The 144,179-nt window shown below is 45.1% G+C and overlaps 2 protein-coding genes across 3 annotated transcripts in view; both read right to left on the bottom strand.

Moving 5' to 3' along the window:
- Positions 1 to 25,535: 25,535 nt before the first annotated feature.
- On the bottom strand, positions 25,536 to 121,164 carry trim44 (tripartite motif containing 44). The gene is made up of 6 exons (XM_059975434.1): positions 120,554 to 121,164; positions 96,053 to 96,130; positions 86,973 to 87,212; positions 84,242 to 84,261; positions 32,195 to 32,295; positions 25,536 to 28,031 (listed from the first exon to the last, which is right to left on the bottom strand). Exons 1-5 carry the CDS (start codon positions 120,944 to 120,946, stop codon positions 32,211 to 32,213), a joined length of 816 nt encoding a protein of 271 aa, XP_059831417.1. The 5' UTR covers positions 120,947 to 121,164; the 3' UTR covers positions 25,536 to 28,031; positions 32,195 to 32,210.
- A 22,549-nt stretch (positions 121,165 to 143,713) lies between these two features.
- fjx1 (four-jointed box kinase 1) overlaps positions 143,714 to 144,179 on the bottom strand; it is an 18,070-nt gene continuing 17,604 nt past the window's right edge. Inside the window, exon 2 of one of the 2 annotated variants that reach the window (XR_009513271.1) lies at positions 143,714 to 144,179. This exon is cut by the window's right edge and continues 1,819 nt beyond it. The gene's annotated coding sequence lies outside the window, so the exon portion shown is untranslated. The other variant, XR_009513272.1, reaches the window with a different exon arrangement.

Raw genomic sequence — 144,179 nt, 5'->3', positions numbered from 1 at the left:
AGAAGGGAGTGCCACCAGGGATGAGGGCTGAATGGACAGTCCAGAAGGGAGTGCCACCAGGTATGAGGGCTGAATGGACAGTCCAGAAGGGAGTGCCACCAGGGTGAGGTCTGAATGGACAGTCCAGAAGGGAGTGCCACCGGGATGAGGTCTGAATGGACAGTCCAGAAGGGAGTGCCACCGGGGTGAGGTCTGAATGGACAGTCCAGAAGGGAGTGCCACCAGGGTGAGGTCTGAATGGACAGTCCAGAAGGGAGTACCACCGGGGTGAGGGCTGAATGGACAATCCAGAAGGGGGTGCCACCGGGGTGAGGACTGAATGGACAGTCCAGAAGGGAGTGCCACTGGGATGAGGACTGAATACACAGTCCAGAAGGGAGTGACACCGGGATGAGGACTGAATGGACAGACCGGAAGGGAGTGACACCGGGGTGAGGGCTGAATGGACAGTCCAGAAGGGAGTGCCACAGGGGTGAGAACTGAATTGACAGTCCAGAAGGGAGTGCCACCGGGGTGAGGACTGAATGGACAGTCCAGAAGGGAGTGCCACCGGGGTGAGGACTGAATGGACAGTCCACAAGGGAGTACCCCCGGGGTGAGGGCTGAATGGACAGTCCAGAAGGAAGTGCCACCGGGATGAGGACTGAATGGACAGTCCAGAAGGGAGTGCCACTGTGGTGAGGGCTGAATGCACAGTCCAGAAGGGAGTGCCACTGGGATGAGGACTGAATGGACAGTCGAGAAGGGAGTGCCACCAGGGTGAGGACTGAATGGACAGTCCAGAAGGGAGTGCCACCGGGGTGAGGGCTGAATGGACAGTCCAGAAGGGAGTCCCACCTGGGTGAGGACTGAATGGACAGTCCAGAAGGGAGTGACACCAAGGTGAGGACTGAATGGACAGTCCAGAAGGGAGTGACACCAAGGTGAGGGCTGAATGGGCAGTCCAGAAGGGAGTGCCACCGGGGTGAGATCTGAACGGACAGTCCAGATGGCAGTGACACCGGGGTGAGGACTGAATGGACAGTCCAGAAGGGAGTGCCACTGGGATGAGGAATGAATGGACAGTCCAGAAGGGAGTACCACCGTGATGAGGACTGAATGGACAGTCCAGAAGGGAGAGCCACTGGGATGAGGAATGAATGGACAGTCCAGAAGGGAGTACCACCGTGATGAGGACTGAATGGACAGTCCAGAAGGGAGAGCCACCAGGGTGAGGACTGAATGGACAGACCAGATAGCAGTGACACCAGGGTGAGGACTGAATGGACAGTCCAGAAGGGAGTGCCACCGGGGTGAGGTCTGAACGGACAGACTAGAATGGAGTGACACCAGGGTGAGGGCTGAATGGACAGTCCAGAAGGGAGTGCCACTGGGATGAGGACTGAATGGACAGTCGAGAAGGGGGTGACACCGGGGTGAGGACTGAATGGACAGTCCAGAAGGGTGTGCCACCGGGGTGAGGTCTGAATGGACAGTCCAGAAGGGAGTACCACCGGGGTGAGGACTGAATGGACAGACTAGAAGGGACTGCCACCGGGATGAGGACTGAATGGACAATCCAGAAGGGAGTGCCACCGGGATGAGGACTGAATGGACAATCCTGAAGGGAGTGCCACCGGGATGAGGACTGAATGGACAGTCCAGAAGGGAGTGCCACTGTGGTGAGGGCTGAATGGACAGTCCAGAAGGGAATGCCACCAGGGATGAGGGCTGAATGGACAGTCCAGAAGGGAGTGCCACAGGGGTGAGGGCTGAATGGACAGTCCAGAAGGGAGTGCCACCAGGGATGAGGGCTGAATGGACAGTCCAGAAGGGAGTGCCACCGGGATGAGAACTGAATGGGCAGTCCAGAAGGGAGTGCCACCAGGGATGAGGGCTGAATGGACAGTCCAGAAGGGAGTGCCACCAGGTATGAGGGCTGAATGGACAGTCCAGAAGGGAGTGCCACCGGGATGAGGACTGAATGGACAGTCCAGAAGGGAGTGCCACCAGGGTGAGTTATGAATGGACAGTCCAGAAGGGAATGCCACCAGGGATGAGGGCTGAATGGACAGTCCAGAAGGGAGTGACACCAGGGTGAGGGCTGAATGGACAGTCCAGAAGGGAGTGCCAACAGGTTGAGGACTGAATGGACAGTCCAGAAGGGAGTGCCACCGGGGTGAGGGCTGAATCGACAGTCCAGAAGGGAGTGCCACTGGGATGAGGAATGAATGGACAGTCCAGAAGGGAGTGCCAACAGGGGTGAGGGCTGAATGGACAGTCCAGAAGGGAGTGCCACCGGGGTGAGGGCCGAATGGACAGTCGTGAAGGGAGTGCCACAGGGGTGAGGGCTGAATGGACAGTCCAGAAGGGAGTGCCACCGGGGTGAGGTCTGAATGGACAGTCCAGAAGGGAGTACCACCGGGGTGAGGACTGAATGGACAGACTAGAAGGGAGTGCCACCGGGATGAGGACTGAATGGATAGTCCAGAAGGGAGTGCCACCGGGGTGAGGTCTGAATGGACAGACTAGAAGGGACTGCCACCGGGCTGAGGACTGAATGGACAATCCAGAAGGGAGTGCCACCGGGATGAGGACTGAATGGACAATCCTGAAGGGAGTGCCACCGGGATGAGGACTGAATGGACAGTCCAGAAGGGAGTGCCACTGTGGTGAGGGCTGAATGGACAGTCCAGAAGGGAATGCCACCAGGGATGAGGGCTGAATGGACAGTCCAGAAGGGAGTGCCACAGGGGTGAGGGCTGAATGGACAGTCCAGAAGGGAGTGCCACCAGGGATGAGGGCTGAATGGACAGTCCAGAAGGGAGTGCCACCGGGATGAGAACTGAATGGGCAGTCCAGAAGGGAGTGCCACCAGGGATGAGGGCTGAATGGACAGTCCAGAAGGGAGTGCCACCAGGTATGAGGGCTGAATGGACAGTCCAGAAGGGAGTGCCACCAGGGTGAGGTCTGAATGGACAGTCCAGAAGGGAGTGCCACCGGGATGAGGTCTGAATGGACAGTCCAGAAGGGAGTGCCACCGGGGTGAGGTCTGAATGGACAGTCCAGAAGGGAGTGCCACCAGGGTGAGGTCTGAATGGACAGTCCAGAAGGGAGTACCACCGGGGTGAGGGCTGAATGGACAATCCAGAAGGGGGTGCCACCGGGGTGAGGACTGAATGGACAGTCCAGAAGGGAGTGCCACTGGGATGAGGACTGAATACACAGTCCAGAAGGGAGTGACACCGGGATGAGGACTGAATGGACAGACCGGAAGGGAGTGACACCGGGGTGAGGGCTGAATGGACAGTCCAGAAGGGAGTGCCACAGGGGTGAGAACTGAATTGACAGTCCAGAAGGGAGTGCCACCGGGGTGAGGACTGAATGGACAGTCCAGAAGGGAGTGCCACCGGGGTGAGGACTGAATGGACAGTCCACAAGGGAGTACCCCCGGGGTGAGGGCTGAATGGACAGTCCAGAAGGAAGTGCCACCGGGATGAGGACTGAATGGACAGTCCAGAAGGGAGTGCCACTGTGGTGAGGGCTGAATGCACAGTCCAGAAGGGAGTGCCACTGGGATGAGGACTGAATGGACAGTCGAGAAGGGAGTGCCACCAGGGTGAGGACTGAATGGACAGTCCAGAAGGGAGTGCCACCGGGGTGAGGGCTGAATGGACAGTCCAGAAGGGAGTCCCACCTGGGTGAGGACTGAATGGACAGTCCAGAAGGGAGTGACACCAAGGTGAGGACTGAATGGACAGTCCAGAAGGGAGTGACACCAAGGTGAGGGCTGAATGGGCAGTCCAGAAGGGAGTGCCACCGGGGTGAGATCTGAACGGACAGTCCAGATGGCAGTGACACCGGGGTGAGGACTGAATGGACAGTCCAGAAGGGAGTGCCACTGGGATGAGGAATGAATGGACAGTCCAGAAGGGAGTACCACCGTGATGAGGACTGAATGGACAGTCCAGAAGGGAGAGCCACTGGGATGAGGAATGAATGGACAGTCCAGAAGGGAGTACCACCGTGATGAGGACTGAATGGACAGTCCAGAAGGGAGAGCCACCAGGGTGAGGACTGAATGGACAGACCAGATAGCAGTGACACCAGGGTGAGGACTGAATGGACAGTCCAGAAGGGAGTGCCACCGGGGTGAGGTCTGAACGGACAGACTAGAATGGAGTGACACCAGGGTGAGGGCTGAATGGACAGTCCAGAAGGGAGTGCCACTGGGATGAGGACTGAATGGACAGTCGAGAAGGGGGTGACACCGGGGTGAGGACTGAATGGACAGTCCAGAAGGGTGTGCCACCGGGGTGAGGTCTGAATGGACAGTCCAGAAGGGAGTACCACCGGGGTGAGGACTGAATGGACAGACTAGAAGGGACTGCCACCGGGATGAGGACTGAATGGACAATCCAGAAGGGAGTGCCACCGGGATGAGGACTGAATGGACAATCCTGAAGGGAGTGCCACCGGGATGAGGACTGAATGGACAGTCCAGAAGGGAGTGCCACTGTGGTGAGGGCTGAATGGATAGTCCAGAAGGGAATGCCACCAGGGATGAGGGCTGAATGGACAGTCCAGAAGGGAGTGCCACAGGGGTGAGGGCTGAATGGACAGTCCAGAAGGGAGTGCCACCAGGGATGAGGGCTGAATGGACAGTCCAGAAGGGAGTGCCACCGGGATGAGAACTGAATGGGCAGTCCAGAAGGGAGTGCCACCAGGGATGAGGGCTGAATGGACAGTCCAGAAGGGAGTGCCACCAGGTATGAGGGCTGAATGGACAGTCCAGAAGGGAGTGCCACCGGGATGAGGACTGAATGGACAGTCCAGAAGGGAGTGCCACCAGGGTGAGTTATGAATGGACAGTCCAGAAGGGAATGCCACCAGGGATGAGGGCTGAATGGACAGTCCAGAAGGGAGTGACACCAGGGTGAGGGCTGAATGGACAGTCCAGAAGGGAGTGCCAACAGGTTGAGGACTGAATGGACAGTCCAGAAGGGAGTGCCACCGGGGTGAGGGCTGAATCGACAGTCCAGAAGGGAGTGCCACTGGGATGAGGAATGAATGGACAGTCCAGAAGGGAGTGCCAACAGGGGTGAGGGCTGAATGGACAGTCCAGAAGGGAGTGCCACCGGGGTGAGGGCCGAATGGACAGTCGTGAAGGGAGTGCCACAGGGGTGAGGGCTGAATGGACAGTCCAGAAGGGAGTGCCAACAGGTTGAGGACTGAATGGACAGTCCAGAAGGGAGTGCCACAGGGGTGAGGTCTGAATGGACAGACTTGAAGGGAGTGACACCAGGGTGAGGGCTGAATGGGCAGTCCAGAAGGGAGTGCCACCGGGATGAGGACTGAATGGACAGTCCAGAAGGGAGTGCCACAGGGGGGAGGTCTGAATTGACAGTCCAGAAGGGAGTGCCACCGGGGTGAGGCCTGAATGGACAGTCCAGAAGGGAGTGCCACCGGGATGAGGACTGAATGGACAGTCCAGAACGGAGTGCCACCTGGATGAGGACTGAATGGACAGTCCAGAAGGGAGTGCCACCGGGGTGAGGACTGAATGGACAGTCCACAAGGGAGTGCCACTGTGGTGAGGGCTGAATGCACAGTCCAGAAGGGAGTGCAACCGGGGTGAGGGCTGAATGGACAGTCCAGAAGGGAGTACCACAGGGGGGAGGTCTGAATGGACAGTCCAGAAGGGAGTGCCACTGGGATGAGGAATGAATGGACAGTCCAGAAGGGAGTGCCACCAGGGTGAGGACTGAATGGACAGACCAGATGGCAGTGACACCAGGGTGAGGACTGAATGGACAGTCCAGAAGGGAGAGCCACTGTGGTGAGGGCTGAATGCACAGTCCAGAAGGGAGTGCAACCGGGGTGAGGACTGAATGGACAGTCCAGAAGGGAGTGCCACAGGGGTGAGAACTGAATGGACAGTCCAGAAGGAAGTGCCACCGGGATGAGGACTGAATGGAGAGTCCAGAAGGGAGTGCCACTGGGATGAGGACTGAATGGACAGTCGAGAAGGGAGTACCACCGGGGTGAGGACTGAATGGACAGTCCAGAAGGGAGTGCCACCGGGATGAGGACTGAATGGACAGTCCAGAAGGCAGTGACACCGGGGTGAGGTCTGAATGGACAGTCTAGAAGGGAGTGCCACCGGGGTGAGGGCTGAATGGACAGTCCAGAAGGGAGTTCCACCGGGGTGAGGACTGAATGGACAGACTAGAAGGGAGTGCCACCGGGATGAGGACTGAATGGACAGTCCAGAAGGGAGTGCCACCGGGGTGAGGACTGAATGGACAGACTAGAACGGACTGCCACCGGGATGGGGACTGAATGGACAATCCAGAAGGGAGTGCCACCGGGATGAGGACTGAATGGACAGTCCAGAAGGGAATGCCACCAGGGATGAGGGCTGAATGGACAGTCCAGAAGGGAGTGCCACAGGGGTGAGGGCTGAATGGACAGTCCAGAAGGGAGTGCCACCAGGGATGAGGGCTGAATGGACAGTCCAGAAGGGAGTGCCACCGGGATGAGAACTGAATGGGCAGTCCAGAAGGGAGTACCACCGGGGTGAGGTCTGAATGGACAGTCCAGAAGGGAGTACCACCGGGGTGAGGTCTGAATGGACAGACTTGAAGGGAGTGACACCAGGGTGAGGGCTGAATGGGCAGTCCAGAAGGGAGTGCCACCAGGGATGAGGGCTGAATGGACAGTCCAGAAGGGAGTACCACCGGGGTGAGGTCTGAATGGACAGACTTGAAGGGAGTGACACCAGGGTGAGGGCTGAATGGGCAGTCCAGAAGGGAGTGCAACAGGGGTGAGGGCTGAATGGACAGTCCAGAAGCGAGTGCCTCCGGGGTGAGGACTGAATGGACAGTCCAGAAGGGGGTGCCTCCGGGGTGAGGACTGAATGGACAGTCCAGAAGGGAGTGCCACCGGGAAGAGGACTGAATGGAGAGTCCAGAAGGGAGTGCCACCGGGAAGAGGACTGAATGGACAGTCCAGAAGGGAGTACCACCGGGGTGAGGTCTGAATGGACAGTCCAGAAGGGAGTGCCACCGGGAAGAGGACTGAATGGACAGTCCAGAAGGGAGTACCACCGGGGTGAGGTCTGAATGGACAGTCCAGAAGGGAGTCCCACCGGGAAGAGGACTGAATGGACAGTCCAGAAGGGAGTCCCACCGGGAAGAGGACTGAATGGACAGTCCAGAAGGGAGTACCACCGGGGTGAGGGCTGAATGGACAGTCCAGAAGGGAGTGCCAACAGGTTGAGGACTGAATGGACAATCCAGAAGGGAGTACCACCGGGGTGAGGGCTGAATGGACAGTCCAGAAGGGAGTGCCACTGGGATGAGGACTGAATGGACAGTCCAGAAGGGAGTGCCACAGGGGTGAGGACTGAATGGACAGTCCAGAAGTGAGTGCCACCGGGGTGAGGTCTGAATGGACAGTCCAGAAGGGAGTGCCAACAGGTTGAGGACTGAATGGACAATCCAGAAGGGAGTGCCACAGGGGTGCGGACTGAATGGACAGTCCAGAAGGGAGTGCCAACAGGTTGAGGACTGAATGGACAATGCAGAAGGGAGTGCCACAGGGGTGCGGACTGAATGGACAGTCCAGAAGGGAGTGCCAACAGGTTGAGGACTGAATGGACAGTCCAGAAGTGAGTGCCACCAGGGTGAGGACTGAATGGACAGTCCAGAAGGGAGTGCCACAGGGGTGAGGACTGAATGGACAGTCCAGAAGGGAGTGCCACCAGGGTAAGGGCTGAATGGACAGTCCAGAAGGGAGTGCTACTGGGGTGAGGACTGAATGGACAGTCCAGAAGGGAGTGCCACCAGGGTAAGGGCTGAATGGACAGTCCAGAAGGGAGTGTCACTGGGATGAGGGCTGAATGGACAGTCCAGAAGGGAGTGCCACCGGGGTGAGGACTGAATGGACGGTCCAGAAGGGAGTGCCACCAGGGTAAGGGCTGAATGGACAGTCCAGAAGGGAGTGCCACCAGGGTGAGGGCTGAATGGACAGTCCAGAAGGGAGTGCCACCAGGGTAAGGGCTGAATGGACAGTCCAGAAGGGAGTGTCACTCGGATGAGGGCTGAATGGACAGTCCAGAAGGGAGTGCCACCGGGGTGAGGGCTGAATGGACAGTCCAGAAGGTAGTGCCACCGGGGTGAGGACTGAATGGACAGTCCAGAAGGGAGTGCCACCGGGGTGAGGGCTGAAATCACAGTCCAGAAGGGAGTGCCACCGGGGTGAGGGCTGAAATCACAGTCCAGAAGGGAGTGCCACTGTGGTGAGGACTGAATGGACAGTCCGGAAGGGAGTGCCACCGAGATCAGGGCTGAATGGACAGTCCAGAAGGGAGTGCCACCGGGATGATGACTGAATGGACAGATCGGAAGGGAGTGCCACCAGGGTGAGGTCCTTGCAGTCATTCAAATAGGGAGCACCCCAGACGCTCGTGTACATTGATGAGAGGGTCTGAGAGACTAGTCAAGATTCTGGCATGGAGTGTGAACTGTTTTCTGTGAGCCTGATACATGAAGGGGGGAGGATAATGAACGTGATTAAACTGCAATTGGCCAGTAGGGAAGCAGGCAACAGGCATACGAATGACAAAGCTGTGTTTTTAAAGACCTGGTCAAATTTCTGTTTGGAGTCTTTCAGGTAGCCAGTGGGGGTATATGTGGATGTGGTAGGTGATTTGGGAAAGGGTTCCAAAGCACAGGGCACTTTTGCTGCGCTATTAGATCCTCCTTAAGGTTTGGCCTTTCCTGGAACAAATTTACTTTTTGTCCAGGAGTACGTACTGTTAGGGTATATTCTGGAGTTTGGGTATATAACAAATATTAACTTCAGCAGCAACCATCCTTCAGACATGAACATGGATTGTAGATTGAATTTAGAATGCAGTCCTGAAGAATAGTTTTCTTGGAGTGATGGATTCGAGTTGATTGCAAACCAGACCACACTGATTAACATTCACTTAGGGTTTCTGGAGTGTGGGTGTGAAGGAGGTGTGTGATAACTATGTAATTCAAAGAAGCATTGTAGAAACAGAGTTGTCCTGTTTATGTTTGATCTTTAATCAAAGACCCCTGAGCTTTAACATATAAGAATGTCATGTAATATTGGGTCAGGAGGCCTCTTCCTTCAAGAGTGTTTCATTTTGTTGAATAAGTCACTTCTGTATTTAATAGTTTCAGTGTCTTTGTTCACATTTCAACATTAAACATAAATTTTTCAATGACCCCATTGTTGTTGGCAGAATCTGAGATTTGTCGAGAAGACAGACAGGAGCAAGATAGATCAGCTGATCGAGGGGAGTTGCAACAATAACCTTGCACTCAATGTAAGGAAGACCAAGGACTTCAGTAAGGGGAAGTTGAGAGATCGCACACCAGTCCTCATTGAGAGGTCAAGGGTGTAATGGGTGAGTATTTTCAAGTTCCTGGGCACCAGCATCTCCGAGGACCTCCAGTCCAACATATCAATGCAATCACAACAAAGGCATGGCACCAGCTATAGTTCATTGAGAATTTGAGCAGACAGGATGGGCTGAATGGCCTACTTCAGCTCCTATATCTTATGGAGATTTGGTATGTCACCAAAGATGCAAATTTCTACAGCTGTAACGAGGAGAGCATTCTAACTGGTTGTACCACTGTCTGGTATGTAGTGCACAGGATCGCGGGAGGCTTGTAGACATCTCAAAGACTGCAGGTGGATGGGTTAATTTACCACTATAGTTTCCCCTAGTGTAAGTGAGTGGTAGCATCTGCGTGAGTTGATGGGCATCTGAGGGAGAGACCGGTAAGAGGGAAAATAAGCTTGGTGGGATTGCTGTGGATGCTTGCAGTGTCTCAGTGGGCTGAATGGCCTCCTTCTAGATCTTTTGAATGTATGTTTCCAATGCATAATGTGGCGTAATGAAATGCACTGTCATTTGCAGATAGAAAGGGAAATCAAGCTATCTGCATGAGCTTTAAAATTGTGCTTACTTCCTCCCAAGGATACTTCAGAACCAGCAGCGATAACAATTATTTGATTTTATAGTTACCCAAAGTGATGATTTCATATGAGTTCCATTCAGCAGTACTTACTCTCCACTGGTTGAGCAGATGCAGTGGTGCAGTGAGCTGTAAGGGCTGTAGAGGGAGTTCTTGTGTAAAATTAATTACAAAGGTAAATATTGCCTTAATAGCCAGAATAGAATTTTTAGCCCCTTGTCCGTCTGACTGACCACTGAACGGGTTACAGAGCACAGCGGTCGAGTAGGGACTTGTAGAGGAGACGGTTTGAATTGAGCCATCAGTTGTCATGGACTGTCAACAGTGTGGTTGTCATCCCCATGGGAATTCAGAAGCACTTTTAAATGATTTACTTTAATATTTGAATTAGTCTCATATACGTACACAGACACCATGCACGCACACCCTGTCTCTCTCTCTCACACACACAAACAGACCCAGTTCTCTTGTTAAAACCTTGTTCCCTTTAAGTTGTTATCTGAATGGTGATGGACTGGGAAAGGGGGAACTGCAAGTAGCCTGACCATCCTCGTCTACCACTCATAGAAAACAAGCAGTCAGGAGGGTGAGTGGCATCTTGGTCTCTGTTGCAGGAAGATGTGAGTACAGGGCCTTGGTGAGAGCCCAGGTGGAGGTTAGTATCCAGGTTTGGTCTTCCTCATCAAGAGGGAGGATGTTGTTGTCCTGGACACAATATAGGGAAGGTTTACTAGGCCCCGTTCTGGAATGGCAGCTCTGAAGTATGAGGAGACATTGGGATGGTTGGAACAGTTACTACTCTTTTTCAACAGGGGATAACTACACTCATTCTATTATTAAGATCTTTAATTTGTTATTTCATGCTCATTATTTATTGCTGTTTATTTACTGTATATTTTCATTAGTGGTTTGTTGTTCATTGATCCTGTTTACAATTACTGTTCTATAGATTTGCTAAGTATGCCCGCTGGAAAGAGAATCTGTGTTGTGTGGGCGATATGTACGTCCTCTGATATTAAATTGTACTTTGAACTGTGAGGAGCATGAGAGCGGACCGCATAGACACCAAAAACATTCAGGCAGGGCTGACTAGACAACGGGGAAGATAATCCTGATGCGTGGAGAGTTTGCAGCCTTAGGGTATAGGGGATGTCATTTCTTTACTCAGAGGAGTCGGGGGGGGGGATTCTCGCGCACAGGAGTGAACGTCATGTCACTGAGCACATTCATTCAGGAGGTGGGAACACACTTTCATTCTAAAGAGAGAAGGTGAGAGCAGGCGGTCAGCAAAGACAAAGGAGGCCAGAAGGACCAAATGACCTCCTCCCGGCCGGCGGAGCCCCTCCAGCTTTTGCCTGGTAAGTTTCTATGTTTCATTGTAGCTACCTGTCTGAATAGCCTGCACAGCATAAAGCACGTAACCAGGTACCTGCAAGGTGACCCTTGCTGTTCGAAAGGCACAGCGGAGGAGAGGACCTTCCTGTATACAAACACTGGGATGCCACAGATTGGCGACTCTGCCAGAGCTGGAGGAACCGTGGCAATGCAATGGTTACAGTCCTTTAACTCTGTAAATAATTAGTGGTGAGCTTCTCCCTATTGATGTCTGCATGTTTCTGGGCATACAGCTGAGCAGCATCACACATTCACTAGCACCCGCACTTTTAACTCCACTACACGATCTCTTGGGGTGACACCTATTCAGCCCCTTGCTCTGGGAAGGAACAGAACTGGACAGAGGAGGAGGAAGACAAGTGATTACACCACATGCCAATGGGTTCCAGGAGAATGCCAGTTACACACGACACACAGTCGGGATACGGGCGCCTATCTGAGCAGCGCAGACCTCCGGGATTTGATGATTCGGTTTATTTCACCCAGCTGCTGCCTGTGACCCCCGGAGAGCCGGGTTCGATTCTGACCTCAGGTGCTGTCTGTGTGTGGTCTGCACTTGCTCCTTGGACCGTGTGGATTCAAATCACAAATCACTGTGCAAACTGATAGGCTGATTGGGCACTGGAAATGACCAACTACGTGCAGGTGGGCAGTAATCTGGGGTCAGTTGACTGGGACTGAAATGGAGTTAGGGTAGGATTAGTGGAAATGGGTGGTCGATGGTTGGTGTGGTCTCTGGACCCAGGGGCCTGTTTCCATGCCTGCGATACCTGAACATTCACAGATCCGTCTTGCTTGCTGGTCGCTGATTCTTCTGGAAAGGAGACATTCCTCTTCCTCGAGTGGGAAGTGGCAGTGGTTCACATCAGGCTGGGATGTCCAGTACGGCTCAGCTATTGTGACCTGGAATAAATGGGAAGTTCATGGTAACAGTAGCCTGGCCTCAGACTGGAGCTCAGGCCCTGCTGGGTAAAGGTACTGTACGTAGGTGGCGTGGTGGCTAAGTTACCCGGCTAGGAAGCAGTGAGTTTCAGAATAATCTAGGGAGCTGAGTTCAAATCCCATCTCAGCAACTGTGGAATTTAAATTCAGTTAGTAAGCTGGAATTTGAAGAAAAATGCTTACTATGCTAACGAGTGGGACGTGGTAAAGCAAAGGGAATAAGTTGCGTATCTGTGGTTTGCTCGGGGTGTTTGGAGCTGGCGACTGACAGATCTTTTGTTGAAAGCTTAGTTACGTTTAAGTTTTATTGCTTCAAGTTTGTATGTTTGCTAGTTGCTAATAAAGGATTGAATACATATCTTCAACTTTTGTAACAATCATTATTAGAGTGATTGGAGGGTGTGTCATACAAATCCACGGGGGTTGCCAGCCGTGGCAATTGGTTCTTTGAGAATTGGCCGCTACACCCCCTGAAGAAGTCTCTTGAGGTCACCACAGTCTCTGAGACAGATAATAAATGCTGGTCTTCCCAGAGATGCTCAGATCCCCCGAGAAACTGAAAAGCAAGTTACTGTAGTGATCCCCGTAATCATATTCAAAAAAAGCCCAAGCCTCTAACTCACTGCTGTTTGGGCAGCTGGAAGCAGGCACATCACCATTCGGACTTCTAACCTTCATTTCTGGAGTAGAGAAGCATAAATATTTCATGCTAATGTCTGAAAGTAAATAATTGGCACTACAATTGTACAGCTGGAGGCAATTCTAAGCAGTGACTGCTGACCACGTTCTGAGATTGATCCTTGGAGCAGCAACACTTTTAATATGTCTGAATGAATTAATCTCCAGACAGAAAATCCCAGAGTTAGGCCCATTAGAGAAAAAAATGCATGTAAAATCTTGTATTATTCATTCAAGAGATGTGGGGTATCTCTGGTAAGGCCAATGTTTCCACAGGAACCTAATTGTCTTGGAGAAGTTGGTAGTGAGCCACAAATAAGTTGCAAGAGTAACTCAGAGGGCCAGGCAGCATCTGTGGGAGGAATTGGGCAGCTGACATTTCAAGTTGAAATCCTTCATCTGTCACTTTTTTCTCCCGAGACGTATCACCTCCTGGCCTGTGTTGCTATTTACACTCTCCCTTCCTCCATCTGCTTGTCATCCCTCCTCACCTGAACGTACTTATTGTTTGGCAGCTTTCCCGTCACCCCTTGATACTGGCCATCTCCTCTTTAACTTACAAACCAGGTGAAGTGCACCTTACCCTATACATATGACATCTAGGTATAGATACAGTGGAGTAATTTCTTAGTGCCCTTTCTATGCCACTTATATTTTTGTATGTCTCTTTCAGGTTCTCCCTTAGGCTCCTCTGCTCAAGGAAGCTGATGTGCTTAATCTCCTTTGCAGCCATCACATTCTTCCTCTCGTGTGGCAAGCAGAACATTCCTAACTCATGGTTTAGAGCCAGTGCTCTGACAGGGTGGTGGTGAGAGAGCACTCCTCCCAGGAGCTCAGGTGTCCGTGGGATATCCTTTGAGCAGCTGCAGAAGAAACTGGAAAGTGTTAGTTCCTGGCAAGAACGTCTCTCCTCTGAAAAACTGCTGTTGTTGCTCATTATAAATTCTGCCAATCACAGATCCAGCATACATTTGCTTTAATGAATAAAACAAGGGCTGAAGATGGACGTTTGCTCTGATCCTCTCCACTGCTTGCATGTTCCAACCCTGTGATTGGCAGCAAAGAGTGTGGGCGGCAGAGAAATAACAAACACCTTTAAATTCAGTTCAGCTCAGCTCTCATTTTAACCTCGTGCGAACTAAATGGATTTGAACCTGGCCGTCCTCCTTTCTCTGTAGGAGCTGCATATCTTAGCGAGCGCTACTGATAATGCCAAATAAAAGGAATAGTAAGAAAGTGCCTTAAAGATTCTTTGTATCGAATCGATTAATGAGAAACGATAAAGACAATGGGAAACACATTGCAATTTGAATGGAAATGGAAAATGTTCTCTTGGGTGTGGGAGAACATCTACTCATTCCTCGAGCTCTCTCTTTGAAAGAGTTCCACCAACAAATTGCACAGACAGTGGATTGAACCTGGGTCCCTAGAGCTGGCAGCCACCGGTTCTACTGACTGCTCTGTGCCAATAATGCTCAGATTAAAGATTACAAAATTTCCTCTTTTGACACAGTATCCACTTGGTAATGAGTGCAGTGATTTGGGATTTGCTCCATACTTAAGACAGCATTTGAGTACAAGTCATTGCTGCATTGCAAACCAGCTCTTATCAATGGAAGGAAATGGGGCCAGTGTAGGAAATTGGAGGCAAAGTTCAGCCAGGTCTTTGACCGGCAGAGCAGGCACAAGGGGCCAAACGGCCCGTGCACCTTTAACTTCTCCAGGTGTACTGTGAGAGCCTTCTTACTGGCTGCATCATCGTCTGGTATGGTGGGGTGGGGGTGGGGGGCGGGCTACTGCAAAGGATCAAAATCAGCTGCAGAGAATTGTAAAATTAGTCACCTCCATCAGGGGCACTAACCTTCACGGTAGGAGCGGTGCCTCAAAATGGCAGCATCCGTTATTAAGGACCCCCATCATCCAGGACGTGCCCTCTTCTCACTGCAACCATCAGGATGGAAGACACACACTCAATGATTCAGGAACAGTTTATTCCCCTCTTCCACTGGATTTCTGAATGGCCATTGAACCCATGAACACTACCTCACTACTTTTTAAACTTTATTTTTGCACCATTTATTTAACTGTAATTCTGATTTTTTTCTATTATTTTGTATTGCATTGTACTGCTGCATTTCACAAGACATGCCAGTGAAATTAAACCCGATTCCGATGTTTGTGTTCTTGCAAGTCAAACAGGAAGCATTGTACAAGACTGCTTCTGAAATACTGATCCCTATTCCTCCCCTGGGTTGTTTGACTGATATTTGGGAATCGACGGGTTTGTTTACATGGGTGCCAGCAGATTGTTTCAGGGGGAATCAGAGTAGGACGGTTGGCTGATCTATCGGTATCCTGCTCCACTCTTCTCAGGCTGTCCCTTGGGATCAAGAACGACTTGCTTTCATGGCAATCCTGGGCGACTCACAAACCCAATGTGGAACCCAAAAGCTCTCTCAGAAATTGGGCAGGAGGTGAGTGACATGGTGGGTGGGCACCCAGTTTGGGAGATGGGTGACATGGTGGGTGGGCACCCAGTTTGGGAGGTGGGTGACAGGGTGGGTGGGCACCCGGTTTGGGAGGTGGGTGACAGGGTGGGAGGGCACCTGGTTTGGGAGATGGGTGACATGGTGGGTGGGCACCCGGTTTGGAAGGTGGACGACAGGGTGGGTGGGCACCCGGTTTGGGAGGTGGGCGACAGGGTGGGTGGGCACCTGGTTTGGGAGGCGGGTGACAGGGTGGGTGGGTACCCAATTTGGGAGGAGGTACATTCCTGCTGCTGCTTACACAGGGCCGCTGTGAGCTCCTGTCAATACCGCTCCTTTTCCACCTCATCCCAGAGACTTCCAGCTGACAATTCTTCAACAAGACATTCCTCTGTTAACTTAGTGACCTCCTCCCACAACATGCGGTAAGTTGTGAGTCAGTTATCAATTATCACTGCTACGGGGTTTTCTTCTACAGTTTAGAGAAGAGTTTTTATAAATTGGTCTCGGGTCTCATTTCAGAATTTCTTTACCTTTCTCAATAGTTAAGACGAATCTCAGGTTGTATTTATTACTTCGGTAATAAATTTACTTTGAAGTTTAGATGGCTGTTATGTCAGCTTAAGATGCAAGATAAGTGACTGCGGGATGTGAAGAAGCAGTATCTTCTCTCCCCTTCCTTTGGCTTGTGTTCTCGGAGGAGGTGGAGCTGGGGGTTGTTGGTATGGGGAGGTGCCTTTTACTTCAATTTAAAAACACTTCAGAACCAGCATTGCCAAACCCTGCAGAGCCCATGACTGACTTGTAAAGGAACCTTATACTCATGGTAGAAGATATCCCAACTGCAGAGAAAAATTATTCATCTTATTTTTTCCCAACGGATCATTGATTCTTTTCATGTGTACTTTATGTGTATTCAATAAGCTTTAAAACCTAAGCCTCAATACTATTTCGTGCAATTGAATCTTTGATTTCCTCACCTGTAGACCCACCTGTTTTGATTGGCAACACCTCCTCCATCAGCACAGGTGCACCACAAGGCTGTGTGCTTCGCCCCCTGCTCCACTCACTTTATATTTATGACTGTTGGCTAACTGTGAGACAGTTCCATGCCGTATTTAAGTTTGCCCATGACAATCAGGAACACGACTGAAAATCAGGCAGAGCGGTGCCACAACCACCAACTCTCACTCAATGTCAGCAAAACTGAAGAGCTGATCATTGATTTCAGGAGGAGGAAACCGAAGGTCCATCAGCCAGTGTTCATCGGGGATCAGAGGTGGAGAGCGTCAGCAACTTTAAATTCTTCAGTGTAATCACTTCCGAGCATCTGTCCCGGGTCTTGCACATACGTGCCATTACGAGAAAAGCACGGCAGCTTGTCCACTTTCTTAGAAGTTTGCAAAGATTCAGCATGTCTTCAAAAACTGACAAACTTCTGTAGGTGTGTGGTGGAGAATACATTGACTGGTTGCATTACGGCCTGGTATGGAAACACCAATGCCCTTGTATGGAAAAGACTACAAAGGAGTAGATACGGCCCAGCCTATTACAGGTAAAGCCCTCCTCACCACTGAGCACATCCACATGGAGCACCGTCACTGGAGAGCAGTATCAAGGACCTCCACCATCCAGGCCATGCTCTTTTCTCACAACTGCCACCAGGAAGGAGCCTTAGGACCTGCACCAGCAGGTTCAGGAATAGTTATTACCCTCAACCATCAGGACCCACATCTCCAGGTTCAGGAACAGTTATTACCCTCAACCATCAGGACCTGCACCAGCAGGTTCAGGAATAGTTATTACCCTCAACCATCAGGACCCACACCAGCAGGTTCAGGAACAGTTATTACCCTCAACCATCAGGACCCACACCAGCAGGTTCAGGAACAGTTATTACCCTCAACCATCAGGACCCACACCACCAGGTTCAGGAACAGTTATTACCCCTCAACCATCAGGACCCACACCACCAGGTTCAGGAACAGTTATTACCCTCAACCATCAGGACCTGCACCAGCAGGTTCAGGAATAGTTATTACCCTCAACCATCAGGACCCACACCAGCAGGTTCAGGAACAGTTATTACCCTCAACCATCAGGACCCACACCAGCAGGTTCAGGAACAGTTATTACCCTCAACCATCAGGACCCACACCACCAGGTTCAGGAACAGTTATTACCCTCAACCATCAGGACCCACACCACCAGGTTCAGGAACAGTTATTACCCTCAACCATCAGGACCCACACCACCAGGTTCAGGAACAGTTATTACCCTCAACCATCAGGACCCACACCACCAGGTTCAGGAACAGTTATTATCCCTCAACCATCAGGACCCACACCACCAGGTTCAGGAACAGTTATTACCCCCCAAACTTTCAGGACCCACACCACCAGGTTCAGGAACAGTTATTACCCTCAACCATCAGGACCTGCACCAGCAGGTTCAGGAATAGTTATTACCCTCAACCATCAGGACCCACACCACCAGGTTCAGGAACAGTTATTACCCTCAACCATCAGGACCCACACCACCAGGTTCAGGAACAGTTATTACCCCTCAACCATCAGGACCCACACCACCAGGTTCAGGAACAGTTATTATCCCTCAACCATCAGGACCCACACCACCAGGTTCAGGAACAGTTATTATCCCTCAACCATCAGGACCCACACCACCAGGTTCAGGAACAGTTATTACCCTCAACCATCAGGACCTGCACCAGCAGGTTCAGGAATAGTTATTACCCTCAACCATCAGGACCCACACCAGCAGGTTCAGGAACAGTTATTACCCTCAACCATCAGGACCCACACCACCAGGTTCAGGAACAGTTATTACCCTCAACCATCAGGACCCACACCACCAGGTTCAGGAACAGTTATTACCCTCAACCATCAGGACCCACACCACCAGGTTCAGGAACAGTTATTACCCTCAACCATCAGGACCCACACCACCAGGTTCAGGAACAGTTATTACCCTCAACCATCAGGACCCACACCACCAGGTTCAGGAACAGTTATTATCCCTCAACCATCAGGACCCACACCACCAGGTTCAGGAACAGTTATTACCCTCAACCATCAGGACCCACACCACCAGGTTCAGGAACAGTTATTACCCTCAACCATCAGGACCCACACCACCAGGTTCAGGAACAGTTATTACCCTCAACCATCAGGACCCACACCACCAGGTTCAGGAACAGTTATTACCCTCAACCATCAGGACCCACACCACCAGGTTCAGGAACAGTTATTACCCTCAACCATCAGGACCCACATCTCCAGGTTCAGGAACAGTTATTACCCCTCAACCATCAGGACCCACACCACCAGGTTCAGGAACAGTTATTACCCCTCAACCATCAGGACCCACACCAGCAGGTTCAGGAACGGTTATTACCCTCAACCATCAGGACCCACACCAGCAGGTTCAGGAACAGTTATTACCCTCAACCATCAGGACCCACACCAGCAGGTTCAGGAACAGTTATTACCCTCAACCATCAGGACCCACACCAGCAGGTTCAGGAACAGTTATTACCCTCAACCATCAGGACCCACATCTCCAGGTTCAGGAACAGTTATTACCCCTCAACCATCAGGACCCACACCAGCAGGTTCAGGAACAGTTATTACCCTCAACCATCAGGACCCACACCAGCAGGTTCAGGAACAGTTATTACCCTCAACCATCAGGACCCACACCAGCAGGTTCAGGAACAGTTATTACCCTCAACCATCAGGACCCACACCACCAGGTTCAGGAACAGTTATTACCCTCAACCATCAGGACCCACACCACCAGGTTCAGGAACAGTTATTATCCCTCAACCATCAGGACCCACATCTCCAGGTTCAGGAACAGTTATTACCCTCAACCATCAGGATCCAGATTTCCAGGTTCAGGAACAGTTATTACCCTCAACCATCAGGACCCACATCTCCAGGTTCAGGAACAGTTATTACCCTCAACCATCAGGACCCACACCACCAGGTTCAGGAACAGTTATTACCCCTCAACCATCAGGACCCACACCAGCAGGTTCAGGAACAGTTATTACCCCTCAACCATCAGGACCCACACCAGCAGGTTCAGGAACAGTTATTACCCCTCAACCATCAGGACCCACACCAGCAGGTTCAGGAACAGTTATTACCCCTCAACCATCAGGACCCACACCAGCAGGTTCAGGAACAGTTATTACCCTCAACCATCAGGACCCACACCACCAGGTTCAGGAACAGTTATTACCCTCAACCATCAGGACCCACACCAGCAGGTTCAGGAACAGTTATTACCCTCAACCATCAGGACCCACACCACCAGGTTCAGGAACAGTTATTACCCTCAACCATCAGGACCCACACCACCAGGTTCAGGAACAGTTATTACCCCTCAACCATCAGGACCCACATCTCCAGGTTCAGGAACAGTTATTATCCCTCAACCATCAGGACCCACATCTCCAGGTTCAGGAACAGTTATTACCCTCAACCATCAGGATCCAGATTTCCAGGTTCAGGAACAGTTATTACCCTCAACCATCAGGACCCACATCTCCAGGTTCAGGAACAGTTATTACCCTCAACCATCAGGACCCACACCACCAGGTTCAGGAACAGTTATTACCCCTCAACCATCAGGACCCACACCAGCAGGTTCAGGAACAGTTATTACCCCTCAACCATCAGGACCCACACCAGCAGGTTCAGGAACAGTTATTACCCCTCAACCATCAGGACCCACACCAGCAGGTTCAGGAACAGTTATTACCCCTCAACCATCAGGACCCACACCAGCAGGTTCAGGAACAGTTATTACCCTCAACCATCAGGACCCACACCACCAGGTTCAGGAACAGTTATTACCCTCAACCATCAGGACCCACACCAGCAGGTTCAGGAACAGTTATTACCCTCAACCATCAGGACCCACACCACCAGGTTCAGGAACAGTTATTACCCTCAACCATCAGGACCCACACCACCAGGTTCAGGAACAGTTATTACCCCTCAACCATCAGGACCCACACCAGCAGGTTCAGGAACAGTTATTACCCTCAACCATCAGGACCCACATCAGCAGGTTCAGGAACAGTTATTACCCTCAACCATCAGGACCCACACTTCCAGGTTCAGGAACAGTTATTACCCCTCAACCATCAGGACCCACACCAGCAGGTTCAGGAACAGTTATTACCCTCAACCATCAGGACCCACACCAGCAGGTTCAGGAACAGTTATTACCCCTCAGCCATCAGGACCCACACCAGCAGGTTCAGGAACAGTTATTACCCTCAACCATCAGGACCCACATCAGCAGGTTCAGGAACAGTTATTACCCTCAACCATCAGGACCCACACTTCCAGGTTCAGGAACAGTTATTACCCCTCAACCATCAGGACCCACACCAGCAGGTTCAGGAACAGTTATTACCCTCAACCATCAGGACCCACACCAGCAGGTTCAGGAACAGTTATTACCCCTCAGCCATCAGGACCCACACCAGCAGGTTCAGGAACAGTTATTACCCTCAACCATCAGGACCCACACCAGCAGGTTCAGGAACAGTTATTATCCCTCAACCATCAGGACCCACACCACCAGGTTCAAGAACAGTTATTACCCTCAACCATCAGGACCCACACCAGCAGGTTCAGGAACAGTTATTACCCCTCAACCATCAGGACCCACACCAGCAGGTTCAGGAACAGTTCTTACCCCTCAACCATCAGGACCCACACCAGCAGGTTCAGGAACAGTTATTACCCTCAACCATCAGGACCCACACCACCAGGTTCAAGAACAGTTATTACCCCTCAACCATCAGGACCCACACCAGCAGGTTCAGGAACAGTTATTACCCTCAACCATCAGGACCCACACCACCAGGTTCAGGAACAGTTATTACCCCTCAACCATCAGGACCCACACCAGCAGGTTCAGGAACAGTTATTACCCTCAACCATCAGGACCCACATCTCCAGGTTCAGGAACAGTTATTACCCTCAACCATCAGGACCCACACCACCAGGTTCAGGAACAGTTATTACCCCTCAACCATCAGGACCCACACCAGCAGGTTCAGGAACAGTTCTTACCCCTCAACCATCAGGACCCACACCAGCAGGTTCAGGAACAGTTATTACCCTCAACCATCAGGACCCACACCAGCAGGTTCAGGAACAGTTATTACCCCTCAACCATCAGGACCCACACCAGCAGGTTCAGGAACAGTTATTACCCCTCAACCATCAGGACCCACACCACCAGGTTCAGGAACAGTTATTACCCTCAACCATCAGGACCCACACCACCAGGTTCAGGAACAGTTATTACCCTCAACCATCAGGACCCACACCAGCAGGTTCAGGAACAGTTATTACCACTCAACCATCAGGACCCACACCAGCAGGTTCAGGAACAGTTCTTACCCCTCAACCATCAGGACCCACACCACCAGGTTCAGGAACAGTTATTACCCTCAACCATCAGGACCCACACCAGCAGGTTCAGGAACAGTTATTACCCTCAACCATCAGGACCCACACCAGCAGGTTCAGGAACAGTTATTACCCCTCAACCATCAGGACCCACACCAGCAGGTTCAGGAACAGTTATTACCCCTCAACCATCAGGACCCACACCAGCAGGTTCAGGAACAGTTATTACCCCTCAACCATCAGGACCCACACCACCAGGTTCAGGAACAGTTATTACCCTCAACCATCAGGACCCACACCAGCAGGTTCAGGAACAGTTATTATCCCTCAACCATCAGGACCCACACCAGCAGGTTCAGGAACAGTTATTACCCCTCAACCATCAGGACCCACATCAGCAGGTTCAGGAACAGTTATTACCCTCAACCATCAGGACCCACACCACCAGGTTCAGGAACAGTTATTATCCCTCAACCATCAGGACCCACACCAGCAGGTTCAGGAACAGTTATTACCCCTCAACCATCAGGACCCACACCAGCAGGTTCAGGAACAGTTATTACCCCTCAACCATCAGGACCCACACCACCAGGTTCAGGAACAGTTATTACCCTCAACCATCAGGACCCACACCAGCAGGTTCAGGAACAGTTATTACCCTCAACCATCAGGACCCACACCAGCAGGTTCAGGAACAGTTATTACCCTCAACCATCAGGACCCACACCACCAGGTTCAGGAACAGTTATTACCCTCAACCATCAGGACCCACACCACCAGGTTCAGGAACAGTTATTACCCTCAACCATCAGGACCCACACCAGCAGGTTCAGGAACAGTTATTACCCTCAACCATCAGGACCCACACCACCAGGTTCAGGAACAGTTATTACCCTCAACCATCAGGACCCACACCACCAGGTTCAGGAACAGTTATTACCCTCAACCATCAGGACCCACACCAGCAGGTTCAGGAACAGTTATTACCCTCAACCATCAGGACCCACACCACCAGGTTCAGGAACAGTTATTACCCTCAACCATCAGGACCCACACCACCAGGTTCAGGAACAGTTATTACCCCTCAACCATCAGGCTCTTGAACCAGATGAGATAACTTCACTTGCCCCATAACCTAAGGACTCACTTTCATGGACTCTTCATCTCATGTTCTTGGTATTTATTGCTTATTCATTATCATCATTATTTTTTCTTTCTTTTTATAGTTGCATGGTTTGTTTTTTTTACACATTGGCCATTGTCCGTCCAGTTGGGTGTGGTCTTTCATGAATTCTATTGCGTTTCTTGTATTTACTGAGACTGCCTGCAAGAAAATAAATCTTAAGATTGTATATGCAGATATATACCTATGTACTTTGAAGAAACAACAGAAAATGCCCAGCATGAAGATGAGAAATAATTTCTGGAATGGGCCTGTAGTGTTGTCTGGTTACAGAGCTGTGACTGATATACACTATTCCCTCAACCTTGCCTGATACCCATTCCTAAGATCACCTCCCAGTTATACAGAGTAAACTATATATTAGTTCTGAACTCCCTCTATGCCATAAAACTTCCTTGACTTTTTTTTTGTTAAACAAGTGTGTGAATAGGAATGAACTTGATACCATATTCCGGCCATGAAAAACACTGTTCAAATATCAAACTGGAAACACAAACTTTGGTTTGAAAATGGGCTGCAGAAATCTTGCAGTTGCGAACTTCCATGGAAGTATAAGACCATGCACAGCAATATAATGTACAATACCCTCCTCCCACTGATGTTCAACAATATTACTATCAAAACATTCTTCACTATCAACAACTCAGTTCCTCCACAGAGTAGAAAGTTTACTTAACCAACTACATAAATACTTTGGCTGCAAGAGCAAGTCGAAGGCTGCAATTGTCTTTGATTTTTTCCCTCTAATGATGTTATTTCTGGTAGAAAAACAACATTATGTTGACGTTGTTATGGAGAATGTTGTGTATTGGATGCCATGTGCCTGTGATGCTATGGCAAGTAAGATTTTCATTGCACTTGTGCATGCGTAATGTGTGCAGATGACAATAACCATATAACTATTACAGCACGGAAACAGGCCATCTCGGCCCTTCTACTCCATGCCGAACGCTTACTCTCACCTACTGCCACCGACCTGCACTCAGCCCATAACCCTCCATTCCTTTCCTGTCCATATACCTATCCAATTTTTTATTAAATGACGATATCGAACCTGCCTCTACCACTTCTACTGGAAGCTCGTTCCACACAGCTACCACTCTCCGAGTAAAGAAGTTCCCCTCGTGTTAGCCCTAAACTTTTGCCCCTTAACTCTCAACTCATGTCCTCTTGTTTGAATCTCCCCTACTCTCAATGGAAAAAGCTTATCCATGTCAACTCTATCCATAATTTTAAATACCTCTACCAAGTCCCCCCTCAACCTTCTACGCTCCAAAGAATAAAGACCTAACTTGTTCAACCTTTCTCTGTAACTTAGATGCTGAAACCCAGGTAACATTCTAGTAAATCTCCTCTGCACTCTCTCTATTTTGTTGACATCTTTCCTATAATTCGGTGACCAGAACTGTACACAATATTCTAAATTTGGCCTTACCAATGCCTTGTACAATTTTAACATTACATCCCAACTCCTATACTCAATGCTCTGATTTATAAAGGCCAGCATACCAAAAGATAATAAAATAACTTCGAATTTTCTGCAATGACTGACCGAACTTTTGGCATCACCGAATGCAAAGCTCAGACTGTATGATGAAACCTTCCCCACTTGACTGATGAGTGCAGCCACAACAATGTCCAAGGGGCCGGCCTAACACCACTCACAGGCCAAAACCCAGTTGATGAGCAACCCCCGCCACATACGTCTCCAACATGCATTGTAGTAACAGGACTTCTTCAGGACTGCCTCCTAAACTTGAAGCTGCTATCACGTACAGGAACAAGGGGAGCAAGTATACAAAGACGACGATACGGGCCGAGGCTCAAAACATGGACTATCTATCCAATTCCATACATGCTGCCTGACCTGCTGAGTTCCTCCAGCAATGTGTGTGTGTGTGTGTGTGTGTGTGTGTTGCTCTGGATTTCCAGCTTCTGCTGACCCTCTATCTTAAAGTCCCATCCTGCCTTGGAATTGAGTTGTTATTTATTTGCAATCAACAGGTCTAGATTTTGGAACACGCTTGCCAATAGCACTTGAGATGTCCCTCAGCAGGAAGATAGCAATGGTTCAAGAAGGAGGCCACCACCTTCTCAAGTGCTTTTAAGGATGGGCAATCAATGCTGGCCTTTTGGTGCTGCTCACAACCCACTCATTAATGTACGTCACCTCATTCATTCAACATTACATTATAAAAAACGTTTCATAGGTGACAGTGGCTGAAAACAGACACTCTAGAGCCAGAAAAATAACGCACCAAGCCACTGGTAATAGTAAGTAGAAGGCAAGAGGGTAAACAATGGAATAAGGTGTAAGAGGAACCCAAAGAACTGGGGAATCAATGTGCAACTATCCATTGGTATTCCAGATTCCAGTTACATCTAACTAGAAACATAAATCATAGAACATCTTTATTAGAGGTGAGAACAAGAAAAATACAAGTTTCAATATGGATATTACACACAACCGCTCTAATGATGGCTATTTACATCTGTGACCCCTTTCCAGTTGTACAGGTCACAGTTCCATTAAGCAAATGACTCCTACCAGCAGTTTCCTGCTCTGCGTCAGAGTAATTAGGACTGTCGAATCCACCATGTTAAACAGAATTCCTTTTGAAAGGAAACCTGCATTACACTTAGCTGCTTTCATTTCTAATGTGCAGAGGATGGCACCAGATTAATGAGTCCATTTCAGTGACTGCACTCTGGGATCAGATCTTGGTGTTCACGGGGGTAAGTGACATGTACATGTGACTGTGTTGAGAAACCCAGAGGTCTGGAGGCTTCCCACATGCTGTGGAGGTCTAACACCACAGTCTGTGACTTCCTTGGGTCCCCGTTTTGAATTCTGCTTGGTCAACCTCTATTTAACCCTAAACTAATCACGGGACAATTTACAATGACCAATTAACCTACCCGGTGTGTCTTTAGACTACAGGAAGGACCCAGAGGAAACCCACACATTCCATAGGGGATGTCCAGAGACCAGACACAGGACACTGGGATTGAACTCCAGACTCTGATGCCCTCAGCTCTAATAGCGTTGCACTAACCACTCCACAACTTCACTCTGGCAACCTCTGGGATGACACTGGTGCCAAGCTGTATCGGTGCTTGCCCTTCCCTTGCATCAGTGACGTGGAGAGGGGGAACCCACTGCATGGGCAACAGCCGGTTCTTCAAATCTTCCCGCCCAGGATGCACCCTGGAGAGGACACAGTCCACCAGATGTGCAAACCCGTCATCCCCTGGGATCGACGGCTGCCTACTATACTGATCAGTCCACTGAGTCAAACGTGGGTCACTTCTCCCCATACAAACTGTGTTCATAATCATCCCCTGGGATCGGCAGCTGCCTATTACCGTGGAGCCCGATTTTGCATTCGTCTTCCTCACCACCGACTCAACCTCCAAGTTAACCTTTAGGGAATCCTGCACAAGGGCTCCCATGTCCCTTTTCACCTCTGGGGTACACAGAGTCTCTGGTGGAGTAGAGGAGTCAACAGGAGTTTGATTGTGCAGGGGGTAACTCACCTGTGCCAGCTGACTGGTGCCATTCCTCAGGGAGGAAGTGTACTGTAAAAACCACAGCCTCTTGCCTCTCTGATCTCACTGGCCCGGTTCAGCAGGCCAAGCACCTCAATGAAGGAAGCCAGGAAATTTAGCGAGCCTCTCCCTTCGCTTCCCTGCTCCCCAGCTCCCTGTGGTGCTCCCAGCCCTGACGTAAACGTGGACCTTCTCCGGATATTTTCCCTAGCTCTTACTGGTCCGCAAAGCAGGCCTGTCAGATTGAAGCAACCTTCAGAAACATCTTGGATATTTTGCACACATCTGAGTAATTCTGATTTTGCCTGAGATTGATCCAACTGTTGTTCGATGAATTCTCCCAACTTTTATTTTTGTCAGCAAAAAAGGAAATGAAGCCTCAACCATACTTCTTCCGGATTGGTTGCTTCGCTTGGCAAATAAGGTGCCCCCTGAGATCCAGACAGGTAGTAAAGTTGAGTGTAGGAGTGTGTGGGGTGTAGAACGAGAGCAGCCCCAGATTAAACCCTCTGAGGTTTGTGAGGGTGCAGAGTCCTCGGAGCTGTGCGACGCTGGGATCTCCATTTCCAATGGAAGATATTCCAGCTTCTTTCACTTCATGAGCACCACTGCATGTGATTCTCTGGCATCACCAACCACTCCCAGGAAAACAGGTGAAGTGACTGCCAGTCTTCCCATGCTGGGCACCTACATTTTTCACAGCTGATAAATAAAATCATTAAGACCAGGGTCCTATGCAGCGAGGGTCCAGCATAACAATATCATTAAATATAGATACATAATGTAAATCAATTCAAGCAGCTCCTACAAATGCTTTAAAATTTAAATTCCGATGTATTTCCTCACTTAAAAGAAAATTTGTTTCCTTCCTACCACTTTGACAGTTGTCCTGGAAGATGTGTGATTCTTAATTAAAGTACATTGATCAGACATATGGTTCTTCTACATAGACCAACCAAACTGGCCTAAACACACAGAGGAAAGTGGGCACTTCCCACATTATCAGAAAATGACTATTAAAATAAGAAATTGTAAAAATAAACTCATGATCTGTTTATAAATTGAATATCCCAAGATTCAATTATCTGCTTTAGTTCTGTTGCAATAGTCTGGGTCGCACCTTGTGCCTGGTTCTGCATTCAGTTTTCACATCTGATAACAACTGCCGTCTCTCTCTCTGCCGGCCTTCAGGTTGTCCACTATTTCCAGCCGTATTCAGAAATTAACAACCTGCCTTATTAGTTCACAGGTTTCATAGTTCAATATTCATTACAAATTTAAAAATACATTGATTAAGTCCAAAACTCTTCTTTACAATAGCGGTAAAAGGCAGTTGGAATATCTGAAAGACAAGGAAAACGAACACAGTATTACCATGAAGTCGATCTGTTCCTGCTGTTTCTGACCTACAATAGAGACCTGAAAGCCAGATCCTTGATGGACCTCAATATCAGTAAAAATCTCATGCCTTAAACTTTGCACGTTGTTCTTCCTGGGACTGAGTGAGTCCAGTGTGGAGTTCCCTAAGCAAGCGCAATTGGATAAATACAAAATATGAAAGTCTTTAATGACAGGAGTCACAGTCCGTGTTTCCTTACACTGCCTGCTTTTGCTTATCTCACACACTGTCAATGACTTCCTTCTTGGCCCCTGAATGTTCCTTGATTCTTCTTTGCTTTCATTTCTGGAAGCCTTTTCAAACTATCTCTCCTACTACTTGTAATTTCTATCAGCTTCTTTGCCTCTTCTGTCACTCAGTGCTGATCTTGTTCTCACCAAGTCTTCTCTTGGCTTAGGCAAAGGCCACTGTAACTTCATCCACATTGGGAACCCCTGGCACTGTTGATCAGTCTTTGTGGGTTCAGCTGTACTGATCAAATTTCCATGTGTGTTTCCAATCTCGGGTCAGCCTTGCTGATGTCTTAAGGAATGACACTCTGCCATAGCCACTTTCAAGGTTTGTATCTGTGTTTGAATTTGCTACCTCTTGCTGTGAGCACTCCTGTGCTGTGTTCAAAGAACAACATGGGCCAGCTCCTAACTTCTATACCTTGGGTCTGTTCCTACATTGATCCCACAGCCACTTTATCCTTGAATCCATCTAACGCCATAGCCCAGACCCTCTGCTGACTGGAGGTAGGAAATGTAATGGCCATCAAAGAGTCAGCAACACTTGTGCAGAAGATTGATAAAATGCACTGTCCAGCCCTTGCAGAGCCGCCTTCTCTACTCTGTGCCTCTGTCAGTCTCCTTCATGAGCAGGTCCGTCACTGCCGCCTGTACTTCCTGACACCTGAACGTCATTCCAGCTAAATCCCTGCACCAAACTACTGAACTGGATCACACAGGGGATAGAAACGTGCAGCTTCCCATTTATGATGACTCAAGCACTTCCTGAAGTTGAGCTTCTCGCCTCACAATTCCGACAATGACTTCCGTCATCCTCTTAACGATCTCATTTTGGTTGCTCCAGCTCAGTACAGTGCGATTGCTTTCCTTCCTCCATTGACACATTTAAAATATATATTTCTATCTTTTTCCCCCTGAAATTGGCCTTTCGCTCTACAAAGCTCAATTGTTTCCCTGTATAGAACCTAGACTGGCCACGTATCCAGTCTCTCTCCACAATTTGCAAGTTAACGTTTGCCATCTTTACGTCATGTTGTTCTGACAACACACGCATATAACCTTGTAATTGATTTGGCATTTTACTGAGTGGCTTTTCCACACCATCTGTTTCAAAGGTACATTTAATATCAAAGAAATGTATAAAATGAACACCCTGAAATGCTTTTTCTTCGCAAAACAGAGGAGTGACCCAAAGAATAAATGACAATTACAATGTTAGAACCCCCCCCACCAGCTCCCCTCCCTCCCTCGCGTAAGCAACAGCAAAGCAACGATCCCCCCTCCCTCACCAGCAAAAAAAATCATCCGCACCCACCGCTGAGCACCCAAGCATGCAGCAAAGACACAGGCTTGCAGTACCCAAAGACTACTCGCTCACCCGGCATTCGACATAACACGGGAGAAAGAGACGTCTCTGTTTCACAGCGAGAGGGGAGACATTACAAACAACCCGCTGGTTTACGATGTTAAAAGATGTTTATCTGAACATCTCTCGGCCTTATTTGATCCTCCGGAGTCTTTGGATTTCCCGTCTGAAGGCTATTTTGCTCAGATCTTTCTTCACATCCACCAACCACCAAGGCAAGAACAGGAAGAGGCCATTCATAACCAATACCCCAACAATCAATGTGACCACATCTGATCACCTCCCTCAGTGCCATTCCATATCCCCAATTCCCTTGAAGTCAAAAAGACTACTGTTGCTTTCCTAACGTTTGGACAAGTGGAATGATTCTATTATTTCCTCTGGCGTTGAAAGGTGTGTTTCCAAAGAAAAGCATCATCAGCCTTCAGAAGCTGGTGCACAACTTTGCAGCTAGACTGACAACCCTAATTATTTCTGAAATGCTGTCGTAGGAAACATATTTATTTATATGCACCCTACCAGATATATATACCTCTAGTCAGGGATTCTCAGAGTTTGTGAAGGGATTTGCTATTCAAGTTTTCTGAATCAAATCAGTACGCTTGGTGAAAGGCAGCCAGTCACGGAGAATTCCTGAATGCCACTTTGGGGCTAACCGAGGTGATTGACTGGCCAGGTGGTCAACTGAAATGGTCAATGGTTGGCTGAGGCAGATGGATTTGGAACTACAGGCAGATGGAGTTGGAACTTGCACAAATTTGGCAGGTTTGCCACAAATTCTACTTGCTTCTCGCCACCATTTCTGGCTGGAGCTGATGCTCCACAACCTCAGCATTTTATTCAACTTTGAGTTGAGCTTATGGCAGGTCGGAACAAAGTTCGCTCGTTTCCTCCTCTGCAACATAGGAGCCAGGGAAATTCACCTTTCAATCGCTTGAACCTGCTCCCCCTTCAGTTGTGCTACAGATGAACGTCTGCATTCCAACTCCACCTACCAGCTTTGTTTGACATCAGTCTACACTGTTAACCTACATCGGTCTGCATTGTGGTGGGAGTGTGGCAGGCCCATTTGGTCAGGATCAGAATGTGTATGCCATCATGAGCAAGCACGAAATGAAGCTGAATTTGAGGAGTGGGCTCCACAGGATAGGCTTGGTGATGCCATCAAAGGGTCATGTACAGATGGTGGTGCCAAACCTTGCATTTCTCTTGAAGTTGGTGTGATAAAGATCATGATTATCATGCATCTCAACAGACACGATTCATACCAAGGGGGTGTGTGGGTGGTTGTGGATATTGTTACACCTTCACATCAATCAGAGAACTTACCGATTGGCCTTTAAGGAAATTAAATCGTTCTCATTCAGACTTCTGGACTGAGAAGGGTTTCTGAATAACTTAAAAACAGTGGCTCGCGTGACTACAATAAACACTACAAAGAAAATTACAGCCATTTCTTGAACTACAAAAAGGACTTTTCCATGCAGAGGAAACAGATTACCTGACCACAAATGTGTTCACCTCCTTTCCAGAAAATAACTCTTCTGTCCATGGATTGGTGTAGATTGGCCCAACTACAGTGGTCACGGGATTGAGGTTGTGTGGGCTCTGGATTTTGTTAGCTACTCTTTGAACCTGTGTTACTTTAGAGACTGACAATTGAAAGCTACTATTCTGCCAGCTCTTCTGGAACTACTTTTGAGCAAATGTTACAATATGTGATTGTAATTAATAGTCAACATCCATTGGACTTGATTCAAAATGACACACTACACTGCTTTGGAAATTTAGCTCTCTGCCTTCCCAGTAATGATCTGCTAACCAACTGCCTGAGGAGGATGTGAGAATACTCAATAAATTTATTCACATTAAATGGTATTGTTATATAGAATCTTTGAGTTATACAGCACAGAAACAGGTCTTTTGGCCCACTGAGTCTGCGCTGTCAATCAACCACCTATTTATTTTAAAAGTTACACTAATTCCATTTCTACTTTCTCTTCATTTTCCCTCCATGTATCATGTTCAGCTGTACAAAGGCCAATTTAACCAACCAACCTCCACGTGTTTGTGGGTGAGGATCTGATGCGTCAGGTCCAGACAGAACAGGCAAACTCCACTTGACCGCACCAGAGCTCAGATCTGAAAAGCCAGGCTGTTGGGAGCGGTGAAGTTGCACCACTGATTGGTGCATGACCTGCTTGTTTCCTGGTGATGTGGCATGTTCATTAACACATTCAACAGCTTAATTAAAGTGAGTGAAGTACATTTATTTTGATCCATTCAAGCTGCAAGGACATCTTAAGCCCCTTTATGGGAGATTGCTCAGCCGTATTTCCTTCTTGAGCACATTGGCTTCGATTGAAAACTTGTCCAAGTTTACTGATTTAAGGTTGCAGAGTTACAAATATAAATTAACAGAGCCCACAGGGCCTCTTCCCTCTCACCCTGCAACCAGTGCCCAGGCAATGACGCTTTCCATTAGCAACCAAATTCTGATGCTGACTTACCAGAATCTTGCTAACTTCACCAAGGTCCATTTGCACTAGAAGGCCCTCCAGAACCTCCACTGTCGTCTGGAGGAGGCGAGTCATCTCGGTGGGATATTCCCCTTTGGGAAAAAAAAGAGAACATTTTGAGTAAGTTTATGAGAACTTACACAGAGTGTCGCCCATTCCACACTGGTGGTAAGGACAAGGAAAAACCAGCTACACTGGGGAATTTCAGAGCCATCAATCTTAACCCTTTGGAAATCCAAGTCAATATTTTGCATAAAATCTACATCTTTTGATGTAACATAGAGCATTGAGTACAGGAGTTGGGATGTAATGTTAAAATTGTACAAGGCATTGGTGAGGCCGAATTTGGAGTATTGTGTACAGTTCTGGTCACCGAATTATAGGAAAGATGTCAACAAATTAGAGAGAGTACAGAGGAGATTTACTAGAATGTTACCTGGGTTTCAGCAGCTAAATTACAGAGAAAGGTTGAACAAGTTAGGTCTTTATTCTTTGGAGCATAGAAGGTTGAGGGGGGACTTGATAGAGGTATTTAAAATTATGGATAGAGTTGACGTGGATAGGCTTTTTCCATAAAGAGTAGGGAAGATTCAAACAAGAGGGCATGAGTTGACAGTTAAGGGGCAAAAGTTTAGGGGTAACACGAGGGGGAATTTCTTTACTCAGAGAGTGGTAGCTGTGTTAAACGAGCTTCCAGTAGAAGTGGTAGAGGCAGGTTCGATTTCGTCATTTATAAAAAAAATTGGATAGGTATATGGACAGGAAAGGAATGAAGGGTTATGGGCTGAGTGCAGGTCAGTGGGACTAGGTGAGAGTAAGCATTTGGCACGGACTAGAAGGGCCGAGATGGTTATTGTTATATGGTTAGGAATTTCCAGAATTACGTTGTAACAGTTAGTGCACTCTTGTTGCAGTCTAAAACAAAATCACTTAAAGACATTTAATATATAGAGCATCAAATTGAAGGTATGAAACATTCTTGATATGACATTTGGAATACTGTATTTACCCACCAAGCTGTAATGCTCATGATAAAAAACAGCTTCTTACTCCGAGATATTAAAATAATGGATTTGTGCTACCGCTCACTGTGAATTTACAATATTCAATTATTATGCAAATATGAAGTATTCATGCAGTTGCTTCATTTTGTAAGAAATTCTACATAACTGGAATTTTACTTTCGAACATAGCACAGTAGAGGCCCTTCGGCCCACAATGTTGTGCTCACCATTTAACCTACTCTAAGATCAGGAAAATGAAGGAAAACCCCCTGCTTTTCCTTCATCCATCTGCCTATCTGAGAGCCTCATAAATGTTCCTAATGTATCTGCTTCTACCGTCACCCCTGGTAGCAGGCCTTGTGCACCCACCACTATGTAAAAAAAAACCTCTGACATTGCCGCTATACTTTTCTCTAATCGTCTTGAGATTATGCCCCTTGTATTAGGCATTGCTGCCCTTGGAAAAGGCTGTCCACTCTAGCAAATTACCTCTCACCTTCCTTTGCTCCAATGAGAAAAGCCCTGGCTCGCTCAACCTTTCCTCATAAGACATGCTCTCTAATCCAGGCAGCATCCTGGTGATTCTCCTCTGCACCCTCTCAGAAGCTTTTACATCGTTCCTATAACTGAGCACAACACTCTAAGTGTGGTCTAGCCAGTTTTACAGAGATGCACCATTACCTTGCAGTTCATTAAGTCAATCCCCTGGGTAGTGATGGCCAACACATGGTTACTCCTTCCTAACCATCCTATTCATTTGCGTGGCAATGTGGACCCCTTTGAAATTTAATCGTTCCTGGCATTGCAACAGGTTTGAAAGAGTTTTTAGTGACTATAGTGGAACTATTAATCTGCCCTGTTTGGAACAGTGGACAGGTGCTACTGGAAGTTATTCCAATTAATATTCCAAATCACTTTCAATGCATGTTTTTTAAGGTTCTAGTAAGATAAATTAATAACTTTTGGTACTTAGACCAGGAGAGGTTAATCAGGGTTGTGGGGTTACTGAGCTGACTCAGCTCCCAGGGCCAGAGGGGCCTACTCTGTGCAGTACCGCTCAATAAAACAACACAAATCATTAATTTTCAGCTAACACAGAAAGCTTAAGTGCAGGAAATAGATCTCCGTGAGGCTCCAGTGCAGGAAACCATGGCCCCAATGAGTTTCAAAGGAATATGGGAAGCTCAAAGCAGCACAGGAACATGGAGTTTCAAGGTCTCAGTGTGTTATTGGGAACATGGCAATTAGTTTCTCAGTGTGTTATTAGGAATGCAGAAACTAGGGTCCCTGTACCCTGGAAGGAGAACCAGGGTCCTTCTATGTTAATAGAAGTACAGGAGCTAGATGCTTTGTATGCTTATTGAGAGCTGAGGAGTTAATATCTGGTGCCAAAGCATCGGGCTTTTCGAACAATCAGAGAGCAGATTATTGGAATTCTACTGTACTTTTGGAAGTGTTATCCAGAACAGAGTATCACAGAGACTTCAGCACCTTCACTTCCTCACCTCAAAATAGCTCAGGGAGAATTACTGGCTCTGTTCAGATAGTTAAAATGCACAACTTCAATTGAGGGATTAATTACACTGGTCTACCTACAATTGTGGCCACCTGTGTAACAGGATCACGACAGGGATGGGTGGACCAATGTTGGGATCAGGATCAGAATTGGAATAAGATCTATTATCACTGACTTTGTGATGTTTATGATGTGAAATTTGTTGTTTTGTGGCATCAGTACAGTGCAAAGACAAAAATGACTATAAATAAATAGTGCGAATAATAGGAACAGTGAGGTAATGTTTGTGCTTTCAAGCACTGCTCTCAAATATGATGGTTGATTTCACCTCCTAGGCCAAAAACTCCTACTGAGGCCCCAGTTACACTCAGTCAGTTAGCGTGACATCTTTGAAACTCTCTTCAAAGGATAGTGGAATAGGAGTCAGAATATTTTTAGAGCAGAGGGAGAGAGTTTCTGGAATCAGAACCAGAAGCAGGCTTATTATTTCTGTCAGACGGTGTGAAATCTGTTGTGTTGTGGCAGCAGTTCAGTGTAAGGCATAAAAACAACTGCAAGTTTACAGACACAAAGTGCAAAAGAGGAGTAATGCGGTAGCGTTCCTATGAGACATCCAGAGCTCTGGTGGTAGAGGGGAAGAAGCTGTTGCTAAAAGGCTGGGTGTGGTCCTCAGGCTCCTGTACTTCCTTTCCAACAGTAGTACTCAGCGGGCAACGAGGGAGAATTAAAATGACTAGTCAGTCAGCCGTGTCCTCGGTCAGTGAGCAGATGAGTGGGGCATCTGCATGCCCCATGTCACTGCTGTCAATTGGCACACACAGCTGTGTGTGTGTTATAGAGAGCACACCAAAGCAGTGTATATCTGAAGCATTACTCCTCTCCTTTATCAACACCAAGCCCCATGCCAGCAACGTTCTGACATCTGGCTAAGGCCGAGTCACACCCTGAGGCTCACTGGTGGGTAAATCCTTCCAAAGCTTTGAATCTTCAGATGTCTTTGATATTTACAGCATTTGAGAGATATTCAAAACTATTAAGAATTAATTGAACTATTAAACATAAATGATCATTTTTGTATTAATAATTAAATCAAAACCACTAGAAAATAATTAAAAACAATACATTTGTGGAGAATTAAATACATCCAAATTTTAAAAATTGCTAAAACCCCACACCCGAAGTCTGATCAGCCAGAGTAACAGCCACAGAATTAATATCAATACACATAGGAAACCGTCTCAGAGGCAGATAGTGGAGAATAGTGGTAAAGATAAGTTATATAGACTCGAAGAGTGTGGTGTTTACCAAGTATCGATGCTGGGGCCTCTGCTTTTTTTGACAATTTTACAAAGCAGGGTGTGATACGAAGCTTGGAATTGTGCCAGAAAAGGTGAACCCAGTATGAATATTGGCCTCAAGCACTTCACGGGATGCCTAATACCTCTCCATTCTAGTGACTCAAGGGGTGCTTCACAATGCCAGCCTGCACCCCCCCCACACACACAAAATGGCAGTTTGCCCCATTTTAGCATTGTCCAAAAGCTCCATCAATCCATCGCGACTCTCACAACCTTTAAGAAACAGCTGGCGTGCTGAGATACAGAGCCGAGCACTGTAGTGTGGGTGGGTACATGATGGACAGTGTGGTCTGTTTTCACACTGTGTGACCATGAAATTCCTGTACTTACCAACAGGTAGAGTCTCTGGTTATTTGGTTTCTCGCTCCTACCCTTCATAAATATTGTAGTGTTATTTGCAATTTTATCCAAAGGCACTTCCTTGAGTTCAGAGAATTTTGGTTGTTATGATTATGATGAAGACATTTGAAATTTCCTTCCCAATGCACTGGGGAGGAAACTGTCAGGTCAGAGACGGTGTAACAGGTAGTACAGGTATTACTTCCTCCAACAGAATCGCTTAATTACATTAAACTGACAAACATGATCCCTTTTGACAATTTCAGATTGCTTTGTGCTGCCAGCATTTAATCCAGTCCCTCTGTTGATACAAAGTACTCATTAAACAAGCGTGACATTTTCTTACTGTGCATAGTATTCAAACTGCATCTGGGCACAATTCCCTTTTTAACCATTTGCATTTTCTTTGATGTGGTTATAAAATATTAGGTTCTACTGTTCTTTTCTAACCTTCTCCGTATCCTTTCGTTGTTTCTAAACAGCTCTCTGGGACTTTCGATATTGATTCCTTATTTGAAGTCTCCAGTTGCTCAGCCATTCAAGTGGAGACTTGGGTTGGAAGCCTGTGTGCTGTTCCATTTGGTTTCAAGACAAATACATCAATCTTTATGAACGGATGCCGCTTACTGTAAGTTCCCTAGCCTTTGATATTTCTCTCAGTCTTCTGCATTCATGCATGAAGAACCCCAGAGTGTGCACTAACATCCATGGGGAGCCATATTACAGAGACAGAAGGTGCCGCAAAATGCTCAGCAGGTCAGGCTGCATCTGTGGAGGAGAAACAAGGTTTTAGGTGGAAGGCCCTTGGTCAAGTGCATTCTGATGAAGCACCTTCGAACTGAAAAGTCAACTTTGCTTCCTTTCTGGAACGTGCTCCAGGAGAGGATGGCGCCTCCAAACAACACAACCAAGGGCGACGTCCTCAAAATGGGCCAGGAAGCAACTCTGTTCACTTCCTTTTATTTCAGATGCGGTTCTGCTGCTGTTGGAGCCTGTCACCTACATTCTGGTGGAGTGTTTTTGGGCCGTTGGGGAACTTTGCTGTGTCCAAGAGGGTTTCACGAGGCTGCGAACAAGGCGTGCAGCGTGGAGATCAGGAAGTTAGCAGACCCATGATCGGTTCCACCTCGGAACACCAAACGTCATCGAGGTGCGTGCGGAGACGAGCAAGTGTTCAGCCCCGTGTGCTCGCCGTTGCTGGAGGATGGTGTCTCTCGCTCACTGCTCCTTGCATTTGAATGATCTCTCTCTCGCTGTCCCTCAGTGCTGCAGGAGGATGGTGTGGAGCAAGGTTTAACCAACATGGTTTGTGAATGATCAACTCTTATTCACATATGATGTGTTTCTCGCGTTTCTGGTCGATCCTATTTTGTTGCTAGTTTGGGCGGATTTGAATTGGGGTGGCCTGTTGATAACGAACAATAGACCGAACTGAATATGCCTTTTTATTCTGTGCTTTATATTCGTGTTTTGGCTCTTTTTTTCTTGCTTTTTCTGTGCGTAGGGGGTGGGGGGGGGGTGATGTCTTTTTCTTTGAATGGGTTCCATGGTTCTTCCTTGTGTCGTGGCTGTCTGTGATGAAGATGAATCGCAGGGTTGTATGAAGAAGAAGAAAACCCTTAACCCTGAGTGGAGTCACCCGGATGCTGCCGTGACGACATCTTTTCTCAGCAGGCCGAGGCCAATTCGCTGGCTCGATGCTCAACCCAGCACAAATGGAAAGCGCACAAGGGAGTCGGCTGGATTCGAACTCGGGAGGAGTCCGGTGCTGATGCCACTACTTCACCAGCCCGCTGTTGTATACTGCATACATACTTTGAAAATAAATGTACTATCAATCATTGATCCTTGAATCTTCCCAGATTCCCACTGTTGAGTATTTTTAGCATTTTCAGCCTTTAATCAGATTTCTAGGATCTGCTGTCATTTTTTGATCGCTGCATCTACTATCTCGGTAATGGTGCATACCCAAACAGCTGTAGTACTGCTGGCTCAGAGATACAGGGGACAAAATTCAACCCTGACCTCAGATGGCATCTGTATGGAATATACTCCTCCCCCTCTCGGCTGCCTGGGTTTCTACCGATCAGTCCGCTTTCACCCAGCGATGTACTGGGGGATTAATTCACCACTTAGTGTAGGTAAGTGGCAGCAGAGTCGATGAGTACGCGAGAAGGACGGCAATAAGGAATGGGGCTGATGGCATTGCTCCCTGAGAGCTGCCATGGACCAAGTGTAACAGGTAAATGATACTGACTCATCATTGCTAAAAGGTATTTTAACTGATTGCATTTTCCTGAGCAACTGCCAGACATGGTCTTTAACACGACCTACACCCCAGTCCTGTGGTCAGCAATGTGACTTGCCTGCAACTCTGTTCTTTCCCAAGAAGAAACCTTTGCCCTCTCTGTTCCTGCAGACTAACTGCTCATCTCCAACACTAACTTCTAACAGGCTGGGCTCTTCCTGAGATCACGCTTGAACCCCAGCAATTAGAGGCATGCTCGAATTGATTATTACTCCTGATCAGAGTATTTAAGCCAAGATTCCGTAAGGATCCAGTCATGGTTACTCCGTTGCATCACTCAAAGTGAGCTGGTGTTGAAACATAAATACACAGCAGTAGTGTCCTGTGGCGTCTGACAAGAATTGCCGATGACAGTACACTGTCCTGATCAGACGATGACAAATGACTAACCTGGCGATGCATGTATTGTTTCTGGGATTGCTTCCTCAGACATGTACATTTGTTAGTCGTCAGCGACGCCAATGAGGAGCATGATCCACCACACGATAGTGGCAACGGCTTCATCTCGGGATGGCCCATTTATTTCCAAACAGGCTGGCTGGTACCAGGCATCGTCCACTTACCAGCGGGTGGCCTGATTTTCACTTACAGCGCTGCCGCCTTCACGGGCCGCAAAACCAGCTCAGCTTTGCTATCGCTAAGCTGAAGATCCATTCGATTTGTCACCTGTCATGGATGGATATGAGATACGAATCCCTTTTAGTGACATCAATGATGCTGCCCAAAGGGCCTCATCAATAGCTTATGAGCGATGTGTTACACATTTTGTGATCTCTCACTTTCATTAGAAGTTTGCCAGGCAAATGGCTCTAAATGAAAACACTCACCCATTTAGAATATTTTTACTAGATGAGGCACAACCTTGTTGAGATCTTATCACAGGTTTCCCATTGCTGACCTAATGTACTGGGCCAGGATACTATTCGTCACTGGTGTGACGGCTCTCGTTAGATGGGCTCTCTGCTGGCCTTGACTGCTGGTTACATTGCAGAGCCAGGGCCTTTGGAGGCTAGTCTCTGTCACACCCCGCACTGAAGCCGAACCGTGACAACCTGGGCTAGATCCTCGCCAGGGAGAACGGCCACTGGTATCTGAAGTCATCCAGGGACTCAAGAGACCTGCAAGTACTGGAATCCAGAATAATCTGCTGGAGGAAGCTCGGCATGCTCAGAGATCATACGTCTCGCTGCATCAAGACGAGGACCTGTCCCACCAACTGAAGAGTCGGGAAGGAAGGGAAATTTAAACGCCACGGATCAGCGGGGTAAAACCCTGCCATGCGGTAACTTGGTAAAAGTACACGCCAGGGGTTTGGCTTCGGACCTTCCATTATTCAGGGGAATACAGTTCTTTATCATTCTTTCTGAGGTGCCACATACAAAAAAAATAAAACATGACAGACCATGAATCTTTTCCAATTTCAGCAGCAAAGCATTTCACGCTCTGCTGCAGACTACACTGTCACCAAGGCAACAGGCGTAATTTATACTAAGCAATTACCTTTCGAGTCTCCAGTATGGCTGCTGCAAATCAGCAGAAGGTATTAATCCCTGCCAGCTCTCTGAGAGTGGGTTAAAGGCTCTAAATTGGCATTGTAATGATATTTATATTTGCAGTAATTTAAAAAAATAAAGAAATTGGCATTATTTTCTTTCTCCTCTCCTGAGGGCTCGGAATCAAATTATAATGAAAGAGCTGGCTACACTCAACGCCTTCCGCCCCATTTGTATCTGCTCACAGACAGTCAAAGTCTACTTGCGGCTCTTCTCCTTGTTGCTGATGGAGCTCAGTTAACGGTGACAGAGGGAGGTAACCTTTTCAACGGCAGCTAACACTGGGAACTCCCAGAATAGTCAGTGCCAGGAGAGGAATCCAATTTAATCTTCCCCCACACTAACCCAGGGCACAGCTATTCCCAAATCCAACTCCACCCCAGCTGAACCATGTGATACCTCGGGGAAATACCTGGTCTGCGATGTAGAGATCTCGTCTCAGTCTGCTGGGACCTCAGTGACAAAGTGGGCAGCACTGCTCACACAGGCTCTGCAAGTTGGCTGAAGTGTGTTTGCTCCGACCAGTTACTGCTACACTGGCCCAACTGGTCTCGTGCGTGGTGCCTACAGTACTTGTGGCATCTCTGAAAGGAATCTGTGCTTAATCCAATTCAGTCAACTGAACGTGTTCTCAGTTTTTGAAGCAGTTTTCAACTTAAAACTCACCCAGCCAAGGCACAGATGAATCCTTGGAAGAAAGCGTTGGCTTTTGGTTCAGTTACAAAACTCGATGGTCCCTTGCCTGGGTCTGTGAATAGATACCTTGGTCTGGCCCAGGAACTGGCTGACAAAGAGATGACCCGACCAACCTATTCGCCATGCACCAGATATCCAAAGATCAGAAGATGGAGCTGAAGTAGAAGCCCAGTGAATGGATTTCTCAATCACTCATTTTGGATAGGAACTGTTCCCCGTCACTAGCTGTGAATGTGAACAGTTCCCCGTCACTGGCTGTGGATGGGAACAGTTCCCCGTCACTGGCTGTGGATGGAAACATTCCCCGTCACTGGCTGTGGATAGGAACTGTTCCCCGTCACTAGCTGTGAATGTGAACAGTTCCCCGTCACTGGCTGTGGATGTGAACAGTTCCCCGTCACTGGCTGTGGATGGGAACATTCCCCGTCACTGGCTGTGGATGGGAACATTCCCCGTCACTGGCTGTGGGTGGGAACGTTCCCCGTCACTGGCTGTGGATGGGAACATTCCCCGTCACTGGCTGTGAATGTGAACATTCCCCGTCACTGGCTGTGGATGTGAACAGTTCCCCGTCACTGGCTGTGGGTGGGAACGTTCCCCGTCACTGGCTGTGAATGTGAACAGTTCCCCGTCACTGGCTGTGGATGGGAACATTCCCCGTCACTGGCTGTGGATGGGAACATTCCCCGTCACTGGCTGTGGATGGGAACGTTCCCCGTCACTGGCTGTGGGTGGGAACGTTCCCCGTCACTGGCTGTGGACGGGAACGTTCCCCGTCACTGGCTGTGGACGGGAACATTCCCCGTCACTGGCTGTGGACGGGAACATTCCCCGTCACTGGCTGTGGATGGGAACATTCCCCGTCACTGGCTGTGGATGGGAACATTCCCCGTCACTGGCTGTGGGTGGGAACGTTCCCCGTCACTGGCTGTGGGTGGGAACGTTCCCCGTCACTGGCCGTGGGTGGGAACCGTTCCCTGTCACTGGCCATGGATGGGAACCATTCCCCGTCACTGGCTGTGGATGGGAACGTTCCCTGTCACTGGCTGTGGGTGGGAACGTTCCCCGTCACTGGCCGTGGATGGGAACCGTACCCCGTCACTGGCTGTGGATGGGAACATTCCCCGTCACTGGCTGTGGACGGGAACATTCCCCGTCACTGGCTGTGGGTGGGAACCGTTCCCCGTCACTGGCCGTGGATACAAAAGGAGAACAGGTAAGGGTGGAAATGGAATAAAGTCTCTTCAGTTGCTGAGAAGCTGAACAGGTATTTTGCCACAGTAATCACCCTCCTGTGACGTCTATTACAACGCTGCAGTGCCCAGCAGTCTACCGATACTCACCACCATCCTAAATCTATTACAATGAAATTTCTAGCAAACTTTTCAGTGGCTGAATATAAACTTGTAGCTTATCTTGTCAATTCTTTATCACTTCCATTTGTTTCATTTCCCTGCTTTTGAAATAGGTTTTGGTTCTTCACATCTTGCAGCTGACCTTTGCTGCTGCTACATTCAGAGTTCCTCGCGTGACTGGCCCCGTTTGAACCGAAGGTGCAGCAGCTTACCAGGACAAAGGTGGTATTCCAAGGGAGAAACTGAGACTGGCTCTGGAACGAGGTTGGAAAACATCTGAGAGTGTGTCCAGGAAATACTTCAACTGGCAATATTGCGTCTGCCTTTATTTGCTAACTCTGGGATATATGACCTAAAATTTCTTAACAGGACAGGATCTTGGACCTTGCATGCTCATGACTTGGGTTGTAAGTCCTTCTGGTTACTGAGGGAGAGCATCTCCTCACACAGTCTGTGAAGTAGGGTGGGCTCTGCTGTGGCCCCCTCTCTTCCAGGTGTTCCATGCACACCTCTTCAAAATGCATCTTGGAAGAACTAAACCCTGGAAACTGGCCATTTATCTCGTCCAGACCCTGTTGGTATTGCCACTGTCCACGAACAGGAAGCACGACTTTTTCCACATCTCTCCCGTACCTTTCCCCGCATCCAGTACAGAGCTCCATCACCTCACAGCTCTCTGAACAGCTTTGCCCCTAGGCCTCCTGCCCCTTTACAACCATGGCCCTCCTTTCTTGACCACAGTAGTGGCAGGACGTTGCTTCAGCCTGTCATAGAGAGAGGCAGCCCAGAGCCAGGCCATTCTGCCCACTTGAGCCTGTGGTGACCATCAAGCACTCATTTTCACACCAATCCTATCCTACCCGCTGTTTTCATCACATTACACTCAGCTTATTCTCCCTGTAAGAGATTCCCATTTTTTGTAATTCCTCGCACCGAACAACAACCTCGTGTCACACTTGGGTGTTTGGATCTACTGGGAGAGGGTCTGCCACCAGTTCTTACGTTACATTCGAGCCGAAGAGAGCTCCACGTGGCCAGCAGTGATCGAGGCCAGTCCTGAAGTGCTGCTGAACTGCTCCCAACCCCTCTCACCACACCGGTATCTGTTTCCCACACCAGCACCTCATGACCAGTCGATCTCGAGTTTCCAACCTGACTGACAAGGTTCTGCTGAGGCTCTTTGGGGCAGCCAAGTATCTCAGGTCACTTGGGGAATAGTACCTGCTTTCAGAACCCCAACCAGATGGTACTAAAGCAGCCCTTCTCCCAGCTGTGCAGAATTAACGCTCCACTCCAGATCTATCCGCAGAGCAGCAACAGTCTCCCTTAACGTAATAAAACATCACTTGTTGTTCTAGACGTAGCCTTTACAAACAATGTCATCTGGAATTAAAGAGTAATGAGAGGTGAAGTACATGTTAAGAAGGTGGCGTGAAGAAGCAGTGTAGTCTATAACATTAAATATGCTTTACTACTGCACCCAGATCACGAGCAAAGATGCATTGGCTGAATTCACAGTGGATGCAAATCACATACAATGACACACATTAACCCTTGTATTTCATCATGGCACTAACCACAGATTATCTGGGCTCAGGTCACCATTAGAACTGCTCATTAAAAATTCACGAGCCAATCACACATTGCTTGCATTTATATCTGGGAAAAGTATCCTTGTAATGGCTTCTGCGGGAGACACGGACTCCTGTGCTGTTAATTTTATATTAGCCCCGTCCGGTCCCTGAGCTTTCATACAGCCTCGTGCTCCGCCTCAGCTCCCTGCTCACCCAACCGTCGTGACTCCGGGGAGACGGAGCAGTTAGAAATAACCGGTCAGTACTGCAGGAAGACAGAAGGTATCCACTTGCAGGGGCCTTTCAGACACGGAAAGCCACAAACAGCTTTGCAGTGGATGAAGTGCCTTTGAAGTGTAGTCAGCTGTACAGTACAGCCACGGGGTGCACGCAATGTCACACAGCAACGTGAAAATTTGTTTTCAGAAGTGGCTGAGCCCGAAAGCAAGAAACCGCCCTCAGATGGAAATCATCCTTATTATTTATTTATTTACAGCTATAGTGCGGAACAGGCCTGACCGACCCAATGAGCTGTGGTGCCCAGCAACCCACATTTTAACTCTAGTCTAATGACAGGACGATTTACAATGACCAATTAACCTACTACCCAGTACGTCTTTGGAGGGAACTGGAACCTCCACACAGTCACAGATACAGAAGCTCCTCACAGGTGCTACCTGAATTGAACCGCAAGCTGCAAAGCCCCAGGATGTAACAACGTTACGCTAACCGCTACCATGGTGCCCAACTTTGTTGGACCCAAATCTTGGAACCCTCTCTCCAGTAAGGTAGCCCAGTGACACATCTAGTGGAAACTCTGCCAGCCTCAGGTTCAATGCCCAGTTTGGGTGCAGTCTGTGTGGTCTTCCCTCCCACATCCCAAAGACGTGGGTGGTGGGTTAGCAGGCCACGATAAATCACCTCTGAGCATGGGTGACCTCCAAGAGGACCGCAACCTCGCCATGGTTTGCCGGCTTGTGTGCCCGAATGACCCGGACAGCGATGTTGGCTGTTGTCAGGCTCTTGGTAGGGTCACCCTTGCCAGACAGGTCAAAGGGCAGAGGCCAGACTAAGAGTAGTCCGTTGACCCTCCAGTTTCGGGGATTCACCTCAGAGCTCACAACCCTGACTGGTCAAACAGAATTGTTACAGAAACAGCAATCGAGAATGCGAGTGCAAAGATATTCCCGATTCTCTGCCCGGGACTTGCACGACCGGCAGTAACAAAAACTGACAGGAAGATACTGACATGATGAATCAAGCCCTGAACCCTGCCCGAGATGGAGGACCTAAGCGTAATGGGTAATTAACAAAGTGTTGGTGAGTGATAAGGGAGTTGATAGGAGAATGTAGGGTTAGTGAACATGGGTAGGTTTGGATTCAGGTTCTGTACTGTACCTTTCTGTCACTCGACCACTCTAACAGCACTGTGGCAATTCCTTCACCAGGAATTCAGAAAGGCAGCTCCGCGGCACATTCTCAAGAGCAGTTGGGCTTGGACAATAAATCGTAGCTGTGTCATTAATGCTTAGACCTCAAAAGTGAGTAACGTTAAGCTATTGGATCTTTTATGTTTCACTGAGTGCAGGGATGACAGCTTAGTTTAATATTTCCCTGAAAGATGGTACCCTGGCAGAGCCGGAGTCCCCCAGAGCCTCAAGGGGGATACAGCAGATGGTGCTGGGTTAATAGGTTGGGAAAGGAATTTTGCTTCCATCTGCTAAGCTCTCATAAATGTTTTCATGAACAGCTTTCACACTGCTCTGAAAAACCGATGCAGCAATTTGCAAGTGTTCTCTGTCTGGTATGCCAGTAATTCTGGCAGCGGAGTGAAAACTGTGATTCCCCATTTGCTATTGTGCTTTTCTGCAGGTTTGAATCTCAGCTGGAATGTGTTATGCAAGGGTCACTGTGCACCAAGTAATTTGGATGTTAAACAGCATGTTACCAATGATTAGATAACTTCAAAAGGAAGTCGCTGTTTTAATAAGATGGTATCAATCTCCAAATAGGATTCTTGGTCAATGCACACTGTAAACATCGTGCTAATTTAGTGTGTCAATTAGATTATTGACTCCGTTTTATAGAATTAGGTTTTCTGTCTGCTGCCTTTGACTGGGTAAAATCCAGCCTTACATTCAGAAACAGAATCAGGTTTATTATCACTGACATATGTTGTGAAATTTGTTGTCTTGTGGCAACAGTACAGTGCCATACACAAAATACTACAAGCTACAAAAATAAATATATAAAATGTAAATCAGTGGTGCAAAAAGAGAGCAAAATAGTGAGGCAGCAATCACGGACTGTTCAGAAATCTGATGGTGGAGGGGAGGAAGCCGTTTCTAAAATGTTGAGTGTGTGTCATCAGGATCCCGTACCCTCTCCCTGATGGCAGCAATGAGGAGAGGGCATGTCCTGGGGATGGGGGTCCCTAATGAGGCATGGCCTTTTGAAGATTTCTATAATTTTGGGGAGCTGGCTTTGGTTTACGACCCTCTGTAGCCTTCTCTGATCCTGTGTACCTCCATACCGAGGTGATGCAACCAGCTCTCCACCATACATCTGCAGAAATTTGAGTGTGTCTCTGGTGACATACCAAATCTCCTCAAACTCCTAATGAAATGTACCATAGCCGCTGGCACGCCTTCTTTATAACTGCATCAATATAATGGACCCAGGATAGAAGCTGACACCCAGGAACCTGAAACTGCTCACCCTTTCCACTGCTAGTTCCTCAATGAGGACTGGTGTATGTTCCCTCAACTTCCCCTGCCTGAAGTCCACCACCAAGTCTTTGGTCTTACAGACGTTGCTGTATCACTCAACCAGCTGATCCTTTCCTGTAGCCCCCTCATCAGCATCTGAGATTCTGTCAATAAGAGTTGTATCAGCAGCAAATGTACAGATGGTATTTGAGCTGTGATTGATGCCGTTTTGAAGCAGATGGGAACCTTCCGCTGCAGCAGTGAGAGATTGAAGATGACCTTGAACACTCCCGCCTGTTGATCGTCACAGGTTTATCATCAGGGCCCTGATGCCTTGCAAGGGGTCATCTTCTTGAAAGATGTTCTAACGTCGGCCTCTGAGACAGAGATCACCGGATCGCCAGATGCTACCATCCGGGAAACAGTACCGCAGCATAAAAGCCAGGACCAACAGGCTCGAGGACAGCTTCTTCCACCAGGCCATCAGACTGATTGATTCATGCTGACACAACTGTATTTGTTTGTTATATTAACTGTCCTGGTGTACTTACTACTTATTATAAATTATTGTAATTGTACATCACACATTTAGACAGAGACGTAAGGTAAAGATTTTTACTCCTCATGTGTATGAAGGATGTTTAAGTAATAAAGTCATTTCAATCAATTCAATTCAATAAACGTTTCAGAATCAGAATCAGGTTTAATATCATCAGCTAATGTCATGAAATTTGTTGACTTCACAGAAGCAGTACAATTCAATACAGGTGTCCCCCGCTTTACGAATGTTCACTTTACGCCACTTCCTTTTTACAAAAGACCTACATTAGTAACCTGTTTTGCCATTACAAACAGGATCTTCACTTTTACAAAAAATGTTCCCATGTATATAAAGTTAAATTAAGTAAGTAGTACAAAAACAGAAATAGAAAGTAGTGAGGTGGTGTTCATGGGTTCAGTGTCCAGATGGCAGGGGGAAAGAAGCTGTTCCTGAATCATTGAGCGTGTGTCTTCAGGCTTCTGTACCTCCTCCTCGATGGTAGCAATGAGAAAAGGCCATGCCCTGGGTGATGGGGGTCCTTAATGGTGGAGTGCTTTTTTGAGGCACCACTCCTTAAACATGTCTTGGATACTATGGAGGCTGCTGCCCATGATGGAGCTGACTAATTTTGACACTCCCTGCAGTTTACTTTGGTCCTCTGCAGTAGCCTCCCCCATACCAGAGAGTGATCCAGCCAGTTAGAACGCTCTCCATGGTACATCCATACAAATCTGCAAGTGTTTTAGGTGACAGACCAAATCTCGTCAAACTCCTAATCAGAATGGTGTTAAATGCTAAGCTGTAAAGTTGCCTGGCCCGTGGTGCAGCGGAATCTACACCGAACTTCGAGGCAAGAGGTCCCAGGTTCAGATCCGGCCGTCTCCTTGCACATTTTCCATCCGTGCTGGGTTGAGCGCTGCTACCAACCTGGCCTTGTAAAAAACAAACACTGAAGAATCAGCAAGGTTGCCAGGCGATGCGCCGTCAATAAACAGCATAATGACATGGGTACTTGTATACTCCGGGTGATCCAAAGCCATGTGGAGATCACGTCTGCCATAGACCTACGGTGGCGATAGGCAAATTGCAGTGGGTCCACTGATATAGTCAGTAACTGATATAGAAACTTGGGCTCTACTTCTAATAAAAACAATCAACTTGTGGCATCAATGGACAACGTTCAATCTACAATATATTGGATTGTATATTAGAGGACAATATCACAGTAGAAAACTGCAGACAAAAGGACTCTTCCAACCACTGGGGTGCGTTTACTTTCGTCCCAACCTTCTCCAAAGCTCTTATTATGGACAGGCACGTCTCTCTCTCTCACACACACACACACGCACACGCACACGCACACACACACACACACAGAGCACCCCATAGCATTAGTCCAATGTCATTTTCAAAAATATATAAACTGAAACCAACAACCCAGGTGAACAAATTTACCTGCATATATTCTCCATTCCAGCTATTGATTAATTGATAAAATAATCTATTCCTAACTAGTAATATAACCTTAATTTCTCTACTCCAACATTACACGAAAAGGGTTTGAGAAGGTTTTTGGAATTCAACTTTGAAAGAAAATGTATTATCATTGTATGTATACAATATAAAACTTGAGATTCATGGCCTTGCAAGCAGTCACAGGAAAATGAAATAAAACAGAATCCATGAAAAAAACACACATAACAAAGACCAACAGACATCAACATGCAAATAATTAAAAAACAGTAAACAAATAATATCGAGAACGTGAGCAGAAAGGTTCAAAAGTACCTTTCTTAATTAGGAAATTATAGGCTGCGGATTGCAGCGATAGTAGTTCAAAAGACGTATATCCACTTGTTTTGCGAGCTTCCCGCAAATCGTCACTGTAAATTGCCAGTGCCATCTTGTCCTTATCCCACTGGTGTCACACAACAGAAATAAAGGCACTGCTGCAATCAAGCACCCTGCACTAATCCATTTTTTTTCACCCCAGATTCTATCAAATTCCCCCCGCCCCCCCCACCTCGGTTTCTCCAACTTGCCCACACACACTACAGGCAATTTACAATAACCAGGCAGCATGGATGTCTTTATGATGTGGGAGGAAAGACATAGGTTCACAGGGAGAGTGGGTAAGCTCACACAGACAGCACCTGAGTTCAGGATGACTGAAACTGTAAGGCAGTAACTCTACGAGCTGCACCACTTGCTGCCCATAACGTCCAACCTTAATTAATAATCTGGCAATGTGCACATTCAAATTGGCAGGTTTGACAGACACATCTCTCAACAAGGAGAGGATTAACTACACCGAGAGGACCGACCCGTTAATATGTACATTCCGATACACCCGATCAAACAGATGGAAGTATCATACATCACGGCAGGAGAGCAGGGATCAGTAAAGATGACAAGAAGCTTCACCATAGAAATCGCCTTTACACAGAGTGAGTCTGAGTGTTTCAAAGAGGGAAGTCTTGAAGAATGAAACTGGGGTTGACAAAGGCCCTGCCAAAATTGTTGTGAGGGAAGTAGCTGAGGGAGTGGTGGATGAAGGGTGGGGGCATGGAAACCTGGAATCAAGATGGTAGGTCAATGCAATGAAGGGATTTGATAACGAGAATGAAAATGTTGAATATTAGCACTGTTCAAGGAAGTATGATGGTCAAATGGGACATAGGATCTAGGAGCGTAATGTAGAAGTGGGTATCATCCATACACTTGACAATGATAGTACCTCCGGTCTTAATCACTTAGAAACTTCCTCCTACATTTTGCTAGGGTTGTGTATCCTCCCATTGTCTTGACCAACAGTAATTCCAACAAAAGCTATTTTCAGTCTATTTTAGTCCTGTTTCTGAAAGCTTGCTGTGCCTGAACTAACTTTAAAAGCAGTGTAAATGTCTCATTGAATGAAGAATTGACTTGATACATCCTGAGGTCAATCTCAACATATGTGGGCAAGAAAGGGGACGCATCTTGCCTCACTAAGGGATATGTGGTAGTTTAATTGATGAAGGATGGCAGGGTTGGAGCTACAACATATCTTAAATGCAAGATTTCTAATGCAAAAGAATACATGCTGCTGGAAGCAAAGGTGTAATCAACATTTTGGTTCAAGACCGTGCACTGGTTCTGAGAGCATACGGGGGAGGCAGTCAGTACACAGAGGTGAAGAGAGAGGAGGTGCAGGAGCTGGCAAGCGAAAAGGCAGATGCAGGTGAGGAGTGGTTGATGGGCAGCTGAGGAAGAGGGGACTGGGAAGAGAATGACTGTGTTGACTGGACATCTCTTCATCACTGTAGCATGTGAACCCCAGAAAGGGGGAAGGCAAAGACTTTCCTCTCTTCTCTTCCACCAATGATTAACTCTCTGTCCCCCTGCTGAGCACATTTTTCAACTCTTTGCTATTTCATATGGATCTCCCTACCCCACCTCATCCTAGGAGAATAACCAGTTTAAAACATATAACATTACAACACAGAACAGGCCCTTTGCCCCATGATGTTGTGCTGGTACTTTATCCTGCTCCAAAATCAACCTAATACTCCCCCCCCCCCCCCCACAGCCCTCCATTTTTCGTTCATCCATGTTCCTATCTGAAAGTCTTTTGACCAACCTCCCATGTATGACCTTGTCAGATGCCTTGTTGAAGTCCACTTAGGCAACGTCCACTCCTTGCTTTCATCAACTTTCCAGGTTAACATCCTCTGTGAGATTGGTTAGACACGACCTACCACACACGAAGTCATGTTGACTATCCCTAATCAACCTGTCTATCCAAATACTCATGTAGCCGGTCTCTTAGAAAACCTTCCAATACCTTTCCCACAACTGATGTCAGGCTCACTGGCCTATAGTTTCCTGGTTTATTCTTAGAGCCTTTCTTAAACAGAGGAACAAGATTAGTTATCCTCCAATCCTCCTACTCCCCACCTGTCGCTAAGGATGATCTACATATTTCTGCTTGGGCCTCTGCAATTTCTGCACTGCCTCCCACAGGGTCTGAGGGAACACCTTGTCCACCCTGATTTGCCTCAAGACAGCAACCACCTCCTCATCTGTAAGCTTTTCTTTCTTTCTTTTTAAATCATTTTATTAATTTTTAAGCAAACATAAATGAACCATGAATACAAAGTATTTGAGAGTACATAGTTGATAGTTTAAGTAGACATTCAAATATATAATAATCAATATATATAGCCTCCCAAACTCATAGTATTTATGAACAAAAGAAACAAAAAGAAAAAAAAACCCAAAAAAAGAGAAGGGAAAAAAAACACTAACCAACATGGGTCGTTGCATAATGTTAGATACATACAGTAGTGCCAATAACTCCAAACCTCCATCCAAATAATTAAGGATAATAAAAGTGAGGTTTAGGAAAAGACAATTTAACTCATATGAAAATGTTGAATAAATGGTCTCCAAGTTTCTTCAAATTTAACTGAAGGATCAAAAACAACACTTCTAATTTTTTCTAAGCTCAAACAAGAGATAGTTTGAGAAAACCACTGAAATATAGTTGGAGGATTAATTTCTTTCCAATTCAATAAAATAGATCTTCTAGCCATTAATGTAACAAATGGAATCATTCGTCGAGATGAAGAGGATAAACGACTATTATCCACCATTGGTAAACCAAAAATTGCAGTAATAGGATGCGGTTGGAAATTGAGATTCAGAACTCTTGAAATAATACTGAAAATATCTTTCCAGTAATTTTGTAAACAAGGGCAAGACCAAAACATATGTGTCAATGAAGCAACATCAGAATGACATCTGTCACAGGTTGGATTAACCTGAGAATAAAATCGAGCAAGTTTATCCTTAGACATATGAGCTCTATGTGCAACCTTAAATTGTATTAGGGCATGTTCAGCACAAATAGAGGACGAATTGACTAATAGTAAAATTTTCTCCCACTGCTCAGTGAATATAAGACAATGAAGCTCTTCTTCCCATTCCTTCTTAATCTTTTCTGATACTTCTGGCTGTATTTTCATGATCATATTATAAATGACAGCTACCAAACCCTTTTGACAAGGATTCAGAGCTAAAATTCTTTCCGTAATGTCCAATGGACATAGTTTCAGAAAAGACTAACTCATTATACAAAAAATTCCTAACTTGCAAATATCTAAAAAAAATGGGTTTTAGGTAAATTATATTTATTAGATAGCTGTTCAAAGGACATAACGCTATCATCCAGAAACAGATCACGAAAACATGTTATACCTTTTGTTTTCCATAAAAGAAAAGCTTGATCCATAGATGAAGGCCGAAAAAAATAATTAGATATTATAGGGCATGATAAAATAAACTTATTCAAACCAAAAAATTTACGAAATTGAAACCAAATTCGCAATGTATATTTGACTATAGGATTAGTTATTTGCTTATTCAATTCAGATCAAGAAAAAGGAAATGAAAATCCTAAAATTGAAAACAATGAAAAGTCTTGTACAGATTTACATTCTAAATTTACCCATCGTGGGCAAGCTGCTGTAGTGGAATCTTGTGTCCAAAATATTAAATATTGTATATTAACTGCCCAATAGTAAAATCTCAAGTTTGGCAAAGCCAAACCGCCCTCCTTCTTAGGCTTTTGTAAATATTTTTTGCCTAGTCTAGGATTTTTATTCTGCCACAGATAAGAAGATATTTTAGAGTCAATAATATCAAAAAAAGTTTTAGGAATAAAAATTGGTAATGCTTGAAATAAATATAAGAATTTGGGTAATACCATCATCTTAATAGCATTAATTCGACCAACCAATGACAAAGATAGTGGAGACCACCTGGTAGCAAGTTGCTTAATTTGGTCAATTGAGCGTAAAAAATTTGCTTTAAATAAATCTATATGTTTTTTAGTAATTTTAATACCTAAATAAATAAAATAATCTGTAACAACTTTAAATGGTAAATGTTTATAAATTGGAACTTGCATATTTAATGGAAATAATTCGCTCTTATTAAAATTCAATTTATAACCAGAAAAGTTATTAAACTGAGCAAGAAAGGACGAATTAGCAGGAATAGATCTCTCAGGGTCAGATATGTATAGTAACAAATCATCAGCATATAATGATAACTTATACGTCCCCTCCCCATGAGTAATACCCAAAATATTAGGTGATTCACGAATGGCTATAGCCAAAGGTTCCAAAGCAATGTCAAATAGTAAAGGATTTAAAGGACAAGCTTGCCTTGTACCATGGAATAACTGAAAAAAAGGAGTTCTTTGATTATTGGTAAAAACCGAAGCCAAGGGTTTATAGTATATTAATTTAACCCATGATATAAATTTTGAACTAAAATTAAAATGCTGCAACGTATTAAATAAATATGGCCATTCAACTCTATCAAATGCTTTTTCAGCATCTAAAGAAATGACACATTCTGGTATTTTGGGTAAAGGAGTATAAATAATATTAATTAATTTCCTAATGTTAAAAGATGAATAGTGATTTTTAATAAAAACAGTCTGATCTTCAGAAATGATTCGAGGTAATATATTTTCTAATCTAGTAGCCAAAATTTTACTAAAAATCTTAAAATCCGTATTCAGCAAGGATATAGGCCGATAGGATGCACATTCAATAGGGTCTTTATCTTTTTTAAGAATTAAAGAAATAGAAGCTTCATAAAAAGATTGTGGCAATTTGCCTATAATTAACGCATCTTTAAAAATTTTACAAAGCCAAGGAGAAAATATAGAGGAAAAAGATTTAAAAAATTCTGCAGAATAACCATCTGGACCAGAAGCTTTACCAGAATTCATTGAAAAAATAGCCTTTTTTATTTCAGTTTCCATAATATCTGTAAGCTGCGTAGGGTCCATGATCTTACAGCTGCTTTTCTCACTCTGCAGATTGTGTCTGCCTCCCAAGTAAATACAGATGCAAGAAATTCATTTAAGATTTCCCCATCTCTTAGGCTCCATGGACAGATTACCACCCTGATCCTCCAGGGGGCCTATTTTGTCCCTTGCAATCCCCTTGTTCTCAATATTCATCTTGTAAGTAGAAACCCTTAGGATTCTCCTTCACCTGTCTACCAGAGCAACCTCATGCCTTCTTTTAACCTTCCTGATTTCTTTTGTGTTCTCTTTTATTTCTTATAAAGAATATCATTTGTTCTGACCTGCCGATTCCTGCTTTGCACCTCCTCCCTTTTCCTAACCAGGGCCTCAATTTCTCTTGATTACCAAGATTCACTAAACCTGTTATCCTTACTTTTAACTCTGACAGGAACATAAGAGCTTTGTACTCACAAAATAACACTTTTGAAGGCTTCCCACTTCCAAGTAACCTCTGCCAGAAAACAGCCTGTCCCAATTCACACTTATCAGGTCCTCTCTGATACTATTAAAATTGGCCTTTCTCCAATTTAGAATCTCAATTTGAGGACCAGGCCTTTTTCATAATTACTTTGAAACTAATGGCATGATAATCACTAAATGCAAAGTGTTCCCCTACGCAAACTTACATCACCCGCTCTGTCTCATTCCCTAATCGGAGATCAAGTATTGCACACTCTCTCGTTGGGATTGCAATGTACTGATTAAGGAAACTTTCCTGAGTAGATTTGACAAACTCGATCCCATCTAGTCCTTTTACAGTATGGGAGGCCCAGTTAATACATGGAAAGTTAAAATAACCTATTATCACAATCTGTGTTTCCTGCAACAGCCTGTGGTCTCTCTACAAATGCGTTCCTCCAAATCCTTCCGGCTGCTCACCCTCCCGCTTAAGAATGCTGAGGGCTCAGTCTGAGATGTCCCATGTCTTGCCACCCAAAAGGCAACATACCATCCGGGAATCTCCTTTCTGTTCCCTGACTAACAAATCCCCTATCGCCATAACTCTCATCTTCTCCCCCACCCTTCCGTTCTGAGCCGCAGATCCAGACTCAGTGCCGGAGACATGACCACTGTGAATTTCTTCTGCTAGGTCATTGCTACAACCCCCCACCCCCCGAGGAAAGTATATGGGCATCAGCCTCCACAGTATCCAAGATATCTTCAAGGAGCGATGCCTCAAAAAGACGGCGTCCATCATTAAGGACCCCATCACCCAGGTTATGCCTGGCTCTCATTGCTATCAGGAAGGAGGTACAGGAACCTGAAGGCACACACTCAGCGATTCAGGAACAGCTTCTTCCCCTCTGCTATCTGATTCCTGAATGGACATTGAACCCGTGAACACTACCTCACTACTTCTTTTATTTCTGATAAAAAATGTGAATTACAGTGAATATATATATATTCACTGAAATTCATGTTTTTTCTCCATCATTGTACTGCTGCCGTAAAGCTAACAAATTTCACAACAAATGCCAGTGATATTAATCCTGGCCTGATATGGATAAAGCTGCATTGTTAAGAAAAATACAGAGCGAGCAAGCAACATTGTCACACACACTTGGCTCTTTGCCAGGTTAGTGCATGGTCCTGGGGCAAAGCCAGATGACCTCATCTGTAGGTGAGCAGTGGTCAGTCAGAGGGGGTGTCCCAGACAAGAACAGCAGAATACTGATTAACATATTGGGAGCTGCCTCCCTCTGTACAGCTCTTCCTACTATCATAGCCTGTCCCGTACACTTGCTACATTTATCTCAGACACTTTCTGCTGTTTCCAAGATAGTCTCTCTGTTCCACCCCCCTGCCAACCACTTTGCAACTATTTGCAAACAATGAAATCAGAATCAGCTGTGCAAGACATAACTGCCACCACTTCTAATTCTGCCTGTGCGTACTGAATTAGAATCACATTTGTGCTCAGGTAGAATTGCAGCTGGCCTCCAACGTCAGAGACTCAGGATCAATCCTGACCTTCAGCGCTGTCTGGGTGTCCTTTCCCAGGGATGCTCCAGTTTCCACTGCACCCCAACGACGTGCTGGGTGTTGGGTTAATTGACCATTGTAAATCGTACCCAGTGCAGGGAACTAAAAAAAAGTTAAATTAATATAGGGTTATTGTAAATGTTTTTTATTCTTAAAGCTAAAGCAAGCTGAAGAGCCTGTTTCTTTGTTGGGTCTCCCTGTGACTTCTCAACGTTTAAGAGCCGCTTCTTCTTCTCCGTTGTCACATTTCTGAAAGGTCCAGGAACCCACAAATGAACGCTACCTCATTATTCATCTGTTGCATGGTTTGTTCATTTTTGTAAGTTATAGTAATTTTTATGTATTGCACCATACAGCTGCTGCAAAACACATTCCATGTCATACGTCAGTGACAATAAGCCTGATTCTGATAATCACAAGGTTTATCTTGCTGTATGCTGAGAGAATGTTGTCCACACGTTTCCGCGGGGTAACCCCACTTGAGCAGAGACCACCATCCTCTGCAGCATCCTCACAGATTCACCTGACCGATTGTCTCTGCTGATGGGCGAGGTTTTCCCTCGAGTGGAGATCACCGGCCTCTCTGGTGCTGCAGTGTGACAAGTGACACAGTCACCTACTGCTGCCTGGAATAATCTGGAGACTCGTCAAGTTGGCGGTGACCTTGGCTCTATGAACAAAGCAGATATGAGGCTGAAAGTCTGGCTTTATATTGCCTCAGATATCTGGCACCCCAGTGATTTTTCTCCTCCATCTGCTGTATTCTAAGCAACTACCTCAATCATTCCCTTCCATCTGTCTTCTCCTTCAGATCCCCTGTTCCAATATGCTCCTTCAGCTTTTAATTACCTTATCTCTCCCTCTTCCTCAGAGTCTCCTTGGCTTTCCCTCTCTGATTTTCTCCCATTTCTTCTCTTCATGGAGATTGTCTTTATTCGGAGTGTTCTGCCTCAGTTCTCCATCACTCCTCGCTCCATAAATTTACTGTCTCCTTTGCTCTATTACCTTTTATTTTTACCTCCTTTCTCAGACTGTTTTCCATCTTCAGACCTTGCCCTTGATCCTCAATGCCTTTGTCCTCTTCTCTCTTTATTATTTGTCTGTCTCTCTAATTGTTTTATCCTCTACTTTTCACCTCAACAATATTCTCAATTATTTCTCTGTTTAGCTGGCCATGTTCTATTTCCGCATGGGTCTTCTACCTTCAGCATGTGAGTAAGTCCTCTGGTTTTTTCTGTGGCTCTGCAACCCCTTTTATTTCTCTCAAACGATCCCTGTCTGCTTCTGCTCTGTCCCGATCTCCTTATTTCCTTTACTGATCCTATTTCCCAGGAGTACACAGACCTTCCTACCAGACAGCAGTGCAGACATATTCTCCACGGCATAGGGGAACATTTCCTGCCGTCTATCTCACCCTTACCATCTCTATTCTCTAGCTCTTTTTCCAGCTTCCCCATCCCCAGCCAGGCTCCCTAGATGCTGTGCTTTCCTGTCAGATTCTCCAACCTTTGTCCTAAGCACATTCCTAGTGATTCTTAGAGAAGTTTCTCCTGCTTGTAACAAATCACCATTATGACCTGTCTGCCTGAATGTACACACATATAGGTCTTATCAAAGGCTCCTTTGCTCTGACACGGACTTAAAGAACAGGGTAAGAAATATATTCTAGAAATCTCCCTCACTTTACCTCAAAATTTGTGATAAGCTGCAGTTACAAATAAAGTGTGATATCTGGTCTTCAATTAACCTAATGTACACCTGAACATTAGGATTAATTAGCTGAGTTCATTAATATGCCATTCCAACATGGCACCAATATTATTTTTCAAGATCTAATCAATTAGGACATGTTTTCAGTCCAGTTCATAATTAAAGCATTGGAAATAGTGATGAATTTGCATATTTAATAGTAATGTTGTTGCTAACAGTATTACTGGATAATAGTGGCACTTGCTGCAGTTTAATTATTCATGAAATGGCAATAGCTTCAGTAAAACTCAACTGCCTAGCCAACATATTTGTTGACCCACAGAGGGAATGACAAAATTACTAATAAAACAAACTGCAACTTTATTTTTTGATCAAAAGATCTCTGAACACATACACACAGTAACAGAATCCTGAACACACTTTACACAATTCCATGTGGACCCTGAATACCAAAGAATGTGAGAGATAGGGAAAGGAGTTGGCCACTTGATCCCTCAAACCTTCTCTAACATTCACCAGGATTCAGCCTGATCTCGTGTTTGCCTCATCTGCACTTTCCTGCCTGTTTTCAATAACCCTTAGTTCTCTAATTGACAAAATACCTATATTCAAGAATACCAACTGTAGAGTTCTCTGGAGCATGAAATCTAAAGATTTACCCCCTTCCTCTTTAATCTATCTTAAAGGGAGGATGTTCGTCATGACTGAGGTGGGTCTAGGATGAGGGGTCCCAGTCTAAGGTAAGACATTTAGGACTGAGATGTAGAAAAATTGATTCCCTCGGTTATCCTCTGGAATCCTCTTTCATAGAAAGCTGTGGATGCTAAGTTGCTGAATATTTTTAAGAAGACATCTTGACATAAAACAAATCATGAGGCATGAGAAGGGAGCAGGAGTACAATATTGAGGTAGAGAATCAGCATAATAATTTTGAATGCTGGAGTAAAATCAAAAGGGCCAAATATCATTCTCCTGCTCCATTTTTCTACACTCCTATGCTATCAAATGCCTTCCAAAACTCCACACCTACTACTTCCTCTTTATCCACCTGGAGAGGGAGAGGGAGACAGAGAGAGGGGGGTGGGAGGGGGAGAGAGAGAAGGGGGGAGGGGAGAGAGAGAGAGGGGAGAGGGAGAGATTTCAAAGCAGTAAATGTCCACTACAAAATGAAGAAAGCTTTGCAGGGGCTGCACGGTGACACAGCACACAGAGCCACTGCCTCAGACTCCAGCTACACAGGTTCAATCTGGACTGAAAGGTGCCATCCGTGTGGAGTTGGGACTTCCTTCCTGTGACCACGAGGTTCTCGACCACGTGCTACAATTTCCTCCCAAATCCTAAGACAAGTGGATGGTAGGTTAATTGATTATCATCGTCCCTACTGGTAGAATCGGGGAGGGGGGAGTGGTATTTGATAGAAACATGACTGAGTAGATTACGGGGAAAACTGAGGCAATGGATTCAGTCTGCGAGCTGTCATAGACTAGTTGGCCAAATGGCGCCCTTCAGTGTCGAAAGGAAATTTGGGATCTTCATTCTGAACGGATGAAAATGCTCTCCTCATTTACAATCTGGTGCGTGTGTGCAAACTGCTTGCCACATATTTCCCCTCATTGGCTTTGAAGGTATTATAATGCCAAGATGTAGCTTAAGCCCAGCTCTCGAGTCAACGTAGCTCTGGACTCAGCAGTACATACGGTTTATAAGGTGAGTGGTGACACAAGGATCTAGCAACGCAACATTAGTTAAGAATACAACCCTACTCCCAGGGGGGTGGGGGTGGAGGGTGTAGTGGAAGGGAAGTGAGCTTGACAATACAGCACAAAGTGACCCTTCGAACCACCTCACAACCCCGATTACACCTAACCTAATCTTGGGGCAGTTTACAATGGCAAGTTAACCTACCCGGTATGTCTTTGGATGGGGGAGAAAACCAGACACTGAGGAAAACCATGCGGAGGACACACAGAGACTCCTTACGGAAACTGATCTCCGAACTCCAGAACACCCTGAGCTGTGTAGTTTTGCTAATTGCTTCCCTATCACGCTCCAGGTTGAGGATGGGAAAGCTGGAGCCTGGGGGGGGGGGGGAGGGGGCCTCCAGAATGCTCCCCATTTGCTTCGCTGTGGAATCAGGTGGGGAAGCAGCCTCTGACCTTGGGTGATCCATCAGCCTGCATTCATAAAAACACTGCTGTGGTTCATCACTCGTCATCGCGACGTCTTGTCTGTAACACTGCGATGTGTACAGAAGGCCGACTGACCAACGTGGGATCGAATGCTCGTTTCACACTCGCAACAGAACCGAGGAGATGCTGCAGTATCAGTCGCTCTCAATTTTCAAAACTGTCACTGCTGGCCGGCCACTCCTCAGGAGAAAGAAACACGCCGTGCTCCTGGCTAACACTCCTCCAGGCTGCAGTACTCGCCTTGCAATGTTAAGCGGAGGGCTCCTCTCTTTCAAAGATGCCAACAGCTGAAAGCTCTGCTTGTCGGCATCTGCTGTGAATTCTCAGAATGGCAGTGCTCATTGACAAATCTGAGATTCTGTCGTCTTATCAGCCACCACATACTGAGTCGGCTCCCACAGGCATTCTCTGGAATACTGCCGGCTTATCAGTGCCTGTGCAGCTGGGCTTCCCAGCCTGGGGAAACAAACACCTGTCATGGTGAGGGAACTCCGCCAGCCGGGGGTGACACTGCTCTGTCTCTCGCGATCTCTTCACTCTGAATATCACTGGCTGACCCCCCTCAGGACCTATGGAACTCGAGAAAGGACAGTATCACAGAGAAAACCTACTGGAACAAACATGTGCGAATATATATGAGTAGAGTTATCCAAAGCGTGTTGGATTTTTAATAGGATTAACATTCAATAGCTCAGAAAGTTTGCCAGTCCAGCATCACCAGAGCTCCAAGTGTAACAGATTAATGGACCTTTACTGTTCCAGTAACATAGTTTAGTTTTCTCTGAATCTTCCTTTAAATTAGTGCTCGTCCAAATCTTTCCTGGCATGAATAGTATCTTCCCTTTCCTCTTCCTGGATCATCACCTTTCCCCAGATCTTCTCATCTCCTCACTCAGAAATCCTTCTCTCGTTTCCCTCACATCCACTCAGGATCTCTCCTCCTCTCCCTCTCCAATGAGGTCCCTTCCTCCAGTGGCTGATTCATTCAGGTGCACCTGCCCCTGCACTCATTTCCCTCACACCGAGTTATTCTTTACTTAGTCCCATTCCCTCTTCGGTTACTGCTGGGTGACGATTTAGTGAGACGGCCTGAGGTTGCACTTATTCAGCACCAAGGGACATGGGCATAATCTCACAGTCCCTTCACCGAGCCTGACCCAAGCACCGGAACTCCCTCCCTACCGTGGGAGCACTTTCACCAGAATCTCAAGATGGTAGCTCAGCATCTTTACAGAGGGGAATTATCGATGGCCAGCCAGTCACTGGTGTTGCCAGTAACACCCACCTCCACGAAGATGAATAAAGTTAAACACAATTCTGCTTGCTCTCTCCAAATCCAACCCGATGGCATGAACATTGAATTCTCCAATTCCAGGCAACCTGTTCCCCTTGTCTCCTTCTTCTGATTTAGGCAGCTCCTCTCTCACACACAAACACTTCTTTCCAAAATACACTTTTTAAAGGTTTCCTTTCTCTCCCCCGCCTACTCAATCTGCCCATCACCCACACACTCCACCACCCCACCTTCCCTCCCTTCATTGGTTCCTCTACAGCTTCCTTGCTGACCAGATTCCATCACCTGCTGTCTTTCCTTGTCTCATCACTATCTCCACCCCTCCCTTCTCCTCCTGCCCGTCAACCCCTCCTCATCTGAATCCACCTATCGCTTGCCATCTCTTCTCTCCCCTCAGCTCTCTATACTGACTACTCTTTCAGTCCAGAACATTCCCTCCACAGACACTGCCTGACACACTGAATACCTCCAGCAGATTTTTGCTCTTACCTAACTGCTGAGGTTGGGAAATTTGTGATGTGGACATACAAATCACTTGGGTTTTGTCTGACCAACTTCACTTCACAGCCACACTGCAGTTCCTAGACAAGAGAATCAATCATCTGCACCATACAACCAAAGCAAGAAGATGCCCTTGACTCTGTCCTACCACTTAATAAGACTATGAGTACAGGTTCCCCCCACTACCCGAAGGTAGAGCGTTCCTATGAAACCGTTTGTAAACCGAGATGTCGTAAAGCGAAGAAGCAATTACCATTAACTTATATGGGAAAAATTTTTGAGCATTCCCAGACCCAAAAAATAACATACCAAATCATCCTAAATAACACCGAAAACCTAAAATAACACTAACATAGCAAAAGCAGGAATGATATGGTAAATATGCAGCCTATATAAAGTAGAAATATTGTATGTACAGTGTAGTTTCACTTATCAAAATCGGGAAGACAGCAAGCCAAAATCGATTTGGAGAGAAAAAAAAATCGGCGTATACATGCCTAAGCACGTACGCACATGCGCAAACAATTACCCACACAAGGCTTCACGGCCATTGTAGTCTTTCTCAGGTAAACACACGTATAAAGCAGGCGTCTTTTTATCGTAAAAGCTAAAATCCTCTTTGGTTAGCAAAAACAGGTACTGTCTTTCGTAACAGCGAGCTGTCGTAAAGCGAACGTTCGAAAAACGGGGACATCTGTAATCCAACTATAACTCTGCCTTCCTTTCTACAACAGTAATTCTGAACGCTTTTGCCTATCATACATCCGACGCACAAAAACGACAATGGTCAGGATGGGAAACGGTTTCTTCCTTCAGATCATTAGGCTTCTGAATGCCCTGCCACGTTGCATTCTAAGTGTCACCGATTAATTTGTTCTGCACCCTACAGTATTTAATTTATGCACTTTGTTTATCTGTGTAATTCATTTGCAGATTTAATTCTTACTTTCCCGTGTGTCATGTGTTATGTGTACACTACACCCTGGTCCGGATAATCATTGTCTTGTTTGATGGCATACGTGCATATTGTTAAATAACAATAAACTTGACTTGAACAGATTGTCAGGTAAATCTCACATTACTGTCTGTGTGCGATGCAGGCTGTTAATGGGCTGCTATTTCCTAGTTACAACACTTCAAAAGCAGTTAATTGGTAGCAAATGCTTTTAAGAAAACAACATGGCACTAAGCAAATGCAAGGCTCGCTTTAATGCTGAAAGGCAACAGAGCATTTCTAACAGGTTTTAATGCAGACTTCCTTTGCGCTGTCTCATTCCCTTGACAACATTGTTCCAAGGGACTGCTAGATTGTTTTTCAGCTTTTCTGTGTCTTGCTCCATTCACGTTAATAAGGGGATGCTGCTGATCGATCGGCAGGGCCAGCACACGGGAAAATGCACAGAGGAAAATAATTACTTCATCCTCCACAAGTGGAAAGAAATTCACAAAGCTAGGTTTCAAACATGATAAATACACTATCTATATCGTTATTGTGTAAATAGTCCCTGGTCACACCACTAATTAAAATAATTAATTATATTTCCACTAGTTAAGGCAAATCAAGGCAATCTGGTGTGTCACCATGACAACTGTGGTCTACACTGCACCTGCTGCACAAGCAAAAAGACACAAGTAAATCGGCTGAACTAAGCAACTAATCCATCTTGCCATTGAAATGGTAATAGAGGGAAGCTAAATAGGCTTCATTGGAGCCTCAGTCTGGTGAGATGCAGAAGGTTGGGTCTACATTTTCAGTTCTCACTAACTGCTGGCATCCAAAATGCCACAGGCTGCTCTCCGGAGTGAAAAGTGCCAAGGGAGTGAGAGAGGGAGAGCGTGAGAGTGAGAGTGAGAGTGAGAGAGAGAGAGAGAGAGTGTGTGTATGTGCGCGCACCCTTCTGATTGTGCGTGTGTGCACATGTCTGTGTGTGCATTTATATGTGCTTATCTTTGTGCAGTTGTACATGTATGCCTATGGGCGCACACACAAGCGTGCCTGCGTATACACGGGATGGAAGCAAGGCTCGCACGTGGGAGTGCAGTTCACCCCAGCGTTACATGGAGTGATAAAGAAGCCAGTGCAAACTGAAAATGAATCTGATCTTGAGAGCCTGCCTGAATTAATGAGCAGTAAGTTTTACTCTCAGGGATACATCTGAAAATGAACAAAATATTTGATTTTTCTTTTGTCTGGGTGTGTGAAAGGTGGGAGAGGACACAAAGGAGCAGTAGGAAAGCGAAGAAAGAAACGACAAAGGAACTGGAAAGCTAACCAGTAAAGAAACGGCTCGGGGTTGTGCTCTCAGAACTACACTTCTGCAATTGTGCAGAATATCCCCCAAAATTCTCCCATTACTTTATACTTGAGCTGACGGCTGCACCAAGAACTAATTGGAACCTCTGAGGTCCTTAATGTAAGGTGGAAATGAGCAACATTCATACAGGCTTTGCCTGCTCACGAACAGAATATGTGCACTGATTTTTTAAAAATCTATTATTCCTTTGAAGCTGAGTTTTCTGCCTGAGGGAATCTCTTTTATCCTTTAGAAAAAAGCTAATTTGTACAGCATTGCTGCCCAGTTTACCCAGCTGAATCTATTTCCGTGGAGTTCCAATAAGGAGCAACATGCATTCCTTCTCTTAACTTCATCACTCAAAGTTCAGAGTAAACTTATTGTTAAGGTTCATATGTCACCATATACAATCCTGAGGTTCGGTTTCTCGTTGCATTCACAGTAAATACAAAGAAACACAACAGAATCAATGAGAAATGACATACAAAGATGGACAAACAACCAATGTACGATAAAAGACAAGCTTTGCAAATACAGTAATATTAATGATAACATAACTATGTAATAAATAATGTTGAGAAAATCAGTCCATAGGTTGTGGAATCAATTCAGAGTTGAGGTGAGTAAAGTTATCTTCATCTGATGGGTAAAGGATAATAACTGTTCCTGAATGTGGATGTGTGGGACCCCAGGCTCCTGTACTCCTTCATGATGGCAGCTGTGAGAAGAGAGCACAGCCTGGGCGGTGTGTTGCTTTCTTGTGACAGAGCTCAACGGTGGGTTTGCTCTGATGGACTGAGCTGTATCCACTACTTTATGAAGGTCTTTCCTTTCATTGGTGTTTCCATACCAGGTTGCTGAGATGCAACCACTCAGTATACTCTACACTGCACATTTGTAAAAATGCGTCAAAGTTTCAGATGACATACCCAATCTGCGAAAACTAAGAAAGTAGAGGAGCTGTGGTGCTTTCTTTGTAATGGCACTTAAGTACTGGTTTAATTCCCTCTGAAATTAAAACAGCAAGGAATTTAGAAGTTACTGACCGTCTCCACCTCCGATGAAGACTGGCTCACAGACCTTCCGTTTCCTCCTCCTATAGTCAATAATCAGCTCTTTGGTCTTGTCGATGTTGACAGTGAGGTTGTTGTTGTGGCACCTTTCAGCCAGATATCAAATCTCTCTCCAATATGCCGAGCTGTCACCTCCTTTGATTTAGCCAACTGAGATGTCTTCAGCAACCTGAATACGACATTGGAGCCTCACAGTCAAAAGTACAAGGTGAGTACAACCTTGTGGTTGTACAACCTGTGCTGATGGTGATCGTGGAGAGATGATTTTGCCAATCTGAACTGATTGGGATCTGCAAGTGAGAAAATCAAGGATCCAATTGCAGAAGGAGATTTCGAGTTCTAGGTCTTGGAACTTATTGATTAGATTTGAGGGGATGATAGTGTTGATTAGTGTTGGCGCGTGACCTGGTGGGCAAGGCATCAGACTAGTAACCTGAAGGTCACAGGTTCGAGCCTCAGCTGAGGCAGCGTGTTTGTGTCCTTGAGCAAGGCACTTAACAACACATTGCTCTGCGACGTCACTGGTGCCAAGCTGCTTGGGTCCCAGTGCCCTTCCCTTAGACAACATCGGTGGCGTGGAGAGGGGAAGGCCTGCAGCTTGGGCAACTGCTGGTCTCCCATACAACCCTGCCCAGGCCTGTGCCCTGGAAACTCCAGGCGCAGATCCATGGTCTCTCAAGACCGACGGATGCCACCAGTGTTGAATGCAGAGCTGTGGTCAATGAAGAGCATCCTGATGCAAGTATCTTCACTGTCTAGAATTCCCAAGGCTAAGTGAGCAGCCAATGAAATGGCATCTCCTGTAGACCTGTTGAGACTGTAGGCAAATTTGAGCAGATCCAAGTTACTCCTAAGGAGGGAGTTGATATTTCCTGACCAACCTCTCAAAGCACTTCATCACAGTGGATGTAAGTGCTACTGGATGACTGTCATTGAGGTAGATTACCACGTTCTTCTTGGACACCAGTCAGATTGAAATCATCAGTAAACACACCAGCCAGTTGACTCACACGGGTCTTCAGCTCTTGGCCAGGTGCTTTTCATGGTCTACCCTCCTGAAGGATGCTTTCATATCGGCCTCAGAGACTGAGATCACAACCTCTCAGTCAACATCTAATCTCCATTTTCTTTTATTTTGTGACATCTCAAGCAAAATTCTAGGTTTCTGGAATTAAAAATGCCTCACTGTATCCAGCACAGTACTTAAAATTTACTTGACCAGCCAGCCCACGAGAAGGCACAGGGAAATCGGAGCAAGCGATGCAAAAGCAGAAGTTAATGTTTCAAACAGAGTGAATGAGAAAGAAAGAGCAAAGAGACAGGACAGTCAGAATGAATGAAAGAGGGAGTGTGTGTGAGAGAGAGAGAGAGAGAGAGAGAGAGAGCACACAAGACTCTTAAACAGGCAAAGAAAACAGAAATGAAGAAGGAAGTGTTCAGAATGAAGGGAACAGAAAAAATGACACATTGATTATGAACTGGATTTCCTCCACCCCACAGTTTTCAGGGTTTGGACCTGCAAGAATTCCTCTGTGTTGTTCACCTTAGAATTTAATTTTAAGGCACAATTAGGGTTTAGAGCGACTACCTACCATCGCCAGATACTGCTACAATACATAGATCGCCCAAAAACAAACCTTCATGAAAATCTGCTGGTTAGATTGCGCGAACTCGGCTTGCTGATGGAATCAGGCCTGCAGTCCTGGGAGTCGTCTGATGCCAGTGGCCGGAGTTGGGGACGTCGTAAGCGGTCTGTGAGGAAGCAGAGGTGAGGCGAGTGGGCAGGAGTCCGTGCCAGGAAAAAAGCAAGTCCTAGCCGGCCGGCTCTCCCGTCCATTCTGCTCTCCAGTGGACATTAAATTGGACTAGATCTGTGGCAACGAAATACTCATCGGGAGTACAGAAATGGACGGAATCCCAGATGCTGAGATTCAGCTGATTATTTATGTAACAGATTTTCCCCCAAGACATCGGACTACCAACCTACTGACCTCTGCTGTGCCTTTTGTCTTGTTTATTATTTATTGTAATGCCTGCACTGTTCTGTGCACTTTATGCAGTCCTGGGTAGGTCTGTAGTCTAGTGTAGCTGTTGGTTTACGTAGTTCAGTGTAGTTTTTGTATTGTTCATGTAGCACCATGGTCCTGAAAAATGTTGTCTCATTTTTACTGTGTACTGTACCAGCAGTTATGGGCGAAATGACAATAGAAAGTGACTTGACTTGAGCTGTTTGGCTTATTTCAGGAAACACCATAGAGCCAATGAGCACTAAACAGAGCAGCACATGCAACATGCTGGATGAACTCAGCGTGTCGGGCAGCATCCATGGAAATGAATAGACAGTCGTCGTTTCGGCCCCAGGCCTTTCTTCAGGGCTGGAAATGAAGAGGGACGAAACCAGAATAGAAAGGTTGAGGGAGGGGAAGGAGGGCTAACTAGAAGGTGATAGGTGAAGTCAGGTGGGAGGGAAATGTAGAGGGCTGGAGAAGAGAGGAGAGAGGACTAGAGGAGAAAGGGAAAGAAGCGGGACCCAGGGGAAGTAATAGGCAGGTGAGAAGAGGTAAAATGTCAGTGTGGGGAATAGAGAAGTTGGGGGGGGGGGAGGAGAGGAGAGAAATTTGTTTACCAGGAGAATGCCATCAGTTTGGAGGCTACCCCGACAGAATATAAGGTGTTGCTCCTTTGCGCTGAAGGCGGCCTCAACTTGGCCCACCGAGTCTCCACCCTTTTACATCACTCACTTGCATCAATCCTACGCTAATCCCATGGTTAGTCTCCCCACATTCCCATTAACACCCCCTCCAGATTCTACCATGCCAAGGCAACTTACAATGGCCATTTAACCTATCAACCTGCCTGTCAGTGAGACGTGGTAGGAAGCTGGAGGAGATGCACCTAATCACACAGGGAGTGTGCAGACTTCCCACAGAGAGCACAGCACCCGAGGTCAGGGTTGAACCTGCGTCTCTGGGCCTGCGATGCTGTGGCTCTACCAGTGGCACAAGTGTGCTGCCCAAGATCGCAGCTTGTTTAGGTTTCGCCTGCGTTACTGGAAGCAGGGTTAGGGAGACAGTGAAAGGAGAAAACACCATGATTTTGAGACTTCACTTCGAGGGAGCTGATGGTACTGCTGTCCTGGGCAGTAGCCAGTCTCTCCGATTTGTAGATACTTCCAAGGTAGGACGCCCCGGAATTTCCCACTGTTAGAGCAAAATTACTACAAGGTTCCAACGAAAAGCTGTCGGCCAACTGCTTGGGGAATTGACATCAAAGAAAACCTCGCAGGATCACTTCTATTCCGAGAATAAATGTATGTCAAATTATCGATCACTGCGTTAATAACAGTTATAAAGCTTCCTGCTGTGCGTTAAGTAGGAGTTTTCTCAGACTTTGATTTCAGAGTTTAGCAAGAAGGTTCAAAGGAACAAGGCATTTGGGTGACAGAATGGAAGAGTGGCCATGCACAGTTAGCCAGTCATTGGAGCCTGGCTGCCACCCAGACTTGGTGGTGACAACATCCTTTTACACTAAAGTTCAGCAACAATGCAGCGCCCGAACTTTGCAGAGTGTGCACAGCAGCACCAACTACCACCAAAGTGATTATCATCTTGCATCTTCCTCAGCAAGCGCCTATAATGTCGGGGCATATTCTGGAGTTAGGGTATATAGCAAATAAAACACTTCTAGATCCACTGCCTCCAGTATCTCTGCTCATGTTACAACAACGCAAACCAACCCGTCACTAAACAAATAAACCGACCGCATTCAACACCATGCTCCATGCGGCGATCAGGATGCAACATGCTCAGCCCAAGATGCCTGCAAACGGCAGAATTCCCCATGGACTGTGGTTTCCTGCAAGCAGGAACATCTCCGCCACAACCACAAGGGCACCTACTCTGCAAAAGCACAGGTTCTAAGGCACCTCTAAACATGGACACTGCTCTCGTCTGTACTTTACTCTGTTCTACCATGTCCACCATAATTGCTGAGATACCAATTATCCCATTGCTTTAACATTCAATCTCCTTTCCCATTGCATAAGCACTCCAGCAGAGGAGAGACATAATGTAATGCATGTCTCTATTACACCCACCATAAAGCAGACTGTGGCATCCCTGACATTGCACCTGTGTAGTTGAAAAGGTACCAAACCAACATACAAATTAGCAGCTGTAGCTCACTCCCTCCATCAAACCTGCTGCAACTTTTAATAAGATCGTGGTGCCCCTGACTGTAACCTCAATTCTGCATTTCCATACAACTGTAATAGCCTTTGACCTCCTTGCTAATCAAGTACTACCTACTTCTGCCTTAGAAATATTCAGAATCAACCTTCACCACTCTACAAACAAGATTTTCAAAGACCCTTGACCAACAGAAAAGAAACCATCTCATCACTTCCCTAAAAGGCCAAGCTTTTACTCTAAATCTTCCACTCCACATATCTGTCTTGTCAAAGCTCTTGTTTCAATCAAGACCCTTCTGCATTTACTTTAAGTTAATCAACTGACATAGTTAGATTTTTTTTACAACAGCAATATCGTTGATCTGTTTATGAGCAAGTTACAGAGCAGAATCAGAATCAAGTTTAATATCACTGACATACATCATGCAATTTGTTGTTCTGCAGCAGAAAAAGTGCAATAAAAAATAAAAAGTTAAATAAGTAGTGCAAAAAGAGAAGAAAAGTAAGATAGTGTTCATGGTGGAATGTCCATTCAGAAATCTGATGGCAGAGGGGAAGAAGCTGTTCCTGAATCGTTGAGCTTGTGCCTTCAGGCTTCTGCACCTCTTCCCTGGTGGTAGCAATGAGAAGAGAGCATGTTCCCAGCACACTATCAGTGTTCAGCTTAAATTTGAGGTCCCACTATTAACAGGTACCCTCCTCATTAAAATTAAGATGAAAAGGTCATCCTCCTGTGTCTATTTCACTGTTTTGTCAGATCATGGTCAATCTTTGCCCCAATTCTTTTCGCCTGCCTTTGAATCCTATATATGTGTCACCATATACAACCCTGAAATTCATTTTCTTGTGGCCATACTCAGTAAATCTGAGACATAATAGAATCAATGAAAGGCTGCAGCCAACAGGACAAACAGCCAGTGGGGAAAGACAACAAACTAGATAAATACAAAACAATAATAATCAAAAATAATTTTAAAGAGTCCTTGAAAGTGAGTCTGTAGGTTATGGGAACAGTTCAGTGATGGGGCGAATGAAGTTACTCCCACTGGCTCAATAGGGGTAATAAATGTTGCTGAACCTGGTGGTGTGGGTCCTGAGGCTTCTGGTCTTTCTCTGTGATGGCAGCAGTGAGGAGGGAGCACACCCTGGGTGGTGAGTTTCAAAACCACATTGACCCAACTTTGGCACACCTCTGGAGGGGCTTAATGAAAATGAGCCAAATAGCCAACAGATAATACCTCTCATTCCAGATGCCCCACCCCAATGAACCCTCTTATTTAAAATACTATTCTGTCAATCCTCAAACACAAGAAATTAAAGGAATTTAAGCCAATTTAATCAAGTTGCTTTAACATAATCTTCTAACCTTTGATTTATTCTGATTGATGTGTAACATCAGGTGCCTCTCACAATGCAGTACCCAGGACAAACTGTGAGCTTAAATGTCAAACTGTATAACATCCGCCTCATTGAATGCCAATCCCTTATGATCCATTAGCTTTTCAAATTAATATCTGTAAACTGACCTGCTTTTAGTAATTTATCTACATAAACTCCCACACCCCACCCCCCCCACGCTCCTCTTGAGTTTGCAGCTCAGTGATAAATTTCAGATCTCTCTATCTCTCTCAGGTTCAAAATGGATGACCTCACACTTCTCAACGGAATTGGCACTATTCTGCAGTCACAATCCATCAAAGTCCCTTTGCAACTTCCTACTCCAACCACTCAATGGTGAGCTGAAGGCAGATGTGGATAAATGCCTAGAATCAGGAGAAGATCCAAGTCCCACATCTAAATCATTGCTAACTATGGTGAAAGCCAAGGTCCCTGGGCATATGACTGGTCACTTCCTGCCAACTGGGGCACTTTCCAATTCTCTGCTCCAATTACCTTATTGTTAAATATACACCAATATCAAACAGGCATCTTTGCCATCATTTGCCTGGAGGGTTAACAAATGCCCTTTAGAAGTCTATGACAACAGCATCCTTTGATATTTCCTTATCACCGTCCACCCCAAAACCCACTGCACTCACTAGATTTAGTTTACTCATTGCAAATCCATATTCCTTGTCTTTAAAAGCAACTGGCTGTCCAAAAGCTCAACAACTCTAAGACTAACAATGGTCTTGAGAAACAGCTCCACTGATAATTGGACTGCAAGGAACAACGATTTCCTAGTTTCTCACTTACCCTTATTAAATAATCAAGCAACATTGAGATTTTTCTATTAAAAGAGAGTACTTACTGAATTTTGTACTACATACAGACATCCACTACTACCTTTAATGTTCTGGGGTGAAAGCCAAGCATCAGGTCTTGGAAATCTGATTGTCTTTAAGCTCATTAATTTCCTCATTATCACTATTTCACAGATCAAGTCCAGTAAATTCCTGCCCTTATAATTAACTTTAGTTTCCCTGCCTCTTCTGGAACCTTGCCCTTAATTATGTGATCAGTTGGCATGCCAGCCCATTTTTAATGTGCAGCATTAGTATAACATTTATGCAAAGTTTTAATACAGCAAAACAAGGCAGGAGGGTCAAGGAACAAAATCACATAGAGAGCTACGAGAGCAGATAAACCAAAGGTGGGTCAAAGTGCGGAGTTCTGAGGAGAATCTTAAAGCAGACAAAGTGGTGAGATAATTCACATCATGAGGTAATTACAGATCTAAAGGCTTCAGTATTTGAACCCATGAATGCACGCAAGTTGATGATTAAAAATGACAAGGCTCAGGAACTGCAAGATGCTACACAAATTGTGAAACCAGAGATTATGGAGAAACCATAAAGTCATTGAGTGATTTGAAAACAAGGATAAAAATTTGACCATTTCAAAAACCTGAAGTGTTCTCTCTTAATGTTATTGAAATCTCAGCCACCCGTCACACCCTATTCAATTTTTTTCTCATATTCTTTTCTGTACCTCTTAGTTTTAAATAAAAAATTCCACCATTCATGGGATCTTTTTCACTCTTTACATTCATACAAGTACTGATGTTTAGATTTATACTGATTATCACTTCTATTGCCAAAGTTCTTCAATATAAATGGAGCATTTGTCATTTTAGACTCTTTAATTTTACTAAATATGTCTTTGAGTACCTATGCTCTTAGATGGTATATTTTGTCAACTACTGTTCCACCTGGCTTCTGTATCTTTTAATTTAGCCTCAATTAAATTTTGGTTTTAACTCAGCTTTCTCCCTCTCAGACAGACCTAATAGTTATTTCAATTGCCTTACGTTCACTGTACATTGGACATTCCCTTGGAGTTAGACTGGAGAACATGGACTTTCATCACTCAATGGTTCCCATTGTTTTAGTGGCCCAACAATGTACTGGTGCTGAAACCACACAATTAGAAAAGTTTACAGCCTTTAAAGTTGTTCAACTACACTGCTCTCCAAATAGGAACCACTACTGAGTGAAGGTGACACTGACAATGAAACTGATGGCAGGGGAGCTGCGTTGCTTTTGCTGTGGTGAGGACTAGACCCTAGCCATGGGGTCACCTCTTGCAGTTGCCCAGAAGTGGAGATGCCAAGGGGGTATGGGAGAGAGCAGTAGTGTCTGTGGGTTGGGGTCTGGCCCCTCCCATTGGTGCTGCCCTCTGGTGTTCACTCAGTGTTACACTCCAGTGTTGGATCAGTGGGAGAAATTGGACCTGGTCAACTTACCATTAAACAGCAGTTATGCCATTTACGAACTTGGGCTATATTATCTTTTTCATGACTATGTTTTTCTGAAATCATAATCATATGCACTATACGATATGTGCTGCTGGTAATGTGTTCTGCACCTTGGTCCCGGATGAATGTTGTTCTGTTTGGCTACATTTATGTATGGTTGAATGATAATTGAACTTGAGATTCGGTTGTGGAGGTCAGGTCATTGAGTGTATTGAAGGTGGAAGGTGATAGATTTTTGATCGGTCAGGGTGTGAAAGGTTACGGGGAGAAGGCAGAAGAAAGCAGTTGCAAGGGAAATGGAAAAGCCACGTGCAAATAGCGGAGTGAACTCAATGGGGTGAACAGCCTAATTCTGCTCCAATGTCTCACTGGTTTGAAGTTTGCCATCCCCTTCCATGCACCAGTCCAACTGAGGAAATGGTATTGAAGACCAAAACCTCAGACCTGGCATAAACCTCATCACTTACTGAGTAACAGAGAGCCCTGCTTTCCTAAGTATTTCTGAGATTTAAGCTATTGCTTAAAAAACACTGAAAATTCAGTATCAAAGTCATCTGCAAAATTTTCCGAAGTGACTGGGAAAAAAATGAAGCAATGTCAGCATTGTTTCCCTTGACAACATCTTCAGTTCCAGTCTGCAGCCACATGTTGCATTCATTACAAAAATGTCAGGATTGATGTAAATAAAAGGAAAGAACAGAATAGGTGGCAACTCTCAAGCGGTTAACCGTCGGTTAAGCCATCCAAAGAACTTAAAATTCACACCATTCCTGCAAGCACATTTCTCTCAATTGCTGCACTGTATCATGAAAGAGCTTTCAATTTCCACTACAAACAAGAAAATTATTTTTTGACAGAGGAATAACGTGGGCCAGACTTACTGTGGTCAATGAAAGCAACAGGCTTGAATTCATAATCCTGCTGTTCCTCCATCCATTTTGCTTAATATGTTATCACCTCTATCGAACAGAGCACAGAGTACACCCACCTGTCTGTGTCAAATCCCCTCCCGCACTGCACACATTTGTATGTCACAGGAAAGCAGCATCCTACATCAAGGACCTCCACCACCCAGCTCATGCTCTCTTCTTGCTGCTGCCATCAGGAAGAAGGTACAGAAGCCTCAGGACTCTCACCACCAGGTTCAGGAATAGTTAATCCTCCTCAACTTGGAACCAAAGAGGATAATTTCACTTGCCCCATCACTGAACTGTTCCCACAACCTATGGACCCACTTCAAGGGCTCTTCATCTCATGTTCTCAATATTTATTTATTTTTTCCTTTTGTATTTGCACAGTTTGTAGACTTTTGCACAATTGTTGGTGCACTTTCATTGATTCTATTATGGTTATTGGATTTAGTGAGTATACCCTCAAGAAAATGAATCTCGGATTTGTATACAAGTATATAATAAATTTACTTTGAACTTTGAAATGCCTGCTCACTATTATTGGCAACAGTGACCAATGTTTGGCACAGTTAAGGGTAAAAATATTGCAAGTGCAGAGTTGGAAAGGACAAACTAACACCCAGGTGTGATTACCACAGGCCTCCGTACTCAAGACAGTAACTTGCAATTACAAGATTAGTACATCAGACAATGCCGTAAGAGCATTACAGGAATAGAAATAAGAAATTTGACAACATCTAATCATTTTTCCTGCTTGGAGACACCTGGATGTATAAAGTAGATGGACTTCCACACATCTTCTCTCACTTTACCATCATAAAGTAAGCAGGTCGCCATTCCATTCTCGGTGTACGGGACAGAGTGGACACGGGGATCTTATCTCAGAGTACTATTCCATTCTCGGTGTATGGGACAGAGTGGACACGGGGATCTTATCTACAGTGTACTATTCCATTCTCGGTGTATGGGACAGAGTGGACACGGGGATCTTATCTACAGTGTACTATTCCATTCTCGGTGTATGGGACAGAGTGGACACGGGGATCTTATCTACAGTGTACTATTCCATTCTCGGTGCATGGGACAGAGTGGACACGGGGATCTTATCTCAGTGTACTATTCCATTCTCGGTGTACGGGACAGAGTGGACACGGGGATCTTATCTACAGTGTACTATTCCATTCTCGGTGTATGGGACAGAGTGGACACGGGGATCTTATCTACAGTGTACTATTCCATTCTCGGTGTATGGGACAGAGTGTAAACCGGGATCTTATCTACAGCGTACTATTCCATTCTCGGTGTACGGGACAGAGTGGACACGGGGATCTTATCTACAGTGTACTATTTCGGTCTCGGTGTATGGGACAGAGTGTAAACCGGGATCTTATCTACAGTGTACTATTTCGGTCTCGGTGTATGGGACAGAGTGTAAACCGGGATCTTATCTACAGTGTACTATTCCATTCTCGGTGTATGGGACAGAGTGTAAACCGGGATCTTATCTACAGTGTACTATTCCATTCTCGGTGTACGGGACAGAGTGGAAACTGGGATCTTATCTACAGTGTACTATTTCGGTCTCGGTGTATGGGACAGACTGTAAACCGGGATCTTATCTACAGTGTACTATTCTGTTCTCGGTGTATGGGACAGAGTGTAAACCGGGATCTTATCTACAGTGTACTATTCCATTCTCGGTGTACGGGACAGAGTGGACACGGGGATCTTATCTACAGTGTACTATTCCGGTCTTGGTGTATGGGACAGAGTGGACACGGGGATCTTATCTACAGTGTACTATTCCATTCTCGGTGTATGGGACAGAGTGTAAACCGGGATCTTATCTACAGCGTACCATTCCATTCTCGGTGTATGGGACAGAGTGGACACGGGGATCTTATCTACAGTGTACCATTCCATTCTCGGTGTACGGGACAGAGTGGACACGGGGATCTTATCTACAGCGTACCATTCCATTCTCGGTGTATGGGACAGAGTGGAAACCGGGATCTTATCTACAGTGTACTATTCCGGTCTCGGTGTATGGGACAGAGTGGAAACCGGGATCTTATCTACAGTGTACTATTCTGTTCTCGGTGTATGGGACAGAGTGGAAACCGGGATCTTATCTACAGTGTACTATTCCGGTCTCGGTGTATGGGACAGAGTGGACACGGGGATCTTATCTACAGTGTACTATTCTGTTCTCGGTGTATGGGACAGAGTGGAAACCGGGATCTTATCTACAGTGTACTATTCCGGTCTCGGTGTATGGGACAGAGTGGAAACCGGGATCTTATCTACAGTGTACTATTCTGTTCTCGGTGTATGGGACAGAGTGGACACCGGGATTTTATCTACCGTGTACTGTCACACAGTCAGGCCTAGGTTCAGAGCTTCCTATAAATAGGATTACCCCTAAACATATCAGGATGAGCAGTGGTATTAATTTTGTGGAGTCCTGTGAAATGTTCACTGTTTACAGCTCATCACAATAATTTCAAATTTAGTCTGCTTGCGTCGCTTGGAATGTGTGGGGCTTCTGTGACCCCAGATTCTGGATTAATTTACACGAGAGAGAATGTGGAATGTCAGTGGTAGGTTCTTTCCAAAATAACACTTCACTGTGGTTGATTAAAATCACACCAAAATACCCTCACCACTACTGCCACCCTTCTTTGAGTTGCCTGTGTACTGAATTCAAAGGATCCCAGCTGAGATTCCAAACTTCAACTGGGCAGGGACGGGTTTTGGAAGGAAGTGTGCAGTCCAGGGAGGGAGGGAATACAAACTCACGTGTTGTAACCTTTCCCATTTGCACATGACATTGATGTATTAAAATAGTGTCTGCATTGCCAAAGGGAGTTTATAAAAATGGGCACAAGGCTTTTGTTTGCAAACAAGCTGGCACAATCCCCCCACTGAACACGCTGGGTCAGTACGGAAGATATACCATGCCTTTCACAACCTCAGGATGCACTTGACAAACTATCCAGAAACAGCAAACTCAGCTTCGAGATAAACAGCAGGTATGCTATTTTACTGACACTGTTTCAGGGAAAAAGCTTGTCTGGAACATCACCAAAACTGTCCCCTGCTGTTCCTTGAAGTGGTGCAGCAGTTTCATCAACATCCAACTGGGAGTGTATATCTTGCACAACCTCTCGTGGCCCCAGAACACACCCTCCACAGTCAAGAAAGCTCACCGCTGCCTCAACTTTCTGAGGAGACTAAAGAGAGCTGGACTGTGCACACCAATATGCACGACCTTCCACAGATGTATGGTTGAGAGCATCCCAACAGGCTGTGTCACTGTGTGGTACAGAAACTGCACTGCGATGGACAGGAGGGCTAACTGAAACTGCCCAATACGTCACTGGCACCAGCCTGCCTACCATCGAGGACATATATAGAAAAAGGCCAGCAATATCATGAAAGACCCCACCCACCCTACTTGTGGACCTGTTCATTCAGCTCCATTAGAGAAGAGGTTGTGTAGCATCCACACCAGAACCATCTGACTCAAAAGCAGTTACTCTCCCCGGCCAAGCTAAACAACACTTCCACCCACAAACCCACCATCACTACTTTATCATTTCTTGCTAGAGCCGATTTATGTAGACACTCCTGCACCTAGTGTCAAGTTTATGAATATACAGCCTATGAATATGCTATACAGCTATCACTCTCTGAGTAAAGAAGTTCCTCCTCATGTTACCCCTAAACTTTTGCCCCTTAACTCTCAACTCTTGTCCTCTTGTTCAAATCTCCCCTACTCTCAATGGGAAAAAGCCTATCCACGTCAACCCTATGTAAAGGGGGTTTCTTCTTTTTTCTTTGTTACTGTGTATGTAATCAAAAGGGCTTCTTTTGTTAACTAGCAGGAATGTTTCTTTGTTGCGAGAGAGTGCTGGAAGCTTGTTTGGGTTAAAATTTACTGATAACGAGAATGGTATTCCTTTGTAAACCAAATGGGGATTAATGCTCTTTCTTCTGAGTCTGTAAGCTTTTGTTGACGGGCTTTTGGGGAGATCGGCGCGAGGGGGTCGAGAGAGAGGACGCAATGCTGTAAGCTGGGCGAGGATCGGACCCCAAGTGGGGGTCCGAGGCCAGGAGGTACTCCGTGGAGGGGGGATGAAGCTAGATCTGCTTGGTTGACCACTCGGAGGGTCCTGAGCTGCGAGTCGAGGAGTTCGGAGGGGATCGAATGGTGGCCAGAAGACTTCAGTAATTGAGCTCCAACGGTTGTGCACGAAGTGGTTTGGACTTTGATAAGTTTGGCGCCTTTTCTTTATTTTTTTCTCTTTATATATACTGTATCGTTATTAATCACTTAGTTATAGTAACCTTTATAAATTCTACTCATTTAATCGCTTATGGTGTACTGTCTGTTTTTGGGCGAGGCGGGGACATCACACAGAATCCACACCAGCTGATTACCCAGTTTGGTGGGGCCAAAGGCTGCTCCCCCTAGACGAGAACGAGCTGAGCGAGCCTGAGGTGACCCAGGGGGTTACACCTATCTATCCCCCTCATAATTTTAAATACCTCTATCAAGTCCCCCCTCAACCTTCTACGCTCCAAAGAATAAAGACCTAACTTGTTCAACCTTTCTCTGTAACTTAGATGCTGAAACCCAGGTAACATTCTAGTAAATCTCCTCTGTACTCTCTCTATTTTGTTGACATCTTTCCTATAAGTCGGTGACCAGAACTGTACACAATACTCCAAATTTGGCCTCACCAATACCTTGTACAATTTTAACATTACATCCCAATTCCTATGCTCAATACTCTGATTTATAGAGGCCAGCATACCAAAAGCTTTCTTCACCACCCTATCCACATGAGATTCCACCTTCAGGGAACTATGCACCATTATTCCTAGATCACTCTGTTCTACTGCATTCTTCAATCCCCTACCATTTACCATGTATGTCTCATTTGGATTATTCCTACCAAAATGTAGCACATCACACTTATCAGCATTAAACTCCATCTGCCATTGTTCAGCCCACTCTTCTAACTGGCCTAAATCTCTCTGCAAGCTTTGAAAACCTACTTCATTATCCACAACGCCACCTATCTTAGTATCATCTGCATACTTACTAATCCAATTTACTACCTCATCATCCAGCTCATTAATGTAAATAACAAACAACATTGGACCTAGTACAGATCCCTGAGGCACACCACTAGTCACCGGCCTCCAACCTGACAAACAGTTATCCACCACTACTCTCTGGTATCTCCCATCCAGACACTGTTGAATCCATTTCACTACTTAAATATTAATCCTAACGATTGAACCTTTCTCACTAACCTTCTGTGTGGAACCTTGTCAAAGGCCTTTCTGAAGTCCATATAGACAACATCCACTGCTTTACCCTCGTCAACTTTCCTAGCAACCTCTTCAAAAAATTCAATAAGATTATTGTGTGTTTTGTGCCGCATTTGGATCCAGAGTAACGAACAGTATGTTTGTTTACACTTGTGTACTGAAGAATGTGAGAGGCCACTTTAGTTTCAATCTGTCACCCAGGACAGCAGCTTTACCCAAGTACTGCACAGACACTGCAGTCTAAACTTTCATTCTTAGAGTGCTAGAGTGGGATTTGAACCCACAACCCGCTGAGTTGGAACCATATCTGATACAGGAAAACCATTAACAAAAAAATCAATCCAGCCTTCCTTGACTTTCAATCTCAGTTTATTCTGCCAGAAGGGTCAATAAAGACAGAAGAGGGTGGGAGTGATACCACAAAAGGTTTTGGCTCTGCCAACACTGGAGGTCTGGAGATGGAATGAGGCTGCAAGATTAGACAATCACAGCTGGGCACGGGCTCTCTTCAACTTGCGCTCCTGTAGAAGGCTTTTCAAAAGTGAAGATGAGTGGGCAGCGACTGAATCTACATTTTCTCATCCGCCTCTGATCCTCGCTTAATGTACTTTATTTCTAGAGGCATTTTTCAGATACCAAGGATTGACTTTAAACTACATTTATTATCAAAGTATGTATAAATTATAAACACGAGAAGATATGCATATACTAGAAATCCAAAGCAACAAACACAGAATGCTGGAGGACATGGGGAGGAGTAAACAGCTGATATTTCAGGCCCAGATGCTTCATCAGGGATTCAAAGGGGCAGGGAGCCAGAATAAGAAGGTGAGGGATGGAGAGGAAGAAATAAAAGTTGGCAGGTGATAGGTGAAAGGAGCAGAGGGAAGGGGTGAAGTAAAGAGTTGGGAGGTTGATTGGAAAGAGATGAAGGGCTGGAAAACGGGGAATCTGATAGGAGAGACAGAAGACATTGGAAGAAAAGGAAGGGGGAAGGTAAGGACAGAAGGGATGAGAGAGAAACAGGGCTGGGGGATGGTCAAGGCGGGGGGAAGGGGGTAATTACTGGAAGTTTGAAAAATCTATGTTCTTGCCATCAGGTTGGAGGCTACTCAGACAGAATACAAGGTGTTGCTCCTCCAACCTGAGTGTGGCCTCATCGCAACAGTAATGGATGCTGTGACTGCCATGTCAAAATGGGATGGGAAGTTAAATTGAAATGGACAACCACCGGGAAATCCTGCTTTTTGTGGTGGACAGAGTGTAAGTGCTCGGTGAAGTGGTCTCCCAATCTACACTGGGTCTCACCAATATACAGGGGCACTAAACACAGGAGATGACTCCAACAGACTCTCAGGTGAAGTGTTGCCTCACCTGGAAGGACTGTCTGGGGCCTTGAAAGGTAGTGAGGAAGAGGGTGTAGGGGCAGGTGTGGTGCCTGCTCTACTTGCAAGGTTAAGTGCCAGCAGGGAGATCAGCGGGGAGAGATGAGTGGACAAGGGAGTTGTGTAGGAAGTGATCCCTGCGGAAAGTGGAAGAGGAGTGTTTGGTGGGGATGGTGGAATTAATGGATAATTATGTGCTGGACATGGAGGCCTGTGGGGTGGTAGGTGAGAACAAGAGGAACCCTATCATTGGTGTTGTGGTGGGAGGGTGGGATGAGGATAGGTGTGCGTGAAATGGAAGAGATGCGGGTGAGGGCAGCATTGATTGTGGAGGAAGGGAAGCCCATTTCTTTGAACAAGAAAGACATCTCAGTTGTTCTGGAATGAAAAGACTCACGATGGCTGATGACAAGAACATCGATTTCTCAAACTTCCGATAATTGCACCCCCCCTCACAATTCCCCATCCCTTCTTCCCTCTCACACCTTCTCTTCCTCCCTCTGGTGCTCCTCACCCTTCCCTTTCTTCCATGGTGTCAACCTGAAATTATTAACCTGCTCAGCTGAGGAAAAACACCAGAGACACGAAATTACCTCTGAAACGGTTTTTATTCAGAGAGGAGTTCGCAGCCCCACGCACTTCGGGCGTAAGGTAGCCAACTCCCAATTTGTCAGTTTACAAAGGTCACACTTATACCCAAAAGCAGGGTACTACATTCGCAAATATGGTTACCGATTCAAATTCATCGATTGGCTATTGCATAGCAAAGCACGCGAAATACTCGGAATAAGCATAGACGCAAGCGTAATACTTGGAATGGGTATGGACGCAAACAAAACACTCGAAATAGGTATATAGCTCAAAATACTTTGCCGAACACATTGTCTTGTGGTCGCAAGGTTCCTCTTCTTTGTGGTTGCCACATGCTGTCTGGCACCTTATTTTAGCTACCTCTTCCCTGTCCTCCTACACTTCCCCAATGATGTATCCTCTCCCTGGTCCTGTCTACATATTTTGCTACACTTACCCCTCGCCCACCCCTTCTACATGTACCCCTTACCCTCTTCACATTCTCAGTGGCCTTCTGTCCTCTCCTATCAAATTCCCACTTCCCCAGCCTTTTATTGCTGTCACCATCAACATCCCAACTACTTACTTCACCCCTCCCCCCTCCTGGTTTCACTTATCACCTGCTACATCATACTTCTTCCCTCCCCCACCCCCACCACCTCCTTATTCTGAATCCTTGCCCCTTTCTTTCCAGTCCTGAAGAAGGATCTCGGTCCAATTGTGTGTTGTTATGTATAAATGATACCACCTTGAAATTTGTCTCCTTATAGGCAGCCACAAAACACAAAAACCCAAAAGAGCCCATTCAAAAAAAGACCAACAAACTTATGATGCATTCTTTCTGAGCTAACCCTCAGGATAGTATAATCCTTGCAGAAGGCATCAGGAGATCATGGTTACTGTGCACTGTACACCTGTCAGCCAGGTGAGAAGTATAGGCCACATACATAAAATGTTCACATATCCTTTATATTTAACATACTTAAAGGTACCACAAAGTACTATTTAATAACGGCACAGTAACAGGCCTTCCAACCCAATGAGCCTGCACCGTCCAATTGCACCTTTGTGATCAATGAACCTAATAACCCGTATGTCTTTGGACTCTGGGAGGAAACCAGAGCACCCGGAGGAAACCCACATAGTCACAGAAAGAACGTAAACTCCTTACAGACAGCAGAAAGAATTGCACCTAGGCTGTTGCTGCTGCTGTTGTAGTGTTACACTGACCCGTATGCTAACCAGAGTACATTTAAATAGGATTGCTGTACGTGTCCATTACATATTAATCCTGGCTCTTAAACGGACTAGATGTGAGGTATTCACAGCTGGCATACATTTACCACAACAGTGTCTTGCATTCTGGACTCCCAAGGTGTGGGAGAAGCATATTTAAAACCTCATGGATGTAAGAGCATGTTGTCAGTGAATATTGTGATATATTACAGTTGGAGAAATTGTGCAGGGTGTGCTAACATAATCCTCAACCACAGATCCGTCATACTAACTGTCACATATTGAAATGGTAAGATCATTTAATGTAGTCTGACACTTGTCAATCATCATTCAGGGAGAGACCAGCATGTGACGTGAGGGAACATGGAAGCGAGAATGAGAAATAAAGACACATTCAGAGCATGAAGTGTTAAGTCATGATATACGCACTATCTAATTAAGTACCAAGACAGGCTGCAAATACACACACCAACCATAACTGGTTATACCAAATGAATGTTCACTAGGTGTACTTCATGTTAAAAAAGTTTTCTATGACAGAAGTTGTCCCATCATTAATTTTGCAATCTGAAAAGGATTCAGAAGCTATTCTTCTGAATGAAGACTATATATAAAGCAGACCCTTACTTTATTATTGACGTCACCTTGAACTTCTGTCTCCCAAATGCTCCAACTATCATTCTGTGGGTATTTTTGAAAGCTGAGGTAGATCTTTATACATGGATAGAAGTAACTGCATGCTTTCACGTGCAAACATCTACAGATGCACGGTGGAGAAAATTCCGACTGCATTCTCAGCCTGGTATGGAGCCTCTAATACACAGGGCTGCAGACTCAATCAGTTCCATCTTGTGCACAACGTTGTGTATTTAGTATTTCAGTAATATTTGAGTAATCTTGTTCATAAGGAGTGAGCACCGGGTGATAATAATCATAACACACAACCCTCCTTGCGATTGAGGACATCTTCAAGAAGTGGTGCCTCAAGAATGTGGCATCCATCATTAAGGACCCTCACTGTCTGTGACATGCCCTCTTCTCGTTACTACCATTGTTGAGGAGGTACAAGCCTGAAGTCCCACATTCAATATGGGGGCGAAATCAGTGGGCTGGAAACCAACTAAGGGGTTCAGAGGTGGGTGGAAGGGGCAGGTTCACAATAGTCGTATCCTCCTGGCCCCTAAGCAACAGCCTAAAATTATCTATTTAACATATTCTGATCCTTTTCACCTGCTACGTTTCCTGACACCTATCATGGGACAGCAAATGAAACCTTTGTAAAATAAGGCATGAAGACAACAGCACAGATTCAGTTTATCTTTTCATCGGGGGTTAGTCTCTCATCTCCAAACATCAAGAATCAAAACTACAAGTAATTTAATTTTACTACAAAAAAAATTAGGCGAGCTTTTCTAGTCCTTGCAGTCAAAAGTTCACCTACTTTTCGGTCACTCATTTTATCACCACGCTCTTTGTATTTTCTCTGACCCTGGAACTGGGTTTACTCAGTGACAACCTCAGTATTGCAAAGTGCACTGTCCATGTCAATCCCAATATAACAAGCAGTGGACCTATAAGTGTCTAAATAACTTGTCAGTCTTTGTATTGTTCAAGCGTTAGCCAACACCTAACACCTAGTGTTCCTACTGTAAAACACATCAGTGTCTGAAACTCACACACTGCCCCTATCTAGCGTACACACACACACACACACACACACACTGTAGAACTTTCTATCTGATATACAGTGTGACATACAAATATCCAGAAATCAAATATCCAGCTGGCAGTGTACACAACAGGATGTTATTGCATTGAAACGTGATTGTCAGCTGCCTCACCTTACCTGAGTTTATCTTCAATATCCTGCAAAGAAACAATGCGAAGAGTTAGTTGGGAGGATTCTGACTGATATTATACATTTATGATCACCGATTCATAAGCATCGACACAACCCTTCAGCCTGACTGGGCTGACCACCACGTATCCATTTACACTAATCCTTTCTATTCACTCGACATTCCCATCAATCTCCCCCTGGATTCTACCACTCAGCCAAACACTAGCAGCAATTTAAGGTGTTCAATTAACTTGACAATTTTCATGTACAGCACCTCTTGAAGTCCAACCGTACGTCCCCATCATGAGAGGTGGAAACAGGTAAGGCTGGCCAACAGGGCTCTGGAGAAGTTGTATAAGCCACTCCTCTGTACAGTGGATTGCAGAAACGTTGATGAACGCCAACCATACCATTGACTTTGGACGATGGAAATGGGAGGTCATCAATGGGCTAAGCTCCACTGGGAGCCAAACACAAGAAGAAGAATGTACAGTATTTGGGAAATTGGAGGAAACCCACGCTCACTTGGAGAATGTACGTACTCCACACACAATCTCAAGGCTGAACCCAGATATCTGGAGCTGCAAGACAGCTGCTCTACTGACCATATCACTATGAGGCTGAACGTCAGGGGTGCTGGAATGACTTGCATCGATGTTGCATTAAAACTCTGGATAAAATGACCTGCCAGTGTGTTGAGCATATTTCAAGTCAAAACCAAAATTCAATTCATTCCCTGCGAACTGCAGCATAGAACTTAAAGCAGCTTTCCAGAACTGTCACATCCAAGGCCAACGGAAGCTCTTCAGTTATGCAGGCACAAGGGCCAATCGAACTCAGCATCCACTCTCGTATCCTGCTGTCAGAGATCATGGACACCAAATACTGCTGGCATCGGACTGACTCATGACTTCCCTGCTGAATGAGGTGAGGAAAATGAAATCAGACGATGGGAGATGTCAAACAATAGGCAACAGATGGAAAGCTGCAGGAAGAATTGTCAATGGATGCAGGGCTGTGTTAAGAAAAACATGAAGTCGAAAGACATATTATGTCAATAAATGTGCAGCTAAATCAATATACTGCACAGGGAGGAATATCAATGGATACAGAAATAAATAATAGAGCAGGGGATAAAGCAATATTTGCTCTTATGGCAGGAACTAAGTCAATGGAAATGGAAATTAAATCAATAGATGTACAAAGATATGCAATGATAAATCAAATGATATCAAAAAGCTATACATACAGAACTGTACAAAAGTCTTAGGTGCATTATTTATACTGGAGTGCTTAAGAATTTTGCACAGTAATTTTATGCATCGCACTGTACTGCTGCTGCAAAATAAAACAAGTTTCATTGCCTATAAACCTGATTCTGATATGGGTCTCTATAGCGGACTAAACATGGGAATGGGACAGGGAGAGGGTAATCAAGGGTGGAGAAAGGAGAGGGACCAAAGAGACATTTTGTAATGATCACAAACCAATTGTTTGGAATCAAATGACTTTGCCTGGTGTCTCAGAGCTGGGCGTGTCTGCATCCACACCACCCCTCATACCTGACACTCCTTCCTCTATCTGACCCACACCCCTCCAGCGGCACGCCACCCTCACCTTTGCTCCCATCAGGTTCACAAACTCACAATCCGCACCACATTGACAAATACGATACTGCGCAAAAGTCTTAGGCACCCTAACTATGTATATGTGCCTAAGACTTTTGCACACTAATGTATATAACAAAAAGTAGTATCTTAAAATGAAAGAAATTTACCTGAATAAGTTTGTAATCTTATGAGAATAGTCAGATTCTTTATTGCTTTCTCTCAGTCCAATTGGGAACTTCAGGTCAGTACAGGACCAGATCCTTTCCCCTATATTGTTGTGCCAAACTAATTAAAGTGGTAATCAAATGCTAACTAAACCCTCTGCCTATGTCCAGGATACTGATGGACTTTTACCGCCGTACCATTGAGAGCATACTCACTAACTGCATCTCAGTGTGGTATGGCAATTGCCCCATATCGGACTACAAAGCACTCCTGCGGGTGGTGAAAACTGCCCAGCGAATTATCAGGACCCAATTGCCCACCATTGAGAACATGTATCATAAACGCTGCCTGGGCAGGGCAAAAAGCATTATCAAGGATGCATCTCACCCTAACCATGGACTTTTTACTCTCCTCCCATCCGGTAGGCGCTCCAGGAGCCTCCGCTCCCGCACCAGCAGGCACAGGAAGAGCCTCCTCCGAGGCTGTGACCCTGCTGAACCTCACATCACAGCCCTAAGCAGGACTGCACCCATATTGGACTGACTCAGTACTTTTATATTTGTGTGCTGTAGCACTTACTTTTTACTCGCAGTTATTTTGTAAATAACACTATTCTTTGCACTTCTGGTTTGATGCTAACTGCATTTCATTGGCTTTGTATCTGTACTCGGCACAATGACAATAAAGTTGAATCTAATCTAATCTAACCTAATAATGCCCATGTCCTTATGCATGCTCATTCACATGCCTGTCGAAGAGCTTCTTGAAAGCACCATCACTGCAGGTAGCACATTCCGGGCACCCACCACACACTGTTCTAAACAAAAAACTTGTCCAGCCATCTTCTTAGAACTTATCCCAGCTCACCTTAAAATATTTGACCTGACCTGATGGGTTTGCATTTTTGTTCATTTAATCGTTACTCATACAGCACAGTGAGTGGGTGAGTGAGAATCCCTCACCTTTGGTTTTAACAGTGCCAGTTGATTGAAGGTGTCCAACTGCCTTGTGAGCTCCTGCATCTCCTCCGTAAGTTTCTCCATGGTGACGTTAATCTCAGCGATCACCTCAGCAACGTGTGCAGTAGCCACCGCCTCCTGTAGATCCACCAGGTGAAGGGCTCTTCGCTCCTCCTCAAACAACAGCTTCCTCATCTTGGCAAATTCCTGCTTAATACAGTCTGCCATTTGCCCTTGAGTTACCTGAGGAAGACGACGTAACCTTGAGTCGGGACATATCTGAGCGCAGGTTAGTGAGGGATAGATTAGAGAATGTGCCGGAATCATGGATGTGGTACAATAGGGAAGATTGGGGTTGACTGGAAAGTGTGGAATGTCAGGCAATGGTGCTGTTAATGTGGGATCTCTGGGCAGGAGTGCTTTGGATGAGGGGTGTGGCAATGCAGCTGTTATCCTGGGGTGTGGTTACATCAGGACAATGTCATGTAAATGAGGGTTAAGGTCTATCAGACAATACCGCTGGTCGTGAGATCAAGATGTTTAAAGCAGTCAGTTTTACAGTGAATGAGGGTGCAGTCTACCAGGGAATGTTGCTAAGAATGAGAAATATATTTTGGATAAATTTAAGACTTTTACTGGAACAAATTATTGTAATACAACTTCCACATAGCCCAATATTATTTTTATTAGGTGATATTGAAGGGATAATATCGAAACCTAAATTGAATAAATATCAGAAAAAATTTATAAAAATTGCATTGGCAGTAGCCAAAAAAGCTATTGCAGTTACTTGAAAATCAGATTCATATTTAACTATGGACCATTGGAATAATGAAATATTTAGCTGCATTCCACTTGAAAAAATTACTTATAATTTAAGAAATGAATGATATATTTTTGAAAATTTGGCACCCTTATTTACAAAAGATAGGATTAAATATATAGGTCCTTTGAAGATAAAATTATTAGCTATTTGGGGGAAAAAATAAAGATATGTACTAAAGCTATTTTGAACTCCATGAAGCATGTGGGGATCTTCCGATATCCAGGCAATCTTACTTTCTTCTTTCTTTTTTTTCTCTTTTCTTTTTTTTAGATAGGGATGTTAAGGGGGGAAGGGTTAAGGGGAGGGGAAGGGCTGATATTAATTTTTCATTACTCTATTATTCTATTCATTTTATGTAATTCTCTTAAAAATTTAATAAAAATATATTTAAAAAAAGAATGAGAAATATGGACAACCAGGCAATATTTCAGTGAATGGCTATGGATATTTCAAAACATTGATAAAGACCAGAAAGAAACTTAATATTTATTATCAACTTTGGAGATGAGGCAGTTACTACAACATTGCAGAGTTAGCTTCTAAGCAGTAACTCCAACAATATTGTTCACAATACACCATTTACACTTGTAAAAGAGTCAACTGGACAACAGAGGATTTTTTATAATTATACAAAGGCTATTTCCGTGCTCCTAGTAAAATGTCTTTTCAAAAATAATGTCTTTCCGTTTCTGAGGCAGCTAAGCAGATTCTAGTGACGTGGGGAAATTGCCCATGAGTTAGAAGCGGATCACCTGGGATGAATGCCACCAACAAATTCACCTTCATATCCTCTACTCAAACACTTCAACGTAGCAGCACTTATACTAGCCAGTTGCAATTTAGTTGTAATTTCTGTCTAATATTAATTACAGAAACTTTGAATTTAGTCAAGAATTCACCTGATTAATTAACTTAAAAGCTTATTGAAGTGGGAGCAGAACATCAGCTCCATCCTGAAGAAGGCCCAGCAGCGGATGTACTTCCTGTGGCTCTTGAGGAAATATGGTCTGCCTCAGGAATTGCTGCTGCAGTTCTACACTGCAGTCATTGAGTCTGTCCTGTGCACCTCCATCACTGTGTGGTTTGGAGCCGCCACCAAGCAGGATAGAACCAGACTACAACGCACAGTGAGGACTGCCGAGCGCATCATTGGAGCCTCCCTGCCCTCTATTGTGGACCTGTACTCTTCCAGGTTGAAGAAGAGGGCGGAAGAAGAACATCATAAAGAACTCCTCCCATCCTGCGCACGGACTGTTTGAACTGCTTCCGTCTGGTAGCGCGCTTCAGATCCCTCCAGACTAAGACTAATAGGCACTGGAGAAGTTTTTTCCCTACTGCGGTCACTTTGCTGAACAGTTAACTGCCGGTTAACTGTCGGCTAACTATTACTTGGATTGCACTACTTGTATGTATAATCTATATTTTCATTTATATTTATCATTATTATTGTTATGAGCAGAGAGACAACATCTGCCGGAAGTAAATTCCTTGTATGTGCACAGGTACTTGGCGATTAAAGTCTGATTCTGATTCTGATTCTGGTTATTGTGCTTGGGCATAAACCTTTGATTGTGAAAGGATTGCAATCAAAGTTAAAGTCAAAGTCCAGTTTGTCATTTGCACAACTGCATCAATGCACAGGTGTAACAAAAACTTACTTGCAGAAGCGTTACAGGCACATAACATCATTCACAAGAAAAACTATACATTAAACATGAATAATTAGGTTTTACAATAAAGAACACAATTAGACAGGGAAAAATGTCCATTTGTTAGTTATATCTGTTACTATCCCATGCTGATTTAAGCTCATCATCGAGAACTGGGTGTCGATGACGTGTCAGTACAGGGCAACATGAGGTAGCCAGTTGAAGCTTCTCCGAGTGAACGGAGGGGAGCTGGATATTGAGGGACTGTGGGTTGGAAAGCGATGGGAAATTATGGGGCTGGCTTTGAAATTGGTGAGCAGCGATGGTGAGGGGTGCTCAGAATGGGAGAGAGTGAGTGACCTGGGCAAGGGAGGGTGAGATAATCAAGCAATGTGTTGAACAGAGGCTGGCTTATTTACCTCAGCACCACATTCCTCATCAGTCCCCAACGTAACAACAGAGGGTTCTTTTCTGGGATGCCACTCAGCCTATTTGACCCACACCAACTTCCATCAATCCCAGGCTTTTCCCCCTTATTTCCTGTCCAAGTACATGTATTAGCACATTCCCTGGCTGGAACGTATTCAATAGTTAGCCTCAAGAGTCCTCTCAGATGAAGAATTCCAAACATTTACCAGGAAAGGAAGGGAATAGGGCTAAAAGAAAAAGGAAGGACAAAGGTCAGGAAGGTTTGCTAGTGCTCTACTGGTGGGGGAGGTGGGGAAAACTAGCTACAGGGAGTTGAGAAGCAGTGTCAGAGCAGGTAGTGGAATGGTTGTGGAGAAAGACGTTGCTAAACATACATACAAAGTCAAGAATCAAAAGATTGAGCATAGTGGAAATAACGTCGTAGGAAAGGCTGATAAACTCAGGGCATGGATCAACATATGGAATTATGGCATTGCAGCCATGAGTGTGAGACTTGGTTGCAGGAAGGGCAGGACTGGCAGCTCCATATTCTGGGGTTACGATGCTTTGGATGTGACAGAGCGGGAGGGATAAAGGAAGGAGGAGTGGCATCACTATTCAGAGAAAATAGTGTGGCAGTGTCAGACAGGATGGACTGGAAAGCTTGTCCACTGAAGCTCTCTGGGGGGAACTGAGAAATAAGAAAGAGATGACCACATAATAGGATTATGTGATACACCACCCAACAGTCCTCAGAATTTAAAGAACAAATTTATAGAGATTGCAGCTGTTAAAACAACCATAAGGCTGTGATAGTAGGCGATTTTAACATTCCACATATTGATTGGGACACCCATATTGTAGAAGGCCTGGACAGGATAGAGTTTGTCAAATGTGTTCAAAAAAATTTCCTTAATCAGTACATTGAGGCCCCAACTAGGCAGAGTGCAATAATAGATCTCCTATTTGAAAATGAGACTGGGCAGGTGACAGTTTGTGTAGAGGAGTACTTTGCATCTGGTGATCATACAGACATTAATTTCAAGATAATTATGGAGGATAGGTCTGGTCCTTGGGTTAAGATTCTAAATTGGAGAAAGGCTCATTTTGATGGTATTAGAAAGGATCAGGCAAGTGTGGAGTGGGACAGCTGGTTTTCTGGCAAAGGTGTATTTGGTAAGTGGGAGGCCTTCAAAAGTGAAATTTTGAGAGTACAAAGTTTTTATGTTCCTCTAAGAATATAAGGCAAAGATGACAGGTTTAGGGAACCTTAGTTTTTGAGACATATTGAGATCCTGGTTAAGCAAACAAAGGAGGTGCATAGTGGGTACAGGCAACAAGGAGCAAATGGGGCATTTGAAGAGCGTAAGAAATGCAAGAGAACACTTAAAAATGAAATCAGGAGAGCGTAAAAAAGGCATGAGGTTGTTCTAGCAGACAAGGGAAGGAGAATCCCAAGGACTCCTATTAAGACCAAAAGCATAGCAAACCACAGACCCCTGGGAGATCAGAGTGGTCATCTATGCAAAGAGCTGAAAGAGATGGAGGAGAACTTAAATGGATTTCTTTGCATCTGCATTCACTCGGGAAATGGAAACAGAGTCTATAGACCTGAGACAAAGCGGCGGTGAGATCTTGGGCCATATATAGTTTACTGAAGAAACTATGTTTGCTCTCTTGAAGCAAGTTAGGGCGGATAAATCCCCAGGGCCTAACTAGGTGTTGCCCTTGAACCCTGTGGGAGGCTAGTGCAGAAACTGCAGGGACCTGAGCAGAGATATTTAGAACGTCCATAGCCACGGGTTATTTTCATGTGGTGAGAGGGGTATTTGGGAGCTGATGTTCTTGCGTTTTGTTTGGGGGTTGATGAACAAGCTACCATTCCTTTTCTTCTTCTAGGTTTCATGGCTATCTGGAGAAGAACATCAGAGTTGCATACTTTGATAATAAATGAACCTTCGGGTAAGGTGCTGGAGGATTGGATGTTGTTCTTTTGTTTAAGAAAGGCTCTAAGAATTAAGCCAGGAAATGATAGGCCAGTGAGCCTGACATCAGTAGCAGATAAGTTTTTGGAATGTATTCTAAGGGACCAAGTACATGTGCATTTGGATAGACAGGGACTGATTAGGGATAGTCAACATGGCTTTGTGCATGGTAGGTCATGTCTAACCAACCTTAGAATTTTTCAAGGAAGTTACCAGAAAAGTTGATGAAGGCGAAGCAGTGGATGTTGTCTACATGGACTTTATCAAGGCCTTTGACAGGGTCCTGCATGGGAGGCTGGTCAAGAAGATTCAGTCACTCAGCATTCAAGATGAGGTAGTAAATTGGATTAGACACTGGAGAAGCCAGAGTAGATGATTGAGTCTCTGATTGAAGGCCTGTGATTACTGCAGGAAATCAGATGTGCCACAGTGATTAGTGCTGGATCCGTTGTTGTTTGTCATCAATATCAACGATCTGGATGCTAATATGGTAAATGGCATCAGCAAATGTGTGGACAACAGCAAGACTGGGGGTGTAGTGGACAGCGAGGCAGACTACCAAAGTTTGCGGTGGGATCTGGACCTGTTGGAAACACGAGCTGAAAAATAGCAGTTAGAATTTAACGCAGACAAATGTGAGGTGTTGCACTTTGGGAAGAGAAGCCTTACACAGTGAATGGCAGGGCACTGAGATGCATAGGAGAACGGAGAGATATGGGAGTTCAGATTCATATATCCTTGAAAGTGGCTTCACAAGTAAATAGGGTCGTAAAAAGAGCTCTCGGCGTAGTGGCCTTCATAGATCAATGTACTGCGTTACGTAGGGGAGGTCTAACATGGGGTATCATGTGCAGTTCTGGTTACTTACTACAGGAACGATGTCAATAGATGGAAAGGGATCAGAGAAAATTTCCAAGGGTGTTGTCAGGACTTGAGGACCTGAGTCGAATAGGTTTGGACTTTATTCCCCGGAGTGGAGAAGAATGAGTGGGCATTTGACATACAAAATTATTAGAGGTATAGAAAGGGCAAATGGAAGGAGGCTTTTCCCACTGAGGGTGCATGAGACTAGAACTAGAGTTAAGGGTGAAAGGTGAAATGTTTAAGGGGAACTTTTTCACCCAGACAGCGTGGATTGAGCTGCCAGTGGAAGTGATGGATGCCGGTTCAATTTCAACGTTTAAGAGAATTCCGATAGGAACATGGATGGGAGGGGTATGGAGGGCTATATTCTGAGTGCAGGTTGATGGGACAAGGCAAATTAATAGTTTAGCATAAGCTCGATGGGCAGAAGGGTCTGCTTCTTAAGGTGGTGTTCTCTGACTCCAAGAAACTGACATGGAAAGGGAAAACGGGAGGAGGGAGACCGTGGAGAGACTGATTCAGAAAGAAACAGGTCATCCTTGAACCCGAAGGACTGTCTAAGATGAAAACTGTAGTGAATCAATGATAAATAAACAGAAAGGGGCACGCAGAATATTGTTACAGATGAGACTATCAACATTGCAGTGAGGGGCCCTGTCTATCAGATACAATTACACTGAAGGAGGGTTGCAGTGTATCAACCAATATGACATTAGACTACATTGCACTGACGGTGTGTAAAAATTAGATGCTAGTAGGCTGAATGAGGAAAGTGCTCCCTGACAACATTATACTGAATGATGGGTGTGTAATCAGGTCACATTCCACTAAATAAAACTTGTTGACATCATCCAATTTTGCAGTGAATGAGGAATGTGTTAAATTGCACCGAACGTATTGGACAATGGAGTACAGCAGTTAAGATTATATTCCATTTAGCAAAGAGTGTGCAACGTTAGACATCATGACGTGCGCTGGAGAATACTGCACCAAAATCAGATTGAATAATGGAACAGGAGACGCAGCACATTAGCAGGAACAGCAGTGGGACTAGGCAGTGATGCAATCACATTGAAAGTTTTGGCAAAAGCAATCGAACAGGGAGTCCGAGAATGTGAGAGGGAATAAGCTGCAGGGTACTGAGGAATAAGGGGAAAGAACCTGGAGTGATTAGGTTGTTGTGGACCCAATGGGCCAAATGACATCCCTCATGTTGTTAAAGGTTAAAGTACACGTTGCTGGAGGAACTCAGCATGTCAGGCATCATCTATACGGATAGAAATGAACACTCAAGACATTTTGGGCTGGGACTCTTCATCAGGACTGTGAAGAGAGAAAGCAGAAGCCAAAATAAAAGGGTAGGGGAGGAGCGTGTGCTGTCAGGTAATAGGGGAGAGCAGATGAGAGGTGGGGAGGGGACGGAATGGTAAAGTGGTAAAGAGCTGAAGAAGGAGGGGATAGTAGACCACAGCAAAAAAAAAGGAAAGGAGGAGGAAGACATAGATTATGGCCAGGTCATCAGAGTTGGGGAGGGGAATGAGACCAAAGGTATAAGGGTGAGTGGGGAATAGAGGGGAACAGTTACCAGAGGTTAGAGAAATCGATGTTAATGCCATCTCCTCCAATGTTCATCCAGTCTCAATATTGCAGGAGGGAAGGGCTTAAGCAGATACGTCAGTGTGCGACATATCAGGCAGCACCGCTTCTAGGGCCTGGAAACTGACGTTCGGCTCCACTTGTGGGATCATTGCAGTCGCAGGGTACATAGACCGAATAGGATGCAGAACATCAGAACAGACTGAGCCACTTCATCTACCACTGACTTAGTTCCCCACCGAGGGGTGACTGGCTACAGGGGCACTGCTGAAGCTGGTACGATAAATATTCTTACATCATCTAACAAAACCCTGCTTATTATATTTCATTATACTCCCAAGGATTTCACTACTTTCTGAATTTTGGCAGGTCCGCCTGGATATCATCCAATGACATCTTAAAAAAACACAAAGCACAAAAGGCCCCAGTCAAAAATGCTGCAAATATTATGAAGTGGTGGACAATGGATTTTGTGAGTGCAAGGAATGAGTAAGGGCGGAACAGCAAGAGAGCAGTGAGCTGTGAAAGGCTGTCAGAGCTGACAGCTTGTGCAAGAAAGGGCTTAATTGAAAGCCATGTAGCGTGTTCTGTTAATCAGACAGTAGCCTGTGGATGACCCAATCACACAAAGGGCTCGCTCAACTCCAAATTCCACTGCTGTCCAATACAACTGTGTCAGGACACGAGGCGCCCCAGTGAAGACTAAATGAAATAAGCTGATACAAGTGCAGTGAAGCACACACGAGCCTGCTGGTGTGAATAAGTGAATGAAGGTGGGTTGAAATTCCCAGTGCCCTCTGCGGTGTGAGGAAAACCCGTCAGCATGATCTGTTACCTCCTCAGAGATTGCAGCACCTCATACCACCCGACGGCACAAGGGTAGCTCTTTCCCTGTGCGGATTAAATACAACTGTTCTCTCAAATGTGAGCGGGCTCACATGGAAATAGTCTCAGGCGAGCTGGCAATAATGGCTTCAGCAACTGAGTGGGGGGCAGGGTACAAAAGATTTGAACTCCTTCCTCACCACCTGTACTGACAGCCCAAAACTACAACTCCAGCCACACAGACACTTTCACACAAACTACACTTTACCTAATGCGGGATGTTTGCCTTTATGCAACTTGTGCATTGGTTAACCCTAGACATTGATACAGTAGCTTTTACCTACATCTAACCCATACTACGTCAGGTGTGTTTCCTCCTTCAGCCTGAGAGGGATAGGGGAAGATTTGCTCCTGAAATGACTAAGGAGGCCGATGTAGGAGTAGATGGGGCATGCTTACAGAGGACCTTGCATCATCCCTCCATTGTCTTCTCAGTAATACATAGGAGAGTCAACCTAGGTCCTATGTGAAGTTCAACAGAGATTAGCAGCAACGAGACGCCAGGGCGGGCACCTCCCCTGATCTTCTGACTGAAGGAAAGTTAAAAACTTATCTTCTCAATGGTAACTTAAGGAGAACTAAAAGACCTCATCCACAAAACAATAAAAATGACACCCAATTAAATGCTTTAAAATGCCTTACATTCTGCTCCGAGGGAAACAGAATAGTCATAGATGAAAGAACATTAAGCTTATTTCTGGCGATGCTCATTGTTACAGTGATGTGGCCCGAGGCATCGGGAGAAGCTGACGACCGAACCTGAACGCCTATTTGATCTCTCATCATGGTTTTCAAACCACTGCAGCTCAATCACGGAGAAGTATCTGTCGAGGGAGAATGGGTGGCCAATAAAAAGGTACAGGCACTTACATTTGGGTCAGCCCATTTTGCCTTCAATCGCTCCACCATCTCCGACATGGCACCGTTCAAGTCAGCAGGAGGTCTGCTCTAAGGAACAGAAAAGAGAAGGAGTTACACAGATCACGACTAGCGTTTCAGTTACTCTTGAAGCAATTACGAGCCCCCAAAACTTTCTTGATGCCGTATGCTTTCAGGTATACCTATCTTTTTTCTGTTCTGTGAGAATTTAGTGACAGATTTGTAACATTCATGTCATTGATAAAACGATGCACAACTTCTGCTTATTTCACTAAAAGTTGGAATGAGATGAAACAGGCAAGGAAACAGAGGAAGTCTGAGCATAACTGCCTGCCTCATGGGTTCATGTTGAGCGGTGGATGATTATGAAAAGATGATTTTATTGAAACTTACTTGTATGAAACACAATGACAACTTTGACTACAGGAAGCACATCAATGGTGCGAGGGTTGAGTCCCTCAAGTTCCTAGGAGTGAGCACCAACAACAGCCTGTCATAGTCCAAACACATGGACACCACTGCCTAGAAAGTGCACCAATTCCTCCACTTCCTCAGGAGGCTACAGAAATTCAGCTGCACCAATCTTTTATCAGTGTGGAATGTCTTGAAGGCACTGCAAGAGAAGGGCCTGATGGACACAATGGGATGGTTTCCTGAGCAGACTGTCCAGAACAGCTCATTGCCAGATCTCAATAACAAACACTGAGACCTTGCCTAGCTAGCAGTGAGAGGGGCTCTCCCAAACAGGTCCTTCTTGCAAGCCTGAACCTTCATTCCCATCGTGAGGTGTCCACGGATGACTATAATGAACAGACGGTTGCTCATCTCTTTGAAGACTCTGGGTTTGTTGGCCAGGAAGGAATTAAAATATGGAAAAACATCCAACTCAAATGGGTCAAGGGCAGTGGAAGCAGACAAACTAGATGTCTTTGTTCTTGAAAGAACAGAAACTGCCATTTTGTGAAACTGCTCTGTAACCTCCATTTTTTGTGAACTGTCTTAACTGTTTTGCTCAGGAATAGTTCTATCAAAGTGCATTAAAACGGACACAGTGATGTTTCTGATAATCTAATGAAGCAGAGATCAACTCCAAATAAGAAGTTATTTGTGGGGTGTACTTTGGTATGACGGAACGTGCAGGTTTATGATTAGAGGCGTCTGAAGCTGGCTGATTCAGAACAGAGTCATTAATTACAGGTTATCACTTGCAGAAAGGCAGTGAATTGGCACTGGCCTGGACTAGAGCCAATGGAAATTTGACACAGGTGTCTGTCAGGTGACCCCAAGTCAACAAGATTGAAATGCAACATTTGAACTGATCAGGAAAGTGTGAATGAGGGGCTTCCAATGCTAGTGGCGAGAACTCTGGAGACTGACTATCACAAGTAAGAGTCCATGCCAGGGGCTGGGACAAGAACGATCAATCATTTGGCCAATGGGAGATCCCCGATTTCAGTGTTACAGACTGGAGAAGTGAGTATTGGTACAGAGGGAACAGTAGAATTCATGTTCTAAGTTGTTGGCCCGGGGTCAACCTAGTTAAACCGATGTTGTGCAGAGACAATAAATTGTGAGCTTAGATTAATTAAGAGTTGCACAGTGAATTGCCCAAACTAAACCAGTTGATAATAGTCAACACGTTTGTGAAGAGGTTACAAAGAAAGATGCAAGGGCCTGTGTCTAGTTCTTCCGGCAAATCCTCAATTCAGTGTTTTCACTGTTGGTTTGGCAGTGCATCGAGATGCCCGTCGAGGAATGCCTCCATCTGCCAAACTCCAGGCTGCAGGGGCATGCGCTGAGGGACACAGTGCGGCACTGCAAGGGCTCGGTGGGGAAACACTACAGTATAGGGTACGTCCACTAGTGAACAGAGAGGCATCCGTTTGGGTGAGGAAGCCCCTCAATTATTGCAGCAGTGTATCACCCCTGGGGACCACATACAGTAAGTGGCAACAATCCTAGTGGCTTTAAGTAATGTAATAGAACACACTGATGGAAGAATTAAAAAGCATTGCTTAGTTTATACTTGAAACTTTTTTTGTATGGATAAAGTTCATGTTGATATCTGGATTATCACAGCTCTTGACCACGAGAAACTGCAGAGTTGTGGACGTAGCTCAAGACATCACAGAAACTAGCCTCCCTTCCATGGACACACAAGAGACTGCAGATGCTGGAGATCTGGAACAACACCAGGGAGCCGGAGGAATTCGGAAGGTGAGAGGAATCCTGATGAAAGGCCTCTACATGAAATGTCTCCTGCCCATTTCCCTCCATAAAATGCTGCCTGCTCCCCATCCATGGTCTTTGATTACACTTCTTCCTGTCCCGGTAAAGCAGCCAACACAATGAAAAAGACCCCTCCCATCCCAGGCAGTCTCGTTCCTCCTCCCTCTCATTGAATAGGAGCGACAAAGGCCAGACGGCTTATACAACCAAGCTAAGGAACAGTTTCCATTCTACTGTTATAAGATTATTGGACAATTCCCTATAAGGTGGGTCTTGACTTTACAATCTACCTCATTAAAGCCTTGCACCTTATTGGTTGTCCACAATGCACCTCCTCTGCAATTGTAAACACAATATTCTGCATCCGCTATTCTTTTCCCTTGTACATACAAAACAATGTGGTTCACTGCACTGTGGAAGTTGTGACAATAATTAACCAAGTTACAACTTCTACATTCAGATTACTGTGGCAATTTATACAACCACCATGCTACAGCCGCTATTTGGCTGGTGTAGGACAATCATAAAACTTCTTGTTTAGACTTTCACAGCAATTAAAGGGCACTCCATTTGTAAACACAATGACTACGGATGTTAGCCTTCCTGGCACAAGTGATCAATTCTCATTCCTAGGGACTCATGAAGTATTTTTGTATTCATAAGTATTTAGGCAACCCGGTAAAATAATTCAAAATTACTACCTTTGATTATTGACCTTTCATGAAGTCCTGATAAAACCATCATTTTTGAAACGTCATGAGTTTAAAATAGAGCTGGATCCGATGCCACACTAGAACATTGGCAGAAAAGCAGCAGCTTAACTAAAGGCCTTTATTGCATTCTCAAGTGAATGCAAAGAATATGACGGTGATTGACAATAAACACCCCTCCATCCATGTCCCACTTATCACCAGAACGTTGTCTGTGGGAGTGCACAGTAAAGGGTAGGCTTGCACTTATATTGTACATTTCCCAATCTCAGGTGTTTCTCAGCCAATAAAATGGCATTAAACTGTGACCACTGCACAAACTAGTTGCAACACCTCCCATATAGAACAGTGCTTTGGGATGATTCAAGACTTTGAAAAGCTTTATACAAAGGCAGTTCTTTTTTCTTTGAATAGTACCATTGTATCTTTCAGACCATTTCAAGTAAACACGCTTTTTGGATGCTATCAAACAACATATTTCATAAGCATCAAAAAGAACACAGCAGCCCCTCATAAAATGAGCGTGATTTGCACTAGCATTAGTTGTATAATGCTAATTATACCAGCATTAGCCATATAGTTAGGATTACACTACGAATTCACATTACAGAAACCAGCCTCCCTTCCATGGAGACACAAGAGGCAGCAGATGCTGGAGATCTGGGACAACACAAAGGAGCTGGAGGAACTCAGAAGGTGAGACGAATCCTGTTAAAAGGCCTTGACCGAAAATGGCTCCTAATACTTGTAGTAGCCATGCATCTGTTCTCTCGCTGCGTTGTATTGTTGCACATTTATTCTGGTGGTTTGTCACATGGGCGGGGGTGCAGTGGAAGCAAAGGGAATAAGTTCTGTATTCACACTTGGTCTCGTTAGTTTCACAGCTGGGGACTGTCAGGTGTCATATCTTTTGTTGTCCGCTTAAGTACGTCTAATCATTAGTTTTAGTTTCATAAGTTTCATTGTTTTAGGATTGTATGCTTTGCTAGTTGCTAATGAAGGATTGAATACATTTCTTCACCTTTTTTGAACATTGTTATTGGACTGATCGGAGGCTGCTTCATACAAGATAACTCCCTGTGCCTGGACTTCAGCAGCAGCATTGGCTTGATCGAGCAGTCGCTGCGTTTTGTCAACAAAAATTTTTGTCAGTTATTCCAAATGTACATCAGTATTCAGACATGTTGGCACTGCAGCCTGTGGCAAGTAATGATTCATGCTGTGTGTCTGGGGTTGGAATGCAGTTTGGAATGGTAACCGTCGAACATAAGCTCTAGAGTAGTGGGTGCCAACCGGTCGATCTTTGAGACTTTCCCAGCGGATCCCACACAAAAAAATAAATACACAATTACTGTTGTAATGTGAGCATTATAAAAGTAAGTAATACTGATTAGGATAGTGGTGATATAGCAATACTCCCGCTACGGAAAGCCGTTTGGAAAGAGAGGTTGTTTCCAGGCATTGTGGGGTTTTACTTCCGGTCGGGGTTGAAGGCCCAGCAATCACTTCTCACAAAACATGCTGCTCAAAATAAGGCTGCTATTGAAGCATCATTTCATGAAGTCACCTTTTGGCTAAACACAAGAAGCCTTTTACAGATGGCGATTTATTCAAGGAAGCAATGGCCATTACCGCAGAGACTTTTTAATGATAAAAAACACGACACCAAAACCGCAATACAAAATATACTGATTGGCCCTGCGACAGTGACAAGGAGGGTGGAGTCACTGTCAGAGGACATGGATCGACAAGTGCTAAAGGACTTGTCACTCTGCGAATACTTTTCACGATAGTTCGACGAATCCCTGGATGTAATGCAAACAGCTCAGCTTATTGTATTTGTCAGAATGGCTTTCCAGGATTTTACAACAAAGGAGGACTTGCTCACTCTTTTGCACTTAAAGGAGAGAATGAGAGGTGAGGATATTTACAATGAGTTTAAAAAATATGTCCATGAACATGACATCCCCATTCATAAACTGGTGGCAATTACTACTGATGGGACCCTAGCAATGTGTGGTGTGTGCGTTGGTTTTATAGCACTGTGCTGTAATGACCCTGATTTTCCCGACTTCCTGGATTGTCACTGTGAGATTCATCAGCAGGCCTTGTCTGGGAAGGTCGTGGACTTTCCTCATGTAATGACACTGCTGGTCACACTGATAGACTTGATTCGAGCAAAAGCGCTTCAGCGCCTCTTATTCAAGGCGTTATTGGATGAGCTCGATGCTGCTTACGGAGACATAATTCTTCATGCTGATGTTCGGTGGTTGAGTCGCGGCAAAGTGCTGCAACGACTTGTTGACTTGCTGCCTGAGATAAAGACTTTCTGTTGACAAGCTACGAGGAGCATGAGGAACGGTCAGCTGATGTGTGGCTACTGGATTTAGGGTCTCTAACGGCTGAATTAAACGCATTTAACAATGAGCTCATGGGAAAAGACCGACACCTGCCACAGATGACAAGCACAGTAAATGCGTTTAAGGCCAAGCTCGGTGTTTCGATTTCAAATTTAAAGAACTGGAGGCTGACACACTTACCCAACTTGGAGAAAATGTTACATCGCTTATCAGCCCTGACAAGGAGTTGAGGATGCTGTCGTCTACCTGCTGAACCGTGTCTACGCCCACCTGGACAAGCCAGCGAGCACTGTGAGGGTCATGTTTTTTGACTTCTCCACTGCGTTCAACACCATCCGCCCTGCTCTGCTGGGTGAGAAGCTGACAGTGATGCAGGTGGATGCTTCCCTGGTGTCATGGATTATTGATTACCTGACTGGCAGACCACAGTACATGCACTTGCAACACTGTGTGTCAGACAGAGTGGTCAGCAGCACTGGGGCTCCACAGGGGACTGTTCTGTCTGCCTTTCTCTTCATCTACACCTCGGACTTCAACTACTGCAGAGTCTTGCCATCTTCAGAAGTTTTCTGATGACTCTGCCATTGTTGGATGCATCAGCAGGGGAGATGAGGCTGAGTACAGGGCTACAGTGGGAAACTTTGTCAAGTGGTGTGAGCAGAATCATCTGCAGCTCAATGTGAAAAAGACTAAGGAGCTGGTGGTGGACCAGAGGAGGGTTAAGGCACCAGTGACCCCTGTTTCCATCCAAGGGGTCAGTGTGGACATAGTAGAGGATTACAAATACCTGGGGATACAAATTGACAATAAACTGGACTGGTCAAAGAACACTGAGGCTGTCTACAAGAAGGGTCAGAGCTGTCTCTATTCCCTGAGGAGACTGAGGTCCTTTAACATCTGCCAGACGATGCTGAGGATGTTCTACGAGTCTGTGGTGGCCAGTGCTATCATGTTTGCTGTTGTGTGCTGGGGCAGCAGGCTGAGGGCAGCAGACACCAACAGAATCAACAAACTCATTTGTAAGGCCAGTGATGTCGTGGGGGTGGAACTGGACTCTCTGACGGTGGTGTCTGAAAAGAGGATGCTGTCCAAGTTGTATGTCATCTTGGACAATGTCTCCCATCCACTCCATAATGTACTGGTTAGGCACAGGAGTACATTCAGCCAGAGACTCATTCCACTGAGATGTAACACTGAGCGTCATAGGAAGTCATTCCTGCCTGTAACCATCAAACTTTACAACTCCTCCCTTAGAGTGTCAGACACCCTGAGCCAATACGCTGGTCCTGGACTTATTTCCACTTGGAATAATTTACTTATTATTTAATTATTTGTGGTTTTATATTGCTATATTTCTACTCTATCCTTGCTTGGTGTGACTGTAATGTTTCCCAATTTCCCTCGGGATCAATAAAGTATATGTCTGTCTATCAAGGAAAAAAAATGCTTTTTGCCCTGAGCAGTACTGTGCTTACCTAGACAAACTGGCAATAGAGTTCGATCGGCATTTGGGGAGTTAAACGTCATGAAAGATATTGCTGCATTTATTTCAAACCCGTTTCTGCCGATCGATGTAGAACAGATAGCAGCCAAATTCCAGCAAGTACTTAGTGTGCCAAGTGATACTGAAATGGAAATAATTGATTTGCAAAGTGACTTCAAGCTTAAAGCAAGATGAAGGGATGGTGACTTTTGGGGGCTTGTCAGCAGGGAGAAGTTTCCCCATCTCACCATGTGTACACTGAATGTCAGTCAACTTATCTGTGTGAAATTGCATTTTCACAGATGAAAATTATTAAATCTAAGTACAGGAGCTGTCTTACAGGCAGACACCTCACAGACTGTCACAGCCTGGCTGTCTGTATTATGAGCCAAATTTCAGAGAACTAGCATAAAGTATTCAGCCCCAGTCATCACACTGAGTGCAACAGTCAATTTTTATTCATTCATTTTTCATGTTGAAATAAAATTAAATAATCAAACTTAGAATTAGAAGTATGAAGTATTGTAATATTCTTAAAGAAAGTCAGCTATGGCCTGTTTGATATGCTAGTTACAGTGTTTCCTTGGTTGAATTAATTTGAAAGTTTGACAAAAGCATTTTATGTAACTCGAATACAATTAGCCCAAATAAAGGACCTCAAGTTGGAAGTACAATCTGAGCTGTTTTTTCTCTAATCGATTTAGTAGGTCGATCTCGCCTTTCACTAAGGCCGAGGTAGGGGATCTTGGGCTTAAAAAGGTTGGTGACCACTAATCTATAGTGTGGTATTTGCCTAAGAGTTCAACGCTTGGCTCTGTTGAAATGCTGAAATATTCTGGTTGCTGACATCTGAATTGAATGCCGCTGTTTTGCCTGGTTCGCACATTTAAATAACAACATGAGTCAAACTAAAAGCAATGACCTTGAAGTCCGGACTAAAAGAGAAATTATACTTGCTGAGAAAGCTTTGCCGATAACTTTGAAGGGAATATAATAAAATTGTTAAGAAGATTAAAGATTTAATACTGTTAATTCAAAGTTTTCTGCAGGAAAAGCAAAATGTCTCGCATGGCAGTCTCATTTGAACGATTTAAAAAATCTTCAAGATGTTGCTAAGCAACTAAATGTGTTGATGTCCTAATTCCTAGCTCAGAGCAAGGTAAACAAACAAAAAGTTTTGCAAATATTCAGACCCCAGAGGCTGAACAATAGCTGAACCAAACGTGGCGTTGAAGGACAAGCGTGGGAGCAAATGAAAATATTTATCAAACTCCAGGGCATGTTTTGACTCTGTATCGAGCTGATGATTTACAGGATGACGTTCGGCCAAATGACAGAGCAGGTTCTATTGTTAGCCTAGTGTCCTGTGGGTCTGATCCCTCCTTGGCACACATTAGAAAGGAGGCTGATCGAGCTGAGTTATGCGCAAGCCAACAAATATTGAAGGATAAAGCAGCCAAGGTGACCAAAGTGAAAGCACTGAAGGCTGTGGGTGCTAAAGGTGCTCCAGCAGGACAGTTCTATGCTGTGAGTTCCTATGTTGACATGGTACAGAGAAAATCCAACATAATGTCAGTGGAGATGCATTTGTTCCTCGAATGTCAATGAGCCACAAGGGGCACTCTGAACCTATACCATATCCAATAGCAGAAGGTGTTCCTGACAACAATAATTTACAGTTTGGTGACACACCTGTTTCAGATGATAGGTGTCTAAATACTGTGCTAGGGGCCACAAGGATGTGAAAGGAACTAGCAAGCTCAGTGATGCAACAACAACCCATTGCATCTCTATCTAAAAGAGAGATTCAAATCTTCAGTCCATTGTAACATCATTCATTTATGAGGGCTTTCAAGAATAGTGTTGAGTGATTTTTGGGTCTAAGTCATTTGCATTTAGCAAATGGCTTCAGCTACTAGTCTTCTGCCTTTGAATATGTATTGTGGATTTAATTTGGAACAATGGATTCCTAAAAGCTGTGAATCCCAGTGCAGGCGACACTGGTGTCTGTGGTATGGATGCAAATCAGGAGGTGTGAAGTTTGTCTGCAGTTTCAAAAGAAAGCATTGTAAATATGGAATTGTCCTTTGACGTTTGGCATATAAAATATCAAGGCCTGCTTTGGGCCAGCAGACCTTCCCACCAAAAGTGTCTCCATATGATGACTACTGTACCCTGTTATGTCAAATGAAGAAGCTGCTTTGTATTTGCCAGGAATTTTCTCCTGCGGTTTCATTTACGCAGCAATAAATAACAATGAAGGCAAGACTGATGATTACGGCGACTGTCTCTATTTCACTTGTCAAAAGTTGCCAGCAAGTCAACCCAGAGTAAGGGTATCTGAAGGCCAAAGCTTTATTCCAGGAACTTTTTGCTGATGAGCAGAAAATTGCTGCAGGTTGTTTGGAAAAGGCTGCATATCAAATCTGAAGACGTGAAAGCTCTTCATGGCTATGGTCTTGTTGGTAGAGGCTGTTGTCATGCCATAGGAGAAGCGAAGTACATGCGAGAGCTGGACATGACTGCCAATGTTGATTGTCGTAAAGAAATTGCCCCATAAGCTTAGGGATATTGGTGGCCTGTAAACTTCAAGAAAGGAACAACCGTAAGATTGTCTCTCTTCCCGCCATCACAGACATTTACACCACACACTGCATCCGCAAAGCTAACAGCATTATGAAGGACCCCATGCACCCGTCACACAAACTCTTCTCCCTCCTGCCATCTGGGAAAAGGCACCGAAGTATTCAGGCTCTCACGACCAGACTGCGTAACAGTTTCTTCCCCCAAGCCATTCGACTCCTCAATTCCCAGAGAGAGAGGGAGAGAGATAGACAGACTCCACCCCCCCCCACCTGAATACCACTCCACTCCCTTTGCAATTTTTGCTCATTTCTTTCTCAATTCCTGATAAAACATTGTTTACATTGTTTATGTTTACATCATTTATTATATTGTAATTTGCCCTTTACTGTGTCTAATGTCTTGTTTATTAATTATTGTACTGTCTTGCACTGTTTTGTGCACTTTATGTAGTCCCGGGTAGGTCTGTAGTCTAGTGTAGTTTTGTGTTGTTTCATGTAGCACCAGGGTCCTAGAGGAACATCGTTTCGTTTTTACTGTGCACTGTACCAGCAGTTATGGTTGAAATGACAATGAAAGCGACTTGACTTGACTTGATTACTTTTACTGACATTGTCGATTTTATTGAAAGGCAAGTGGAGATTGCTACACACCCAGTGTTTGGAAATATACACGATAATACATCACCGGCCGTAAACAAAGCTGTGAACAGAACTAAATCACAAATTCCTTCTAAAGCTGAATGAAACAGCTTTGCCACTACTGTGGCTACTGTGAAAAGTAAAGCTAAAGCTGAGCCTGGAACTAATGAAAGGGAAATGGTCTCATCAGCCAAAGGGACTTGTCTGTTCTGCCAAGGTGAACATACCTCGGATTTGTGTTCTCAGCTAGAGAAAAGGGTTCGCAATGAGATTTCCTTTCTAAAAGAAAATGACGTCTGCTTTGGTTGTTTGTGTACAAGACAGCGACCGCATGGACTGCAGGAAGCATCTTTCATGCAAGGTATGCAGTGGCAAGCATCCCAGCACACTTCATATTCACTCTGACAAAAAGGGTGCAGGTTCGAAACAAGCCGCGAAAGAATCAGACACAGCAGTGAGCAATGCCCTGGCATCCAATGGTCTTCCAGGGGGCTGGCAATCAAGACTGTAAACTTTCTATAACTCCAGGTCAAGTGAGTCTAAGAAGAGTAACAAGATCAAGGGAGTACAGCAATGTCCTGAACAGTGAGCGTCATCAACAAGCTCAACCTGACAGGAAAAAGCACACACACTCTCTTACGCCCTAGAGGTCAAGAGAAGGACTAGAAGTGGTTGACTTGGATAGTGTAACTACAGTGAACTGCCTAACATCTATACACAGGAAAGCACGCCTTTCTACAGATGGAACATTCCTCATCAAGGAATCTCCAGGAATGGTCACACCTGAATGGTTCCTCCAGTATTTTGTGTCTGTTGCTTGGATTTCCAGCATCTGCAGATTTTCTCACTTGTGATTGGACTCACCTGAAGCATATTCATTTGCCAGAAATTAATTTGGAAATTGAGCTGCTGATAGGGACGAACGTGCTTAAAGCATTGGAGCAAGTGATTTGCAGTGTTAATCAGAACGACGTCGGGCTGGACTGTAAATGGGGCACTGAAAGGAGACCATGGTGGTGGAAGGGGATATGCTTGGGCAGAGCTGACAGTTAACAGGATTTCAGTTTTTAACTTGGATGAGCTTTGGCAGCAGCAGTTCAAGACACATTTCCCAAATGCAGTCAAGAGGAACAAACTGGTTTGTCAGGAGAATATCACAAGTTCATGGAACTGGTGGCAACTTCAGAAGAACTGGTGGATGGTCACTACCAGATTAGTTTATCTCTGGGAAAGGAGAGTGTTAAGATGCCTAGCAATGGGAATGAAGATTGCTGAGCAGTGTGCTCCAAATCTAAGGAAGAGGTTAAGAAGGATTTCACACTGAAGGATTTGGATTTGGATTTCTTTGGTGGACAGAGTACTAGGTGTACAATGGCGTGCTCAGTCAGATACTTTAAAATTTTAAGATCACGATCCAGGATAGACTGTTCACCAGAAGAGGGATCATCTCCACAGGTAGTTCATCTATCATCCTTTAAGTATCTACAAATCCCATGCAAGAGAGGGCTTGGTTGGAATGACTACAACAGTTGCTCAAGACAGAACAAGTTGGCTGGAAGAATTTTGCCAACTGGAAGACTTCAAGGTGGCTACAGTGGATGTTTGAAACCCTTGAATTTTGGTGAAGTTGCTGTAGCAGTTACACCATTTTACAGATGTGCGTGAAGATAGAAATGAAGTAGTGACTTGCCTACTGTTGCATGACACTGGTGTGCAGGTGCACAGTGCTTTTATTATGGACTCTGTTGAAGACACTTCCCATCTGTTGTATGGAGCTCATTTCTGCTACGATGGCAAGCCGTACAGACACATTGTGGAGGAAGGAGTTACACATGCAGCTTCAGGATTCCATTTTTTGGACTGATAGTACTTCTCTGCTGAAGTACATTACGAATGAAACCTCCAGGTTCTGAATCAATGTCTCTAAACGAGTTTCGGAAATTCTTCCAGTCTCACAGGTATCTTAATGGAGGTATGTGAATACTTCAATCAAACTTGCCTCTAGAGAGTTGAAGGTGAAGGCCTTTCTTAAGAATAAGATTTGGGTGTCAGGATCTCGCCTCGCCATCTTTTTGATCCTGAAACTGAATGGCCTGTGAACTCCAGTTGTTCTGAAGAACTGCAAAATGATCCAGAATTCAAGGAGATTGTCACAATGAATGTCATGCAGATTGAAGAGAAGTTGGACGCTGTTACACATATTATTCATCACTTCTCATCTTGGACTCATTTGAGGGAACCCGTGGCCTGGATTCATAAGATTTAAAATCTTGCTCTTATTTCTTAGTCAGAAGAGGAAGCAATTGAATATTGTTTACTCTCAGTTGAGAGTCCTTGACGAGATTGGCTTGGACTCAAATGCTGGAGTATCTGAGGCTGGGATCGAGTCACGGTCTCAAACAGGAGCGAGAAACTGAGCACAAAACAAACACTAATCGAAATCACGAGTAGGCTTACACTTGAACACTGAACCTATGTTCAGGTGTTCCTTAAATACTAAGTTCTTGGCACCCAAAATATAATCATCAATTAACGAGAATGTCCTAAGCCCTTAAAAAGGCTGCAATAGCTATCCGTACTCTGGAAAGTTAGAGCATTTAAATCTCAGAAGCCAGTGTGTTGGGAGCATCCTGTAACATGAACTCCCCCTTCTGCCTACTCCTGATAGGCCTGGTTACTCGGAGAGGTGGTGATGGTAATTGTGGATGAGTCAGATCCAGGATGTTTCTTTCTGGCACCCAGCACCTTTCCTTCAGTTCGAATCCCTCCCAGTCCACCAGGTATTGCCGAACAGCTCGAACAGGATGCGAGTCCAAAAGTCTTTTCACCCTGAAGACCTGTTCTCCCTCGATAAACCTGGGTGACGGCGGAGGTGGAGGGGCTGGTGCAGACTGGTTTTAACTTGGAGATGTGGAAGGTGGGGTTGGTCTTTAGGGTCTTGGGGAGCTGCAAGGTGTAAGCCACTGGGATTACTTTCCTCATGATCTTAAAGGGACCAATGAACTCAAGCACCAACTTTCTAGATTCCACTTGGAGAGGCAAATCATGAGTGGACAGCCAGACCAGTTGCCCAGGCTGTAGCTTTGCTTAAGCACATTAATATCGCTAATTTTAGTTTCAGAAGTTTCATTGCTTCAAGGTTTTGCTAGTTCCTAATAAAGGACTGAATAAATTTCTTTGACTTTTTTTGAACAGTATCACTGGATCGATTAGAGGGTGCATCACACAAGGTAATTCACTGTGCCTGTGCCTCTAACAGCAGCATGGGCTCGTTAGGAGTAGCTCTACAATGCTGTTATAGATTACGTTCATTTTGTGAGGCAGACTTGTATCCACATTTATCCAAGTCTGAGAGAGTGTTGGCAACTGAGGCCAAACTCAATCCCGCAGAGTTGAAAGAACTGATAGCTGTTATAACTCATATTATTCCGTCTGTATCGCCATGCTATTTTTCACCTCCTTTTGCCTTAGTATTTCATAAGCTGTCCATACCCTTCCACTGTTACTTTCCCACACTCAGTTCAAAAACTGAAGCAATTGAGCTATTTCCCAAAAACATTATGCGATGTTCCAAACGTGCTTCATGTTTACTCCAGTATTTGTGGGTTAAAGGATCCATCTATTCATGAAAAATCAAACTCCTGGAGATACAGGAAATCTGAAATGCAACCAGAAAACGGGAGGAGAGCAGCATCTGGGGAGAAAGAGAATTACTTTTATTCATCCACATCAGCTGGCAGACCTGCTGACTATTTCCAGCCTTTTCTATTTACTTCCTCCAACGAAAATTCTTTAAGAAGTTACTTTTCAACTGGTCTTTGATGTAATGCATCTTATAATGATGCCTTATCAGCTCCTATGGTATTATCTGCAGCAATGAAACATTGCTCCAGTTTTTACCCATACAGAGAGATTTGCTGAGAATACTTCCACAGAATCAGTGCTATTTTAAGACATTGGATGAATAGTTACATCCAAAGCATTAGAATTTTATGGGGCTGCAGGTTAAAATTAAACCCAGCACATCTCAATGGGCTCTTTAAATGAGCCCCATCACATTCCTCCTTCTCCATAAACCTGCAATTTTTTGTTTTTTTAATTATCTATCCCACTCAATCGACATCCTATTGAATGTATTCAATCCACATCCCTCACCCTTTCAGTCAAGGATAGCATGGCGAGATACTCATGGTCTGAAAAGATGAAAGTCAATGTCAGCTTTCAAACTGAGGGAAAATGCTGCAGGGCTGTAGGATACGTGTTGAAGTGCCTGACTGCAATGTTCTTCTTTCAGAGAACCACTATTGGCTTAAAGGACTGAATGGCTCCCTCTGCATTACAATGATTTGATTGCCTCTCAGCTTGTTTTCCAATCTGTAGTTAGGGACCCACCACACCTTCACCCACCCACCCCCCCACCAATATACAAGCCAATAGAAAAAGCCCCTTATATTTAAAAATCCTCTATTTTAGACAGTCTTCAATTCCCTCACTCACATGACTTTTCACAGATGGTAACTGACCTTGTGTGTATGTTTTCCCTTTATTAAACTAAAGCCAAGATAAAAAGGTTACATCGAAAGGTTAGCCAAGAGGAATGTCCCATTGTGAACTTCAGGAACTTTAGGAGTGTGCGACCTGAGCATTGTATCATTTCTAACTCCCACCCTGCTCAGCCTGTTGTCTGCAGGGGATCTTGGTTCAAGGTTCCTCCCACAGACATTAGGCTCAGACCCAAGAAAAGCAGACAACGTACAAGACTCTACATGCCTTTGATAAAAGAAGTGATTATTTGGCTTTTAATACTATGTATTAACAAGCACTCAGTGGGAGACACATAGTTGTCATCTGCTTGGTGATGGTGACTGTGACCAGCATCAGAAATGTCTCCTCTCTAACAGTACGAGAAAAACATTAATTGATACATATCATCTCAAAGGCCAACGTGTTAATTCTAAGAAATGATTTTTTAAAAAGGTTCAAGATATTCAGAGGACTGAATAGCTGAAAGTATGAAATTATTATCACTGATCAGAAAGTCAAGAACAAGCTCCTTGTTTCAGCCCCTCTACAGCTCCTCCCTCAACTCTTCTTGCATTATGTAGACGATCAGTGGGTGCTTTGTGTCCTTATACAGAATTCAAACAGTCCATTACCCATGCTGACAATTTCCCTCTTGTTCTCACCTTCACGTTCCATTCTGACTCTGCCTTTTCTTGACAGCGCCAACTCATGGGATAGGTTAGTGAAGAATGTCCATTCTTAGCTCATGGACTTCCATGGCATAACTGGCTAGACATTCTCCAAAGGCTTCATTCCATTGTCCCAGATTCTTCACCTTTGTTCCACCTGCTCTACTTTCTGCAACAGTGACTTACAGATGTCTTCCTTCTTCAACTGTGATCTCTGCTCGACCATAGTTGGCAGAATGCCCAAATGCACCCCTGTTATTTCCAGCACTTCTGCTCTCAACCAAAACAAGGGATCACCTTGTTCTCACCTTCCACCACACCATGCTACACACTCAAAGACATCAAGCTCCATTGATTTGACCATAACCAATGGGATTCAACTATACAGTTCTTTCACAACACTGGTCCGCTTTACAAGATTCCAGTAGACACGCTCTTTAGCCTCATCAGAAAGCAGAGACGTTGGCGAGATTTCCTGATTGTGTTGAATGTTTCTGGGGCCACGAGAAACTGTGTGAGATGCGCACTCCCAGGAGTTTGAAACTGCTCACAGTCTCCACTGCTGTGCCACCAATGTCAAGAGGGGTGTGAGTGGTGCGAGTTCTCCTGAAGTCAATAACCATCTCCTCTGTCTTGCTGACATTGCCGAGAAGGTTACTTGCTTGGAACCAGGCCTCAAGCTCTTCCACCTCCTCTCTGTAGGCCGTCTCATCGTTGTTGCTGATCAGCCCCACCACTGTCGTGTCATCGGCGAACTCGACAATGCGATTAATCGGGTGTTTGACAGTGCAGTCACGTGTGAGCAGAGTGTGCAGCAATGGAGAACAGCCACACTGAGGATGACGGGGAGGAAGAAGCAGTTGTACATCTTGACAATCTGAGGTTTGTAGGTTAGGAAGTCCAACCCCCAGTTATACAGTGGTGATTAGTTCGAGGAGTAGGAGTTTGTTCACCAAGGTCTGTGGGACAACAGTGTTGAATGCCGAACTGAAATCCAGAAACAGCATTCTGACATAAGTGTCCTTGTTTTCTGGGTGTGTCAGGGCCAGGTGAATGACAGATGTTACGGCACCTGTTATAGAGTTTTTGACGTGTGCTATTACCAGCCACTGAAAACCCTTCTTGATGATTGACGGCAGTGCCACCATTCTGAAGGTGTGGGGTTCTTTGGTACAGGGATGACGATGGCTGATTTGAAGAATGTGATGAGCGAAGTGTTGAAGACATCCATGAGCACACTCCCTGACCACTTGGCCTGGGATGGTGCCCGGCCTGGATGCCTTACAGAGGTTGACTCCCAGCAGAGTCCTTCTTGCGTCTGCTGTTACAGGGGGTCATGGGAGGGGGATAGTTTTCGTGGCTGGCATCATGTTGTATGCCTTGAAGCGTGAATAGACGTTGTTTATAGCATCAGGGAGGGAGACGTCTCTGCTACAGTCGACACTGGTTTTCCTTGTGTAAGAATACTCCTGATACACCGGGGATTGTTATCGGACAGCTGTTGATATTTCTTCTGCAGTAGGTGGTCCTTGTCCTCCTGATGCCCAACATGAAGTTCCTCCTGACTGCTCTGAGAGCTGTACTGTCTCCAGAACTGCAGGAGTGTTCTAACTTTTTAGTACAGAGTGCACCTGTGCGTTCAGTCAGGGCTTCTGAATGAGCCATGAGATGACCATTCTTGAGGTACCGCATCGTCTACACATCTAGAGATGTAGCCAGTGACAGATGAGGCATATTCCTTGTGGTCTGACTCTCCACCAACCACTCCTCTTCTTACGGTACTGTCTAATGTAACCACAGGAGGTGAATCCCTTCCCTTTTACCTCTTCAGCATCCCCAGACCTAAACGTTCCTGCTAGGTGAAACAGCAATTCACTTCTTCGGTGTCACAATGTGGCCTCATCTGCAAAGGAGAAAACAAGCAGAGCTTGGGCGACTGCTTTGCAGAACACCTCTGTGCAGACCGCAGAAACCACCCTGAACATCCAGTGGTCTTGCAATTTAATCTCCTTCTCTCTTTTGCTTCCAGCCATGCTTGAGAAATACACCAGAGCTGGGTATACTAGAATCTCCAGGACTTAATATTAGATAACCACTTCTTTTTTCCCCTCCCTGCACTGATATGCCTATTCTGTTGTCTCAATTTGATTTTTTTCCCTCTTGTCCTCAACTGCTGGTCTTTGAGGCAATTGTTACATAATCCCTCTACCTTCACTGTAACTCAAAATGTCCAATCTATTTCTAAACCCTCAGAGGCTGCTGAATGCTTCAAGTAATCTCTGTTTTTTTGCCCAGAGTCTGCAGATTTCTGTCTCTAGGGCTGAGATCTTGGTCTAAAAACTAAAACCTTGTAAGGGTGAACTCAGGAAACAAATCTAGATTTTTTAAAAAATGGTCAAAATTTTGCACTCTATTCCAAATAACAATTGAAGCTAGGTAATTTATTAATTTTAGATCTAACATTTATTCGGGTACATGGATATGACAAGCTTATAGGGATATACTTCAAACACAGGCACATGAAACTGGCTGAAATGGGCATATTAGAAGAGTTAGGCAGAAGGACTGTGTCCACACTATGACTCCAAGACCGACAGATTTTCATTAGTCAAGAAAAGCAAGGATGAAACAAAAACGGTATGGAAATCAGCCGGAAATCAGGTATAAACTTACTGAGCGGCAAAACAGACGAGTTGGTAATTATGTGTAGAAGCAGTGAGTGGTGTATTGTTGCCGTGATTAATTGTCCCACCAAAAGTCACTGCTGCATATTCTGTGCCCAGGGTTGATGGAAACACCAACAAAGCATGAATATTTCACACCTGTGGTCTTTCAGCAGAATGCAAAATAGTTTTTCAGTTTGGCAAGTCAAATTCAACCTCCTTTTTCCATGGATGCTACCTAACCTGATGCACTTTCAACAGTTTCTAATTTGGTACCTCCCTCCCAACCCCAGTTCTGGAATATATAGTCCTTGCTAATAATACCAAATTAGTAATCATCATTAAAGCAACTAAAGATCATTTACCTTGGTTTCCCATTACTGAGTTGATTTTGAATCCAATTTGCCACTTTCACTTTGCACCCATGGAATCTAATTGAACTACTGAACTCAAATGCCTCATTAAAACCAACATCAACCGTGCAACCCTCTTTGATGCCTCTTGTTGCCTTCTCATTCTTCTTTTCAAATGAGGTTTGAGGATATTATTAAATTACATTCTGGAGATCATTGCTGATATCCAATGCTGCTCATCCAATCGAGGGCATCAAACAGCAAGAAACAGCAGGGTCCCTGGTCATTTCCTCTCCTAATTGAGAAGTACATGGCCAAATCTCCAGTGGACTTGCCACAACCCCAGTGACACCCAGCACAGTTCTGGATGCAAATATGAATTGCCCAATATTGGAATGGTCTAACAATTGCAGTTAGTGAAATTTCAGATATCAATGAAGTTATGTTGGAATGTTATGTGACATTGTATAAGATGTTGGTGAGGCCTAATTTGAAATATTGTGTGCAGTTCTGGTCACCTACCTACGGGAAAGATGTAAATAAGATTGAAAGAGTACAGAGAAAATTTACAAGGATGTTGCTGGGTCTGGAGAACCTGAGGTATAAGGAAAGATTGAATAGGTCAGGACTTTATTCCCAAAAAGGTTTGAGAGATTTATAGAGGTATACAAAATTATGAGGGGTATAGATAGGGTAAATACAAACAGGCTTTTTCCACTTAGGTTGGGTGAGACTACAACTAGAGGTCATGGATTAAGGGTGAAAGGTAAAAAGTTTAAAGGGAACATGAAGGGAAACTTCTTCACTCGAGGGTAGTTGCAATTTTAATTTCAACATTTAAGGGAAGTTTGGATAGTTATTTGGATGAGAAGGGTATGGAGGACTATGGTCTGAAGACAGGTTGATGGAACTAGGCAGCTTAAATGGCTTGGCATGGACTAGATGGGCCGAAGGGCCTGTTTCCGTGCAGTAGTTTCTATGACTCTTCTACGTGTACAGGAGTGAAATAGTTTGGCTGCTTGAGTGGTGTAACAAGAAGAACAACATGGCACAAACATCAGAGAGACCAAGGAACTGGATCTAAGGAAGGGGAAGACGTGAGAACATACTTCCATTGAGTGGTCGGTGGTAGAAAGGGGGAACAGCTTCAAGTTCTTGGGTATCTGCGTCCCAGGGGATCTAACCTGGGCCCATCACATTGTTAGGGACTTGAGAAAATCTGGTATGTCTCCAAAGACTTGCAAACTTGTATAGATATACAGTGGGTTAAACATTCTGACAGGCTGCATCTCTCCCTGTTTTGCACAGAATCGCAAGAGGCTGCTGAGGGTTGAAAACTCAACCAGTTCCATCACAGGCACAACCCACCCCACCATTGTGGATACCTTCAAAAGGCAATGCCTCAAGAAGGCGGCATCCATTAATCGGACCCTCATCCTCCAGGACTTGCTCCCTTCTTCTTACTACCATCAGGGAGGAGCTATAGGACCCTGAGGTTTAAGAACTGCCTTTCCCCCTCCATTATCAGATGTCTGAACACCACCTTGTTATTCCTGGTTCTTTCAATTTTATTTCAGCATGGACTAGATGGGCTGAAGGGCCTGGTTCTATGCTATACTTTGCTATGAGTTTGTACTGTATTGCTACTGCAAAAAAAACAATTTCATGTTAGTGATAATAAACCTGATTCTGATTCAATTGTATAAGTGAGAAGGAGTGTACTGGACAAACGGACAAGTACAGAGGTATCTTAAGTTGACCACTTTCGCATATTGTACATATACCAGACATCCCACCTGCAAAAGCTCATTTCAGGGAGGTAGCACCCCCCACCCCCCGGACAACCTCCAAGGGTGTATGTAATACTTTGTTTAGTGATTTTGTCTAATCTGTAAACCAAGTCGGGTATATGCAGAAAATGTGACATTAAAATATGTACTTACATTATATTATCATGCAGTTGGCTTTTCTTATTCTATTACAAGTCTACAGGGAGTTTGGCCTCATCACGTAGGACATCCTTAGCACGAGTCAGCTAGTTTAAATAACGTTAGCTATGCTGATGAACGAATGGCACCTGTTAAACTCGCCTCAACAGTGATTTAACCCACCGTGGGCAATAGAAAAGTCACTGTTGCAAACAGTGCAGTGAGCAACACTGTCATTATTTTTGAGGTTGACTGCAAAGCCCGCCCACAGAGAAAACTGATTGGTCTACTTAGCACGAAGAGAGACCAATCAGGATGCTCCCTCTCACTCTCAAAATATTCAATTTCTGGGATATTGTATATAATTTGCGGGCGTCAGGGAGCCGCTATCAATATGCGGGAGACTGCCAAAACTTCCGGGAGAGGTGGAATGTCTGATATACTCTCAAACATGCGTGCAGAATGTGTACAAGATGCTTGAAGATTATCAAGGGGATCATGGCCCTGCTGAGCAATTGACACATCTCCTTTCACCAGCCAACCTCTTTCCCTTTTGGCAGATCTCCCCCCCAGGACAGTGCTTCCCTCTGCTCCCTGTGCAGAACAGCTGCCTGAAGGAAGGGCGGGGAGTTTTCTGAGTGAGACTGAATCCCACTACGCAGAGGTTAAATTAGAATTGTTAAATAAGTCTGGAAATTATTAAAGCATAGTGGCACAGCCTCCACCTCACTGCCAGTGACCGGGCTTCAATTCCGACCTCTGCTGCTGTGCACACAAGTCTTCTGTGACCACACAAGCTTCTTCCACGTGTTCTAGTTCCCTCCCACCCCAGAACTAGGTTAACTCTCCATTTTAATGGACTTGGTGGATAGGGTAGTGGTTTAAATGGGGGGGGGGGGGGGCGGAGCAATTAAAGACAATGTGGCATGATGAAAATAAACCTAGAGTATTGTAAACGAGTCAGGGTCAGGTTTATTATGACTGGTTTATTATTATGACACGTTGTGAAACCGCAGCAACGAACAGTGCAATACACTTAAAAACTAAGTTATACTGGGAAATCTACAAAAATGATCAGCACAAAAAGAGAATGATAGTGAGGTGGCACCCATGGGTTCGTGGTCCATTCAGAAATCTGATGGTGGAAGGGAAGAAGCTGTTCCTAAAACATTGAGTACGTCTCCTCAGGGTCCTGTCCCTCCCTAATGGCAACAAAGAGATGAAGGCACGTCCCGGATGGTGAGAGTCCTCACTGATGGTCAGTTTGACCTGTTTCCATGAATAATGACTCTCTAAACCATTGCTTGGACCTGATGGGGTTTTTCCACCAAGTCTCAAAGCTCCAACGTTTTTTTTCAATTTCTCATTTTCTGACCTTACAGCAGCTTAAGCAGGAGACTGCTCTTGTTGCTCTTCCTGTCACGTTTCTCAGAAAACTACTCAACTTTTAACACAAAGTCATCTATTCCTTTAATTGAAGCAAGGCCCTGCGTGACAGTCAGGATAAATGCAGTGTAAATGGTGCTAAATTACAGGGTTTTACATTCATTTCAAACATCTCAATCCTTTGTTTTACTCAACATTCAATATAAAACAGTGTATTATCATCATCACATGGCAGTTTCCTAATTAGCTTTAAACTGGCAGCCACATTTTCTACCAAAGTAGCTATGATCTATTGTTACTTCACTAGCAGGATTTTCCACACATCAGGATAGGAGTCACATAATGGAAAGTCTTCTTAAATTATGTTACCTAGACAATGAAAAGGATGTGGGAAGGCAATGTGGTTTTGATTTTAAGCAGACTCAAGGCATTTCATTACAAAATTGCAAGTATTCTGTGTTTGTTTTACAAAACATACTGGAGTTTCTGAAACAACACACACAAAATGCTGGTGGAACACAGCAGGCCAGACAGCATCTATAAGGAGAAGCACTGTCGACGTTTTGGGCCGAGACATCGACAGTGCTTCTTCCTGTAGATGCTGCCTGGCCTGCTGCGTTCCACCAGCATTTTGTGTGCGTTGCTTCAATTTCCAGCATCTGCAGATTTCCTCATGTTTGCTCTTGGAGTTTCTGAAGATCTGACTGACCAATCGATAAGGGGGAAGGGGAAATGTAGATTTTTTTTTAAAGGAGGTCTTCAATAAAATCCCATGACAGAGGTGAGTGCAAAGATTAAAATACACGATTCATGATTGAGGGTATTACATTGGCAGGAACAAAAACTATGTGACAGATGGAAAACTGAAAGGTGGTATTTTTTCCAGAGTGGAAGGTGGGTACTACAGGATGTAGTATGGAAAGCTATCGGCGGATAAGAAGAAAGTATGGGAATACAGTGTGGAGATACAGAAGTAGTCACAATTGGTGAAGTTGACCTGGGGACTGAGTAGCTGACTCCTGCTCCAGCTTTTCCTAGTTTCTCTTTGGCAAAGGTAATACACTGGCCCATTAGGCAGGCTATCTGAAGTCAGGCATGGGTCAGAGGGAGACTCATATATTGATAATTTGTTTAAATTCTCTGATAAAGTACCCACCTCTGCCCCTGCTTTTGTCTGGTGACTTCAATGCTTTCCTGACCCCCACCTGCGTCAAGTCACTTGTAGGCATCTGCTTTAACTCACACCCTCCAGTTCTCCGGTCTGCACTGGCTCCTGCTTCAGTAACTTGTTAACTTAACTGCCTCTTCCCTAACTCCAGCCCAATGTCCTGTACTCGACTGTCCACCCCAATCCTCGACTATCCCATTCTGGATGTTCAGGATTCCAGCACTGGGAACATTGCTACTGAAGTCCAAACCTAATCTCCTAATGTGAATTTTATAACACTCCTGTCAGATGTCCTGGAAGGTCTTACAAGGTGCTACATAAATATAACATGTTATATTTCACACTTCCATTTAATGTCCATCCAATTCCACTTAGAGTCACAGAAAAGTACCGCACAGAAAAAGGCCCATCAGCCCATCTAGTCCATGCCAAACTATGTAAACTGCCTACTCCCATCACCAGTACCATAGCCCCCATACCCCTCCCATCCATATGCCTATCCCAAACTTCTCTGATGTTGAAATTGAAATCGCATCCACCACTTGCATTGGCAGCTCATTCCACACTCTCACCACCCTCTGAGCGAAGAAGTTTCCCATCATGTTCCCTTTAAATGTTTCACCTTTCACCCTTAACCCATGACCTCTAGTTGTCATCCCACCCAAACTCAGTGGAAAAAAGCCTGCTTGCATTTACCCTATACTCTCATAGTTTTGTATACCTCTATCAAATCTCCCCTCAATCTTCTATGCTACAAGGAATAAAATCCAAATATTCAATCTTTCCTTATAACTCCCGTCCTGGCAATATCCTTGTAAATTTTCTCTATAGTCTTTCAACCTTATTTACATCTTTCCTGTAGGTAGGTGACCAAAACTGTACACAATACTCCAAATTAGGCCTCACCAATGTCTTATACAAGTTCATCTCCTGTACTCAATACTTTGATCTATGAAGGCCAATGGGTTTTCTTTACGACCCTATCTACCTGTCAATAAATTATGGACCTGTATTCCAAGATCTCTTTATTCTCCAGCACCCCACCGTTCATTGTACAAGACCTGGCTCACTGTGTAGAAGCTGGTTGGTCCAGCCGAAATGCAATACCTTGCAATAAATTTTATCGGCCATTTTACCACAACCCTGCTTGACCTCCAGTTATATTCTGGTAGTGCCAGTGAACCTTGGAGATCACTGGTGATAATTGATAAAATATTCACGGGACTGGTGGCTTCTGCAGCAAGTACTTTCTCAGAAAGGACCAGGTAGATCACTCAGCTCCTTAAGCCCATTCAACGGATCACAGCTGATTCCCCCATTTTAACACTAATTTCATGGGCTGACCTCATATCTCTTGGTTCCTTGAATATCCTGAAACCTATCATTCTCTGCTCTGTTTATGATCAATGAGGTGGTGTGTGTTTGGAGGGTAGGAGTGTGAAGAGCTAGGGGTTTGCCAAGCAGAGGAGGGACAAGATGCAGTGAAATGGTCTGATGGGGCAGCAGGACGAACTATGCCAAGAGGATGCAGGACACGGGATCCAGGTGATGGATTGATCATGCTATTTGGACAATATCAGCCTCCATTGTGCAGAGGGCCCAGACATCGGGGGAGTCTGGTGTAGAGATGGATGACCAGTAGTAATCCTGTCGAATGGGAGGACAGAGTCTCCAGGAGGCTGAAGGACCTACGGAGAAACAATTTGCAACCTCCCAAGTCTCCTGTGTAAACAAACGACGGGCCTATCATCCCCCTACGGTCACACCCCCCAACACCCTAGACTTACAAAACTTACTCTCACGGCCAAGTAGGCTTCGTCCAGTGTAATGAGCTGGTGCTCACTGTGGGGGCCCACGGCACACAGCACGCAGATGATCTTCTCGTCGTCTTTGCAGTAGAGTGTGACCTCCTGGTCGTGATCCACGCATTTTCTCCTTTCGCCCCGGTTCGCGTCGTCTTCGGCCGGCGGCTGCGGAGCCTCTGCCGGCGGGGCCTTCTGGTAGTCCCGGAGCTGGTGGCGGTGCGGGTCCGTTTTCTCGTCGTGCTGCCGGGCATGGTTCTGGCAGAAGGACAGGTTGCAGGCGTCGCACACCTTGAGTGCGGGCTGCGCCTCGTCCGGCTCGCACACGTCGCACAAGCCGTCCGGAGCGGGCTCGTCTGCGCCCCTGTGGCCGGGGCCGCTCGCCATCGGTCCCGGGCCTCTGGCGGCAGCAGCTCGGTACCGGAGAGAGTGGGACGAGGTGTCGGGTCGGCGCCCGGCTGCAACCTTGTGTCGGATAAACCAGAAACAATGTATCGATCTGCAAGGGCTCGGCTCTTCCCGCTCCTCGGCCTCCGGTTAAAGCTCTTCTTCGGTGCCTGCAGGTCTGCTGCGAATCATTCGGACTTTTGTCCAGGTTTAACCTCTGCAGGAAGCGGAAAGGTTGAACTCGCGCACCCCGCTTCCTAAAAAAACACGTTCGCTCCACTTCCTGGTTTGGCGGCGAGCTCCGCTGGTTCCTCAATTCAGGGGGCAAACTGCCCTGCTTGAAAAACACCAGGTTTTAAATTTACCTATATCTAATTTGCGCACAATGCAATCTCTTCTGAGTGGGTAACTCCACACCCCAAGTATTTATTGACCAAACACTAAAGATCAAATATCTGATTCCCCAAGGCCTGTGCTCTGTTCCACTCGCCCTTGAAACTGACTGGTGCCCTCTTTAAATTTTCTGGCTTCACTAGAAATTACTCTTCTGTGTAACTTCGTGCTATATATCCCTGGCTCAAAGTGCCTCTGAAACGCTGCCTTTTTTTTTCCTGAACACCAACATAACGCTGGAGGAACTCAGCAGGCCAGGCAGCGTCTGTGATAAAAAGTATAGTCGACATTTAGGGCCGAGACCCTTCGGCAGGACTGGAGAAAAAAATGAGAAGATGGGGAGGAGAGAATCACGAGGCGACAGGTGAAACCGGGAGCGGTGAAGTAAGAGCTGGGAGAGATACAGGAAAAGGGGAGGAGAACCAGAGTGAGGTGATGGGCAGGTAAGGTGAGAGAGGGCAATAGTAATGGGGAATGGTGAAGGAGAGCTGGGGGTGAGGCATTACCAGAAGTTCGGGAAATCGATGTTCATGCTACCCAGTCTGGCATGGTTACAGTACAGGACTGACATGTCAGAATGGGAAGTGGAATTAAAGCTGGGAAATCCTGCATTTAATAAGTGGTTGTGAAGTGGTCTCCCAATCTGTGTCTGGTCTCACTGATATACAGGAGCACTGGATACAGCAGACTCACAGGTGAAGTGTCACCTCACCTGGAAGGACTGTTTGGGGCCCTGAACGGTGGTGAGGGAGGAAATGTAGGGACAGGTGTAGCACTTGTTCCACTTACAACGATAAGTGCCAAGAGGGTTGAATAGGCAAGGGAGTTGCGTAGGGAGTGATTCCTGTGGAAAGCAGAAGTGGGGGGGGGGGGGGGAGAGATGTGTTTGGTGGTGGGATCCCGTTGGAGATGGTGGGGTTATAGAGAATTATGTGCTGGGCGTGGAGGCTGGTGAATTGGTAGGTGAGGACAAGAGGAACCCTATCTCTGGTGGGGTGGGCCGACAATGGGGTGAGGGCAGACATATGCGAAATGGAAGATATGTGACTGAGGGCAGCGTTGAGGTAGAGGAAGGGAAGCCCCTTTCTTTGAAGAAGGAGGACATCTCCTTAGTTCTGGAATGAAAAGCCTCATCCTGAGAGCAGATGCGGTGGAGACGGAGGAGCAATCAATTGCTCCTCTCACAATGATCCTTTCATTCTCGGAATTATTCTCGTTCCCTCTCCAATGACAGCACATCCTTTCTTAAATCAGGGACCCAAAGTTGCGGACAGAGCTCGAAGGGGGGCCTCAGCAATGCCTTATAAAAACCTCAGCAGTACACCCTTGCTTTTATGTTCTAGTCCTCGCGAAATGAAAGCTAACATTGCATTTGCCTCCCTCTCCACCTGCAAATTAACCTTTAGGGATTCCTGCACGAGGACTCCCAAATCCCTTTGCACCTCAGATAGAAGAGTTTGCTCCCCCTTCAGAAATATTCCATGCTTTTATTCCTCCTACGAAAGTGCATGATCGTACACTTGCAGGCACCATTCCATTTGCTACCTCTGTGCCCATTCTCCCAATCTGTCCTTTTGATACAATATGTATTCTTGGATGATAAACTCCCAACTAGAATCTTCTTGCAGCCATGACTCAGTAATGCCTTACCTGCCAATCCCTAACTGCGCTACAAGATTATCTTCCTTATTCGGTATACTGCATACATTCAGATAGAAGACCTTCAGTCTTGTATCCATTCCCCTTTTCACTTTTGTCCCCATGTCACACTGCAGCTCATTCCACTGACTTCAATTTTGCCCTGTCATCTGCCTGTCCTTCCTGACAGTCTCACTAAACTCGGGATCAACTCTTCGCTGTAGTTATACTTTTCCTATCCTTCTAGTTCTTTCAATTCCGCCACCGAGAGATCCAGATAGTCCTGTTAAGTAAAGCATCGGTTCGCTTGCACTTTACCCCATCTGGTGAATTCACATCATGGCTTCTGCTCTAGGCTGGCTGACTTTTTTGTGGAGCACATACATATGTTCAGTCTTGCTGGGCTGCCTCTTATGTTAACCCAACATCCCATTCCCATTATGACTGATCTGTCTGTGACCTCTTGCACTCTTATAACCCAAAGGAATAGTATCTCATCTTCTGTCTGAATTGCCTTCCAGACTTGACATTGAATCACTTCACCCAATTTCCTTTCATTGTCTCTGTCAAAAACTGGCCATTTCTTCTGTGGGTCATCTGTCATATTATTGGCTTTCTTTCTCCAGTAGCACCTCCAGCCCTGCTGGGATATCCAACAGCCCTACGTTTTCACAACTTCTACATTCCTCTATGTTCTCATTCTCCAGCTTCCTTCATTTCGTAATGTTCTCTCTAACTACCTCCATTAATCCTCTACAACTTATCTGCTGACTTCAATCCATCCTTCACCCACCCTTTCTGCGAGTTAACGTAAACCTGTTTTCTCTCTTCCCCAGTCCTGACGAAGTGTCCTTGATATGAAACATAACCCTGTTTCTCTTTCCACAAATGCTGCCTGACCTTTTGAAATCCCATGGATGCAGACCCAAAATGTCTCGCTTCTCCTGATGGGACAAAACTCATCTCAAGAATTAGCCTGTTGAATCTCTAAAGTTCCCAATACTACTAGTATTCCCTTCATTAGGTAGGGGGGGCCAAAACCGTACATAGTATTCTGAGCGCGAAGTTACCAAGACCCTTTACAACTGGAGTAAAATCTCACTAGTCTTAAAAACCATCCCTTTTGTAATGAGGAGCAATGTGCTGTTTGCATATTTACCTCCTGTTGGACCTGCCTGCTAACTACTTTCATTAATGTTCCAGAACACCTGGGTCCCTCCGAACTTCACTCATATATAGTTTCCATGTAGATGATATTTGCCTTTTGATTGCACGTGGAAATCATGGCCTCACACTTGTACTCCATTTGCTAGGTTTTTGCCCAATCACTCAGTCTATCTATCTCCCTCTAAAGGATCAGAATGTCCCCATCACAATATTCCCTAATGCCTACTTTTGTATCATTGGCAAACTTGGGAATCTTACATTTTCTTTCCTCCTCTAGGTCACTGATGTAAACGGTAAACCATTGTGGGCCAAGAACCAATCCTTACAGTACTCAAACCTTCTAGCCTAATGGAACAATGATTCCAACTCCATTGTCTATGACAGCCAATCTTCAATTCATACTAACATACCTTCTTCAATACCTTCTGCTCTTAATTTACGCACACATCTTTTCAGTGGCTCTCAAGGCAAAAGATCACATCTGGATTCAACATTGATTTCACCCTTTTCACATAACCAGCCTTTCCCGTTTATTGACTGGTTCTGGTGAAAGTTAATACATCTGCAGCAAAGCTCCGCTTTCCTCTCTTCTTGATCGATGAGGAGCTTCCAGCATTCTCCAACCGTTTGACACTACCAGCAGCACTCTACTCTGCATCTCACAGTTCCAATATTTTACTTTTGTTAATTTGTTTTTCCATCTGACCTTGTTCTTGACTCTTTAATTAAACTCCTCCTGGAAGATCAACTATGATTAACTGTAAGCATTGCCTCACCTCTTCAACCTTGGTCTTCACATTATCTTCATCTCTAGAGCAACTTAAAACATATTTTTCTCAGTTTTCTGATTCTAATGGAAGTCTTTGAGTAGAAATATTAACTTTGTTACTCTCTCTGTGGATGCTGCCTCATCCATGGCTCCCTGAATTATGAATGCCCTGACTCAAGGAAATGCTACTCTCCCATTCATTTTTGAAGCATTTTTCATGGTTGTAATAATAACAATAAAATGTTTCAGATTTTTATTAATGCCTGGACACAATATGTTAGTTTAATTATTGATTATTACTCAATGGAAAAAGACAGGTGAGAGTGGACATTGGACCACTGGAAAATGATGCTGGAGAGGAAGTAAGGGGAAAACAAAGTGGCAGATGAGCTGAATAAGTACTTTGCATCATTCTTCACTGAGGAAGACACTAGCAGTATTATGTAAGTCCCTGATGTCAGGGGGCAAGAACTGTGAAGTTACCTTCGCTAGAGAGAAGTTTCTTGGGAACCTGAAAGGTCTCACTGAAACCTATCGATTGACGAAAGGCAGTGTTAGAGTGGATGTGGAGAGGTGTTTCCCCAGAGCACACAACCTCAGAATAGAGGGGCGTCCTTTTAGAACACCGTTGAGTTGGAATTTCTTCAGCCAGGGTGTGGTAAATCTATGGAATTCTTTGCCACAGGCCATCGTGGAAGCCAAGTCATTACATAGAAACATAGAAAACCTATAGCACAATACAGGCCCTTTGGCCCACAAAGTTATGCCGAACATGTCCCTACCCTAGAACTACCTAGGCCCTATCCATAGCTCTCTATATTTCTAAGCTCCATGTACCCATCTAGGAGTCTCTTAAAAGACCCTATCGTTTCCACCTCCACCACTGTCGCCGGCAGCCCATTCCAAACACTCACCATTTTCTGTATAAAAAAACTTACCCCTGACATCTGATCTGTACCTACTTCCAAGCACCTTAAAACTATGCCCTCTCATGTTAGCCATTTCAGCCCTGGGGAAAAGCCTCTGATGATCCACATGATCAATGCCTCTCATTATCTTATACACCTCTATCAGGTCACCTCTCATCCTCCGTCACTCCAAGGAGAAAAAGTCAAGTTCACTCAACCTACAGTATTCTCATAAGGCATGCTCCCCAATCCAGGCAACATCCTTGTAAATCTCCTCTGCACCCTTTCTATGGTTTCCACATCCTTCCTGTAGTGAGGCAACCAGAACTGAGCACAGTACTCCAAGTGGGGTCTGACCAGAGTCCTATATAGCTGCAACATTACCTCTTGGCTCTTAATTCAATTCCACGATTGATGAAGGTCAATGCACTGTATGCCTTCTTAACCACAGATCCAACCTGCGCAGCTGCTTTGAGCATCCTATGGACTCGGACCCAAAATCCCTCTGATCCTCCACACTGCCAAGAATCTTACCATTAATACTATATTCTGCCATCATATTTGACCTACCAAAATGAACCACCTCACACTTATCTGGGTTGAACTCCATCTATCACTTCTCAGCCTAGTTTTGCATCCTATCAATGTCCCACTGTAACCTCTGACAGCCCTCTACACTATCCACAACACTCCCAACCTTTGTGTCATCAGCAAATTTACTAACCCATCCCTCCACTTCCTCATCCAGATCATTTATAAAAATCACGAAGAATAGGGGTCCCAGAACACATCCCTGAGGCACCCCACTGGTCACCGAACTCCATGCAGAATATGACCCATAACCAACTACTCTGCCTTCTGTCGGCAAGCCAGTTCTGGATCCACAAAGCAAAGTTCCCTTGGATCCCATGCCTCCTTACTTTCTCAATAAGCATTGCATGGGGTACCTTATCAAATGACTTGCTAAAATTCATATACACTACATCTATGGCTCCACCTTCATCAATGTGCTTAGTCACATCCTCAACAAATTCAATCAGGCTCGTAAGGCATGACCTGCCTTTGACAAAGCCATGCTGACTATTCCTAATCATATTATGCCTCTCAGAATGTTCATAAATCCTGCCTCTCAGGATCTTCTCCATCAATTTACCAGCTACTGAAGTAAGACTCACTGGTCTATAATTTCCTGGGCTATCCCTACTCCCTTTCTTGAATAAGGGAACAACACCCGCAACCCTCCAATCCTCCAGAACCTCTCCCGTCCTCATTGATAATGCATAGATCATCACCAGAAGCTCAGCAATCTCCTCCATCACTTCCCACAGCAGCCTGGGGTACATCCCTACGGTCCCGGTGACTTATCCAACTTGATGCTTTCCAAAAACTCCAGCACATCCTCTTTCTTAATATCTACATGCTCAAGCTTTTCAGTCCACTGCAAGTCATCCCTACAATCACCAAGAATCTATTCTGTAGTGAATATTGAAGCAAAGTATTCATTAAGTACCTCCACTATTTCCTCTGGTTCCATACTTGATTGGTCCTATTTCCTCATGTCTTATCCTCTTGCTCTTCACATACTTGAAGAATGCCTTTGAGTTTTCCTTAATCCTATCCGCCAAGGCCTTCTCATGGCCCCTTCTGGCTGGCCTAATTTCTTTCTTAAGCTCCTTCCTGCTAGCCTTATAATCTTCTAGATTCATATCATTAAGTTTTTTGAACCTTTCATAAGTTCTTCTTCTTGACTAGATTTACAACAGCCTTTGTGCACCACAGATCTTGTACCCTACCATCCTTTCCATGTCTCATTGGAACGTACCTGCTCAGAAACCCACACAAATATCCCCTGAACATTTGCCACATTTCTTCAGTACATTTCCCTGAGAACCTCTGTTTCCAATTTATGCTTCCTAGTTCCTGCCTGATAGCCTCATAGTTCCCTTTACTCCAATTAAATGTTTCCCTAACTTGTCTGTTCCTAACCCTCTCCAATGCTATAGTAAAGGAGATAGAATTGTGATCACTGTCTCCAAAATGCTCTCCTACTGAGAGATCTGACACCTGACCAGGTTCATTTCCCAATACCAGATCAAGTACAGCCTCTCCTCTTGTAGGCTTATCTACATATTGTGTTTAGAAACCTTCCTGAACACACCTAACAAACCCCACCCCATCTAAACCCCTCACTCTAGGGAGATGCCAATCAATATTTGGGGAATTAAAATCTCCCAACACAACCACCCTTTTATTATTACTCTTTTCCAGAATCTGGCTCCCTACCTGCTCCTCGGTGTCCCTGTTACTATTGGGTGGTTTATAAAAAACACCCAGTAGAGTTATCCACTCCTTCCTATTCCTAACCTCCACCCACAGAGACTCCATAGACAACTCCTCCATGACTTCTTCCTTTTCTGCAGCCATGACACTATCTCTGATCAACAGTGTCACACCCCACCTCTTTTGCTTCCGTCACTTCAGTTTGGTTCCTACCCCCCAGCAATTCTAGTTTAAACTCTCCCCAATAGCCTTAGCAAACCTCCCTGGCAGGATATTTGTCCCCCTTGGATTCAAGTGCAACCTGTCCTTTTCGTACAGGTCAGACCTGACCCAGAAGAGTTTGCAATGGTCCAGAAATCTGTATCCCTGCCATTGCTCCAATCCCTTAGCCACATATCTATCTTCCACCTCGTTCTATTCCTATACTCACTGTTACGTGGCACAGGCAGTATTCCCGAGATTACTAAATTTGAGGTCCTGCTTCTCATATATTTACGTATATTTAAGGCTGTGGTTGATAAATTCTTGATTGTTCAGGGCATAAAGGGATACGGGGAGAAAACAAGTGATTGGGTCTGAGAGGAAAATTGGATCAGCCATGATGGAATGGCGGAACAGACTTGATGGGCCAAATGGCCTAATTCTGCTCCTATATCTTTTGGTCTTAAATGTAAGAATGATTACACATAGAGCATTATGATATAGGTTAATAAAGAGAACAGATGACTCATGAAGAAATGAGCTTACGGTCAGTTCTCAGCAACAGAACCCTTTTGTAATCTAGGTATAGCCTATTTTTATTGCTGATTTCCAACATCCGCATTTTCTTGCTTTTATTTATGAATCAGCTGTGCCAGTATCTGGTAACAGGAAATTTCTAGAATCTGCAATGGAACATAGTGACCAAATAGTTTGAGAATGTTCGGTGTTCAGAGAGAGTATAGTCCAGGAGTTGTAAAAGGTTGGTCATGCTTCATGAATTCAATTGATTCTTCCAAGAGTTTATTAAAGTGGTGGATAATGGAATGTCTATGTGCATTATTAGTATGAAATTCCAGATGTCACTTGGTGAGGTCTGATATTCAGAGATAGTCAGCTAAAGTTGCATGGAATTGAATACAACTGATTGAAACTGTTTAGTAAGCTGAGTGATAGGAGACCATGGAGTGGTTTCTGTCTTGCTGTTCTACAATCAGCTTTGTTAAAGAATCGAAAATCATGTATCCAAGTTTACTGATGATAAAGAAAGGAAATATTGTCAAGCAACACAGATGGATGTATGTTTTATTTCCAAAAGAGTTGTGAAGGCACAAAACTGTGACAGATAGCATTAAATGCAGACAGATGTGAGGCCAACTACTTTAGAATGCTTTCTAAATGGTGAAAAACTAGCAGCCAAGATCCAAATAGACTTTGGGGTGTTCATGCTCATCAATCGTTAAAATAGCAAGGGTAGCATAATGATTACAATACTGTGCCAACCTTGGATGTTTGGAATATTGATGCAGAGGCACAAGTCCAAATCCTGCTGAGGTAACTGGAAAATTTAAATATCTAATTTAAGTAGATGTGGATTATAAAGGCTAGTAATGGTAACCATGATATTACCAGGTTATTGTAAATACTCATGTAGATCACTGATATCCTATATGGAAGGAAATCTCACTTGGATCATGTGACCCAGACCCACCAATAAGATTGAGAGTACTCTGACCTCTCATTCAAGAACTGACCTGATAAATGTTGACAATACCAGTCATACCCTATCATTAAATACTGTAGTTCAAAAATACCAAAGGATAATAGAATGGTGACCATGAGGAGGCTGGACTACATGTGGTGGAAGTTATGCTACTGCATTATAAAACCTTAGTTAGGTCACCCCAGGTGCAATATGAGCATGTCATAAGCCAATCAATGGAGACACATTTTATCTTTGGAGGCAGTGCAGGACCCTTGGATTTCAAGGGGTAAATGTAAAAAGATGGATTACCCTTGAATTCATTCCCCAGAATTTAGAAAAATAGGTGTGATTGATTTAAGAAAGTAGTTGATACGATCAGTAGAGAATGTGGGTGGGGGTTGGGATTGGAGAACAATTTGGAGATCTGACGAGGCCTCTTGGGAAGCTTTGGAAATACTCCCACATTCATGGGTACAACCCTCCCCACCACCGAGGTCACCTTAAAGAGGTGGTGCCTCACATCCATCGCTAAGGATCTTCAACATCCAGGATACATCCTCTTCTCATTGCAAGGAGGTACAGACATGAATACCCACTCTCGATGAATCAGAAACAGCTTCTTCCACTCTGCCAACGGATTTCTGAATGGTTCATGAAACCATGCAGGTCGATAGGGAAAATCAGGTTGGAAATTCATCTCAAGAGAGTGAGTTTGTTGAATGTCTCTGAGATGGCTTTTTAAAGCAGTTTGTCACTGAGCCTAGTAGGGGATCAGCTATACTGGATTGGGTGTTAGGTAATGAACTGCAGGAATTGGGGAGCTTGATGTAAAAGAACCCTTAGGAGACAGTGATCGCAATGTTATTGAGTTCAAGCTGAAATTTGATAGGTAGAAAGTAAAGTCTGATGTAGTGGTATTTCAGTGGAGTAAAAGAAATAGCAGTGGTATTAGAGAGGAGTTGGCCAAAGTAAATTAGAAGGAGATGCTGACAGGGATGGCAGCAGAGTAGCAATGGCATAAATTTCTAGGAAAATTGAGGAAGGTGCAGGATAGATGAATTCCAAAAACAAAGAAATATTCAAATAGCAAAATAGTACAACTGTGGCTGACAGGGGAAGTCAAAGATAATGTAAAAGCAAAAGAGAAGGCGTAAAACAAAGCAAAAATTTGTGAACAACACACACAAAATGTTGGTGGAACACAGCAGGCCAGGCAGCATCTATAAGGAGAAGCACTGTCGACATTTCGGGCCAAGACCCTTCGTCAGGACTAACCAAAAGGAAGGGTAGTAAGAGATTTGAAAGTAGTGGGGGGGAAGAGGAAATGCGAAATGATAGGAGAAGACCGGAGGGGGTGGGATGAAGCCAAGAGCTGGAAAGGTGATTGGCAAAAGGGATACAGAGCTGGAGAAGGGAAAGGATCATGGGACGGGAGGCCTCGGGAGAAAGAAAGGGGGAGGGGGGAGCACCAGAGGGAGATGGAGAACAGGCAGGGTGATGAGCAGAGAGAGAAAAAAAACAAACAACTAAATATGTCAGGGATGGGGTAGGAAGGGGAGGAGGGGCATTAACAGAAGTTAGAGAAGTCAATGTTCATGCCATCAGGTTGGAGGCTACCCAGCCGGTATATAAGGTGTTGTTCCTCCAACCTGAGTGTGGATTCATCTTGACAGTCGAGGAGGCCATGGATAGACATATCAGAATGGGAATGGGACGTGGAAATAAAACGTGTGGCCACTGGGAGATCCTGCTTTCTCTGGCGGACAGAGCGTAGGTGCTCAGCGAAACGGTCTCCCAGTCTGCGTCGGGTCTCACCAATATATAAAAGACCTCACCGGGAGCACCGGACGCAGTATACCACACCAGCCGACTCACAGGTGAAGTGTCGCCTTACCTGGAAGAACTGTCTGGGGCCCTGAATGGTGGTGAGGGAGGAAGTGTAAGGGCAGGTGTAGCACTTGTTCCGCTTACAAGGATAAGTGCCAGGAGAGAGATCGGTGGGAAGGAATGGGGGGGGGGGGGGCGAGTGGACAAGGGAGTCGCGTAGGGAGCGATCCCTGCGGAAAGCAGAAAGGGGGGGGGGAGGGAAAGATGTGCTTGGTAGTGGGATCCCGTTAGAGGTGGCGGAAGTTATGGAGAATTATGCGTTGGACCCAGAGGCTGGTGGAGTGGTAGGTGAGGACAAGGGGAACCCTATACCAAATGGGGTGGTGGGCGGATGGGGTGAGGGCAGATGTGCGGGAAATGGGAGAGATGCGTTTGAGAGCAGAGTTGATGGTGGAAGAAGGGAAGCCCCTTTGTTTAAAAAGGGAAGACATCTCCTTCGCCCTGGAATGATAAGTCTCATCCTGAGAGCAGATGCGGTGGAGACAGAGGAATTGTGAGAAGGGGATAGTATTTTTGCAAGAGACAGGGTGGGAAGAGGAATAGTCCAGGTAGCTGTGAGAGTCTGTAGGCTTATAGTAGATATCAGTAGATAGGCCGTCTCCAGAGATGGAGACAGAAAGATCAAGAAAGGGGAGGGAGGTGTCGGAAATGGACCAGGTAAATTTGAGGGCAGGGTGAAAGTTGGAGGCAAAGTTAATGAAGTCAACGAGCTCAGCATGCGTGCAGGAGGCAGCGCCAATGCAGTTGGAAGACATAAGATTGGGAAGCTTTTAAAGCCATACAGACAGCAACTAAAAGAATCATTAGGAGGGAAAAGATGAAATATGAAAGGAAGCTAGCAAACAATATCAAAGTGGATAGAAAAAAGCTTTTTCAAGTATGTAAAAAATAAAAGAGAGATGAGAGCGGATATTGGACTGCTAGAAAATGAGGCTGGAGAAATAATAATGGGGGCCAGGCAGATGAACTAAAGCAACACACACAAAATGCTGGTGTAACGCAGCAGGCCAGGCAGCATCTATAAGGAGAAGCACTGTCGATGTTTCGGGCCGAGACCCTTCGTCAGGACTAACTGAAAGGAAAGATAGTAAGAGATTTGAGAGGGGGAGGGGGAAATGTGACATAATAGGAGAAGACCGGAGAGGGTGGGATGAAGCTAAGAGCTGGAGAAGGGAAAGGATCATGGGACGGGAGGCCTAGGGAGAAAGAAAGGGGGAGGGGAGCACCAGAGATGGAGAACAGGCAGAGTGATGGGCAGAGAGAGAACAAAAAGGGGAGGGGGAAAAATAAATAAATCAGGCCAAAATAGACGAGTGAGGCTGACCTCAGTGGTTGGGAGAAGTTGAAGTCAGTTGTTAAGGATGAAGTTATGGAGTACTTGGAGACTCAGCACCGTTTCCGTAGGGGAAAATCCTGCCTGATGGACCTGTTGGAATTCTTTGAGATTACACATGGGATAGATAAAGGGGATGCAGTGGATGTCGTATATTTGGACTTCCAGAAACCCTTTGACGAGGTGCCACACATGAGGCTGCTTACCAAGTTAAGAGCCCATGGTAATACAGGAGAGTTACTGGCATGGTTAGAGCATTGGCTGATTGGTAAGAGGCAGCGAGTGGGAATAAAAGAATCCTTGTCTGGTTGGCTGCCAGTGACTACTGGTGTTCCGCAGGGGCTGGTGTTGGAACCGCTTCTTTTTATGCTGAATATCAATGATTTAGGTGATGGAATAGGTGGCTTTGTTGCCAGATAATATGAAGATTAGTGAAAGGGTAAGTAATGTTGAGGAAACAGTGTGGTAAATGAAGTATAATGTTGGAAATTGCATGGTCATGCACTTTGGTAGTGGAAATAAATGTGCAGACTATTTTCTAAATTGAGATGCAAAGATTAACTTGCAGATTGAGTTGGAGGTGAGGAAGGCAAATGCAATCTTAGCACTCATTTCAAGAGGTCTAGAATATAAAAGCAAGGGACATGATGCTGAGGCTTTATAAGTCATTAGTGAAGCCTCACCTTGAGTATTGTGAACAGTTCTGGGCTCTTCACCTAAAAAAAATGTGCTGGCATTGGAGAGGGTTCAGAGGAGGTTCACAAGGATGATTAAGGGAATGAAAGGGTTATCGTATGAGGAACGTTTGATGGCTCTGGGTCTGTACTCACCAGAATTCAGAAGGATGAGGGGTGATCTCATTGAAACCTTTCAAATGTTGAAAGGCCTAGATAGGATTGCTGTGGAAAGGATGTTTCCCGTGGTGGGGTACAGCGTCAGGACAGAGGGGTGTCCATTTAAAACAGAGATGTGGGGAATTTTCATTAGCCAGAGGATGGTTAAATTTTGGAATTTATTACCACAGGCAGCTGTGGAGGCCAGGTCACTGGGTGTATTTAAGGCAGAGCTTGATAGGTTCTTGATTGGACATGGGATCAAAGGTTATGGGGAGAAGGCCGGGAACTGGGCTGAGGAGGGGAAAAAAGGATCAACCATGATTGAATGGCGGAGCAGACTTGATGTGCTGAATGGCCTAATTCTGCTCCTATGTCTCATGTTCTAAACCATGAACACTACTCCTAGTTAACACACACAAAATACTGGAGGAACTCAACAGGCCAGGCAGTATCTTTGGAAAAAAAAGTATTGTCAATGTTTTGGGCCGAAACCCTTCTCCAGGATCGGAGGAAAAAAGCTGACGAGTAGATATAAAAGGTGGGGGGAGGGGAGAGAGAAACACCTGGTGACAGGTGAAATTTGGAGGGGAGGGATGAAGCAAAGAGCTAGGAAGTTGGTTGGTGAAAGAGATAGAAGGCCATGGAAGAAAGAAGAAAGGGGTGGTGAGGAGCACCAGAGGGAGGCGATGGGTGGGCAAGGAGATAACATGAGAGAGGGACAAGGGGGGGGGGTGGGGGCTGGTGGAGGCATTACTGGAAGTTTAAGAAATTGATGCTTGTGCCATCAGGTTGGAGGCTACCCAAATTCCTCCATTGTGTCCTTCCACAAACACCATTCTTGTTTAGAGTTTTTCTTGTAATTGGCACACAAACAGATACTTTAGCAAATTCTAGAGATTTCTGCAGGTCTTCTACGAGAACCCTTGGGTTCTCAAGTCAAGTCGCTCTTATTGTTATTTCAACCATAACTGCTGGTACAGTGCACAGTAAAAACGAAACGATGTTCCTCTAGGACCCTGGTGCTACATGAAACAACACAAAACTACACTAGACTACAGACCTACACAGGACTACATAAAGTGCACAAAACAGTGCAAGACAGTACAATAATTAATAAACAAGACATTAGACACAGTAAAGGGCAAATTACAATATAATAAATAATAATAATAATTATTAATAATAATAATAAATAATAAATGATGTAAATGTAAACAATGTTTTAGCAGGAATTAAGAAAGAAATTAGCAAAAATTGCAAAGGGAGTGGTGTGTGTGTGTGCGTGCGTGCGTGCGTGCGTGTGTGTGTGTGTGTGAGACTAGACGCTGGGTATTGAGGAGTCTGATGGCTTGGGGGAAGAAACTGTTGCACAGTCTGGTTGTGAAAGCCCGAATGCTTTGGTACCTTTTGGCAGATGGCAGGAGGGAGAAGAGTTTGAATGAGGGGTGTGTGGGATCCTTCACAATGTTCTTTTTCACCTCCTTCAGCATTGCATGTTGTGCTCCTGGTGTGATCTTTGCAGGATGCCCACTCCTAGGGAGAGCAGCAACAGTACTGAGATCCCTCCATTTGAGGACAATTTCTCTTACTGTGGACTGTTGAACACTCAGGTCTTTAGAAATACTTTTATAATCTATTCCAGCTTCATGCATCTCTACAATTCTTCTAAGATCCTCTGAAAGTTGTTTTGATCAAGGCAATATGTATAAACAGACCTTTCTTGAGAAGAGCAGGTTCTGTCAGTAACTTGACTTTGTGTTTCTTTTTTTATCGGGCAGGGTACCTCTACAACCCACACCTCCAGTCTCATCTCATTGATTGGAACACCTGACTCCAAATAGCTTTTGTAGAAAGCATTACCGCAGAGGTAACTTTTTTGGACCTACACTATGATTGTTTAAATGGTGTGCTCAGTATTGACAAGTGGTATAATGGTTTGTATGTTATTAATTTAGACAAATTGTGTTTCTCTATTACTGTGACTTAGATCAGACCACATTTTATGTGGTCCGGCCCGGTGGTTGGGGACCACTGCCTTATTTAACCTGTCTCAGTGCAGTGGACTTTAGGACCTGGCAGAGTTCCGGACCTTATTTAACCTGTCTCAATGCGGTGGACTTTAGGACCTGGCGGAGTTCCAGACCTTATTTAACCTGGCTCAGTGGAACTCGGGACCCGACGCCCTCAGTGTTTCTGTTCTGGAAAATGATCATAATTGAAAATAAACTGGAAACAATAAAGCCATCAGAAAAAGGTGAAATGCTATTGGTTGTTGGAAAAGCGTTAGGCTACAGTCGGTCAACGATTAGAACAATTTTAAAGGATAAAGTGAGAATAATGAAACATGTGAAAGGCCCTGCCCCGATGAAAGCTACAATTATTACTAAGCAACGCGGTGGTTTAATTATTGAAATACATACATTTCTTAAGTGTTTTATATGCATAGAAAGGTAAAATATATACTATATACTAAGACTAACTGACACTAAATAATACCAGATGTACCTGTTCCGACTTACTTATAATACCTAATACAATGTAAATGCTGTGTAAATAGTTGTTATACTGTATTGTTTAGGGAATAATGACAAGAAGTAAAGTCTGTAGATGCTCCAATAACAAGTGCTGGAGAGAGAACTTGCGGGTTTTCCTGATTTGCAGTTCGCTGAATCCGTTCATGCGGAACCCGCAGATAAGGAAGGCCGACTGTAATTGCAAAGGATTCACAAACTTTTTCTTGCAACTGTAGCTCTGGCAGGAAATCTCACATCAGATTTAAAAGATATGACATACATTGAGTTGGTTCAGGCCATTTATATGTAAAATGAGCCATCTTACATATGAGCCATATGTAAAATTGCCACTGTTTTAACCTCATGTCAGAAGTGTACGGACATGGATATAAAGTTCCATTGAAAGCTAATTACAATCATTTTCAGGAACTGTTGACGCACTAAACAAATGATAGATGGGAATTGTGATTAGAGGGAGAGAGCAAATGATGGTGAAATGTCTGAATTAATAGTAGCCGAGGGGCTGATGCATTATTGTGTCTCAGGCGGATTGAGGAAATGTCAGTTGTCTTTCACCCTTTGCCATCTTTTATCAATAATATCTTGCATTCATATAACTCTTCAAACATTGACAGGGGCATCATCAAGTGAAATTTCACATCAAGCTGCATGAGGGATATGAGGAGAAATGAGTGGAAGGGTGGGCAAAGATGAATGTTTTAAATATAATCCTAAAGTGGGGGGGCGGTGAAGGAGGGAATTAGAATTGTTATTATTACATGTACTAAGATGGAGTAAAATTCTCGTTTTGCATGCTGTTCCTACAGATCAGATCATAATGCAGTGTGCACCGAGGTAGAACGAGGAGGCGAGACCTGAGCGCGGCAGCCGCGATCATATTGAACGCTGGCGCAAGCTTGAGGGAGTAAGTGGTCTACTGATGCTCCTATTTTCTTCGTGAATAATTGAGTAAAGAAAACTGAAGCTTGGCAAAACTCGGGTGTACAGAATCTCAGAAGGTTATAGAAGGAGGTGAGATGGGGAGAAGGGGGCAGGCTGAACATAAAATTTAAACTTTTCTTTCTTTCGTTGTATTGTGTTCAATGCAGAGAAAATGTAGTTGCCAGCTGATCTGCTACCAGTACCTTGTACAATACCCTTGACATCTAATGAATGGGCTTTGATAAAGCATTCTTCTGAATTAAAAATACTTGCAGTGAAAGAATGCCCAGGTCTTTCACTTTGTTATCTAGCAAGTGAACCTAATTAGTGTTTACTTCATAGAAATGATTAGACAATTTATAATTCGTGTGTGTGTGTGTTTATGTATATACAGTATGTATATACATTTGTGTGTGTGTATGTATATACAGTATATATATATTTGTATGTGTGTGTATGTATATACAGTATATGTGTGTGTGTAAGTGAAGTTATGTAAGTACAGAGATTGCTGGGAATATATTTGGCAGGTCAAGCAGCATTAATAGGGAGAGAAGCGGACTTATTGTTTCTTTATCAGTCTGAAAAACCTTAGAAATCAAATATGTTTTAGTTTGCAGGGAAGGGCAAAGGGGAGTGATCAAAGGAAGTTTCAGTGATAGGGTGGAGAGTAAGGGGTTGCTGAATGATGTAAGAGGTGGTGGTGATGGTTGAGAGAGGGTGAGGAAGGGTTATTAAACTGGAGGAAATGTAGGTAGAAGAGGAAAGTGAGAAAAAGGGGCGTTTAAAAAAGAAACATACTGCGATGAGATTAGAAAAGGCTTGAATGTTTAACAGTACAAAATTGATGATATTCCGAATTGGCCAGGCTGAAGTGGGGAGGCTGGTTGTCTGAAATTGCCGAATTCATTGTTAGCTCTTGTGAGTCATAATGTAACAGATCGGAAGATGAGGAAGGAGCTTTTTCCGTGGCTGGTACTGAGCACATTGGGAACAGTGTTTGAGGCTCAGGTCAGAGGGGTCAGTCTGGGAGTAGGTGACTGGAAGCTCGGGTTTGCCCTTATGGACTGAGTGGATCTGTTCTGTTACAGCAGTCACCCAGCCAATCGGCACTAGCTGTCTCCAAAGTCGACGAGTCCTCCATGTGAGCACCAGTTGCAATTGCTACAGTACATGGAGAAGTGCAGATTTCTCTGTTTTTCTGGGAGAAACACTTGGGGCTGCAGATGACAGGAAGGAAAAAGGTGTTGTCCTCATTGTAGCTATGCGGGAAACTGCCGGGGGAATGGCTGTGCAGAGGCTGGGAAAAGTGAACGAGGTTATCAAAGGGGGAAATACTACAGGCAGTCCCCATTCCAGAGAACTGCTCAGAACCTGACCCCTTCATAAGCTGGAAGTGAAGAGCAGCAGTGTTTTGGAGAGGTGACGAGAGAGTGAGCAGGCACGGGGGAAGTGGCTGCAGGCCCAGTGAGTGAGTCTGCTCAGTCCAGCCCCGTTTGGGGTTTGAGAGTGTGGGTGGGGAGGGAAGGCAGCACACAGAACAGGCCAGTCTCTACCTGGCAGAAGGTGCCTGCAGCAGTCAGCAAATTTGCCTCTGTACAGTTCATATGTATTATGTGTTAAAATGTCTGGTGTTCGTAACCCAGGGAAGGCCTGGAGGGGAAGATATATCTGATGCTGCCATCACTTTTCAAAGATGATGGAGCTTGTTGTGGACCACTCCCTCCTGGACTAGTCTTTCACTGTCTTTAATTCACTCCTGCTCTACAACCTGACCATTCTGGACGCCTCCAGTTTAGGATTCCATCACTTGGTCATTCCTTCAGGTTCCACTTCCACATTCTGTCTCTTACCCTTTTCCGGCAAAGCCCAACATTACAGCATCTCATCTGACTTAGTGCATTGTGGAATTCAGGTCTTGACACTGAACCAGACCATTTCAGGTAACAAATTTATCCTAACTGGCCAGTTCAGGTGGAAGGTCACTAGCCCGAAACGGGAAGAATAGCAGACTGAAGTCCCACACCACTGGGCTCAGTACAGCTACTTTTCTTAAATCATTCGATTCTTGAACCCACCGGCACAACCCTAATCACAACCTTTGATCACTTTGTACTAAAATGGTCTTTTTTTTGTTCTATTTGTCTTATTCTTGTAAAAAATAGTGTTTAATTTATGATGTGGTTGCTAATGCTAAGATAAAATGCTATGTGTTTGTGATGCTGCTGCGTAAGATCTCATTGCACCTGTGCCTAGGACAATAAACTCAGCTTTAACTTTTTGAACGGTTATTTTTCTCTATACAGTGGCTGATTATTTCTGGTGTTCTCTGCTTTTATTTCAGTTTTGCAGCATTTTGTTCTTCCTCACTTTGAGGGACTTTTCTCTCTTTAACTTCCCTCCTCCTCGGTTTTCATTTACCTCCTTCCATCTACACCTCCCCCCCACCCCCCCAGACAGATCAGCTGCAGTTAACAAACCTTCATCACCCTCTCTCAGCCAGAACATGTAACCCAATAAAATATCAGGGTGTTGTCAGTGGATGATTCCCCTCTTCTCTGGACACTTCAAATAAATGAGTATTTGTCACATCCAATTAGTTTCCTTCGGAATTTCAATTATGATCCAAGATGAAATATTCTGTGAGCTGTCAGGATCTTCTGCAAAATTGGATTCAAATCAGTCCACTGAAATGTGTTTTTAAAATAAACATTTAATTAAACGACTTGCTTTCTTTATCAGCCAACCAGCAGGTATCTGATCCAGTATGAAAGCGGGAGCTGCTTTGTACCCATCTCTAGTTAACAACTCTACGGTTGCCATGGTGCTTACAATAATATATGTGCTACAAAGCTGGTGATACTTTGAACGTGGATTTGTGTATAAATTATTTGCAGACTGAACTCCATCTCCTTCCCTCCCTCATTCCTTCAGTTTTCCTTCACTTTGTGCCAGCTGTGCTTTAAAGACATCCAGATGGGCTGTTCCTAATCATCAAATACCTCCGCTAACAGAAGCACTGGCACTGCATGAGGTCGGTAATTGTTCCAGAGAGCGTGTTCTAGGCAGCCGTGTTAGTGCACCACTGAGGGGACCTGAGCTGTTCCCACGTCCGCATCAAAGATCCGTCCCCAAAATAAACAACGCGATCATCCTCTGCAGTGAGGAGATCCGAAGGGAACCAGCAGCCATCTCCTCACTGTCCAGCCAGTCCGGCCATTAAAATGCAGAAGTAATGCTAAACTGGAGAATGTATCCTGTGGCGTCTGACTCACCATTGAGACTGATAATGGAGCACTGATGAGAGAACCCAATGTCCTTTGCATATAGGCCTCCCCCCTCCTCAACATTCATAGTGACTCCATTCAACTAAATGAGTAGATTAGAGCTTAGCTTATTTATTATATATTATTTTATTTCATATCTTTTATTAATTTCAGTGACTTTTATCTGTTTAATATATTTTACTGTAAATTTCTGCCTTAAATCATTTAAACACATATAACATAATTCTGACTATTACAGACATTTTAAACCAGTGCCGAGGCCTCCCAGCAGTGACGTCAGTAAGCTGCCAAACGACCGTCAATGCAGTCTGAAGGCAGGCTCCAGCCGAGGTCTGCACTGTTTAATGGGATCATTCTCAGGCATGGAGCTCGAGCTCAATCACCCCACAGATCCTGGTCAAGTTGGTGTGGGTAAGCTGGGGGGGGGGGGGAGGGGGGTCTGACGGTGACTTTGGAAGAGGTCTGATTTGTGAAAGCAGGAAAGATATCCAACACTATTGGTCAACTTTTGACAGAGCTTCATTGGACAATGAAAGTATGGCAAGTGGGATGCAATAGCCAGCCAATACCCGAGCATCCCGTTACGGATCGTGAAGAGGTGAATTTCTGCACCTTAATGCTGTCGATATGGATCTCAGCACCAGAGGCCACCCAGACCCCACACCCCAATCCACCATTTCAGACGCTGATTTTGTGTGATTGTCATCTTTCCTGACTGCTCTGGTCTTTGGTCAGCCCGATCAACTTTGTTGTCAATCAGTCACTGTATCTGTCCCCTGCACCGTTATCTTCAGATTCTGGGGACAGGAATCTGCAGGCAGTCAGTCGAGCTCAGGAATGGGTGCTGCCAGGCACAAACTTAAAGTTTGGATCAATAATTGAAATGCTGGAGGACCTCAGTGTGTCAGGCAGCATCTGTGGAGGGAGGTAGACAGTCGACGTTTCAGGTAGAGACCCTTAAACTGGATCTCAAACCATTTGAGTTGCTCCAGATTCCAACATCTACATTCTCAAGTCTCCTCTTATTAAATCATGGTCCAGCCCTTTATAGGGGAAGAATGAGTTTCTGTTAACCAGTAGGTGATGTTCCTGATTTATGGAAGCCTCTGTCTTTCCTCTTCATCTGATTTATGCATGTCTACATAGAGTTGTCATGTCGGCAGACACAGTATTTTCTTGTCCTAAAGTCATTTGATATGGAAACTGTGGCACAAAATGATTAATTTTACTCCCAATTCTAACATATTGTTATAAGTTTTCCCCACCTATATTGAACTGAAATTCAGGCATTACTCTGCTCTTGGCCTGAGTGAATCAACATAAATGCATCCATAATCCTGGGAGAATTCTGAAAAGTGTTAATGGATTTAAACTCTGAACTACATCTGAAAAGAATGGCGCAGGCCCGCATGGTGATATTCTTGTGCCCAGGTAGTAGAGAGCACTACAAGGAGCTTGCTGCTTGAGTGAAAAAGTATAGCTGAGACAAATAGTAACCTATCCTATTCTATACCATTCCTCCAAGTGGCTTAGAAACATAGAAAACCTACAGCACAATACAAGCCCTTCGGCCCACAAAGCTGTGCTGAACATGTCCCTACCTTAGAGATTACCTAGGGTTAACATAGTCCTCTATTTTTCTGAGCTCCATGTACCTGTCCAGGAGTATCTTAAAAGATCCTATCGTATCCTCCTCCAACACCATTGCCAGCAGCCCATTCCACGCACTCACCACTCTCTGAGTAAAAACTTACCCCGACATCTCGACTGTACCTACTTCCAAGCACCTTAAAACTGTGCCCTCTTGTGCTAGCCATTCCAGCCCTGGGGAAAAGTCTCTGACTACCCACATGATCAATGCCTCTCATTATCTTATACACCTCACCTTAGTGGTGGTACTCTCACCTCAGAGTGGAAACGTTGTGGTTTCAAGTTATTCTCTATGACTTGGATATGCAATGTAGCCTGACCATCCAGGGTCAATGAAGTGTTGCTTTGAAAGAAGTATAATCCTTTGCAAGAAATATTAAACTGATGACATATTTGCTTTAGGTGGAGATACTGTATCTACATGTGCTTACCTCAGAAATTACCTAGGGTTACCCATAACCCTCTTATTTTTCTGAGCTCCATGTACCTGTCCAGGAGTCTCTTAAAAAACCCTATTGTGTCCACCTCCACTCACCACTCTCTGAGTAAAAACTTACCTCTGACATCTCTACCTCACTCCCTCATCAAAAGTGTAATAAGACACTTACTTACTCATATTTTTTTATTTGCCCAACTTTCTATGTGCAGAAATCGAAAAATTTTTAAAAACCTGCAAAAATCTGATTATCTGTCGAAGGGTCTTAAAAATGAAATGTTGACTTTGCTTCTCTCTCCACAGATGCTGCCCGACTTGATGTGTGTGTGTGTGTGTGTGTGTGCAGGTGGTGGTGGTGTGTGTGTGTGCAGGTGGTGGTGTGTGTGTGTGTGCAGGTGGTGGTGGTGTGTGTGTGTGCAGGTGGTGGTGTGTGTGTGTGTGCAGGTGGTGGTGTGTGTGTGTGTGTGCAGGTGGTGGTGTGTGTGTGTGTGTGTGTGTGTGCAGGTGGTGGTGGTGTGTGTGTGTGCAGGTGGTGGTGTGTGTGTGTGTGCAGGTGGTGGTGTGTGTGTGTGTGTGCAGGTGGTGGTGTGTGTGTGTGTGCAGGTGGTGGTGTGTGTGTGTGTGTGTGTGCAGGTGGTGGTGTGTGTGTGTGTGCAGGTGGTGGTGTGTGTGTGTGTGCAGGTGGTGGTGTGTGTGTGCAGGTGGTGGTGTGTGTGTGTGTGCAGGTGGCGGTGTGTGTGTGCAGGTGGTGGTGTGTGTGTGTGTGTGTCTGTGTGTGAGTGTGTGTGTGTGAGTGTGTGTGTGAGTGTGTGTGTGTGTGTGTGAGTGTGTGTGTGTGTGAGTGTGTGTGTGTGTGTGTGTGTGTGTGTGTGTGTGTGCAGGTGGTGGTGGTGTGTGTGTGTGTGAGTGTGTGTGTGTGTGAGTGAGTGTGTGTGTGTGAGTGTGAGTGTGTGTGTGTGAGTGTGAGTGTGTGTGTGTGTGAGTGTGTGTGAGTGTGTGAATGTGTGTGTGTGTGAGTGTGTGTGTGAGTGTGAGTGTGTGTGTGTGAGTGTGAGTGTGAGTGTGAGTGTGAGTGTGAGTGTGAGTGTGTGTGTGTGTGTGTGTGTGTGTGTGTGTGTGAGTGTGTGTGTGTGTGTGTGTGTGTGTGTTGTTTCCAGTGTGCAGATTTATTGCCATATTTGCCAAGGTAACACTCATAAATAATTGATGAATCAAATCATTTGGAGCATTCTGAGGATGGGAACAAGAATTGCAAACTTTCTTTTAATAATCTTTGTTATTCTTTCTCATCTCTGAAGTATTAACTCACTTTATGTGATCTGTATGTAAATAGGCAGCAGTGCTTATCCTGTGGGGAAAGATTATTTGGATTAGAAGTGCTTTAGGACATTTTAGATCAGTTGTTTCTGGCATTAGGAATCTGATGTCAAATGCAGCAAGATATGATGAAAATCTCTCTGTGCCCGTTCCAAAAAAATGAGCTCGGCCATCTCAAGTCCGCTACCAGTGC

The sequence above is a fragment of the Hypanus sabinus genome, chromosome 7, assembly GCF_030144855.1.
Source record: "Hypanus sabinus isolate sHypSab1 chromosome 7, sHypSab1.hap1, whole genome shotgun sequence".
Classification (NCBI taxonomy): domain Eukaryota; kingdom Metazoa; phylum Chordata; class Chondrichthyes; order Myliobatiformes; family Dasyatidae; genus Hypanus; species Hypanus sabinus.
Note: the sequence above shows the minus strand (reverse complement) of the source record. Positions and strands in the feature narration are given on the sequence as shown.

Bases quoted from the DNA above. Each gene is read 5' to 3' on its own strand.
- trim44 (XM_059975434.1), bottom strand. From the start codon at position 120,946: ATGGCGAGCGGCCCCGGCCACAGGGGCGCAGACGAGCCCGCTCCGGAC. The intron at 96,131-120,553 runs GTAAGTTTTGTA...TCTGTTCCTTAG, and splicing joins AAGCCTACTTGGCCGTGAGA to AGCAGACCTCCTGCTGACTT. The intron at 32,296-84,241 runs GTAAGGTGAGGC...TTTTTCCCAAAG, and splicing joins GATATTGAAGATAAACTCAG to GGGAATATCCCACCGAGATG.